This window comes from Pipistrellus hanaki, assembly GCF_964339955.1.
Source record: "Pipistrellus hanaki genome assembly, chromosome: 7".
Taxonomy (NCBI): Eukaryota; Metazoa; Chordata; class Mammalia; order Chiroptera; family Vespertilionidae; genus Pipistrellus; species Pipistrellus hanaki.
The window spans coordinates 48,292,762-48,436,940 of NC_140509.1; the positions used below are offsets into that span (position 1 = coordinate 48,292,762).

Genomic DNA, 144,179 nt, shown 5'->3' on the forward strand with positions numbered 1-144,179 from the left:
TCATCGATGTTTCTAACTCTCTATCCCTCTCTCTTACTCTCTGTAAAAAAAATCAATAAAATATATATTTTTTAAAAAAGAAAACCATTTCTTTTTCATTGTGAATACTCTTATAAGTATTAAATGCTTCAGAAAAATTCTACTATATGCATCAAGAGGATATGGAAATAAAAGGCATGCTGGTTTCATTCTCCAATAATAAACAACAACAACAACAGTGAGGTAGATTGTTTCCAAAGATGGTCACCATAGCCCTCATCCTGCACACATTCTGCAATGAGATTTTGCTATTCCTCTCATCGAGTGGTAGCTATTCCTTCCTCCCCCACCAGTTCTACACAGGGTGGGAGAAGGTAGGATAATAATAGTTAATAATACAATAATAACAAATAAATAATCCAAGAATGAACTGTTTTATGTACTCAAAATTGTAAACCTACTTTTGCTCAGCCCTGATAAGATGGATTGGTCCTCACTTTCAAGAAAATGCAGCCACAGAAATGAGCACATGGCCTGCAAGGCTAAACTTTAAGAGACCTTGAAACTCTGTCGTTGCACTAATGGAATCACTGAGGGAATGGGAGAGACATGCCTCAACCAACAACCTAGCTGAACCTCAGGCCAGCCAACCAGCTAGCTGATTGCAGCCAGTAGTGAGCTCAGGCAAGAACAGCATTGCCCAAACAATCCACAGAATTATGGAAAATAATAAATCATGATTGTTTTGAGCCATACATTTTGAAGTGGTTACAATGCAATAAACACCTGGGGGAAAAGAATAATATGAGATAGGTTTGCGCTGTAGGTCTGGCATATTTGCACTGTAAGGTGAAGTCATAAGAAAATGTCCACAAAAGGAAGTCTTAGTAGTTCTGCAACACAGTAAAATTTAGTATTCAAAGGTTCTTGGGTGCTATTTCTGCCCAACTTACAGTCCCCCGAGGTATGTCAAATGTCAATGAGGTACTTTACACTAAATGAAAAATTTCAAACAACCAATCCAGATATTTTCCACATATTTAGTAACTGTACTTGTATGTGTAGAACCCTGAGCTACTCTGATATTGGTATTATTTATAATTACCACAGTTTATAATCCGAGTATACAAGTACATACCAATTTCTAGCACAACAGAAGCATATGAATAATATGTGTAAGCTGACTCAATTAGAATTGTAAGTTGGAGGATCAAAGCTGGAAAGGGTAATGCAAGAAAATGTGTTATCAGTGTTTAATAATGTGAGAAGATGTGAAATGGCAAGAAGAGGAAGGATGGTACTCCTAAGAGAGAACACTGGGATAGACAGAGGGAACCTACCCCTTATAGGAAATGGGTGAATGAGTTGCTTGTAAGAATATATTTTTAAAAATAGTTGTATATGAGCCCAGCTGCTGTGATTCAGTGGTTGAGTGTTCGCCTATGAATCAGGAGTTCAGGATTCAATTTCAGATCAGGGCACATGCCAAGGTTGTGGGCTGGATCCCCAGTAAGGGGCATGCATGAGGCTAGTGGATCAATGATTCTCTCTCATCATTGATGTTTCTATCTCTTTTGCCTCTTTCTTCCTCTCTCTGAAATCAATAAAAATATATTAAAAAACAGTTGTCTATGACTAGTAGGACTCTTCCATTTGCAAGTAACTAAAACTAAATCTAACAGGCTTAACAAATAGACAAAAAACAAAAAGGGAATTCATTGGCTCATGCAATATAAAGCTTCTGAAATGACTTCACCCAGGAGGACAAATGGCATCATCAGGACTGAGCCAGGCTCTCTGGATCTCCTGGCAGATGAATTCACTCTGGTGCCTGGGACTGCTGGCGTGATCTTCATCCTATTAGGTTTGTACTCTGTACTATAAGAGGCCCTAGCTTGAAGAGTTCCACCTAAGGCCTATAATCTCATTGCCCATCTTTTCAAATAACCTGGATGCATATGTTCCTTTGTTTACCTGCCTGTGAGGTTGCAATGCTCTGATTGATCAGTCTTGAGTTCACATGCCAACTTTTAAAACCAAGGCATCAGCTCCATTCAAACTATGTGTCCTGAGAGTTTGAGAGTGGTATTTCCTGAAAGAAAGTCGGGACAGTGGTTCAAGAAGTGCTAAAAAGTGGCAGGATAGGGGGAGAAACCAAGATGGAAGCATAGGTAAACACATGAACTGCTGCCTTGCACAACAATTTCAAAAGTTGTGCTAAAAGACAAAATATACATCATCCAGAACCACAGGAAGGATGATTGAGTAGAAATTCTACAAATAGAAGGAAAGAAAAAAGCACACTGAGACTCACAGGAGCTGTGGGAGGCAGAGTTACTGAGACAGGCATGCGCAGAGAGGGCTGGCAACTGAGTTCGTGGCTCGCTTTCTCAATCGGAAGGGAGACAAAAACTACCAACAGCTCTGAACTCCAGTTCTGGGCGAGACTCTGGGGACCCAGACTCATATGGGGAGAAACCGGACTGTCTGGCAGTGGGCAGAACTCGAGGGCGGCTTTCCCTCAGAGGTGCTTGCAGCGATTATTGCAGGACACTGAGACCCAGGGGCCTCTTAGGGCAGGGCTGATGGGAAGCCATTGCAGTTTACTCTGCTCTGAGATCCTGCCCAATGAAGCAATTGCTGCTTGCTCCACCCTGAGACACAGCCCCATCCAAGCTGAGTGCATAGGCTTTACATATGAATGGCCTAGTCCTTTGAATTCTAAACTTACCTAACAAACTGCAGCTGAGTCAGTGAGACCCAGAACATCCAAAAGAAGGCCCAAGGCCCACAGCAGATTCCATTAATTCACAACTGGGCCTCATCTGGGCACCTCCAAAACCCAAACAAAGAAGATGAATCTGCAGATCTCTCTGTAGCTCCTGCTGGGTGGCCTCAGGCAGAGGCTAAATTAGCACCTCCTTGGGGATCCAAGAGCCAGTGTACCCAGAGGTCAGAATGGGACCATCCAGATTACAACTCCTCAGATCCATAAGGGACACACTCAGGGGGCAGACTCAGTGAGCACCAAAGCCCCACTGAAGCAAGTCTTGTCTCATAAGACACAGAAGTTCTCCCAGTATAGACACAGCTGATTCTCAGAGCCAATTGGCCTGGAGGTCAATTCCTCCCAGTGATAGCAACAACAATCAAGGCTTAACTACAAGACTGTGCACACAGCCCATGCCAGGAACCGAAACCTAACATTGTCACTGGTAATAAAATGTAAAAAGAGCTGGCCAACCTTGATGGCTCTGAATGGTCAGAGCATCGATAGTGGTGGTTGAGGCAACTTTTAATTTGTTAATCATATGTAAATTCTTGTTGATTTTCTGTTGTTGGAACTTCCCGCCTAAGAGATGTCTTTGTTTCTGAATCTCAATAAAAGGAATGGTAAAAGGCCAGAGCAGGGGTTAGTCTTCCCACTAGAGGTGGACTTCCTGCCTGGCCCCCATTTTCCCAAATTAACTCTTTTCCAGTCTCTCTCTTCATTTAGTGTGCGGCCTTCTCCAGAAACCGGACCCTGAGTGGGCCCTGAGCTATGCGGGTCGTGTTAAGGGATCCCACAAGCCCACAAAGCGGTGCACCAAGAGTGTCCACCTCAGGTAACTGGGGAGGCTGAGCCACTGGGCCCTATAGGACACCTGGCACACAAAGCCACTCTGTCAACATGGGGAAGCAGACAAAATGTGGAGACAAAGAAACAGGTCACAAATGAAAGAAATGGAGGAAAGCAAATGACTGGATATAGAATTCAAAACCACCGTTATAAGGTTTTTCAAGAATTTTCTAGAAAAGGCCGATAAATTTAGTGAGACCCTCTAGGATATGAAAAAGGACCAACTAGAAATTAAGCATACACTGACTGAAATTAAAAATAATATACCGAGATCCAACAGCAGACTAGAGGATCACAAGAATCAAGTCAAAGATTTGAAATACAAAGAAGCAAAAACAAAAACAAACAAACAAACAAAAAACTCAACTGGAAAAAGAAAAAAGAATCCAAAAATATGAAGATAGTGTAAGGAGCTTCTGGGACAACTTCAAGTGTACCAACATTCGAATTATGGGGGTCCAAAAAGAGAGAGAGCAAAATATTTGAAGAAATAATAACAGAAAACTTCCCCCATCTGGTGAACGAAATAGACTTATAAGTCCAGGGAGCGCACAGAACCCCAAACAAAAGGAATCCAAAGAGGACCACACCAAGGCACATCATAATTAAAATGCCAAGGGCAAAAGAGAAAAAGAGAACCTTGAAAGCAACAAGAGAAAAACAATTAGTTACCTACAAAGGAGTACCCATATAACTGTCAGCTGATTTCTCAACAGAAACTATGCAGGCCAGCCAAAACCGGTTTGGCTCAGTGGTAGAGCATCGGTCTGCAGACTGAGGGGTCCCAGGTTCGATTCCGATCAAGGGCATGTACATTGGTTGCGGGCACATCCCTGGTAGGGGGTGTGCAAGAGGCAGCTGGTCGATGTTTCTCTCTCATCGACGTTTCTAGCTCTCTATCCCTCTCTCCTCCTCTCTGTAAAAAATCAATAAAATATATTTAATAAAAAAAAAAAAAAAGAAAAAAAAGAAACTATGCAGGCCAGATGGAGTAGCAAGAAATATTCAAAGTGATGACTAGCAATAACCTACAACCAAGATTACTCTACCCAGCAAAGCTATCATTCAGAATTGAAGGTCAGATAAATAGCTTCACAGATAATAAAAAGCTAAAGGAGTTCATCACTGAAAAACTAGTATTATATGAAATGTTGAAAGGTATTTTTTAAGAAAAGGAAGAAGAAGAAAAGGGTAAAGATAAAAATTATGAACAACAAATACATATCTATCAGCAAGTGAATCTAAAAATCAAGTGAATAAAAAATTTGATGAACAGAATAAATTGGTGAATATAATAGAACCAGGGACATAGAAAGGGATTGGACTGACAATTCTCAGGGGGAAAGTGGTGTGGGGGGTGCGGGAAGAGACTGGACAAAAACCATACACATATGGATGGTGGTGGGTAAGGGCAGAGGGTGGGGTGGGAACCGGGTGGAGGGGAGCTATGGGGGGAAAAAGAGAAACAGTTATAATAACCTGAATAACAAAGATTTATTTTTTAAAAAAATTCAGATACAAAAAAAAAGTTGCTGGATAGGCAAAAATTTATATTTTTAAATAGAAAAATGTGTCCACTATAATTAGTATACTTGTAATACAGTAATGCTTATATTTTACACACCTCTAGTCTAATAACTGAAAGTGAGGGTACTTGAGGAGCTCTTTTTCTTTTCTATCTTGACTTAGCAACTTAAATAGGTTATATCAATATTTAAGTGAGTTATAAAAGTGAAGATTGTTGGTCTCAACCTATAGGTCCTTTATATTTTACTGTAATAGATCTTTATAGGAAACTACTTTTAGAAGATTAAAGATTTCATCTAAAAATGTACTTATTTGAAATTCCACAACATTCTTAATGAAAAAAATATTATCTGCATAATTACATTAAATGGCTTCTGGAATACATTACCACTAATGATGCTAATAGAGTTAGTCCAGATGCAAACTATAAAAACATCCATTATCTTTTGTCCTTGAAGGAACTTCAAAAAAAAATTTTTTTTTTGTAGGAAGCTATACTCTAATATTAATACTATACTCTAATTTCTTGTATGTTGTGTTGTAAACCTGTTCTACAGAGCTTCAATATCCCACAGAAGTTTCTGAAATGATCCTGAAAGTATATCTCATCATTTTGCACTTTCTTCTGTGGCCCAATTCCATATGTAATTAATTTAATATAGTAGCCAACATATTTAAATGATTTTTTTTTCTTCCTGACTTGTAGTCAGCCTACAGATACTAGGTAGCACCATAAACAACAAAAATATTTTGTACTATTTGATAAGAAATAACTTATCATTAAATAACTTTCAGTAATACAACTGAAAATAGATTTTATTGTGCATCAGTATTGTGTTAGCTTACAGAATTTACAAAAATTTTTGGCAGTGATACAGAATTTAATTGAAATATTCTGGGCCTCAAGTTCATAAAAAAGCAAAAATCCTATAAAAGTTATGTTAATTAAAAAACAAAGCAGGTGCCCTGACCGATTTAGCTCAGTGGATAGAGCATCGGCCTGCAGACTCAAGGGTCTCAGGTTCAATTCCAGTCAAGGGCATGTACCTTGGTTGCAGGCACATATCCAGTGAGAAGTGTGCAGGAGGCAGCTGATCGATGTTTCTCTCTCATTGATGTTTCTAACTCTCTATCCTTCTCCCTTTCTCTCTGTAGAAAATCAATAAACTATATTTTAAAAAAAACAAAGCAGATAACAAGATATTGAAATCTACACTTGAAGATCAATGAATAACTAGATCTCTTCAATAAAGTGTATGTAATACAAACTTCTACTGGCTTTGATAAAATGTTTTCAATCCAGTTAGTAAAATCTCTTTATTTCCTTTATAATTTGTAGATCACAAGGTTTTTGGGCCTTGTTGAGAAGTGTATTAGGGTTCTCCAGAGAAACAGAACCAATAGGATGTATACATATGCATGTATGTAAATTATAAGGAATTGGCGCCTGGGATTATGGAGGTTGGTAAATCCAAAATCTCCAAGGTAGACCGGCAGGCTGAAGACTCAGCAGAACTCAACATTCCTTGGAATCCATAAGCAGGCTGCGATAGGAGCAGGAAGAGCTAGTGTTGTAAATGAAGCCCAAACATAGCCTGCTGGAAAATTCTCTCTTGCTGGAGAGAGGCCAAGCATTTTGTTCTATTCAGGCCTTCAACTGATTGGATAAGGCCCACCTACGTGAGGGAGGGCATTATCTTTCATTGAAGTCCACCTATTTAAATGTTAGAACACACCCAGAATAATGTTTGACCAAGTATCTGGGCACTCCGTGGTGCCAAATTGATACATAAAGTTGACCATCTCAAGTACACTCCTTGTCAACCTGGCAGTCATACACATCTCCTGAATCCCATATATTATTAACCCCCACATAATCTCCATTATTAGTCTTCAAATAAAGAGAATAAGAGGGTCATAATTCCACCTAAGATACAACTATTCTGCATATGAAGACAAAAATGCCCTAACCCTTTCCCCAGAAGAGGATGCCGAACGTTCTTTGATGATGTTTACTCTTCTTGATGACCATGCTTTAAATACTGTGATGGGAACTTAACAATATATAAACACTATGGTAGGTCAATGCACTTGATTTACATGAAAAGGGGATAAAAAAGGAAAGATAAGGATATTTGCCTAACAAACACACATTCATAAAAAGATAAGGAGTAAATATTCATGAGAATCAGTCCTTGTTTTTGAAACTGGTCACATGACTATAGCTGGTATTCATGACTACCTCCTTCCACTACTCAGTGCTGGTCCCTGTTTGTTACCTGGTGAGGTGACCCAAATCTTCATTCCTGTCAGCTACTGGCACAAAGGGCATTTCTAGGCACCAGACCAGGGAGTAAGTAACAAAGTAGGCAAGTTTAGGCCAGGAGGAGAGAATGTCCAAATAAGTACACAGTTTGAATGTGGTTTAATCTTACTTTACTAAAAATGTTGTAACCATTGCATTGCAACAGCCAACCCCCTTCCCCTTTTTTTTTAGTTTTCAAAGTGTTTTGAACCTACTGTCTACATTGCCTCAGTTCTGCTCCAATCAAGCATACTTTATGGCATAAAAGCCTCTACCTGTACATAAGTTGGTGTTAGAGGGCATGTATCAGAGGATTCTGAGGAATATATTATCCTTTAGCTTTGTTTTTTAATCAAGAGGATTTCTAGTTTGCAGAAGAAATCCCGAATGCTATTGCTTATTCATTCACCTACCCCATACATGTATCACATGAAGGTAAGTGCTCCGTTTTATGGGGATGTAAATCTGGTTCCTTCCACCAAAACTGAATTCTTAGTTGGAGTTTCATATCTCAATTAGGTAATTAAAGCTTGTTGAAATAAAATATCAACTTTAAATAGCCATAATTCAAAACATAGTATCACACATAATTTTAAAGTAGGCTAGTAAAACACGGAAAGAAAAGAGTTTGCAAAAGGGATGATAAATCTGAAAGTAATACATTAAAATGACTTTCAAAATAGATGAGAAATTAAAAGAAAATAAAACTGCCTTTAAAAATATTACTTATTTTGTATACTAAAGACAAACCAAGCTGTGGTTACTTTCCATAAAAAAAAAAACAAGTTAACTGAGTACCTACTATGTGCCAGGTATCATTTTAAGTCCTGGGGACATAGCCGTGAACAAAACAAAGTCCTTACAGAACTTAAAATTATAAAGGCGTAAACATAAATCAATACACAATATGTCAACCAGTCACAAGTGCTATCAATAAAAATATAGCAGTGTACAAAGGCTAATGGTTGATGGGTGGAAGGGAATATCCTATTTTATTTTGGGTGGTCAATAAGGGACTCTCTGGGAAGGCAATATTGAAGTAGAGACCTGAAGAAAGTAAAAGCTAGCATAGCGACGACATAAGGAGAACATTGCAGCAAGGAGCAAAGTGTAGAGGGCAAGCAGCAAGAAGGAGCAGAATCCTACAGGGCTTTGGAGATTTTCAAGCAGAGAAATGACATGAGTGTGCTTTAAAAGGCATCCGAAGGCTATAGAGCTTAGATGGTAAGGAAATCATCTTTCCCTAGAAGCAGGGAGACTAGATGCAATAGTCCAACAGTAGTTCTACTTTTGTAATATTTCATTCTGAGATAAATCCACCCTGTACGCATTTGGAGAATGCTAATAGTAATCAAAGCACTTTCACTTCAAAGGAATACTGAGATATTTTGGTTTGCACATTTCTAAAGTTTATACATGAACCTAAATCCATCACTTACAGAGAGGTCCAATACATAAATGTGGCAACAAACAAAAAATAAAGTTCCTGAATACAAAAGGCATACTCCAAATAAACAATGTATTGTATAATTGAGGAACATGATATTAACAACTAATTTTAAACTATCATACTTAGTACAGAGTATCCCAGTATGTGGTGCTTTTTTATTATTATTACCAAAATAATTTATAGGGCTTGTAGTTTAGATTGATTTAGATACCTTGGGGTGCTTGTTAAAATGTAGTATTCTGGATTCTATCTAGTCTTAAAAATCTCTAAGGGTTTGGGGACTGGAAATTTACATTTTAAACAAACTCCCAGATGATTCTAACATATAATGATGTTTAAACCAGCAAATCTCAGAGTAATTGAAGAGTATTAGTTTGATAGTAAGATTAAAAACAGGGAGGATTATAGTCTATTTATCTCAAATCCATTTTTGAATAGGATGGGATATGGATATAGGAAAATTAAAATTCCATTGCTCTGTGATAATTCTAAGAAAAACAATGAGTTAAACTATAACAAAAATTGCATAAGAATATGCTTAGATGGCAATATAAAAAGCACTAGAATAAAAGATTTACAGTAAGACTGACCTTAGGAAGTGGATAGAACAACTTTCTTATTTGACAAATAAGTAAATTGAGACTCAGAAAAGTTAAATAACAGTCAAAAGGTAGCACAGTCCTGCTTATAGACTCATGATCCTTCTCCCCTCTATTAACACCATGACTACACCATCCATTATCTAGGAACATTTCTATTAGTTTATCATATTTTTTATTAACCACAGATTCAGATAACAGTGATATTTGGGAAAATCTCTTCGTTTTCCAAAAAGTAAAATACAAAGAGTGAAGAACCTCCTAAAAAATCTGAACTAACCTATTAAGTAGGTTTATATTCTAAAACCCATTATTACATTATTAAACTAGGTTTATATTTTTCTTTTAAAAAAATTAACAGATTTCCTTTCATTATTTTGGTACACTACAGCTACTTAGAGTAAGCTCAAATATTTTTTCCCAGTACCTTTGGCTGTAACTTATAATGGTCCCTGTATGAAGAGTAGTCTTGTTGCTCCGTGAATGGGCTTGGCCACATGCCTTGTCTTGGCTATCAGGTGTGAACAGATTAGTGATTAGTATATCCACTTAAACATTTTTAGATCCATTTCACATTGCTGCCAATTCTCTCGCATCTGCCCCTGCCACTGGAAGGCACAGCCTGGGTCAGACCTTCTCTTTCAGCCTGGGTCCTGGATGGAGCAGACCTGACCTGGAATCCAGCAACCAGCCTCCAGCAGCCAACAGGCCACATGGGTGAGAAATACGTGTTATTGAAAACCATTGAAATTTTGGAGGTTGTTATTCTGCTCTCAAATCTGGACCAAAAATCTGGTACCTGAGCCAGAAAGATATCAAAAGTAAAAATTCTGAAGTCCCTAGGTCAAGAATTTTTGTTATAAAGACATGTAAGTATCTTATCAATGTGCCTGTATAAACATTAGTGATAGAATGTTTCTGTGTGTTTTAGACTTCAGTATATGACAGGTATGGATGTGAGTTATGGTCATTTGTGTTTGGAAAATAGGAGTAATGAATCTACATGACAATTTTGTAATGTAAAATTGCACCAATGTGCAGAAAGAAAATGTCACAATTTATCTAGGGATATAATTTCAAAGTCCATGGAAATATATGGGAATGTGTTTATATATGGGAAAATTATAATCCCACAAACATATATTTGGGATATCTATCAATTTGTATGAGCAATGTCAGATTTACATCAGCAAATATAATTTACTTCCCCTTAATTTTTAAAAAGTTTTCCTCCTTATTATTCTTAAACTTCCTACTAATGATTATTGAATGTTTAGGAAATTTTATTTTATTCTGTTAATATATTCAGTGGCAAGGAAGAATTTTATACGATGCTAAAGGAGTTGACTACAGATAACACAAACTTGGGGAAATCTAGCCATAGATTATTATGCCTAATTTTTTCAGAAATTATGCAATCAATGTTTAATAATTTCACCTGGCAGTGGTGAGACAGAGCCAGTTCCTATCAACTTGAAAGAGCAAAGTGTATGCATCTCATCCCAACTCAGACAGACTTCACATTGGTAGCTTGAAACTGGTCATGGTGGGAGACTTTAGACAATAATTGGAAGGCACTACAAATTAGGGCTTTTTCCTCCACCAGAGTTGGTGGTTAAATGTTTTTCCATGTACCTTAAACATTCACCTCCTTTAACATTTGATAGTTGAATATCAAAGCATAAAAAATAGATGGCCCAATTTGATTTATGAGGGAGGATTTAAGGCTGCATACGTAAAACTGAGGCTAGTGGCTTCTTAGAAGCTGGGAAGGACTGAAAGCGCGGAGGAATGAGGCCTGGTGCTGGTGCAGGAACACTGCTCTGCTCAGACTCCAGGCCCAGGTAAAACAGGTGCACCTACAGAAGGAACTGAGACACGTGGCTTTGGCACAAGTGATATAGACAGGAACTCAGAAGACTTTTGAAAGGCAGAAGCAGAACAGCAGTCAGAGTTGAATAGTGTTTCTGTTCTCTGGGTGAGTTACATGTGGTCAGACACAAGGCTGACAAACTGTAAGGATAACATGCGAGGAACACACTTCTTAAGGTCTTTCAGTTTTTCTCTTTATAAAGAAATAGTTTAGGTTTTACTATATAGATTTATTTCAAGACTTTAAGACAAAGAAAACAGGGCGTCAATACTCTCAATCCTTTATTTGAAGTATCTATCCACAAAAACATCTCAAGTGTGAAAAATGGTGTGCCAATATTTGTTCATATAAACAATTCTCTAGCTTTTGCTGTAATCTTAGGAGTAATTTATAAATATTCTATAGCACATATTGCAGAAATGTGTGCAATAAAATTTGCACCTAAAAATGTTTAACAAAATAAATGAAACACATGAACTTGAGAGACTGAAATAAATATACTTATGTATATGTCTATATGTGACTGCACATATACAGGGTTCACACAAAAGTGTGATTCTTGTAATAAACTAGAACCTTCCTTCATTCAAAGACTTCAGAAAACAAATGATAGTAATATATTGTCATTACTATACCCATTTTTTAAAAATTACATATCAAATTTAAAATATTCACTGATCAGAAGTTAATTTAAAATTTTTACTTTTAAAAACTAATGCACAATTTATTTTTTAGAATAGTTGGCAGACTAGCACAACATATAAATCCTAATAAAGAAGGAATATGCTAATTGACCCTCATGCCACCACAAACATTGCAACACCCAGAGCCAATAAGGAGGGGATATGCTAATTGACTGCCATGCCCTCAAAGATGGCAGTGCTCACAGCCACAAGATGGTGGTGCCCAGTCCCCTCAGCCCCCCAGCCGCCCAGGGCCTGCCTGAGGCGCAGGCAAGCCTCGGATGGTGGCTGCTCAGCCGCTCAGGGCTAGCTGAGGCTTGTGCTGCCAGCAGTGGTAGCAGCAGAAGTGTGATGGGGCATTGCACATCACTGGCCTTCCCCTGATAGCCAGTTGCCTCTAGCCCCTGAGGGCTCCCAAACTGTGAGAGGGGGTAGGTAGGGCTGAGGGACCCACCCCTTCCAGTGCATGTATTTTTATACACCAGACCCCTAGTAATAAATAAAGCAATGTGAGAATGGAATCCTACAAACAAATATTTAAAAACACCAGATGATATAGAAGTTCCTTTAGTCATTCCCAGTGACTAGACATGGTTTACATTTCAGAGAAAGTAAGCAAAAATTCTAAAAGTCTAGTCTATAATAATAAAAGCATAATATGTTAATTAGACCAGACAGCCTTCTGGACGACCTTTGGACGAAGCTGAGCTGCAAGGAAGCTGGTGCTGGCAGCTGGGGAAGGAAGGCCTACTCTTGCACGAATTTTGTGCATTGGGCCTCTAGTATAAGAATAAAAGTTGAATTAGAAATTATGGGCCAGAAAGAGGAATCATGCTCAGAAACATTTTTTTTTTTAAGTCACATCACCAAAGTATCATTTAACTTCCTCATCTTCTTAAATAAATTAAAAATATCTATTAGAAACAAATTCCAGTGCATAATCTTTAGCAAGTATATTAAAAGTCACTGTAGTGAATACCTTCCAAAATATACCACTTAGTGCTTCTTAGCTGCATCTTCCAAACTGTGTTCTGAGAAACTGAAGTTTTCAAAAGCACATTGCCAGCATTCCACCAAAAATTAGGAAACACTACAGACCTTAATTCAGGGGTCCTCAAACTTTTTAAAGTGGGGGCCAGATTACGGTCCCTCAGAGAGCTGGAGGGCCGGACTATATGAACTACTAATTCCTACTGTAACACCTCGGCTGCGCTCACTGCCCAAAAAACCTGGCGGGCAGGATCAGACTCCTCTGCGGGCCACATGTGGCCCACGGGCCGTAGTTTGAAGACCCCTGCCTCACCTTCAATGTCCATTACATATTACTGGTTTTGAAGTTCAGCAGTAAAGAAATATGCCTAACATTGCTGAGTCCATTGTATCCCATGCTTATTTCACCATAACAGAATTTTTTCTTGGCGATAACCATTTTTGAAAATTGCTGTTACTAGACATGCATTCTGTAAACCCATCCCCCATCCCAATCTGTGCCTAGACACAGATGTCAATACTTATTTGTTGTTTATATTATTGTGAACTAAATGGATAGATCAATATATCTTATCTGTTGCCATTTATGCCACTCTAACTCACCAAAAGCAAAGTTGGCATGACTAAGAACTGTGAGACAACTTAGGAACTAATTAGTAATGAAAGAATCGGCTTCTACAAAAAGCAAATAAACACCACAGTACATGATACCTTACAAGTAAACGCAGGAAAACACTATATCAAACTTTGGTTTGCTTTATGTGACAGACCAAACTTTAAGTCAATAAATCCCATTTGGTGGAATTAGAGAGAGGAGAAAGAATAATAGTGTGAACTCAGTTTACTAGTACTTTAATTGCAGATTTGTGTAATTTTAGAGTTTAAAATGCACCTCAGCTGATGTCATTTCATAACACGAGGATGAATTGTTAGTGTTCAGAGCACAGATGATGGCTCATCTTCCAGGCTTATCCTCGTCTCATTTCATAGAGGCTGTGACACAAACCTATTTACTCAAACCTTCCATTACATACAGCAGTGTCCTGACATGATCCATTTTGAAAGTGAGCTAATGAGATACTCAAGCTTATCTTATTATTCTAAAGTACAAAAGAATATAAACAATGAAAACCATTAGATATGGAATAGCATTTCTATACAAATAAAATTTAAAACACTGTAGATTCTCACTTGTAACAAAGACTACTTACTCAATTTATCTGATCATATGACTGCTTTGCTTTTACATTTTTCCTTAAAAATTTTATAGCCAAGACTGCACTAATTTATTTACCGAATATAATAAAGATGTAATATGCAAATGGCCCTTATGCCCATGAAGCATTAACAACCGACTGCGTGAAGCAGGAGGGTGGGGCAGCGAGCTACAAGCAGGCAGCGGAGAGCTACAGGAGGGGGCAGGGCAGCAAGCTATAATGGAGGATAGAGTGGGGGGTGGGGAGAGCTACAGGAGGGGGCAGGGCAGCAAGCTATAATGGAGGATAGAGTGGGGGGTGGGGAGAGCTACAGGAGGGAGCAAGGAGCTACTGGCATAGGGATTTGTGTGAAGGGCAACTAGTTGATAATAATCTTCCTTCCTCTTAAAATGTCACAATTATTTTTTCCTTTCTTTAAAAATTTTTTAAAAAACTTAATTTTAGAGAAGGAGGGAGAGGAGTTTAAGGGATAGGAGTGAGGGAGAGGGAATGATGTGAGAGAGAAACATCAATTGCTTGCCTCTCCACCAGGACCAAATCTGCAGCCTGGACATGTGCTCAGACTGGGAATTGATCTGGCAACCCTTCAGTGCCCAGAATGACGCTTAACTGAGTCACACTGGCCATGGCACTTTTTTTTTTTTTTTCAAACCATTAATAGTATTCAAATATACCAAAATTTAAGCCAGAAATTAATTTATAGGCAAACAATTTAGGCATTATTTCTGCTGTGACCAAAGAAATATTTTGGTCTCTTTTCATATTTACAAAAAATATATATCATTATCTCTGATTAAAGTAATTTATCTTTTACCTTCTGACTTCTATTGCTACCAAACATCACCTTATTTGTTTATTAACATTAATGTACTGCTAGAGAACTAGACTACAAGTATAAAATGATAGATGCTAAAATAGTGTTTTGGCAATAGCCAATATTCTGTTAAGGGTCACTGACAAGATTTTCATAGTGGCTAAAAATAACCCAACACCCTTCTGAAGTACCAATATTAAACGTGCTAAAGGGGATTGGGGGAGTGGATGAAGCACAGATAAATGTGTGCAAATGGCTGTGAAAATGAAAATGACTTCATTAATAGTATCCTTTTAATACCTCCAAGTAGAAAAGCAAAAGCCAAACATTCATTATTAATATACAGCATATGGTAATCAAGTGTAATTTTTATTGACTCCCTGGTTAGTATTATTATACTTGCAAGTATAAGTTTTTTGGTATTTAGTGAATTCCTGGAAAGCACCAAAAAAATAACAATACTCTGCAAATTCTTTGTTATCTATTGGCCCAAAGCTAATCACTCCAAAGGAAAGGAAGAATATTAACTGACTAAATGTGTATTTTTAGGGTCTTATTTCAAGCAATTTAAATTGAGAGGTTCCTGTAATTATGCTCACAGAGTCAGGGGCATGTCTTTATCTATTACTAGCCACTGGGAAGATCATTTATCTTACCAAAATGCTAAGATAAAAGAATTATAAAAAACGAAGTCAGTTGACAATGCTAGTAACAATGGGTCATCTGGCTTCAAATTTTAATGGTAGTCTGTATGTTCTCTCTTGTTAAGGAAATCCTGGTACAATGTTGGTTTAATATTATTTCACAATGTAAATGTATATTAAATCATCAATTTGTATACCTTAATATAAACAAAATGTATATAATATATACAATTATCAAATATATCTCATAAAAATGTCAAAACTTATATGGTAACAAATTTGGTTTTCTCTAAATCAATAAAATACAGTACTTCATTTTAAAATCTGAATGGTAAAAATGAGAAAGATAAAGGCTAAGAACAGGTTTGAACATGGTTTATAAAATTAGAAATGGACATACATGGGTTTACTAATTGATTTGAAAATACCTTAGGAGTTCAAATTCACTCCACAACCCAAACCTAGTCTGCCCCTTAAATATGTTTTTTTTTTTTTACATTTTCTAATGGCAAAAATAAAAAAATAAAAGATTATTTTGTGATACATGAAAATTATATGAAATTCAACTTTTCATGTCCATAAGAATATAGACTTTTATTGGTCCCTGGCCACACGCATTCATGTATGTATTGTCTATGGTTGCTTCCACACTATAATGGCAGAGCTGAGTAACTGCAACAGAGACAGACCTACATGGTGCTCTCATTGCTTTGCATTGCTGCCTAGCATGTTACAAATTATAGTGATGCAGTTTATAACTACTAGCATTTTGAATGGCACATAGATTGTCATACTACAACATTTTAAAGTTTTCAGTTCATACCAATAATGTCAATATGAGAGAGAACTTCAGGTGTCATGTTAAATTTAAGGCACAGTGAACGATGGGTTATTTTGTTATTGCATTACGTGGCAAAGCATTAACATGCAGTGACACTGTAGCTGTTCACACACACACACACACACACACACACACACACACACACTCTGGAATTACCAAACTAGGTATTCTCAATTTACAAAATGCAGTGATCAGAGAAATTAGAAAATTAAAACAAAGTATCTCATCACAGCAAAATTTATTTACAAAAATGAAAATAAAGCTGTAAAGTAAGTTTCGGAGTGGCTCATCTGTTAGCCAAGCAAAGAAAGCCTTTTCACCAACGGTAAGTTCATTACATTATTTTTGGCTCATAAGTTGAAGAGATGTATCCAAAATAAACTTGCTTAAGACTATTAGCTGTTTTGTCAAGAACAGTTGCTTAAAAGAATTGAGAATACTGGGAACATCAATGTAGTCAATAAAAACAAACAAGGCAAGTCAAATGATTCTGAGTGGTTTCCCATGGTTCTTGGTGAATCAAAGATGTTACTGATACTACCTAGTGATTGTTGTTTATTTGATAAGTCAATGCCAAGGTTGAAGTGTCTGAAGAGTTAGTGTCCATGAGTACTATGTATGGAACAATTAAAGGCAAGAATATTTTCTAAGAAGTTAAGAAAGCATGGTTTCAGGACAATCTGAAGTAGAATTTGCTAAGATGTGTTAGAACTGGTGATGGTAAAAATATGTGTGGAGCAAAAAGAAGACTTAGTTGGTCAAATTTACAAAGCTTATAAAAATATAAAGTGTTAAAACCCATGGCTATTTATGTATTATTCATCAGCAGGTACTTTGTGGAATATATTTAACTCAATCTTGTGTTATTGAACTAGTACCGTCACCCAGCAATTTGCTGGCTTAGCAGTGGTAGTTTTATTGTTTTTGAGCTCAGGGCTGATATTGAAATTTTTCTGAAGGAAAAGAAATACCCTCAACCACTATCTGAAACACTAAAGGGCTTCGGAATTTAGCTTTTGTTGCAGACTTGACAATGCTTTTTTATTAATTCAACTCAAAATTTAACCAGTTTGGCATAATGAGAACAGTCATCCCCTCTGTATGTGGATTCACTGGGATCCAGGGAAAGCCCCCAGACTCAAGGAAAGATCTAGAGCTGTGATTCTCAAAAGGAATCCTCAGTCCACCACCACCAGCAACCGCACCTGACTGGGTACTTATTAGAATCACAAATTCTACTGAATTGAAAGTTCTGGGAGTATAGCTAAACAGTGTTTATATATGAAACATACTAATGTAATTCTGATGACAACTACATTGTTTGAATTATGAAGTAACATCAAGCTGCTTTATATATTTCCTATGCTATCAAAACGTAAGACAATAAGTGAGCTCTCTGTTTTCACATAAATCTGCATCAGGTTTTCTAAGCTCAAACTACAAGTCCAAGTGGATTTTTTGGACCCTGATGCAAGTATAAAGGAAATTTCCATTTCCTAATAACCATTTAGTTGTGCAATCAAGGAGCACCAACCTAACCTTCAATTGGCAGTGATAAATCTGCAATATAATAACATGCTAAAAGAAAATTATCAGAAGAATGCAATAGAATTCTATCAATGCCTTCCAAGTGATAAATATGCTAAATGAGTATCATATTCTTCTCATGAATTAACATATGTATTTGGCAATACCTATCTGTATTTCATAATACTTCATATTTTTCTTTAAAATCTACAAATGTCTTAATAGGTTAAGACATTTCCACCATTATAAAAACCACACAACACAACAAAACAGAATCAATTCTAATATGTAACCCCACAAAAGCACTGATTTTATTACAGAACATACATGTCACTGAGTAAAGCTCTTTTTTATGAACACATTTGGAAAGCTCCCATTGAACTCGAGTACAGCTCTATTGTCAATCTGAGAGCAGAAGGACACATCAAGTAGGGAAAGATCTTTGCATGATTCCAGGAGTTTTCTTAAGGACACCGGACTTACCATTCTTGTTCCTGTTCAAAAAAACAAAACCACAAAAAACACTTTAAATAGAATATTTATATAATGTTCTCATAAAGAGTACCTTTATTACTGATTGTTTAAAATACACTTCAAATAATTTCCTTTTAAAAATTAAAAGCATTTCTTAAAAGACTTCATATACAAATAGTCTGTAAAGAAATACGCACTGAATTTTCCCAGACAATTTGGCATCTTCACCCACTATCCTCATTCCCACCTCCTGCTCCTCCAGACTTTCCTATTTCTGTCACCCCAGTTCAAAACCATTTAAATCTCTTTTTCTTCATCCATGGCAGCTATGCTTACAACCTCCAATAAGATTCAACCTCTAATTCCATACCATGCAATTACTGAGCAACTACCCTGTAGAAACTTGTTTAAAGCACTGGAGATTCGAGGAACTCAGTGACCAGGGTAGAAAGCTATTAACTACAACACGACTTGGTAAGTTTTACAGCAAGTGATGGCTGTAAAATGGCAGTACTGGAAGACAGATGATAGATAATGAGTACTAGCTAGCCCACATTATATTTGAAGTAACTATGGGATATTCAGATGGAAGCTAAATTATCACCAGGCTATAAGACGTCATCTGTTGGAACATGCTGTTCTTTAACTATAGCTTTACTAGGGGGAAAATATCACAATTGTATTACATAATATGTCTACTGGGATGGGGATTACAGTTTCTGAAATGTTAACCCAGGCCTTTTTTTCTGAGAACTTCTTTCTCCTCCTCTCCCTGACATGAGCTGTGGAAACTGCAACTACACAGCTACCCAGGCTGTGACTGGCGCCTCACCAAACCAATACAGATTCTCCTGAAAACTTAACACTGGAATTCAGGAAAGCCTTCTGTGTCCATAGATCCTTAAAACTAAAGACACGGAGAACTGGGTTGGGTCTGTTATATTTGGCCATGTCTACTTAGAGAAGCAGAGATAACACGCAAGACAAAAGAAAAAGGCAAACCAAAGTGAGAAGCAGACATAAGACTGTGTGCATACAGCTGCAGAGGCAGGGTTGGGGCAGGGAAAAAGGAAGGGAAAACAGAAAATAGCTTCCCTGCTTTTTGACTGTTTTCCACTCCCTCCTGAAGTTGGACCATAACTAGCTCCTACTGATGCTGGATTTACCGTTGCATGATTCTGAGGGAGAAGGGATCTGAGGGAGACACTTGTATCTTCATAATATATTTTTTTTTCTCTTATGCTTAAGCTATCTTGAGTAGGTTTCCGTTATGTAAGACCAAAGAACATCAACTAAGACACTTGGCTTTGTGGTGTTTTGTTTTGTTTTTACCTAGGATCATGTTTATTTTATCTTTGCCAGTCTTGGTCATTACAATCTGAATTTGCTGATAAGTTAGAAGTTCCTAAGAGAATGCCAGGGAAGGAAGTTGGATAGTGAAGAACTAACTAGGCTACAGTCCCCATCCTAGGCTGCCAGAGCACTTCCTATCAAACCAAGCAGTCTTAGCAGGATTAAAAATTTTCAGTGTATCCAATTTTATGTTTTTTGGTGTGTGTGTGTGTGTTTTGTTGTTGTTGTTGTTGTTTTGTTTGTTTGTTTTTCCCCAAAAAAGTCTGAGTCAGCTCTTATGTCAAGGCTTTAAAAACAAACTGATATATTGCATCCTTACCTAGTATGTCCAGTTGCCGTAGTCTGGTACAATTACATGCCAGTTCCTCAATGTCTGTGTCACACACAGACCTGTTGGCCGTAAGAAAGAGTTTTTGCAAGTTTGGGAGCTGTCGTGCCAGTTTGGCAAAGCACCCAGTGCTGCTCTGCAGAGTAGGACACCAGCCGAGGTCCAGTTCCTCCAGGAGCGGACAGCCCGCCGCCAGCTCCGCTATCCCGCTCTCAGTGATGTTCTTGCAGCGCCACAGGTCCAGGGTGCGCAGTTTTTTACACTTGGCCCCTATCATGCTGGCGATCACATCATAGTCTTCAATCTGGAAGTCAAACAATTCCCATCTTTCACATATTATGCTCAGAAATATGAACAGTTTGGAGAGCAAGTTAAACATTCTTAATCATCCCCTATTGTTTGCTTCCATGTAAACATACCCACATTCTCATTCATATAGATCTGCCCACTCATCTCACAGACCCGCCACTGTTTCATAAGACAGCAAGAGTAATCACTTACTTAAAAATCTATTTAACAGAACTCCAGACAGAGGACGTTAATGAATGAAATCCCAAAGCAGATTGAAATCCTCAGTCTCTTGTGAAGAATTTGAGGATTCTGAGCTGTTCCTGTATGCCTCCCAGTTTGATCTTGCTGCTGATACTTGCTGACAAGGTCTAGCTTCTTATATTTTAGATATAATTAATCAACTTTGGGTGATACATAAGATCCCTTTGATAAAGGTGTACATTTTACTAGGCTCTAAAACAGTATGTGAATATGCTGACACTACTAATAAGGATATTAGTTGTGGGTGAAAGTAGACATCTGGGGACTGAATATACAACACACACAAAATTTAGATTATGTATGTTAATCACTGTCATTTTAAAGGAGGTATCCAATGATTTAGCTCAATATCACAGGATAAGCCTTTATTAACCAAGGATTAAACATTTAAGTTCATGGGCTTTATGTGCTTTAATAATGTTTCTTTAAGTAGGTGCTTACATTTTAAGAGTTTCACTTGATTTTGTTATAATCAGGTATCAAAATTATCACCAGAAGTCAAAAGGGAACAAAACAAACACTCAGATAATTTCCTTTTGTTTATTTGTTAATCATATTCTCCATTACTACTCGCCAGCACCACTCCAGATGCTAGGAACAACAGTGAACCAACAAACACTCTGTTCACGTTTTTGGGAAAGACATTCGAATAATGAGCAAAATAAATTCAGAGAGTGGTAAGTGGTGTGAAGGTAGTAAAGAGGGTGATGTGAGAGCAATCAGAGTGTTAGGAGTTAGCTGAGGGAGGGCTGCTGTGACCCCGAGGGTGAGCTCAGTGCATTCCAGGAACAGGAAAGAGATAGGTAGTGAAAGACATGGGCCTGGTAGTGAAAGATAGGACAGGCTGGGAAGGCAGAGAGTTATGCTGGGGCCAGGCCATTAGGCCATGAAAGCATTTGATTTTTATTTTAAGTGCTAAGGAAATTAATGGAGAGTTAGAAACAAATATAATTTATATGAAAACAAACAAAAATCCCTCTTTATTCTATCTGAAAGAGGGTCTATGGTGGGTAAGAATGGGGGCGGAGGCCCAGTGAAAAAGCCTGCACTAGCTTAGAAGAGAGATGACAGGTTTGGGTTAAGGAAGTAACAGAGAAACTAGAGAAGTAGACAGATTTGGGGATATATTTTGAGTCAAAACCTAAGGCTTATGGACTAGATATAGTGGTGATAGTGTCTGGTCTTTAGCAACTGCAGAAGCCACGAGAAACAAATTGGAGAGGATATAACTATTCACATCAGTGAGTGTACCTGAATAACACAGACCTGTGGTGCAGCCAATTTGCTTCTTTAGAAAGAAACATTCAAAATTTCCTGAAACCATGATTCTGATTGCTATTATTTTGATAGTCAGAAATAAAATAGCAAACTGACCTTTTGGTCAATTGACAGAAAAGAAACTGAGATAAATATAGCATTAAAGTATCAACCAAGAGCTATCTCTGTTGCTGTTCTGGTAAACTTTAGACCTGCTGTGAAGTAAGAACTATGGCAGGAATAAAATATTTTGATTAGGATGATAGTAGCAATATTAGTCTTATTTCTGAACTTTAATGTCAAGTCTTTAATATTTAATTTCCTGACAACAAATATCAATAGTAACAATATTTTATTAGTAATTACATACTTTAATTTAAAAGAAGCTTATTTTTCTAAAAAAGCATTTACCATAGTATATAACATATTAATAGAAGGAAAATATAATGCTGAATTAGTGGGCTCACCAAACTATTTCCAGAAACTAGGGTGGGCCTGGGCCCATAGTTAGGCTTTAATCAGGCTTAATCACAGAATTTAAAATCACAGAATTTAAAACTAATATGTCATTTTAATTGGCCTCTCTAACCTACACTGCCAAACCTTGAGGCATCTCTGAAGCTACTGTTGAGCTCTAAAAGATGTTCAATGGGATCTACTTTTTGGTCAGTGCCTGTCCATATTGATCCCAAATCTAGGAACCGCTCTGGAATCTTGCAACGCTTATTCTGATCTTCCTGGTAAGTGGATGCAAAACTGAAATGGTTGGGGATCCTTTAAATCTGCCTTGAAGAGGAATGGATTGCTCACAACTATACTGGGAGATGCATTTCCTGGAAATGTGAGCATAGATGCATGCCACACAAACACAACGAAGAATTCTATAATCCCTTTAGTGTCAATATTATTTATAAGTCATGTAATTTAGATGAAAAAGATGTAACTTATCCCATGAGCTCTTTCAATGACCCCTAAAGTACTCATTTTAAATCTGGAAGGACTGTAGAGATTATCTAGTCATGCAGTCCCTAGGCTTTTGGATTTCATGGACCAGTAAACAAACAAACAAAAAACACCTGAGTTCCAACACAGAATAACCACTCTTTCATCTCACCCAGTAAGGCCAGTAACACAAACAAACAAAACACAAAATAAATTTACTATCATAATATCAGAACTTAAAAAATTAATTAAGCTTTGTGAAAAACTCACTCAACTACTGGCATTTGTGTATGATTGATCATTTATTTTATAAAAAAAAACCAGAGAAGTAGATGACTTGTCTGAAATAACATCTGACCTGAGGCAGAACCAAACTCTTTTTGCCACACTATACTTCTCTTCTTGCTCTCGAGGCTAAATAATGCCAACGTTTCAAAGACATAGTCTCCCCTTTAAGAAAAATGTTTGAAAGTGGGGTCCAATAGTTAACTGTAAATCAGAAAAGCTGTGGGTAGGGAATGGGGTGGGATGAGTCAGGAAAAAATTCACCCAAGGGGAGAAAGAGAATGAGCAACTGAGAATAACGAATTTTCAAATACTTACCATTACACAACTACCCAAACTGAGGTGCTGAAGCTCTGAGCAGAAGTTCAAAATGCTGAGCAGTGCTGTTTGCTGCCCCAGGGACCACATCAGAGGCAAACACAGAAAGTGAAAGAAAGTGAAACAAAGAAAAGAGGTCAATTAGACATTAAAGGCTGTCACTACTTCTCCTGAAACAGAGCTCAAAACCTAGGTTACAAGACACCACAAATGCCATTTAATGAGTCCCCAGGTGCTCCCACCATTGATTGGCTGGGAGTCAAGGTAATCATTACCAGCCTCCAAGTAAGTTGTCACTCTGCATGTGGTTTTGCATGCCCTAAAGATACCTGTATTCCCCATGACCTCTCATTTCATTTCCCAAACGTAAGCAATTTAAAAGTCTGGTTAAGGCTGAACAACAAGACAAGCTAAACAACCTCCCCCGCCAAAAACAAACAAATAAAAAAAACCCACAGTGGGCTGGTGACACTCTGAGGAATAGTGTCAGCTCTGACATTCACCGATCAGCGGCAGCCTGATGGAACTGCCAATAGAGTTGCCCGAAATCAGGATTGAGCTGGTGACTTTAATGTCAAAGGATTCTCTCCGTTGACAAGGATCCCAACAACCATTGAACACCTGTCACTAGCAACATGCTGACTGAAACATATATAATGTGCACTTTCTAGTTATGTTCCTGCCATTTCAGCCCATCTACCCGTGCAAGGCAATGAAACACTCTCATCACTCAAGAAAGCCAAAGAAACGCTAGACTGTGACATAATCTTGATAACCAAAACATTTCTAAAGCCATAACTTCATTTGATGACACGTCTGCCATGAAAACTTGTAAAAACAACAATGCAAAACATTCAAATTTCTAATTTTTATATTCTAAATCAGTGTTTCCCAAACTTCTCTCATGATGAGAATCACCTGGTGGAATTGTTAAAATACAGATTCCTGAATCCCAACTAAGAAGTGCTAAACTTGAGTTTTTGGGAACATATAGGTAAAATTGTATACTTAACTAGTGCTCTAAGACAGACCAGGAAACAAAAAATGAGCACTAAGAGCACTAGTTAAGTATGCAATTTTACCTATATGTTCCCAAAAGTTCTAGTTTAGCACTTCTTAGTTGGGATTCAGGAATCTGTATTTTAACAACTCCACCAGGTGATTCTCATCATGAGAGAAGTTTGGGAAACACTGTTCTAAATGAAGAAAAAAGCTACTCCAACTTTCTGGCAAAATTTCTTTCTATACATTTGAACTAAATCATATCTAAGAAAGTTAAGATACTATAAAACTTATGTTTAATCTGTTGCAAGTGTCCAGAATCTGAAAAATATTAATTGGGGAGAGGATGACAAATATGTCAATGACAATACAAAACATCGGTTTGACCCCAGATAAGATTCTGAATAAGAAAATAATGTAGTGAAATATTTCATATAAAATAAACGTAAGGTAAAAATAAAATAACTCTAGTTATAATGGGCCCTAGAGAGATACTAGACTTAAGACTGGTTCACTGTTGAGTGTTTCTTTAAATTTAAGAAAAAAGTTTATATTTATTTCATACTTAAGTTTTAACACAACTTATAAAAGGCAATCCCATGTAGCTTTCAGAATGCTGGCAAATAGAAGAGATATATGAAGATAAGTTTTTTTTTTAGATTCTTCATAATACTTAGCTATTTTAACTTATTAACAAATGGGGGAATGACATGGTTTGTTTTTATTAAAGTATCAGATCCTTACAACAATGATGCTTTGTAAGGTTTTCCCATGAGCAAATCCAGAACATATTAGAGAATTTTTAGAGAGGATTCCACATATTCTTGTAAGAAAATTTAAATTAACGCGCACACGTACACACACACACACTTCATCATAGAACTTGTTTGGTAATGTCTTTTTAAATAATTTCAAATATACAGACAAGTATAGAGTCCATATAACAAACATACATTTTGCCTTCTTTGCTTATCTTTCTCTATTTGTGTCTCTCTCCATCCATTCACATACTTCCTCAGAGGTAACCTTTATCAGGATTCAGTGTTTAAAACCATGCCTAAAGATTATATAATTTTATTATACAGTATGTGTCCATAAGTAGCATATAATATTGTTCTCCATGGTTTTTATATAATGGCATTTTATTATGCATGTACTTCTGCATCCTCCTTAACAGTGTTTGTGAGGGTTTTGTCCATGTTGATACTCACAGCTTTACTTCTGACTTAATTGTCTACTATTCCATTATGCAAATATAATACAGCATACACTTTCACTCAAAGAACATTTAGCTTGCTTACAAGTTCTACCATAACAAAGAATGTTAGAATAAGCATTCTTATAGTGCTTCCTGTGCATTTATAAAAGAGTATTTCACTAGAGCACATACTAAAGTAAGAATTTCCAGGTGTTTATGTATGACCGACGTTATTAGGTTTTCCAAAATAGCACTCGGAGTGATTGTATTAATTGACACTCCACCAGCTGTGTAAGAGTGTGGGATTCCCACATTTCTGCCAACATATAGTCTTCTCATCCTTTTTATTATCTGTCTGATGAGTATGGAATGGTATAATTTGCATTAGTATAATTCTAGTGAGTTTGAAAATTTTTTCATGTTTATGGGCCAGTCATATTTCTCTTCTGTAAACTGCTTAATCATATTCTTTTTCTTTTTCTTTCTTTCTTTTTTTTTTTTAGTGTCTAAAGTTTTACGTATGTCTCCTTTTCTCCCAATTGACCTCTCCCTTAAAGAGCCATTCCTTAATCATATTCTTTACTGATGTTTCCATTAGGTTGTTTCTTCCTTCTTGACTTGTAGGAATTCTCTTTTTATGATGGATACCAATCTTTGCCAGTTACATGAATTACAAATATCTTCCCTAAATCTAAGACTTGTCTTTTTACTTTGTTTATAGAATCTTCTGAGACATGAAATTTTAAATTTTAATAAGTCACATCAATCTTTACATGTTTATTCTGTTGTCTTTTTGAAAAGTCCCTCTTTGCTCACAGAAGGATATTCTTCTTTTATTATTTTTTGAATGACAACTTTAATTTTTTTCTTTTTTGCACTTAGGTTTTAACCCAACTGAAATTGATTTTTATACATGGTAAGGTACCAAATTTCATGCTTTCTCCTTAGGAATAACCATTTGTCCCAGTTCAATTTACTGAAGAGTCTATCTTATCCACCAATTTGTAATGCTTTCTGTCATGTATCAAGTTCCCTTGTATGTGTAAGTCTACTTCTGGGTCATTGTCTTTCACTGGTCTACTTGTCTTTTCCTACACTGACACTTCAATCTTAATTATTATAGTTTGTAATAAGTCTATAAATCTAGTAAGGAAAATACCCTTTCTTAATTCTGTAAAACACTAAAGAGCCTTTTGCTCTTTCATATTTTAGAATCACCTTAAAGTTTTTAGTTTACCTTTTAAAAAATATGAAAGATTCGTTTTTCTTTCTTCTCCATGATCATTATTTAATTTACTGGCACTTTATCAATTTCTGTGACATAATTATTTATTATATCTAATACCCTCTTCCTGAAATGTTCTTGTTGAAAACTATTTTTAATAGTTCTTTTAGTGAGCATCCATGAGTGGTAAAATCTTAACAACAAACATTTACTGAGTAGTTATTAACATGTCAGCATTGCTGTAAATTCTTTTTCTTAAAATATTCTTTAAATTGTTGACAATATTACAGATAGCTCCCATTTCCCCCCCTTTACCCTGCTCTGCCCAGTCCCTACCCCCTACCCCCAGGGCTTCACCACCCTAATGTCTGTGTCCATGGGCTGTGCATATAAATATATTTGGTTTATCTATCCTCATCCCCTAACCCGTACATCAAGGTATGTCAGTCTGTTTCATGCCTCCCTGCTTCAGGTCTTTTACTTTGTTGGTCAATTGATTTGTTCATTAGATTCCACAAATAAGTGATATTATGTGATATTTGTCTTTCTCTGATTAATGCTATAAATTCTTTATATACATTTATCCTCATAACACCCTGTTCATTCATTTAATAAATATTTATTGAATACCTACTAAGTGTTAAGCACTGTTCTGGCACTTGGGATTTATCATTCTATATGGCAGAAAATAACCTATAAGGTACACATCATTATTCCCATTTATACATAAGGAATCTGAGTCACAGAAAGTTAAATAATATGTTGAGCCTTTATATATCTCCTCAATCTTGAATAAAAGTTTAGCCAGGCGTAACATGGATTCCAGTTATTTTCTTTCATCATTTTGAAAGTTTTGCTCCATTACCTATCACCCTCCATTATTTTTTATAAGAAGTCTACTGTCAGTCTAATTATCTTCCTCTGTAAGTAATGCTTTTTCTCTCTGATAGTTCTTGACCCTTTCTCATTTATATTCTGCAATTTCATCACATGTCTAGGTAAAAATTTATTTTCATTTAGTCTGTTTGGTATCCCAAGTGAACATTTATTTGAAGACTTACATCTTTTTTCATGAACAATCAAGATTCTTAACAATTCCCTCATCAAATATGGCTTCTCCAACATTTCCTCCATTTTTTCTTCTGGAACTCTTATTAAATAATGAATTTTGGAGTCTCTCAAGTACCAGTGCCTATAGTAGTGTTAAAAATATGTCCACAAATTGGTCTATACTCCTTCCTCCCAGAGGTAAAATGTAATTCTTCCCCCTTTGTGGGTGGGATGGACTTAGTGACTTGCTTCTAACAAACAAAACATAGAAGTGACAGTATGTTAGGTTACTGTGATGGCTAATAATATGTATCAATCTGAGTAGGCCACAGGGTGCCCAGATACTTGGTCCAACACTATTCTGGCCATTTCTGTGAGGGTGTTTGGGGTGAGATTAATGTTTAATCAGTATACCAAGGAAAGCAGAGTATTCTCTAACGTTGGTGGACTTCATCCAATCAGTCAGAGATCTGAATAGAACAAAAAGGCTGACACTGCCCTGACAATGAGTCTCTGGCTTCCCAACTCACTGTGTAGGACTTGGGACTTGCCAGCCTCCATAACCACATGAGCCAATTCCTTATAATAAAGATATATATACACATACACTCCCTCTCATTCCTGTTTTCCTGGAAAACTCTAATAGTTGTAAGAGGGCTGTGGCTACCTCCATCATTGCTCATTTAGGAAAAGCCAGCTGTCATGCCATGAGAACACTCAGGCAGGAGAAGGGAGGCCCATGAAGAGAGAAACAGAGGCCTCTGGACAACAGCTAAGAGGAACTTCGCCAACAGCCACATGTGTGAGCTTAGAAGCTGATCCTTCAGACGCAGCCAAGCCCTGAGATGACTGCCCCCTTGGCAAAAACGGCTGCACCCCGTTGGGAACCCTGAGCCAAAACTGCCCAAACACTCCCAGGCTCCTGACCTACAGAAATTGTGTGCGATCATGAACGTGGGTTTTTTTTAAAACCACTAAGTTTGGGGGCAACTGATAGACAGCAATAAATAAATAAGATATAAGCTACTTACAGCAGTGCCTGATATTTAAGGCTTTTACAAATTTAAGTGCATTCCTCAGACTTCTCTTTCAGCTTAGCAGTTTTTTGTAATTTAGAATTTATCAACTTACTTTTTATTATAATGACTACCATTTATTTTCTAGATTTCTAATCATTCTTTTTCACACCTACTTAGCTTGCTGGTTTAGACTATTTATAGTCCATAATTTCTTATGTTTATTTTTAAAATATTTTTTTCTTAAATATTTTTATATTTAAATATTTTTATATTCTGTTTAAAAATATGTTTTCATTTACCTTTGAACTCCAACCCTTTTGAGTCTTTATTCTTCCCTGTTTAGGGACCTTGCAGATTGCCCCACTCAGAATTAGGACTTCATAATATGGCAGTTTATATGTCTTCCGTAGGAAAGCACAGGTGCTTTTCATCAACAGGCAGGGTGGTTTGCATTTTTACTTAATTTATAGATATGCATTCTGCCAAATAAACTGCCACAGAATGAAGAAAATAGGAGGGCAGTGTTGATATCCAACAGAAGTAAAGATCAACTACTTTGTTGTCTTCTGGTTCAGGAAGATGAAGGCAGCAGGTCCATGAAACTGTTGTCCCAGCCAGTAAACAGCTGCTAAGCCACATTTAGGGATTACTGTCAGATACTAGTCCCCCACAATACCTGTAATCAGTTTTTTCACTCCTTCAGATTCTTTCAATTTATGCTCTATCATTCTTGAAGTGAGGCAATCAGAACTGGATGCAGGTGTTCCATTTATAACTCCAACTTAAAAAAAAAACACTCTTGGTTTTCTTGTCTGCTGCTAAGCAACAGAACGACATTCTTACTGAGTTACCTGTCATGCCCCATCTCACCCCCACCCCAGATTTTTTTTCCCCCAAACAAAGAAAAGTTAACAGGCTCCAACTTCTAACACTAATCCCCATTGGTTTAGTAAAAGCACAGGACTTCACCTAAAGACACTTTTTAGGAAGTATGTTAAAAAGTTATTCTTATGCCATCCTTTATAGGTTGTAATAGTTTGCTAGGGCTGATAGAACAGAGTACCACAGGCTATATAGCTTAAGGAACAGAAATTAATTTTTTCATAATTCTGGAGGCTAGAAGTCTGAGATCAAGGTGTCAGCAGGGTTAGTTTCTTCTAAGGCCTCACTTCTTGGCTTGAAACTGACCATCTCCCAGAGTCTTTACATGGTCTTCCCTCTGTGTGTATCTGTGTCCTGATCTCCTCTTCTTATAAAGACGCCAATCATACTGGATTAGAGCTTACACTAATGGCCTCACTTAACCTTAATTACCTCTTTACAGACCTTATCTTCAATACATTATGAGTTACTAGGAGTTAAAACTTCAATATATGAATATCAGGGTAACACAATTCAGCCCATAACACAGTATTTAAGAGTATGTAGGTTGCAGACATATGCCCCATAGGGGTAAAGGGCAATTATATCTTCTACTTATTTTCAGGTGATGGGGGGGGGGGGGGGAAGAAATGCACATAGTAGAGGAACTTATTGGGCCAACTGGGCCCCCTCAAGGGATGTCCGACTGCCTGTTTAGGTCCAATCCTGGTGGAATTGGGCCTAAATTAGCAGTTGGACATCCCTCTCACAATTCAGGACTGCTGGCTCCCAACTGCTCGCCTGCCTGCCTGATTGCTCCTAACCGCTTCTGCCTGCCAGCCTGATCATCCCCTAACTACTCCCCTGCCAGCCTGATTGATGTCTAATACTCCCCTACTGGCCCGATTGCCCCTAACTGCCCTCCCCTGCCAGCCTGGTCGTCCACTTTGTTTCCACCTGCTCCAAGCAAATGTCCTCCTGCATACCATGCTCCTACTCCTTTCTCTAATTCATTCCCTGCCAACATTTCAGCTCACCCCAGCCCATTGCCTGTTTTTTGTTTTGTTTTTTACCTGGAAACATGAACAGCTTTACAAAAATTTTAAGAACACAGAGAAGAACATTTTCTTATAACTAAAAAAAAAAAGCACAAAAGATGCTAAATAGTTTTGAAATGACTGAATCAGTTCTAATAATTTTTGAATAGCCAGGTGGCATCATAAACTTAATCTATTTAAAAACCAGAAATCACATTATTATGAGTAACTAAATATTCAGTTGCATGTGACACTAGCAAAGATGTAAATGAGTTATTCTTACCTCTATTTTTGTTCGATAGAGAACAAGTCGTTTAAGGCCACATAATTTGGCAATATGGTTGAAAGCTGGAGGTGGTAGCTTATCGCAGGAAGAGAGATTTAACTCTTGTAGATGTGGACACATCTCAGAAATAATCTCCAAGCAAGTTTCATTTAGGAAGTGGCTGCAAGATAATTCAAGACGCACCAATTCGGACCCACAAACTTTCAGAAACCTGTAAAAATATTGTTCTCTGTGAATTTCATAAAAGTAAAAAGTATTGCTGCAAGTATTTGGAATTATATCAACTCTCAGCAGACACCTTCAGACGAATGGATTTCCATGAAGAAAAATGTAAAACTTGTTTCACTCAAATCCTTATTTAATGCATACTAAAACAGGCATAGTTAGGCAAAATAAAGCAACCTGAGAAGATAAAATGGACTCATATCACAAAAAAACTTCAACTAATACTAAGTGAAAAATTAAGAAAGCAGAGTATGTGTTTCTCCAACATACATGAAAATCGCATCTAAGTTAGTAGAGCCAAAAAACAAAATATAACAAAACTCTAAACTCTTGGAAGATATTCCCCCTACACAGTACCCATCTAGATAACTTATTTTGCATGTAATATGTAAAGTGACAGTTTTAATTAAATAACCTCAAACAGATCAGACTAGCCTACTCTTACTCGATAAATTTCTGGGTTGGCTTAACTGTACTGTTGTGATATGCTTCTTGTAACTGTTACTACTTAGCAGTTGGACTGACACTGAAATTACTGCAAGATATTCAATTGCAGCTTCCCATAAAATACACAGAAATAATTCAACCTAGAGGATCCAAAGTTCCTTCTTAGAATAAAAATAACAATCTTTATCTTAGTTACATTCCAGATAGGGGAAAACAGTCCTGACCATAATCATCATCTGAAAATAATCTAAAAGTAAATGTGATTCTAGGAGTATTTGAATCCATGAAATTATCAGCTAAGCAAATTGAATCCTTAAACAGTGCACTAATCATCCCTATCCAGATCTCTGGACATCGTCTTGCCTATTCATGTCACATTAGTTACACACTATTCGTTTATTTATGCCAATCTCTTTCCTAAACAATTTAATGATTAAATACACATAAAAATAAAATTGACTAATCACTTAAGTAAGTAAAAAAAGTAACACTGGATTTCTAAATCAAAAGTTGGATTTTTTTTTTTTTTTGTCGTCCCGTTCCACTACTTCCAAGCATATCACCTTGGAAAATGCACTTACCCAGCATTTCCTCGCCTGGAAAAGGCAGACTAAAATGATCTAATAGCACTCACCACACTATCTTATGGTTTTGAACATCAAATAATATGTGAAAGCAGTTTGAAAAGGTCAAAGCACCCCAAAAATACTAAAATAAAAGTTAAATCCTGGCCAACTCATATTCAAACAATAAAAACAGTTGCTACAAATTTATTTGATCAGAACTGTTAAATGAATCTTCCAATTATGAAAATTCACTTGACGAATTTAAGTTCCCTCTATGCTGGGCCAAAGTTCGACTAATTCAGAGTATTTTTCCCTCAATAGGGTCAAATTACGCCCAAGGAATATGACAAAATTAGCTTTTTTTTTTTTTTTTTTTTTTTTTTTTTTTTAAGTATACTTAGTAGTTTTGGGTAGTTCTTCATTATTTTATAATCTAGCAATCTAGAACTAAATGGACATAAAGTTTCAGAGAACTAATGATATCCTATTTGATTTGATACTTCTGAAATTAACTGCAGCTCACAAAAGTTAAATGAGTATATTCTTTTTTAAAATTAAAATTTTTAAGCATCTTATCTCTTAAAGGTTTTCATTATTTAGAGAACAAAGCACTTTGTTCTACAATGCTTTTTCATATTGGACTTGGGATACTTTAACATCCCTCTTTCCTTGCTCTCATTATTGAACTTTTCCCTCTAAAGAATTTATAGTGACATCAAGCCAATCACCAGAAAACCAACTGTAAAGAGACTAGAAAACTTGCCAAACCGATTTAATGAATGACAGAATTAGAAAGCACAGTAATAGCCATGCCTATACTGCCTTTCTGTCTCTCTTTTCCTATAGTGTATATTTTTACTCTGAGCAGATTATTTGGTCAACATCCCCACTCTCTCTTCCTAAATGTACAAGATCTACATTACCTACTTTTTCATAGCATGTCCATTCCAAGACGGCAGAAGTAGCAGCAGACCCAATTAATTAGCTGAATATAACACATTTCCTTTCTTAATGCTGCTCATGTACGTCTTATTTTAAGGCATAATTACATGGTCTTCTATTTATTCATCTCAATTGTGATACTGGTCACCTGTACAGAGAACTACAGCTTCCTTAATTCCTATAACCTATTCATTCCAGGTTTTGAATTCTCATAAAGTATTTCTTGATTTGAAGGTATTATGAGAAGACCTAAGTACAGATACACAATCCCAAACTAGGTCTCCTGCTATAAGAAAAGGAGTCTCTGGAGAGAGAAATAAATTGCTTATCCTTATGAGGTGAATTAATTTGTCCAGAGTAATGTAAGCATATAAGAAGTAATTTACTAAATTGTAACTTGCATCCTAAAATAATTAACATCACATGAATGAATGATTTAATCTGAGTTTACTCATCACAAAACAGAAGGCACTAATCCCTACAATCCTCCTGATATAGAAAGTGAGAATTAGATATAAATATCCATCGCCCTGATTCCTAATCTTATGCTTTGTTAGCTGACCCTCATGGAGTTTTATAAAATAGCACATTTAAAATCATTTTTAATCTCAAATAACTTGGAACATTATTTATTACATCTGGTCCAAAATAAAGCCATTAAAACAAGACTTCCTGCCTAACTGTGTATGGTACTATCTGGTAATAGTAGAAAAAAATCAATAAATCATTTCTAATATCTAGATATTGACAATCACAAAGAGACAACTGTTTGAAGTACAGGCAAGCAACTGAATAAACTAATATGTAAATAGGCAGTAAGCTCTTTATCCCATAAAACTGTAGCTCTGTGTCAAACATCTAATAAAGTTCTTGAATCTAGAAAGTATTCAAGAATGTTTCTGAGAGAAACAAGTGGAAGGTTAGAGTAAAAATCTCTGCCTAACTGAGGTGGAGATCACTGTGATCAGTTTGGGTAACTATATGAAGAAAAATAGTACCTAGCTTTTGAACATCAGAATGATATGATTAAGGAATAGCCAAGACTTTAGGGAACTACCGTATTTTTCGGACCATAAGACGCACTTTTTTCCCCCCAGAAGTGGGGGGAAAAAGTCCCTGCGTCTTATGGTCCAAATATAGCCTACACATATACTGTAAAAAAAAAGTTTTTTTACTTGCCCGGCTCTGTGTGGTCTCTTTGTGCTTGCCCGGCTCTAAAATGGTTCTAAATGCTGCTGTTTACTTTACAGGGTTGATTACATGTGTTTATGACTGTGATGTTGGGTTTTAATGCACATAAAATATTTTAGGACACTATTTGTTTCAGAATCTTTTTTTCTTCATTTCCCTTCTCTAAAAACTGGTGCGTCTTATGGTCCGGTGCGTCTTATGGTCCGAAAAATACGGTATATTATAAAAGAAAAGTAGAATTATAATATATGGGATTTTAATGAATAATAATATGCATAGGTAGTACTTGAAGTTGCAAATCATAAATCTATAGCTAGGACAGGATTTTAATAACTGATTAAAAGTTTTAAATTTTTGTTATTTCAATTTAACCTATTTCTCTGCTATTTTGAATAATATGAATTCCTAAAAAATTCTTTAAAATCCAGTTAAGCAATTCCAACTTGTGAGGATTATGTTTTTAGGCAACAAAAATAAACTGTATCAAACTTTTCCCAAAGACTTGCTAAACTAGCAGCTCATCATGATTGGTCTCTAGTCTAAAAATGTACTTTTGTCTTTAAAGTATTATAAATAATTCTTCTTCACAGTAATGAGCACAAATAGGCCATACTTATTCATAGGTTATTCATTAATAATCAAGCCATGAATATTTATTGTTTATTCTGGGAATGCTGCCTACAAGCCATAATGACTATCAATTCAGCAGTCAAGTCATGGGGGCCAACAGCAATCAGGAGGCAAAACTTCAGCATCTTCGGTCTCCCAAAAAGATTCCCTCCCTGTTATTTAAACATTTTCTTTTCTTAAAGGGAAAAATGACTACGCTTAAAGGAATGCCATCAAGATTTATGATTTTACTTGTTGAAAACTACAGTAAAATATGGAAAACTTAAATTTATGTATATGTACTTTTGTGATTATTCGAACAGCCCCCCAGTAACTAACATGGCTGGATTGAAAATGAAACAGAAATTGCTGGTGGGAAAGTAGATTGGGGCTTTAACCTTATAAAAGAAGAGCTTCAGAAATTATGAGTCTAAAATTTTAAAAATAGCATTCCCAAGTTTTCTTCTTACAATTTATATTTCTGTTCATGCATCAGAATGAGTTACAATCAGAAGAGTTTTTTAAAATTTATTTAATATTACCTTTACCTTTTACTCATTATAACATTTTTATAGGCAACATTTTGCCAAAGAAGCTGGAGTTTAGCCTTCACTACCAATGTTTCTTTTAATGTCTATTTAAAATACTGGAAAGGTCCTTATAATGTAAAATAATGCTTACTGACACCAGCTGTTCTACCTGCTCTCAGTTTGTCTTGGTTTATAATCCATAATGTATGCTCTAAATACCCATAGTCATCATTAGCTTCAATTCTTCTTGATCCTATTAGTAGAGAGGAAAATTTGTGAATGAAGTATGTGTTTGGGCAACGGTGAATAGAAAGGACTAAATGGTGTTCCACTAACTAGTTGTCATCGTCTATCAACTTAAAAAAATTCACCAAAACTACACTGCTAAAATAAATGCTTTATTTTTCTACTACAGATAATTCTTCCTAATGAAAAATAATTTGGTGTACAGAGCATGTTATAAAGTCTTCAGAATCTCTGACCCACAATACCATAATATTTTATCGAAGAACCCCTTCTTCTGGCTCTATTTCTGACAGAAAAGACAGGCTGTCAGTTTATCCATGGTTTCAACATGCATTAATAAGCTATTAAATACTTGTGTAAATTTTTCACTTTATTGCATAAGCTATCAATATTAGCATTTTGAACACATTTTTATTATTTGAAGCATTATTATTATATCTGAATATAATGGTATCAAATATTTATTTTATTTTATGGAACTTCATGCTTATTTTTATAATGTAAATCAAGGGGAAACAAGGCTCAATATATAAATTTCTAATTCATAAACCACTGTTCAAGAACGTGGCCACTAGGGATGTGTGTCGGGAGAACTGAAGTTCATTTTTAACTTCTAAAAACAGGGTAGGAGATTATTCATTAATCAAAAATAATAGGTAGTTTTCCCAAAGTTTCTACTTATTCATTATTTAGCTTAATGAAATGATGGGATTAAACTGTAACACACTCTGAGAATAACCATCATCAAGATTAAGAGAAAAACACCTGTTTGTACCATAAGAAAAATTGTTATGGCATTACTAAATGAATATGCACTTATGCAAGTTTTACCAGGTGACATTTAATAGCAAAAAAACTAAATGCTTAAATAGAAAGGAGCAGAAACACCTGGGCAGGTCTGCAAGAGTGGTCGCCTCTTTAGCATGCAATTGCATTTTCAACATAATTAGTTTAAATGTGCTTCTAAATCTGGGTGATGTATTGCACATGTAATTAAGATTTAATTAAAAATGTTCTATAATAAATTGTTTTCCATTTCTGACAAATCACATTAGAGAGGTGGATTTTGATTTAGAAATAGTTTTTTAAATGTGTTAATCATCTGTCCTGGAAATATGAGAAAGAAAAAAAAAAAAGGAGCTCTGTTAAACTTATTTGGGATTTTAAAAATATGAGGTAAAGGGCATAGTTTCCCTTCCTATTATCATGAAGTGTTGTTAAAAAAGTGAAACTCATCCACTTTTATAAGCAGAAGCATTCTGAACAGGATGATGCACAAAATGTATCCTTTTGTATTTCTGTGAAGTAAATGATTTCAAACTTAATTGTGGAAACTATTACATAATAAATATAGCCTGCTGGAGAAATAACCTCACCACCTTGGCACTAACCTGCTGAATCCTGCAACAGAGATGAAGCCCCTATTGCCAGTCCAAGATAAGTTAAGCCACTGGACAAGAGTGCAGCGAGCCTGCAGAAACTCCAGTGAGGTGTCGTTGAGTTTTGCCCAGTAAGGCTGCAGATTGAGATAGATGTACTGGAGAGGATCGTAGCAATGCTGGTTCAGCAGTTTGCAAGTCTGTGCTAATCTGCACAGGTCTGGTAGTGTAAGATGATTCAGAATCAGTTGAATGAGCTACATAAAACAAAGAAACCAGTATCATCAAGACTGACAAACAGAACAACAGTATCATGTATTTTATAACACTATTTTCACATACTAAAATGATCAACACTGAACTGAATTATCCAAAACAGAAAAAACCATACCTACTTAAGACTTAATTACAGAAGGAAAGGATCGCTGGGAGTAAGGGGGAGAAATCAACCAAGGGACTTGTGTGCATACATATAAGCCTCATCAATGGTCACAGACAACAGGGGGGTAAGGTATGAGTGGAGGGTAGGGGGTAATGGGGGAATAAGAACACATATGTAAAATAATAATAATATTTAAAAAAAGACTTAATTACATATCAAAATATTTGAAGTACACTCATCTCAAGCCGGCTAATTTTTTTATAATGCAAAGATGTATTTTGGTAATCTGTTGAAAAATACAAATTTTCATAGATTCACTATTTACTAAACATCTACTATACACCAAACACTGCTGATAGAAAAGAGTTCCCACTTTCAAAGTTTTCAGAGTCCAGTGGGGACTGGTAAATACAGAGATATGTTTTAATAGCTTTGATAGAGAGAAGCACAGGCTGCCGCCAGAGCCTAACACAAGACAGGGTCCTCACCACAAAATGAAAGAGGACACGTATCAGGAAGGTTCAGCTTTAAAGGGTGAGAGGCAAACTAGGTGAAAAGACAGACAGGTCTTCCTCTGTCTGGCTTATTTCACTTAGCATAATACTCTCCAAGGGGAAAAGTAACCTAGAGATAATTTAAAGTATATGAGAAGGTGTGTTTAGGTTATATGCAAATACTATGCCATTTTATATAAGGGACGTGAGCATCTGAGAATTTTGGTATGGAGGGTTGGGCTGGAACCAATCCCCAGAGGACACTGAAGGATGACACATAGCTTACAGTTTTCTTTTTATGTGCCATAGTGTTCAACTGGCTTCATTAAAAACAGTGATAACTTTTATTTTTCTTTATGTTATAAGAGTTAAAATAATATAGATTTATCTGTTTCTTAAATGCTTGAAAGAATTTATTAGCTACCTGAGCTCAGCAACAGTAGGACCTTAAATATTTGTAAAATGAATTAAAAATTTGTTGTTTTAACCACAGTGTTAAAAGTTATTTCAGTGTAATTTTTAAGCAGTTAGTGCAAAGAGGCATTAAAAGTTAAATATATCCCTGTATCAGAGGATACATGATTTACTTTTTCCAGATGATTTGTAATTTAAATAACTCTCAGCAATTTCTGGCATTGTTCCAAACAAAAGTCACCAATATTAAAAGATGTGTACTATGTGAAAACACTCTATGACAATTAATATTACATTTTAAGCAAATATCAGAATAGAAAAAGAATAATGAAAAGTCACTGGGACTATGACATTGACATGCGACATGTGAAAAAACACTTTTGGATTTTGATTAAATAAAAGATAACAGTTTTCAGGCCTACAAGACAACATCCATTAATCATTACTAATCTAGTATCTGGCGTCTGTCAAAATGTGCTTTTACATTGGAGTGTGCCTGAACAAAGTACCAGTTGATACCACAGTGAATGTAGGAAGGACATGATGTGTTGGGAACGACTCCCAAAACACAATTTATCTGCCCTCAAACCAACTCTACTCATAATACAATTATTTTCAACTATAAAAACATTAGATCACTTGACATATTTAAATGTGATTCCCCCCCCACCACCACCCCTTGAAGTAATCTACATTACCTTGAAATAATTTGGGTAACATTTTTTTTAAAAGAGTTTCTCTTTTTATTCACTGTGAGATCATTCCCTCTGTACATGGCACACTGCTTTCATCATGGCTAATGAATGACCTCGAGGACTACTGCTTCTATCTCCAGGTTTCCTCTACAGGACTTTGTAGTTTTGATTAAACCCCCTACATGTTTAGGAAACTTTCCCTCTCTATTGCTCCTTCCCTTCAGCATATAAACATGCTGAAAGCTCTCTCAACCTGCATCACAAATGGAAACTTTCTCTGCTGCATCCTCTACCATACCACTCACCTGTCTTTTCTCCCTTTAAAAGATAAGTTAGAAGAGATATACCCATAACTACATACACTCCCTCATGCTGATATGCTCTTTTTTGAGTGTGACACAAAGGGTGGAGTGTTAGTCAGCATGCCAGTATAGGATAGTCTTACCCATGTTACAGCCCACAGTTACAGTATATTAACAGAATTATTTTTCTGCTTAAACATAGACTTGGCATGTTTTGTCTCTGCTCCTTCCTCCCTCCTTGAAGCCTTAACCAAATATGGTATGGTTTTCTCATTCTCACCCTATGGCATGGCTCCACTGAAGTGATCATGGTAAAGAACCCCTCAACAAAAAATGCCTGTGGGCACTGTTTTCTATACTTAGCTTCCTAGCACTTTGCTTTTAAGACAACCTCATATTTGTCTTAAGTGCCTTTTCTGACTTACCTTCCTCTACGATTCTTAGATTTTAGTATCCCAGAATTCTATTCTTGGTCCTTTGTTCACATTTTACAGCTTCATTGGTCAATTTTAACTACCACTAGAGGCCTAGTGCACTAAATTCATGCACCAGTGGGGTCCCTCTGCCTGGCCTGTGGGATCATACCAAAACTGGCTCTCCAACATCCCCCAAGGGTCCCAAATTGCAAGAGAAGCACTGGCCAGCCTGAGGGACTCCACCAGTGCACAACTGGGGCCGGGGAGGGAAATAGGAGGTTGGCCAGCTGGGGAGGAACCTCCAGGGCAGGTCCGGCCTGTCTCGCTCAGTTCTGATTGGCTGGACCCCACCAGCAAGGTAACCTACTGGTCAGAGTGTCTGCGCCCTAGTGGTCAGTGCACGTCATAGCGAGCAGTTGAGTGGCTTTAGCATATTATTAATATATTACGCTTTGATTGGTTGACGACTGACCAGATGACCAGACACTTAGCATATTAGGCTTTTATTACATAGGATGATGTCCCTCCCCTCTTTTGAGTAGAATCACTCAAATATAAAATCAGACCTTCCTCCTGAGTTTTAAACTTTTGTCCCCAACCCAACAAGCTTGCTTTGATGAATCACAAGCACCTCAAAGTCAGGATGTCCTTCTCACCTTCACCCACTGTTCTGTAATTAATGGCATGTTCACCCACTGAGTCATTTCTACCAGAAACCTAAAGTCCTTCTGATGTCTGTTTCATCTCCACATTCACTAGTTACCTATGATTTCTACCTTCTACATCTCTGGAATATTTCTCCCACTCATCTCCTTTCCAAAACTTCCAATACCAAAGGCTTCATAATTTCTTGCCCAAATTACTGCAGCAGCTTCCTAACTGATATCCCTGATCCCCTTTTGGTCTATTCTTCATTTACCAGCAGAGTAATCTAAGACAGAAATCGCATTTTGTTATTCCCCTTTTTAAATAAATAAAACCTTCACTGTTTCCTACTGACTACAGAAAATGTCCACAATCTTTTTTTTTTTTATGTCATGACACATATGATACACAAAGTTTACATGATACTGAACTCCTAGGCAATTATCTAATTGTGGGCCAAAGCATATGCAAAAATGTCTGCATAGTAAAGATAATTCCTGGAATGTTAGTTAGTATTTACATTTTCTCTCCCACTCAAAAAAAAAAAAAAAAAAAAAAATGAAGATTACAAACGAATACAAGAAAGTGAGTGTGAAATTACAAATACGGAAAAGTGAATTATTTAAAGTTTAAAGTATGAATGACTTCCCCAACTGATGTTGCCGTGCACTGGAATAACAGGGCACTCTGAGGATCCCTGGCTGAAAGGAGAAAATGCAAGCCTCTTGGTAATACCCACAGGGCCTTCTACGATACAGCAGAGTAGGCTGGACACAGCCAAGGCTAGGATGTCCCAATCACTTCTTCAATGGGAATGGTGTCCTGTGGAGTTCTGCAGGGGGGGCAGCCCTGAGCCGGCATCCAATTTCATCTCTTATAGCTTCTACTATCTAATCCTGATCCAGCCATACTGAAATGGTCCCATGGCTTATGGACTGAATTATCTTGGATCCTTTAATTTGCCTTTATGTGGAAATTTTAGCTACTTCTCAGGAAATAACTGTAAAATAGCATTTTAACTATAAAATGTTACATAGGCATTATAGTTACTGAGAGGCTATATTATTGTTCTACACAAGTTAAGCTACATGTGTCATTACAATGAAGCCTGAAATACCCACCAATTTGGGAGTAGTCTAAATGGGTTGAAATTTGAGGCTTTAAATTTTTCTTAAAAAAATTTTTTTTTTATTATATTATTTTTAACCACACACAGAAGTTGTGTTAGCCAGGGACTGAAATGCTAGGCCCTACTCCCACCCCAGAGGGTGTGCTACAGGCATCTGATGCCTGGGAGCCAGGGATGTTAAATACACTGCAGAAATGCCCTTACAGACACACACAGAAAACAAGATGCTAGGCAAAGGCACTCTGTACCTGCCCAGACCAAAAATTATAGCTATTGTAGTTAGAAGGATACAGAATAGAATTGGCATAGAAAAATAAATGACACTTGGAGAAACTTTGGACTATTAAATAGATTAAGCATTCCTCTTGCAATCTTATTAGTCCTCTTATTTTTTTATTGCAAATCATCTTTAACTTAACTAGTATAAAGTTAAGCACATAGTCCATATTTATATTGTATAATTATGAATTGTAGTAGAATATAATTTATTACTGGTTTATATAGTTTGTTTATTTTTAATCAGTGATATAAAAACATATTTTTAATAGTTTATCCAAAATTATTAAAAGTCAATCCAAAACCAAAGTGGTGAAATTACTCAACATAATTTTGTCTAGTTTTTCCAAAATCAAAATATACATTAGGTTATGTATACCTTACCAATACTTCTATTTCTCTAGTAACTAGCAAAATAAATATTAATACCTAAACTTTAAAAAATAATTGTGTTATTTGCAATATGGCTACTGAGTAAATCTGACTTACCTCATAAGGTAGTTTGTCAAAGTATCCATTATTTGGCTCTTCCCCAAGGGTGGTGCTGCTAAGTTTTTTGTTAAGACTGTCCATTCCACAATCATTGTTTTCTTCATAGTCATCATCTTCTAGATCATTCATGTCAATAAGTGAAGTCTTGAGAGAAAGTACTGGCTTGTCCTTCATACCATGCAATACAACTGCATCTAATTCAGTGTAATAATCCAGAAGAGAACTATTTACTTCCAGCCGTATAAGATTTGTGGGAAAATTTATCTGCTTAATACAAGGTTTAAACTGGCGAGCCTGGGAAGCATTCACCTTCGTAGGTCTCTCTGACCAAAGAATCTCCCATCTGCTAAAGAAAGAAACTTCCCTATAATAGAGCTTAGAATGAGATTTACTGTTACCTTAAGGTTATGGTCCCACGCCCAATATGTTACAGTGTGAAACAAAGACATTAAATAAGGTCAAGAGAATCAAATACAAGTACTGTTTCCAGTACATGAAAAAAACACACAAAAAACTTAAGAACTAAACACCATAGACCTTATTGCTTAAATATTTTTACTACTTAAGTTACTTTTACAACTCCTTGGAAAGTCTTTTTTGAAAGATTTCACATTAAAAACTGGAATAGGAAGAACAACATTCATTTTTCTAGAAAAAGCTAAGTAAGAATAAAGCACACAGAATAACTACAGCTCTCCTGTGTGCATGTCTTCAACCAACTGTGAAAACTAAACTGGTAATCTTGCCTCACAAAGGTCTTCTTTTCCAGCTTTCCCATTTCTGTTACTAATATCATACAAAATCAAAACTTTCATTATTTTTGATATTTTTATCCACTCGTTTTTAAAAAATTTTCATGAAATTGTCTTTTTACATATGTCCTTCTTTTAAATTGCCATTACCTGAAATACCCACCAATTTGGAAGGGAGATAGCCTGAATTGTTTATACAATATCCTTCTAACTAGCTATAAATTTTGATTTGGGGAAAGTGAGGAGTGTGGAGTAACCAGGCACCCTGAGGACCACTAGCTGAAGGGATAAAATGCAAACTTCTTGGTAAATCCCGCAGAGCCCTCTATGATACAATGTTGTACTAACTAGATATAATTTTTGGTAGAGGCAGGTACAGAGTGCCTTTACCTAAAGTCTTAATTTTTCTCTTAGTCATACTTGTATCAAGTTAGTTAGCAAGTATCTAACATGTAATGATGAATAACATTTTCTCCAATTTCTCCCAAATGAACTCCTCCTTTCCTAAAGTAATGAGATTAATCATTACTTTCCAGAAAATAAACTTATTTCCAACTTTGTGTCTTTACTCATGTTGTCTACCCCCAATGAAATACCCAACCTACAGATTATCCTATTTTCAAGGCCCAACTCCTATTCCATTTCTTCATGTAAGTCATCAGGTTTTTTAAAATTTATCTTTATTGTTGAAAGTATTACAGCACCTAAGTCTTCTTATAAAACTATTTTCCAAAATTACTTAAAGATGTCTCATAAAATATCATCAAGTATATACTATTATAATATTTTCACATTTATGTCATATGTAACCATTTCTCTAATATTGCTAATATATCAGAGAAAGTTAGAAATATAGAAAATACTTCAATAAACACCTTTACTCTATTTCTAATTTACTTTAGATAGCAGAATTTTTTAACAAAGATTTTATGTCAAAGACTAACAATATTTTTACTTACTTTTCTTAATATATACAAGCTGCTTTCAAAGAAGAATATACCATAGTATACAACAATGACCAATGAAATCATTATTTATGTTTAAAAAAATCTCTACTTTCATAGTGAGACATGGCTCTGTATTACCTAATATATAATTCAGTGATTATAAATAACACTTAAAGTATTTAATACACTTACTAATCATATGAGGATTTTCCCCTTGGCCTGTTTATTTAAGTAAATGACCTATTAGAACTAAGTAAAAACTGATTGTGGAAAGGTGTTTAGGAAACTGAAATAGATGCAGGAATCCTGATGATCTTCAGGTCATGATGGGAGCAAGAAGGGCAAATATGGTAATTTCTAACTTTAAGAATAAAAACATAAGACAGAACCTCAATGGGGATTTTAGCAAAGATGACACTAATCATAGCAATAGAAACTTTTACAGTTTCTAGAAACTGTGCAACCCTCCATATTTGCTAATTTTGCTGATGCTTTACTGAAAATTAGTAATAAAACCCATCAAACATAAAGAACCTGTTACTATTTGTATCCAGAGATTGTTCCCACTCTATGCCCAGTGTTGGGGGGCAGGGGAAGAATTCTAAGGAATAAAGCTGGTTGTGGCAGATTTAAAGAGAAAAGAAAAGCAGGCTAGGCATTTTCTTTTTCCTGTAGCAAGGTAGGAAAGCAAATTTGGAATGCCTATCTAAACCTAAGACCTGATCCCAAATGTTAACTGCAAAAATCTTGAGGGTTCTTAACAATGCAATTATTTGAACACTCTAATGTAAATCTCCGTGGTTAAACAGAGCTAGCCATATAGGTACAAGGGAACTGAAGTATTAAACATTTAAAACCATGTTGGTGGGAGAATGTATTCCTATTTCTGGACAGTATATTTCTAAGAATCATGAGGTAAATGGTGGAATGCATGAGAAAATTCAAACTTTGGTTTTACTCATCTTTTTCTTGCAAATGCAAAATAATATCAGATGATGCTGGAGGAACAACTCATGTCCAAGAAATAAGGACCACTGAGGAATCTGAAATAATTGCCTGTACTGATTCACAGTACATGTGTACTAAACCAGCCTCGTTTTTAGCTTCAGTGAGTTTTTATGAGGCTTAATAGAAACACTGAAAATTTAATACAGAAGTCACCTCTGCCAGGTCCTTTGCAATAAATACATGAGCATGTTCTTCATGTATAGCTTGATTTGCAGTATAATGTAAATTACATTATAAAATCACAAATATAAGCTTAAAGAAAAGCAGTGATTAGAACAGAAATATGCTATTTTAATAATGTATTAAAATAGTCATGGGGATATAAAATACAACATAGGGAATATAGTCAATAATACTGTAATAACTATGTATGGTGCCATGTGGTATTAGAAATATGGGGAAACACTTTGTAAAGTATATGATCATCTAACCTCTATGCTGTACACCTGAAACTAATACAAAATAATATTAAATGTAACACAAGATGGCTGCACCCACAGCGGAGGCCGAGTTCCTGTAATCAGCCTTACGGAGCAATCAGCAGGGACCTGAGGTTTGTCAGGGGACCTCAGGCCCAGCCCCACATCACAGCACCCGGGCCGCACCCCCTCGCCCCAGCACAGGGCCAGAGCTTGATAGGGGACCTCAAGGTGCACCCCCCACCCCAGTGCTGGGTCAGGGGACCTCAGGCCACAACCCCTGCCCCAGCCAGAGCTGGGGGACCTCAGGGCACATCCCCCACTTGGAAGGGCTTAACAGGGGACCTCAAAGCATGCTCTCCACCCCAACACAGGCCAGGGGACCTCAGGCCATGCCCTCCACCCTGATGCTGGGCTGGGAGACCTGAGGCCACATCCCCCGCCATGGTACTGGGCTGGAGAACCTGAGGGTATGCTGGGGGACCTGAGGCTGCACCCTCCACTTGGCATGCACTGGGAGCCCTGAGGCTGTGCCCCCCCCACCCAGCCAGCACCAGGCCAGGGGACCTGAGGCTGTGCACCCTCTCCCACCCCCGCCCCCACCCAGCCTGAGGCTGCGCCCCCTCTTGACAGGGGGTGGGGCTGGCTGGGCAGGGCTTGACAGGGGGTGGGGCTGGCTGGGTCTGGTCTCACGTGATTTGGAGGCATGCATGAGTGGGCAGGGACTTAACTCTGGTCCTATGGTACACCCCAGACTTTGACAGAAGGAAGATTTTCATATACATTTTACTAATTTTCTTTCATCTCTGACATTTCTATTACAGAGAAAGGGCGAATAGCAATTATTAAAATATTTCCTCTAATTAATTTCCTTTTAATGTGCACAAATTTCATGCACCGGGCCACTAGTCTATAATAACACACATGCAGAATTCAGCTTGGAATCCCTTTCAGGCTCTGCTTCAATCTGCATTTGGAGCACTTAATTCTGGGATGGTAACCAACAGCACTCTCTTCATCAGCACACCTATTTCTCCTTCTGGGAGAAAATGCCTACTATGTGTCCAGTGGTTGGAAATAAGAAACAAGCCACCCTCTGTGACTCCTGACCTGTTGTGACCCCACTGAGAAAGTCTCTCTAGGGTTCACTGGAAGCAGCAGGTAGATAAGAGAGATGTTGATAAATAGAAACACATGAAAGCGATTTTCCTATGTATTCAGGTTGGAAGCCAGGCATATAAATGCAAAAAGCTTCCGTATAGCCAAACGTTCTCCTGATTAGTAAGCGTGTCTAGTTGCCAGCAAAAAAAAGTTCTCTTGCCAAGGCTCTTCTATTTCACCAGGTGCAAGTGAAAGCCACAGAAAAGGACAGGAACACAACAAGGAAAAAGGAATAGTACTCTGATGAATGTACCTACTCACTCCTTGCCTCCCAGCCCATCTCCAGTTGGAACTAACAAACTGGCAGCTGCTTTAAAAAGAATCAACCAATAAAGGGTCTGGTCAACTCTGACTTAAATGGCAAGATCATGCTTGTTGGCCCACGAAGTCAATGAGATTATCCCATTACCAATTCGTGAAATCGTTGCTTTATTAAGCAACTCCTTTTGGCAGTAGATTCTCTGCACAACAGCCACTTTCTTTGTCCTTGCTTTCTTAACTTCACTATTATGTGGTTAAAATGTTTTTAATACTAAAAACAAAAACAAAGAAAAAACACCCAGAAGAGATCCATACCACTAAATTTTATCCCCAAATAACTTTATTCCCATCAGTTTTTTACTGACCTCAATTAGTCATTTTATTCCCCTGTATCTCTCTTCCAGTGTGTAACCCTGCGCTAGCCTATTTTCTGCCTCTTACACCAGCGCCCATTAAGATGTTATCCTCAGGACCAGGACACTCTACCCTACCTTATTTTCTTTCCCCGTAATAGGGCACTAGGCAAGAAGTCAGAAGACTTTGAGACCTTATAGACTAACTTTTCTACTTTACTCTTTGAACAAAGAATTGCAAACTGGATGAAATGGGGAAAGGCTGCTTTTAAATCCATTTTCTGCAAACAAACTCCTGAGCTACTCCAATTCACACTCTCAGTTACTACCTCCTAAGGTTGGCATAAACCCAGGTGCTCAATTAATAATAGGCAGTAAAGTCCAGCAATTCCCAAACAATGGTGTGTGATGGAGGTTCCCATGGCTAAATGTAAAAAATAAAGATTATATATATGTATATATACATGCACATATATACATGTAAAATTGCCAACTGTTCTTTTTCAAGATTCTAATTGTGCTCATTTCTCAGTATAAACTGAGGTTTTACTATGAGATGATGGTGATTATAAATTATTTTGGTATTTCATTTGTTTGTCTTTTTAATTTTGTGTTTATTTAGCTAGGTAAATAATCTGACAACCCTGCATCAGTTCTCTAATTTTTATTATCATTACTATTAGGTTCACTCTCATAGCTGACTTTTCCTTCCTGTGCTCTGCTTGCTTCAACTAAGGCTTCCACCTCCAGCCTTCAGAGAACTGACTGGGGGAGGCTCTTCAGCCAGGTCTGTGCCTGAAAGATTTCCATTCCCATGGCCTATGGCTGACAGCAGACAGGTTCAGCAGTGTGAGAGCTCATCTCTCTAGCAACTTTGCTTCCAGGCTTACTGGGACTGCACGCATGAAATTGCATCCTTGCCTGATTTCTTCCCTTCCCGAAAGCACTTTTCCCACTCCCATACTGGTCTCTCCAAGAGGATTTCCATAACAAATCACTTGCATAGGAATAGTCTTTTCAAGGTCTGCTTCTGAGAAACTGGACCCAAGCTCTATGACATCCCAAAGTCTGGAAGTCACAACTCTAGAGCTTAAGAATGGCACTCCCATGCTTGTGGCCCTTCAATAGTTCATTTCCTACACTCTGGGATTCTCACTTCTTCAAATCCCAAGAGATCAGCTCATGATTTCACCTTTGCATGTGCTCTTCTCTCTCCACCTTCCCCATCCAAACTAAAGCCTCCTCAACCCTCAGTCTCAAAGTCACTTCCGCGGTGCAAACTTTCCTGAGCCCAAAACTTTCCTTCCATCAACACATGTTCTTTATAATCTCAGGGTCCTCTTCCATGCTGGTCTGTAGACTCAAAAGAACACAAGCCATATTTGTCTGGCTCTCTGCTTTGTTCTCAGACTGAACTGGCAGAGCAAGCAATGTTTCTGACTGTCCAAAAAAAATTCACCAAAATGAGAACAGTTACCGAATCCAGGCAAAAAATTGTGAAGTATTTTTTCACCTATATATTTTCTTTTCTTTTTCTTTCCTTCTTTCCTTCTTTTCATTCTCTCTCTCTCTCTCTCTCTCTCTCTCTCTCTCTCTCTCTCTCTCTCTCTCTCTCTCTTTTCCTTTTTTTTTTTTTTTTGTATTTCCTAACAAGCTTTTTAAACAATGAAACAGCTATTGATTTCATAATCAGGAAAATTAAAAAGACCCCTTTCTATTCTGCAATAATAAATGTTGGTTAGATTCTTTCTCTCCTAAAATGAAATGGTATTTTCTGTAGAATAAAGCTAAAAATTAGTTAAGTGCATTAGATATCACTGTAAATAAAGCTGTCACTTTAGTCACTATCACACATTAGAGCTCTCAGCTAGGAACCAAGAGCATATAGATTTGAGGAAAGACATTACATGTTTCATAGATTTTTATCTCTAAATTTGGTTAGTATTTTAAGAAAAAGGTAGATAACTTTGTAGGAAAGAGGCAAAAAATGACAGAGTCCAAAAAACCAATTTTTATATAAGAAAGGATTATGCCCAAAGTACTTTTGTTTACTCTCAGAAAAAAAAAAACATACCTATATATTAAAAGATGCTGTTTTTTTGTGTTTAAAATAATTTTTTTTTTAAATATATTTTATTGATTTTTCACAGAGAGAGGGATAGAGAGTTAGAAACATCGATGAGAGAGAATCATCGATCAGCTGCCTCTTGCACACCCCCTACTGGGGATGTGCCCACAACCAAGGTACATGCCCTTGACCAGAATCAAACCCGGGACCTTTCAGTCCGCAGGCCGATGCTCTATCCACTGAGCCAAACCAGTCCTGGCGTGTTTAAAATAATTTGATTGAGATTGTCAAATCTCAGAGGAAAAGCAGGGGTGGGTGGATATGTGGGAAGAGACCAACCAAAGGACTTGTATGCTTGTATTGTATGTTTAACCCATGGACACAGACAACAGTGTGGTGAAGGTCTAGGGTGGGGGTAAAGGCAAATTAGAAGGGGTCAAGGAGAAAAATAGGGGACATATGTAATTCTTTCAATAACAAAGATTTAAAAAAATAAATTGATTCATTAATAATATTGTTCACCATGAATTATGAAGGCAGTTCTGAAAAGAACAATAAAGACCATACCAGCAGTCTCCAGCCTGAGTTGAGCTGTGCTCTGCATTTGTTTCCTGGGTGGCTGGGAGCTGTTCCTTGGAGTTGAGGGGACAGGGAAGTCAAAGAAGCAGTATGTCAGGTGGCAGCTGATCCCTGCCCCCACTGCTTCTCCACTGGCACCTGGGATCCTACAATTTAACTGGTGCCAACAAACTTCTTTGGGGCTAGAATAAACTCAAGGGCAGGGATTTTGTCTATTTGGTTTTTTGTTGTAACTCTAATAACTAGCATAATGCTTAATACATGGTAGATACACAAACATTTAATGAATAAATTAATAAGGTGATATAAAGATCTAAAAAGTGATAATATCAACAAATAATAGAAAAATGGGCAAATAATATAATCGGATCGCTCAAGGAAAGGAAATATTAGCGATTCTTAAACATGAGAAGATATTCAATCTCAGATAATAACTTTAACTTAAAATTAACATGAGACATTTTTTACTTACCAAATGGACAAAAATATTAAAATGTATTAACACACTCTGTATGTGGGGCTTTGACAAAACATGTATGCACTTAAATTGCTACTGGAAATATAAATAGGTAGAGTCTCTTTGGAGGTAGAGTTGACACTATATATTAAAATTACAAATGCAAGAAACTTGGCCCAGCAACCCTGAGAATTTATCACACATGTGCACTCATGTGAAGTGACTCATGACAAGGTTATATACTGTCTTAACGTTTATAAAAGCAAAAGTATGGAAACAACTGAGTACTCTTCAATAGGGGAATAGTTAACAAGGTGGGGTACACATACATTGTGCATTACTTGCAACTGTAGAAAAGAATGAGTAAGCACTCTTTGCACTTCTATGAAAAGATCCGATATGTACTACTAAATGAAACAAGGTACAAAACAATATGAACAGTGTGCTTATTTTTGTGTATAAAGAGAATAAGACTATATTTGTATTTGCTTATATTTATATAAATAAATTCTGGAAAAATGCAAAGAAGTGAATAAAAGTGGAATTTTTTGTATTTTTTCAGGAGGGAGAGATGAGTCCTAGACTCATGGAGAACAGGGTACTATTTAAAATTATGCATTTTTTTAGGTTAATGAAACATGTGAATATACTAGTCAAATAATTATATATTAAAAAACCAGCAGGTTGAACTACCAAAACAAGAGAAAGAGAAATAAAGAGGCACTGCTATGCAAATTAATTATGTAAATAGTAAATTCTGTGACACACCAATTTCACAATCTCTTAATATTATGATGTGAGACGTTAAGGGTATGAAGAATGCAGTAAATCTTCATACATGTGATCTTTCTTTTCCCATCAGAAAACTAAGGAACATTTTAAAAATCAAATCTGTTTAAATTACGTAGGAGAACACTTCCAGTAAAACAAGCCCTGCAGCATTAAAACAACCAACACCTTTCAGCCATATGACATGATCATTACAAAATGAGTCCTACCTTACTTCAGCCGGTGGACTGGGGGAATAGGGATTCGCAGAGCAAGCTAGGATTCTAATGACCGCTCCAGGATGATAGGTTTCCAGAACATGAACAGCTGTAGGATACACCTGTTGTTCAAAAGTAAGTTCCACGTAGTCTTGGCTCTGAAAATTAGGCGGTGTCCTCTTGAACGGCAAGGAAGCACTGGGACACTGATCCCACCATGTTCCGTAAGTTCGAAACACAGCTGTCTGAGTGAAGTCACCAGAATTCGGGAATACATTTGGGACACCTGCCAAGTTCCACATGGTATAGGACATACTATTCTCACTTCCATAATGGGAGCTGAAATCCACCACTTCTTTGGCATACTGGACCACCTCTGCATTCAGAGGGGAAGTCCGGCTGTTTGATTCTATGGCTCTATGGCTGTTCATCATCTCTCCCCTCGCAGCTGTCCTGGCTCGGCGCCGCAGGCATAGATAATAAAACATGGTCAGAACTGTTAACATGGGGAAGACTGGTGACATGCAGATGTGAATTATGAAGCTTCAAAAGGTCAGGTGTCTTCCATAAGATGCATAAACTCTCTGAAGGATGTTCTAAAAAAAATTGAATGGCTTGATAAAGTAAAATAATTTAAATAAGCATAAAAATGCATAAAAATGAAGTAATAAGTAGACTTTTTACCCAATGTAATTTCCGAGAATGAAACTGAAAAAAAAAAATTCACTGTAAATGTGAATCTTTAGTATAATCTATCTAATGTAATTTTAAGAAATCCAATATTGAAATGGATACAATTTTATGCTATATGAGAAACAAAACTAATATTATAAAAACAATGAAAGATGTATTACCTCAAAACTCCCATTTTAAACAAAATTATAACTATCCTTCAAGAAATACTGAGTTTAAACTTTAAAAATTAAAATTATTTAAAGTATATGGCAAAGTACTAAAATATTGCTATAAATCCAAAAAAATCTTAGACATTTTTAATTTCATTTTTTTAACAAGTGATTCCCTATTGTTAATTATTATTCATGCCAAAGCATGAGGAGTACAGATCTCACATTATGGGAATATAGTTTTCTGGAGCTGACAGTTAATCCAGACCAACTAAATTAACTACCTTACACATCACAGACAGTGTTTAATTTATAGCTCTTAGCATTATTTGTTAGGGCGATCTACGGCTGGCTGGCATCTGGTTTGTTGCCAGCCACTCTTAGAAATCACTCACCCCCAGATAGAAAGGTCACAGGATATGCAAAAGTTGGCATTCATCCATGCAGCCTGAAAATGGCATGTTGACTTCAGGTACAAATGTTGACATGTGACATTCTTTCACCTGTTAAATAAGAATTTTAAAAAATATTTTAATTTTCAACTTAGGAAGTCAACTATCCCAAAAGATTTATCATTGATAAACAGTTACCTGTTAGACAAAACTTTCAAACTGAATGGGTCACACTTCTCTGAATTTGTGGACTATTACGAATAACTAATATATCTTGTGAATTTTATGGAAGAATGTATAAAAACATAATAATGAATCCTTTCTAAATAGATATTGTAAACCCAGAGCTTATAAGTCAAACTATACCAACAGACATTTTGTTGGGACCAGATAGTGTTTTTTAAAATTTGACTAGCTTGCAATTTTTTTAACAATCACGAGGACCCCAGTTAGAAGAGGTCTGAGCTCTCTGCATATCTGCCATTATTCCTGGCCAGCCTACCAGCTCACAGGCAAGGCCTGACCCTATCCACATTGAGTAGTTAACTTCTTATCTACACAAATAAGGAAATCAAACATGCTTATTTTTGTATCTGGAAAGTCTGGAGCTTAACTTCTAAGTAAACGAAGAGGAATATACTAATATCTCTTTAGTAGAACAATGTGCTAGCCTTTTAAAATTTTAGCGCTAAGATTATAAAACATCATAATTTATAAAAACATAAGTAGGCTTATTTTCTATCTGCTGGTATCATCTTTGTATCAGATATATAACCTAGCTCCACAAGGGTCTACATAGAACTAAATTTATTGAAGCAGGGAATCTAGCCAAAAATCTTCAGTTCTCAAAGTACTCAGCACATAATAAAAACAAAGTATCTGACTTGTTGTCAGAAAAGGTAATAAGCACGCAAAGAATTTATGTCTAAAATAATTAAAAATTACCTAACAGCATCCTTCTATTTCTCAATCCCAGCCAGACCCAAACCCAGTGAAATGCTTGACAAAATGTAACAAGTAAAACAGTAAATAAATAGCTGAGTTTGAAACAAGTTAGGAAGATCCACAGTTGTGAGAAACAGAAGAAATCAAAGTCAGAGAGCAGGAGCTGAAGCTAATATGACTCGTGGCACCAGTTACAGGCCTTAGTGGTTTTAAGGTGTCACAGATGCCATTCGGAAAGCCAAAACTCAGCAAAGATCACCCTATCCATGAAACCAGGAATATGAAAACTTAGCTCACTGGCCAGGAAGCCCAAGATGTAATATCAACCTAGGCAATGGGGGAAAGTCACCAGCGTAAAATCAGACCCTTATTAGGCATGTACTATGCACACAGTGCGAAACTAAGTTCATACTTCCTTCATGGTTTAGAGTCCATACTCCATCCCTAAGTCAAAAACTTTACAAAGAAGTAGTCCTGAGCCGGTAATACTTCAGGGCCTGTTAGGGGCAGATGGGAACCATCTTTGCAGGGATGCTTCCACAACATAGGACAGAGGTTAAACCCTTTCTAAAGATTTCAGTGCTGAAGAACAGATCATGTTATAAATGTGGGGAAAAATAATTACATAGCAGATCACTTGCTTATGCAAACATCTCACCTACCACAAGTAAAAATCTGTCAAGTAAAAAAAACAAAAACAAAAAACTTACAACTGCACAAATATCAAATCTTTTACACCAAAATGTGAAATGACACAGCTCTTTCTTTTACCATGTATATTTTATTTTAAAATAAGCCCCCAGGTAAATTAAGAGAATAATTTTCCAAAGAAGTTACTTAGTCACTCTCTTTCTTAAAGGAAAAAAAGTAATGAAATTAATTTAAATTATAAAAATGAAATTTAGGAAATAAACAACAATGTATAAGTATCCAACTCAATAAACTGGCCAACTAATTTGGGAAACTAGATGCTTTATTCCTAGAAATCTTCAAGAGAAGGAAATACCACTTGCCAAGGTGGATGGGGATGCATTTGACTGTATAATCTTTGGACATCACTGCTCACTCCACAGCCTGTAAATTGCTCACCCAAGCTCTTTTCACTCTCTTTATAAAACAGCATTTATCAAAAAGAAAAAGTTCTATAAAACCAAAGAAACATCTGCAAATTAGATATCCTTCATGTTCATATTCTTGACGAAAAGATTGAGACAAATTGTGAAAGTCAAATTCTATTTGACATACAAACCACAAACTTTACAACCGTTTCCCAGTTAGCTTTTAACACTATAGAGATGGGATACTAGTAAAAGTAGCAAGTGTCATATGTGTAATGTCATTTTTAGGCTGTTAAATAAAATTTCATATTGAGGCAACATATATAAAAGTAAGTTAGTTACAAACTATATTACATGTTCAAATATATTCAGTGTACAAGAGAAATGTAAATGGATGCTTTATTTTTTTCCAACAATAAATAATCTTTAGAGTTAATTTTTTGAGATAAAGCTAAAAATAACCAAAAAAATGAAAAAGCAAACAGCAACTACTCAAAAAAATAAAATTAAAAATCTGTTTTTGAAAATAAACTAGATATAGAAAAAAATGTGCAAACTCATTGTTATTAACGCCTTTCACTGATTCTAAACTCTATCAACTAAAATCACACATAAAAGTGTTTTGGTGGCAGAGAAGAACATAAGAGAGAGGATAACCTCATTCCCTGGGAAATGAAGCTGAAAAGGGGGAACAGAGTCATAGTCTCGGGACACCTGTGGACAGCAGCGACCAACGCAGAAGTCCAAACTGTCCATGTACTGTTTGGACCTTTGCCAAGGAGTGGAGGTGATTTGTGATAACCAATGTATATCCGAATGGGCAATAAACCAATGAACAAGATACAATAAATATTTTGTTAAAAGAATGGGATTTAAAAACAAAATTATTTTTTCCACCTGGTAAAAATTAGTCTCGTACACTAAATTTTTCCAAAAGGACGCTTATAAAATATATATCTTTGGAAAACATTTTCTTTTCAGTTTATTCAAAATGCTTCTTTAAAGACTCTTGAAACATATAAAAATAACATTTTCCATTTAACAAAAAGTCTGAATTAAAAATAGGCTAACCTTTATTACTTGTTTAATCCAATCATTTATCTGCAATGGTTATGAAGTGAGAATTCTTGGCAACACAATGAACTTTTATACTCAACATAATCAAGGAATACAAAACAAAAGCCATTTAACTTGTATCCTGAGACCTTCATACTCCTTGGGAAACAACTTGCTTTATAGGACATGATTTTATTATAATGCTTTATTTTCAACTACGTCTTTCATATTATAAACTGCTTACCAAAGTTAAATAATACCATTACAGAGAAAGCAGTAACAGTGGGGAAGAGAAATTAAGTGGTACAGACAAGGGAGAACATATGTTTACCACTGAGATTTGAAGTGAGAGGGGGAGTCGATGAGGCGGAGAGAAACAGGATGGCAGAAACTGCAGAGAAGACGGCTTCTACTTCAGTAGAGGAAAAGGGAGGAAGGAAAAGGACTTTCATGAAATAAGCAAAAGGAAGCAATGGGAATGAACTTGACTGAGCCAGGGCCACACAAAGGCTAGGTTCATAGTGTGATAAAGGAACCTGGAAAACAAATTGAACACTCAAGAGTATTCTCGACTTAAAGTGAAGGCACAGAAAAAAGATAAAAAGGACAGGAGGCAATAAGGCAGTGTCATATATTGAAGGCAGTCGTAACACAATACTCAATTGCAAAATATCCCACAGAGACATGTCAATGAAGTGAGAGATAAAAAGAGCATTTAGGCAGCTTTGTAGCATAGTAGCACCAAAAGGTAAGAGTGTATAATATGGTACCAAATCAAGAAAACAGGCCAATCTTAATTGTTGTTTCTGTGTACTGCTGAAACTGATCAAGAGACACTTTTGAGGAAAGGACTTTCCTGGTTGAGTCTAGAAATCAAGACACCGGCAGATGGAGGAAATGATTAAGAAGAGTGGATTATGGGTGAACTTGGTGCAGAGTTGACACTCATAACCAGCCCTCTTTGTAGGCCTGCCCCCTCTCTGGGTTTCTATGGCACCACATGCTCTTATATCTCCTCCCATCGCTCAAATAACTGCTTCTCAGTCTCCTCTTGGGTCTTCTTCTTCCTCATTCTCAAGTGTATTAAGGTACCACTAAAGGAAGGCTGTCTTTTCGATAAAATGATACACTGCAACATTCCACCTACCTGGCACCAGTCTTCTCCCACATTTGCTTCAACCCCCAGACTGCACTCAGGCTTTGCCACTAAGGCTGGGTTCCCCTGGAACAAACACCCTTGCTCTTCCTCAGCTTGGCACCCTCTTATCCATCCTTTAGTCAGGTTTAGACCTTATCTATCACCTACATTTTCTTTGCTCTTGCACGTAATGTATCATTCCCTATATACTGAGATAATTTTCTACCCTAGCAAACAATAAATTCCTCAAGTTCAGAGAATGTGTCTTAGTTATAACTATACCCTTAGGGCAGGGGTCTTCAAACTACGGCCCGCGGGCCGAGGAGGAGTCTGATCCGGCCCGCCAGGTTTTTTGGGCAGTGAGCGCAGCCGAGGTGTTACAGTAGGAATTAGTAGTTCATATAGTCCGGCCCTCCAGCTCTCTGAGGGACCGTGATCTGGCCCCCACTTTAAGAAGTTTGAGGACCCCTGCCTTAGGGCCTAGTACATGTCAATAAACATTTGTTCTGGGGTTTTGTTTTGTGTGTGTGTGTGTGTTGTTTTTTGTTTTGTTTTGTGTGTGTGTGTGTGTGTGTGTGTGTGTGTGTGTGTGTGTTTAAGACTGGCAGAGTAGATGGCAGAAGACAGTTAAAATAAACACAGAAATAAAGTCAGTGACTCTTCAAGATAAGGCACATGTATACCAAAAATGAAGCAAAAAAAGTTTTTGATACAAAAAAAAGTCATACATTTGATTCTCATCTATTGTGCTTTGTTTTTTTTATTTAACAAAGCACAATAGGTGAGAATCAAATTGAAGTCATCCAATAAGGATGACTTTCATTGAAGTCATCCAATAAGGAATAGTATACACATATTGTTCAAAGAGAAGGTTAAAAAAAAATAGTAGTAACTTCTCTTAGTATAAAACCAGCCCCTGAATATGTAAAAGACTTGACCTTGATCACAAAGAAGCTCTGACTGAAATTAAGAAAGATTCATGAAAGAGATGATTGGAGAGGTAAAAAAGTTATTTTCTCAAACACAATGTTGTTTTTTAACACTCCAAATCTGTGTTAAGACCATAGGGTGATTATGGAGAACCAGAAAAATTATGACTGAAAAAAAATTCTCAAAAAAGGAAATAACCTAAGAATGAGAGAGAAAAACAGTTCAAGAAAGGCAGTTCAAGCAAGGATGAAAAGACAAGTTGATATTGTTATTAGCAAAAGCATTTTCCTTTTCCTTTACATTCCAATATGCTGTATAAGAGAATGTAACAAGGTCAGTAAGGAGACTTCTGGGATGGAATATTATGACTTTATGCGCCTCTCTTCCTCTAAGCAAATTCTCCTTTAGTCAAAATATTTTTACTGGGGTTATAGTTTTTAATCACAAGTCCCCAATATAGGATAAATAGGTAGAGTTCTTAATTGAATCAGGTGGATAATAAAGGAGAATGCAGCCTCCGATCCAGCTTTAAAGTTCCCGGAAATCCAGGCGAGTAAAGCAGGAGGCAGGGCACATGTGGAAAAAACAACACAAGGGCCGAGGAAAAGCTTGAAATACAGAGACAAACAGCACCTCTCTCTAAAAAGCTTGAAAACCAAAGAGGCAAACAGCACCTCTCTTTCAGGAGTATACACAGAGTATTGGGACACAGTGGGCACTTGAAAACTTCTGATGAGTTAATGAACAAATGGCAAGGCTTTAAGAAGAAGTGGTAAGTCAAACTAGCAATGGACTTGTCAGAAATAGGAGATAAGATTTAGAATTAATTTAAACTAGAAATTAATAGTGGTTAGCTTTGCAAAATGTTCTCTCTCTTTTCTAGACTTTAACAAGCATATCTAAATTTATGAAATATTGCAGGGGCCTTTTCAAAGCTGGCAAGGATATTAATATAATAATCTTTAGTAGCAAGAAAAAGAATGAAAGTCAAAAAATTTTTTAAACAGCCCTGGCTGGTTTGGCTCAGTAGATAGGAGCATCAGCCTGCGGACTGACGGGTCCCAGGTTCGATTCCTGTCAAGGACACATGCCTGGGTTGCTGGCTTGATCCCCATTGGGGGATGTGGAGGAGGCAGCCAATCAATGATTCTCTCTCATCATTGATGTTTCTATCTCTCTTTCCCTCTCCCTTCCTTCAATTTCATTTACAGGATACTTTGGAAAAGCCAAAGCTACAGAGAAGACAATCAGATCAGTGGTTGGCAGGAAGTCATGAGAAAAGACTGGGCTGACTACAATAACTGAAAAGAAGCCACACAAAGGAATTCTTAGGGCATGGAACTATTCTGTATGCTTTTGTCTTCCATCTTTGTTTTGGACCAAATCATGTCAAGCTGGAGATTTGATATCCTGGTCCTGGCTTGTTGTGGGTGTCCTATGTTATTAGTCTGTTCTTGACCAATACACTCTGAAAGATATCTACCAATTTCCATGTCCTGCCTGAGCACAGAGCCTCAACCAGTCATCTGGCCTTAGGGAACGACCTGTCTGGAAAAGAGAATAGTGACTTTTACGACTTGAGAGAGATTCCTGAGCAGGACCACATCAGCCAACATAAATCTGCACTAATAAAGAAGAGTAGAATTACCCATCTTAAAGACAGGAGGAACAAGTTGGACAATTAGTGCAAATGGTCTCTAATAAAAGTTAAAGCAAAAAATAGGAAAATCGTTTTAAAATAACTATTTTCTTTAGTGGGAATCAACAGAGTATAGGATCCATAAATAACAACAAGCTAATTTAAAAAACACAATTAAAAAGTTCTCAGAAATTAAAGACGTAATGGCCAAATAAATTGAATGTTAAAATGAAAAAGAAAGATAAGTGACCTAGAACACAGAGGCAAGAAATCAAATATCTACCAAAAATAAATTCAAGAAGAGACTGACTCTGACAAAAATTCAATAAAATGCTAGAGGATCATGTAATACTATAGAAAGTCTAAAGGATTAAAACAGACTAAAACTCTTATTCCCATTAAAAACAAACAACAAAATAAAAATATTTCTGGACATGCAAATAAACTTCCCATAACTCTTCTTAAAAACATTACTCAAGCCCTGGCTGTGCGGCTCAGTTGGTTGAAGCATCATCCACATACCAAAAAGGTTACGGGTTCAATCCCTGGTGGGGGCACCTACGGGAGACAACTGATCCATGTTTTGCACATCAATGTCTGTCTGTCTGTTTCTCTCCCCCTTCCTCTCTCTCTCTAACGTCAATTTAAAAAACACACACATAACCTTGGGTGAGAATAAAAACAAAGTATACTAGTCCACAAGGAAATTAAAATGAATAATAAGTAATTTTAAAAGGGGAACATAGAATATAAAAAGTAGCCAGGGACCTTACAGTTAAATCTAAATCATTACTGCAACAGTAATGGTAAAGTTGAATGGGATGGTTAGAGGAAAAGCAGAAGGTAAGTAATGTACAAAGGAAATAAAATCAATAGAACCAAGAATGGGGGAAGCCACGGAGTGAAGGTTTCACCTTATTACATGGAAGTGTGAGAGTAACAGAAAGTCAATTATACATGGTTCTAGATTTGAAAGCTTACAGGGGAGAAAAAAATATGAGGAAGTTAAAATTTCCTATTAAAAGATAAACCCTTTCGCCCTAGGGATCCTTGTGATAGAATGGTTCTGTATTTTGGTTTTGGTTATAGTCACAAGATCTACATAAAACTGCAGAGAACTAAACACACGTGGGCATATAAAACTGATGAAATCTGAGTATGGTCTGTCAATTCTATCAGCGTCAATTTCCTAGGTATAATATGCTATAGTTTTAGGCAAGATGTTACCATTGGAGGAAAATGGATGAAGTCTACACAGGATCTCTCTGTATCATTTCTTATAACTGCTTGTGAATCTATAATCATCTTTTTAAAAACAGATTTTTTTTATAATGCAAATAAATAAATAAAGGCATGCTTTCAAATTGGGAGGAGTAACGATTAAAAGGATAATGAAAGTCCAGCTGTATGGTGTTTGGTGTATAAGGGAGGAAAGTAAAGCAAAATGATATAGAAAGATTGAAAATCAACATATGGGCAATAAAGATCTATCTGGTATACACAAAACTGACACAGATGGCAACAGTAATCTCAGACAATGTAGAATCCAAGGCAAAAATCATAAATAGGATAAAAAAAAGACATTTTATATTTCATAAGATTAGAATCCACTAAGAACAAATAACTATATATAGTAATCTATAAGATGGATTCAATCAAATTCATACTCACTGGAGGAGACAAACACATTTTGCTTTCTAATTTGTCAGTTTTGAGAAAATAATAAGAATGGCGAAACTGGTTTGGTTCAGTGGATAGAGTGTCGGCCTGCGGACACAAGGGCCCCAGGTTCGAGTTCGGTCAAGGGCATGTACCTTGGTTGTGGGCACATCCCCAGTGGGCGGTGTACAGGAGGCAGCTGATCCAGATTGGAGAGGGTGCAGGCCAGGCTGAGGAACCTCTTCCCCGCCCCCTTATGCATGAATTTCGTGCACTGGGACTCTAGTCTGGAAAAATAAAGAAAATGTCTCGACCTAGGGCAAAGGTTAGGCAGGTTTACTTGCAGCCTATTATGAAAGATTCAGATTCCCTAAGCACGGGGTTCCTCTCCTCATCTACTGCACGTGCTAGAATCATCTGGCCCTCATCACATCCCCCAGTATAAATTAGGGCTCAAGGAAGCAGCACAAGAAAATAATGATCTCTGACTACTTTTATTTCTGTGTTTTGCCTCTGACCCAGGAATCTCATATCTTCTTCCAGCATCCATGAGATTGTTAACTAGCATGTAGGGTAAAATCTCAGCCTTGACCATTCTTGGCAATGATATGGCAGCAGCACTGTTCTCATAAATTGTGTAAATTTGCTCTTATATCTTTTTGCAGAGCAACATGGAACAACCTATCAACATTTAAAAATAGCCTTTGACCCAGCAATCCCACATCTAAATACTTACACTAAAGAAATAAACAAATGTGCATATGTATATACAAAAATGATCTCTGTAGTTTTGTTTGCAATAGAAATAAATTTGGAATTGGCTAAATGTCAATAGGGGGGATTGGTTATATATTAAGGTTTTGGGGTTATTCCTACAGTGAAATACCAAAAACTAAGTTTAAAAAGGATGTTATATGCAGTAACATAGATCCTCATCAATTGTTACTAACTGGAATTATAGATAATTATATATAGATAATTATATATAGCTACGCTGCCTTTTATAAAACATGTAGACATATACATTTATTTTTAATGTCTGGGAGAAGAACAAATGAATGATAATCTCTAAGGAATGGAGCTACTGGCTGGTGGACACACAACATATTTACTTTCTCCTTTGGCTATTTCTGTACATATTTTAGACTTTTTAAAAAGTATAATTTATTTTATGATCTCATAAAGTTTCTAAGTATCTATATATATATAAACTAAGCCACCAAACAACCAAAGACTGGTCAACCGGTTGCTATGATGCACACTGACCACCAGGGGGAAGACACTCAATGCAGGAGCTGTCCCCTAGGGGTCAGTGCACTCCCACAGCCAACCTCCCACATCCTCCCCACAACAGGTCCTGATTGGGGGGGGGGGGGGGGGGGCGGCGACAGCCAACCTCCCTGCCCCCTTCCCCATAGGCCCTGACCGCTGGCCAGGCCAGAGACCCCACCCCTGCAAGACTTTGGCAGCTGGCCTCTAGTTCCTAATAAAGGACTATAGAAGTGCAGATGTATCGGTAATCTCCCTCTACTCAACCAACAGATACAACATGTAATTCGGACAACAGAAGCATAAAGTGAGCTTTAAGGGGGGTGGGGGGGAAATGTGCCTATGATCTGAACTTAAGAAACCTAGAGGAGTGTAGCCAGAAAGCAGTCAAGGCAGCTTGCGTCCTGGAAGGACCCACATCTGGTGTTAAATGAGTCCTCCAAGGCTTAAAGTCAGACACAGACCCTGCCAGCCACTACCTGACCACGGGTTTGCACGGTCTTGGCTTTCTAAGTGTGTGGACATGTCAACTGGTGAATGCACCCCGACACTGTGGCCATGAGAACCTGGGGAACCGTCCAGGAGACCCAACACCGCTCCCCCTGCTAACGTGCTGGCAGGGAGCACAGTGGGTGTCCATCGTCACTGCGCTCTAGGGCACCCCTAACCAGAAACAGGGCTGCTGCCGGGCATCTCGTGAGTGCAGTCCTGAGCAAAGACACGGGCTTGGCCAGGCAACACCCCTCGGACCCAGAGGAAAACCGAGGAAGCACAGACAGGAGCAGCGGGTACCGACGCGCAGGCGGCGGGCCCGGGGCTGCAGGGCCTCCCGGCGGGGCCCGAGTCCCCAGGGCCCGCAGACGCCGCTGTCCACACCCCTGCCCGCCCGCACCCGGCGGCGACGCTCCTGCAGCGGGGCAAACCCGAGACCAGCAGCGCCCGAGGCCGGGGCGGCGCTCAGGGTCCCGAACACGCCCCGCCCGCGCGCGTGGGCGGCAGGGGAGGGGGGACTGGCGGGACCTCGGAGGCGCAGCCCGGCGCCCGGAGCGCGGCGCTCCGCCCGGGCCAGGCCCAGGCCCACTCCAGCGCCGGAGGAAGGACATGGAGACCCGCAGGCGGGGGAAGGAAAGGAAGGGCCGTACCCTGCAGGGTCCGGGAGAGCGCGCGCCGTGGGCTTCGCCAGCGACCTGGCGGCGCGGGGAGGCCCGGGCGCGAGGGCGGCCCCCAAACTCACGCGCAGCGGCACCACCGCGGCGGCCCGGCCCCGCGCGACCCGGAAGGAAGACGCGGAAGGCCGGAGGGGGCGGGGCTAAGGGGCGGGGCGGGGCCACGAGGCGGGAGGCGGGGCTCTGGCTGGGGCGGAGGCTCCCAGTCCTGGGCGTGTCCTGTAAAAGGTCCGGTTCCTCCCGGGTGGGCAGTGGTTGCTAGAAAGAAGGAAACTGGCCATTTATAGGGCACGCCCAGGACTGTCATCTGCAGTGCAGGCCTGCGAGGGCTCCCTCAGTCCAGGGTGGGTGGATCGGGTGATGCAGCGGGATGGCAGGTGGTAAGTCCTAAGAGGAAAAGTAGAACAAAGTTATGTTTTCTACTAAAGGTAAACCTTTACACCTCCCCAAAGTTATGCAGATGTCTGCTCCCCATATAAAAATCAGTCCTGCAGGCTCACTTCCCTCCCAACGTTCAGAAACCCGTGATCATTACCTCTGATGAAGATGCTCTCGCGGTCTCCCTTAGTCTTTTTTAAAAAATTAATTTTCAGTATATATACCAGATAATATCACCTTTTTAAAAGTTTGCAATATTTATCTTATTATAAGGTTTCTGTTAAGATAGCAAAACATTTCATAATGACGAGATGTTGAACTACAGAACTAAAGAGGCAAAATAATGATATTTATTTATAAATTATATATAGGAACTGAGCTGATATGTGATGTGCAGTATAAATTGTATGCAAAACAGTAAATTTTAAAAAGGAGCTGAAACCGGTTTGGCTCAGTGGATAGTGCATCGGCCTGGGGACTGAAGGGTCCTGGGTTTGATTCCAGTCAGGGGCATGTACCTTGGTTGCAGCACATCCCCAGTGGGGGGTGTGCAGGAGGCAGCTGGTGGATGTTTCTCTCTCATCGATGTTTCTGACTCTCTGTCCCTCTTCCTTCCTCTCTGTAAAAAATCAATAAAAAATATTTTTTTTAAAAGGAATTGAAGCTTAATTGTCAACCTCCCTTGAGTGAGGGCAGCACTTAGTGACTTGTTTCCAAAGACTATGGAGGAGTGGAAAGTAGCTTTATTGTGGAGAAACCTGGCCAGCACCTAGGCCAGAAGAAAGGGAACAGTATTAGAGATAAGCCAAGTTGATAACATGCATCCCGATGTGTGATGAGAAGGGCACTTCCTCCCTGTGATATTCTTCCTTAAAACCCACGAACTCCATCTAACCTTAAGATAACATCAGAAGACCTAGATATCCTACAAAATGCCAGAACAAATTGTCAAGTTAATGAAGAAGGGAAGGGGAGGAAAACAGAAATTCTTAGACCAGAGGGAAACTTAGGAGATAGGATCAGTAAATGAAACATGGTACTTTAATGGGATCCTGGAATATGAAAAGGAATTGGTGGGAAAACTAGTGAAACTGGAATAAAGAGTGGAATTTAGCTAATAGTAATATATGTACCAATGTTGGTTTCTTAGTTGTAACAAATGCACTATTATAATGGAAGACGTTAAGAATAAGGGAGAATTGGGTGAGTGGTATACATGAACCTCTCACTGCACCTTTTCTATAATCTCAGTCTATTCTAAAGTCAAAAGTGGATTACAAATAGTTAAATAAAACTGACCCTTTCATGGTTGCAGGTGAGATTTAATTAAGTTGATGCCTTCAGGGCATCCAGACCCAATTTACCTAAAGCAGTTTCTAATTTCTAACACAATTCCAAATAAACTTTTCATTGAAATATAAAATATATTCAGAAAATGACCAAAATATGGGTATAGTTTGATGTATTCAGCACTCAGATAAAAAAAAAAAAAAAAGTTCTAACACTCAGAACCTCCCACGTGTTCTCCTACATGCATAACCTTTACTCCTCCCCAAGGGTAACCACTGTCCTGACTTTTAATATCAGAGATTAATTTTGCTAAGTTCTTGCCTTTATAAAGATGGATTCATACACTATACACTCTCTTGAGTCTGGCTTCTCTCTCTCTCAACATTAGTCTTGTGACAGTTATGTCATTGAGTGCAGTGGTAGCAACTTGAGTTTCTATTGTATAAATAGACCATAATTTATTTATCTATTCTGATGGGCACTGAGCTCTTTTTAATTTCAATTGTTACAAATAATGCTGCTATGAACATTTCCATGTATATCTTTTGGTGCATGACTCTCCATCCATTTTCATCTCTGGTGTTTAAGAAATGTAGTAGTTGGTGCTGTTATTTTATTTAGTGTGCTTGTTTAGTTTTTGTTCTTAAAGGCACTTAAAGTGCTGCTTATAAAGTATGCAAGTTTATATTTAAGGAAAAGAAAAGACTAGGGCAAAGTTCCATTTCTGTACTAGATGGAATTTGGGCCTTCATTGCTCAATCTTCCCTATCTTCCAATGTTCTTGTCCCAAGGTCTGTGCCACTGCCATGCTTTGTTCGCTGGGCAGAAGAGTCAAGTGAGGCCATGGAAAAGGGCGATACTTATCAGTTAGTGATGGCACTGATTTAATGGGGGAACTAATGCCTAGTTATTAAATGGAATGTTGTTTGCAGCTGAATAGCATCCCACGCCTTAACAGCACTATTACAAATAAAGTAAGCCCAAACAAAGCTTAATTGTGCATAAAGTCACCAGCTCAGCAAGCTGGTTATGATCCAGTCTATGTTAGCTTCAAAAGTAACAATGGTCTACTCAGATGGGGAGGCGGGCAAAGAAGGAGCAGGTTCAAAACTCTTCTTTGTTTCTAATCTTGAAACACTCATCATCATAACCTTTCACTATTTTCAAATGCTTTTTTAAAGTTTAAAACGAAATGTCTACCAATTAGAAACTTTCGGGGTGTATGCATGGCAATAAGATACTATGTCAGAGAAAAAAGATACCATCATTCAGCTCACTGCCAAAAGGGCCAAAAATGTCTTCACAATGAGATTTTCTATCATTGGTTCCCAAGTCAGTTTTTCTATCAAGTCAAGACTGCTCAGAAAATGCAACTCCATGCACTTCCTACATAACTCAGTGAAAATAATTTACCTCTTTGTGAAATTTTAAGTTAACTAGTTTATTGGAAAGTGGTATTCAGTCAGTAATGTTAGTTCAAGGTTTTTAATATGCCAGTGGCCAAAAAGCATGAATAAGAGCCAGTATGAGTGATCTCTTAGTGTGCTTTTTAAAACCTCTTATAGTCAATAAAAGTTTCATTTTAATATTGATCTATCATAATATTAATCTAGAAACAGTTACAATCATCAAGAAGAAAATAAAAATTTTAAGCAAGAAATAAACCCAAAAGTCATGAAGTCCAAACTCCTTTTTTCAGATGAGGAAAATGAGGCTCAGACAGGTTAAGGGACTTCCCCCAAATCAGTGTTAGAACTGTCAATGAAACCTAATTCTCTGACTTCAAATCAGTGCGTTTTAAAAAATGATATCACATTACTTTATAATTTAACAAAAAATGGAACTCATCATGCTCCCATTTCCCCATCACCTTCAGGAGCTGAATACACTAGAGAGAAAATTGTACGTGGGGTAGGAGGACCTGTCTATGCTGCTCTGCCATGAACGGAACTCTGTCATCTTGGATTAGTTACAACTTCTCTGAACTTGTACTCAGTTCTGTGAACAGTGCTCAACTCACAGGCACTGGAGAGATTTAAAAGAGTTCATATATGTGAAAGCACTTTGTGAGCTATAACGTAGTATGCAAATGTATGAATATTATTACTATTACTAGAGGCCCGGGGCATGAATTCATGCACCAGTGGGGTCCCTCAGCCTGGCCTGTGGGATTGGGTCGAAACTGGCTCTCTGATATCCCCCGAGAGGTCCTGAATTGAAAGAGGGTACAGGCCAGGCCAAGGGACCTCACCAGAGCATGATTGAGGCTGGTAAGGGACATGGGAGGTTGGCCAGCTGGGGAGAGACCATGGGAGGACTCCAGGGCATGTCCAGCCCATCTCTTTCAGTCCCAATCGGCCAGACTCCAGCAGCTAACCTACTAGTTGGAGCATCTGCCCCCTGGTGGTCAGTGCATGTCATAGTAACTGGTCGACCAGTCGACTGTCTGCCCCCTGGTGTTCATGGCAAGCAGTTGAGAGGCCTTAGCATATCATTAGCATAATACACTTTGATTGGTTGAATGGCTGACTGGACGACCGGACACTTAGCATATTAGGTTTTTATTATATAGGATTAAAACGTGTTGAAGACCAAAAATTGAGTCTTTCAAGTACAAATTGTCAGAACAGAACTTTCAGTTTATTCTAGTCTAAGCCTTTCAATTGTTACCAGAGGAGAGAAAAGCCTAGAAAGACTAGAAAATTTACCCCAAAATTTATGGCACGTTTTTGCAAAGCCAAGACTCAAATGTAGGTCACTTAACTTGTGGCTTCCAATGAATAATGTCTAATATCTTTGGTAAGTGAGTACAAACTAGAAATCAAATATATGGCATAAAATAATCTGAAAAAAACTTTAGACTGAATTTGCATAGGTCTCATAGGAATATCATGAAATAGATTTTAAAATATTTTAAAAATAAAAACTAACATAGTTTGTACTGTTTTGATTTGTACTATTCCTTTTTTATGTAGCTTGGATCATTTACTTGAAAACTTAGTATAATGAGTTTCAGTGGTCAAGAATAATGTAGGAGAAATACTACCGTGTTTCCCCAAAAATAAGACATCCCCTGAAAATAAGACCTAGCGCAACTTTGGGAGAAAGAATTAATATAAGACACTGTCTTATTTTCGGGGAAACAGGGTACCTGGAGACAGTGGGCAGAATAGGTCTCTTCCTAAAGTAACTTCTTGCCTATGGTTCTTTAATGGCTGGCACACCTAGCCGTGAAAATGAACCTTGTGGCCACTGTTCCAGGTAATCCCTCTTCTTAATATTTTTTTCATTTTTCAAGTGAACTTTTTGTTGTTGTTAATCCTCACCAAAGGATATTTTCCCATTGATTTTTAGAGAGAGTGGAAGGAACAGGGAGAGACAGAGAGAGAAACATTGATATGAAAGACACATCAACTGGTTGCCTCCTGCATGTCCCCCAACCAGGCCGGGACCAGCCTGTAACCAAGGTATTGGCCCTTAACCAGAATCAAACCCAGGACCCTTCAGTCTTCAGGCCGATGCTCTATCCACTGAGTCAAACAGGCTAGGGTTTAAGTGAACTTTTGAGAGTTCCTGTGTATTTGTATTAGGCAAATCCCTATAGTCTACTCACAGTGACACAATAATCAACAGAAAAAGAAAAAAAAAAAAAGCGCAAAGATTTTCTTCCATACAAGTAAAGCAAAAGTGATATGTGATTATCTGAGAGTTCCAATATCAATGTTCCATGTAATTCAAAGCCTTCAATCTCTCATAATTGTTTTGTCCTCCAAGGAAAATTTAAGGAAACTAGATTATCCAGTTAAGCAGGCAATATTCACCCATTTATTTGCACCCTTGCACAACTGTCACTGTCCCTTCCCCATTGTAACATAATCTTATATTTAAATAAATAAAAAATTGATAATGGGATCTTCTTTACTCATGTGCTTTGGAACAGAAAGAAGTATATCCAAACAAGACCCTTACACATGCTGTCAACAAGAAACTCACTTTAGATAGAAAGACATACACAGACTGAAAGTAAAGGGATCGAAAAAGATATTCCATGAAAATGGAAACAAATAATAGAAAGACATTTAAAAAGAAATATAAAAAACAAATTTAAAATAAGGCTTACACCCTCCCCCCTTGGTTATAATTTGATATAAAAGGTTTTCTGAATTTTCAGGAGAAATTGGCTTTCCTCTCTAATGGTTTCTCAAAATGTTACCAAATATAAAGCTCCCTGTTATAGACTATTCTCTTGTTATTTTTTCTTGCTTATCATTTCAGCCTTTAATGTTGAGATAATTGATTGCTTTGGAGGAAGGGTCTTTTCCTCCAAATCAAATGACTCACAAAGAAAGTCACTAAGAGCAGAGGGTGAGAAGCCAGGATGGGCTGCTGGCAGCATGCCCCTTCCGCCCGCCTCCTGGCTTCCTGTCCCCTGGGAATGCCTGCGGCTGCCAGGACAGCACAAACAACTTGGAGGTGGGCCAGACAAGATTTAACAGTGGTCAATTGGGATCGATCTGTTATGGAACTGGGCACTTTATTTACTATTTACTAAATAGATTGCTACTCATATGGTGTTGGACTATTTTATAGGATGAGAGGTCTTAAGCCAATTTCATATTTATGTGTCCTATTTCCCTAATAATGAATATTTTTCCATAGACTTTAGTATAGCTAGAAAGCAAGCTTAATGCAATCACTCAGAAGTATCTCTTTAGGGAACCAACACAAGTATTTGAAATTCAGAAGAGTGGGTATCTGAGCTCTTTCTTTGAAGGTCATATTTTGAGAATGGGAGGGGCCCTTTTTAAAGGACAATATCAGTATTTTTCTCTCCCTCTAATAAAATTTATGTTCAGGAATTTATGTTCAGTTTGAACAAGAGTTGGACTTGACATAACATATTGTGTTTTTTTTCTATTCCAGTTTTGTCTGTACCTCCAACCATAAATGGGAATCGAAGCAGGTATTCTTTTTTAATGTTTTTAACTTTTAAAAAATATTTTTACTGATTTCAAAGAGGAAGGGAGAGAGAGAGAGATAGAAACATCAGTGATGAGGGAGAATTATTGATTGGCTGTCTCCTATATCCCCCATTGGGGTCTGAGCTCTTAACCTCCCTCTCCTGCTGCAAAATGAACCATCACCTCCTGGTTCATGGGTTCATGCTTAACCACTGAGCCAAAGGGATGTGCTAAGCAGGTATTCTTTTATGTGGAATACCTGACAAACACTACTTACAGTAAAAATAGTAGAAGTCATATGGGCCAATACTTCTCAAACTTTAATGAGCAATGGGATACTATTCAGGCATGAGAAAGGAAGGAATCCTTCCATTTGTTACACCATGGATGGACCTTAAGCACAAGTGAGATAAGACAGATAGAGAAAGACAAGTATTGTACATCATTTATATGTGAAATCTAAAAAAGTTAAATCTGTAAAAAAAAAAAAAAATAGAGAGCTTTTTAAACTCTGTAAAAAAATAGAGTAAATAGAGAGTAAATACCAGGGGATGGGAGAGGGGTTAAGTGATGGTGTTTAAGGGTAAAAACATGTAACAAGTAGTAAATAAGCCATAGAGACTTAATGCCCAGTGTAATGAGTATGGACAATAATATTGTACTATAACCAGGCAATGCAATAAATATAAGTACATATAATACAAGCATATTACAGTACATACATGTGTCAAAGTAATACGTTATGTACTTAAACTTGAACAATGCTACATGTCAAATTTACTTAATTAAAAACCAACTTTAATATGCATATTAATCTCCTGAGAATTATGTTAAAATATAGTTTCTGATTCTGGGTTGGAGCTTGAGTTCTGAACCTTTAACAAGGTCTCAGATGATCTGGATGCTACTACAACCTGAACTATGCTTTTGAATAGATTTAGGCCATTTCACTTGTAGCATATTGTATCTGAACTATGCAGATTTATTGTGAACAGGTGCTAATATTACAAAGCAAAATCTCAACTCTAACCGGAGGCTTGAGCAAAGTAAGTGAATAGAATCTTATTAAAGATTTGTGTTGACTTCTTTAGATAATTTTAGATTTCCCTTTAGTCTTAGGCATCCCATTAGTCTTAGAAGACTATGGCTGGCCCATCGTTCAAAAGAATCCAGCAGTCAATATTAGAAGAGTTTGGGGGATTGAATTCTAAGCATGTACCAAGACTACATGACCAATTTAACTTTCTATATGTCAAAGTTCTCAACCAATGTGTCATGTCTCCAGCTGCTATTCTGCTCAAGCCTGCCTTTGTTTTCACCAAGTGCAAGTACAGCACAGAAATGAGGGCATAAGAAAAACACCTGATTTGTTATTCACAGCAGCAGTTCCAAGCTCAGACAGCTCCCAAGAAAATCCGCGCAAGGTCTTGCTGTGACTTTGTGACCAAAGACTTAATGTTCTCATACCATTAGTGGGCTCTGGCACTTTATCAAACCTGTGATATTGACTAACTACCAGTAATTGCTGATTTATGGGCAGCATTTTCTCAGCCTTGTTTTCTTCAGGACTCTTATAAAACTTCATCTTCTGTTGAATCAGTCTGTTCATGCGCTCTGTGAGCTTTGCTGTTGACATAGCTAAATAGAGGACATGTTGCTCTTTTACCTGTTGCTGTTGAAATGACCTTGCAGTACTTTACTTGCCTTATCTCCTTTAAAAAACAACCATACTTCTCTGCTTTCAGGGAAGGCGATGAACAGAATATAGCATGTGGGAAATACTTATTATTGTTCTATAATTTTCAAAAGCTCTTTCCTTAAGCAGGACAAGATAATGTTACACCTAGAAGGATTTCTAAAGAGCACCTAGTCCAGGATGACAAATGGGTATCACTTCCAGTGCCCTCCGACAGAGGAATGAGGGCAGATATGTCTTTGGTTTTCCAGGCCAGATCTAGCATCAACCCTAACTTCTAGTCCATGCTTCCTTATTCTTTCTATCTTTTTTTTTCTTCTTCTTCTCTCTCTCCCTACCTCTTTCCCCCCCACCCCCATTATCTGGCACCGTCAACCTAGATACAAGTACCAACCAGGCTCCAAAATAACATCTGAAGAAGTATTAGAGTCATATCAAGAGCCCAAGACAACTCTACTAATTGCATGTTGCCTTCAAACTTCCTGTACCCCCATTCTACAATCAGCACCTGGAACCCCCAGAACCACAGACACACAAACCTTTGCCCTCAAGCATTTCCAAAGCAGCCAGTGTTACCACGGGTGCTCTGTGCCTGATTCCATGTTCACGAATGGTTATATTATAACAACCCTTGAAACCATACTATGGAATATCTATGACCAAAGCCACAGTTCATAATAGTTGGACACATACATGTGTCTCTGTTTTCTATTTATACCATTTTTCAGAATGAAAGCTTCCAAACTCTGGTTAGATGCCACCTCCACCTCTTCTAAACCTCTTTGTTCATTGCACACAGCACTAGGAGGGAGGCAGAGGCTGATAACAGCGCCATTGTTGACCACAGATTTATCCTGTATGTGTCCAAGAATAGAAATGTATTTTGTCCTGTTTATTTCTGGATTCAGGAGAGCATTAATTGCAGCCAAAACATCTAGAGCTAATTTGGATTTCTCTCTAGCAGCGTGACCTTGCCTGAGCTACTTCACCTTGATCTTCTGTGGGTAATGGCATCTGCTCTTACATGGGGGTAATAAGAGGAGAAATGCAAAAGAGCTTAGCTCTCTCCACAAGAAAGGTTCTAGTCCCTATAAACACAAGGAATTATTAAGATATGGATGTTTTCAGGCCGAGTTGGGTGTGATTGAAATGGTCAGTGATTTTGTTATTGGCGGGCCAATTCTTGGTATGTTAATGAAGACCTAGGTATAGTTTTCTTGATTAACTCATGGCTCAGGACTTGTTACTTCAAGCACCAAACAAGATTCAGTTTTTTGAGGCATTGTAGCCAATATCTCATTTATTCATCTTAGGAAATTAGTGTAAAATTAACAGAGACCCAAGTTCATGTGGAAATAGATGGGTATGTTTATTGGAATTCTGTAGCTGGAAAAAGTCTTGCATAATGTAAGGGTTGCTATTAATATTTTTAATAGAAGATGTATGAAGATATTGTTAGCAAGGCATAATCCACTCATGTGTACTTATTCTAAACAATTGTTTTATGCAGTTTATCTCAATTCCAAAGTATATATAAATTATTCAATATACTTAGCAACTATTTTGAAACAGAAATATGATAACACACTTTTTAATTTAAAGTAAATCTATGTTAAAACATTGAAATTTATTTTTTAAAAGTATATATTTTATTGATTTTTTTACAGAGAGGAAGGGAGAGGGATAGAGAGTTAGAAACATTGATGAGAGAGAAACATCGATCAGCTGCCTCCTGCACACTCCCTATTGGATATGTGCCTGCAACCAAGGAACATGTCCTAGACTGGAATTGAACCTGGGACCCTTGAGTCCGCAGGCCAACACTCTGGCCACTGAGCGAATCCTGTTAGAGAAAAACATTGAAATTTCTTTCTTGCTCCTTCTTATCTATTTTCTATCACTGTCCATGTTCAAATTTTCACATTCAGTTGCTATTAGTTCTTAAACAGAACTGAATATATAGGGTACACTTCCACTAATCATCTAAATTAAATACTAGGTGTGTGATAACTTGCCATCACTAAAATTCCCTGTTTCTCCCAGGTAAATCCCTTAGAGCCTTTTCTGATTTTACATATAAAGTTAAGCCTAAATAGTAGCAACAATGATTTATTGAAATGCTGAAGGAAATGATATGCCACATTACATATAAATATATATATGTATATATATATATATATATACATATACACACACACCCACGCACCCTGAACTCAATATGAGACCTCTAATCTGTTTTAAATGTCGATGCTTATTATAATATAACATAGCCCTAGCTGGCATTCCTCAGTGGTTAGAGCATTGGCCCTCACACTGAAAGGTTGTGGGTTTGATTCCTGGTTGAGGGCATGTACCTGAGGTGTAGGTTAGATCCCCAGCCCCAGTCTGTGTCATGGAGGCAACTGAGGTGTCTCTCTCACATTAATGTTTCTCTCTCTCTCCCACTTCTCTTTCCTCCTTCCCACTCACTCTAAAAGATAATGGGGAAAATATCCTTGAGTGAGGATTAAAAAAATATTTTAATACACATATAATGTAACATAAATTATAGAAACCTTATTTCACTTATCATTTTTATAATATTTTACCACTTATTTCATTTAGAAATTTAATTCAGAAATTAAAGAAAATAGCATGTACTGAGGATCTATGATGAGAAAGACGAGAAACATAGGTACAATTCCAGGGATTTTTCAGGCAAAGAAAATCCTTCAAGGGAAAAAAAGGGCAGGAACTGTTTTGGAATTGGTGATGAGAGAGTTGCAAAAAGTATAACAAAGAATCTCCTGCCCCTTTTCTACACACAGCATTTTATGATAATTTTATCTCCTTTTCACCAATGCTGTGAAAATATTGTTTTGAATACAGATTGTATGTGAAGAAATTCTAAAGCCAAAGGCAATTTTCCATAGAAACATATATAGTAATTTCCCTGCTTCAGATTGCCCAAAACAACTGAGGCTGGCATCAACTAACATTTAAACATCTACTGGGGACCTAAGGAGCACCCAGAAAGATAAAGGAATCATCGGTAAGACAATGTTGGCAGCCATCTGACAAACCCAGTGCATAGTGAAGATGGGTGATAGGGCCCAAGAGGCCACTGGGTGACAGTCATCAGCGGAGGTTGCAAGTTCAGGCACCAAGGATCCCTTCACACTCTCCATAAAGGAGGGGATTTTGCCTAGCTGGTGTGGCTCAATGGTTGAGCATCAACCCATGAACCAAGAGGTCACTGATTCGTTTACTGATCAGGGCACATGCCTAGGTTGCGGGTTTAATCCCCCCCCCGGGGGGGGGGGCATGCAGGAAGCAGCCTATCATTGATTCTCTCTCATCATTGATATTTCTATCTCTCTCTTCCTCTCCCTTCCTCTCTGAAATCAATAATATATATTATTATTATTATTATTATTATTATTATTATTTTTAAAGAATGGGATTGGGAGTTTGGGATAAAAACAATGAACAAATAATCTTAAAATGGGAGGCTTCTCCAATCATTTCTAACTCAAGATTATGGGAGGAGAACCCATAAACAATAAATTTATCTACTTTTTTGCCCAATGGGCCTGATCCACTTAGGATGACTGCATAATAAATTACTCTAAAACTGGAGAAAGATAACAATTTATTATGCTCAGATTCTGTGGGCCATGCTGCAGCATAGTGGGATCTGCTTACCTCTCCTGTAATCAGTCTGGGCCTCAGCAGCAAGACTCAGACTGGAAAGCGGAGGCTGTAGTCATCAGAAGGTTCCCTCACTCACATGTCTGGCAGTGAACACCGGGTGGTCAGCTGGGGGCCTGAGTTCCACTCTAGTTGGGCTTCTGCATGAGGTCTTTCTGCAAAAAAGCTTGTTTGACATTATCCCAATGTGGGGGCAAGCGTCCTAAGGGAGAGAGCGCAAATGTAGGCTAGCACTGTCCTTCCTACGCCCTATGGCTTTGAAAGTCACACAGCATCTCCTCTGTCATATTTTACCTGTGGAAATGGTTATGAGGTCCTGCCCAAATTCAAGTGAGAAAACAGAAACCTTGCCTCTTGGGAGGAGGAATGGCAAGGTTCTAAAGGGAATGTCCAACCAGAAATGCTGCCATAGCCATGGTGTAAAATACAGCCTGCCACAGGGCCCAATAGAGCTCATAGCACGAATACTGTGTAGCAATCTCTTTCTGTCCCCCTCTCCTTCCCTTGCTTATACTCTCGGTAGCTGTTGGCAGTTTTATGAAGAGAGAGAGAGAAGCCTGGTCTTTGCTTAGGGAATTATTAATAAAGTTTATTATGGGTTTTCAATATTCAAACTCAATGTAGATTATCCCTGGAGCATGGAAAAGATAAATGTATTTGGAGAGGTGGTTTTAAATCCTTGAGGGCTTTAAGTGCCATATTGAGAATTTAGGTTTTACCCTGGATGCAGCACTTTGCTCTGTGGCAATAGAGGAATGGCCAAACGGTTTAGATCAGATGAATGGCATAATCGTTTAGGAAGATGACTCACTTTGAAAGCCCTCGGAGAATGGCAAGAGATGAAAAAGTAAGCGAAAACTGAAGTTCTCTTAAGGGACCTCCTCTCAACCGAAAGGCCTCATTAATTTCTGCTCTCAGTGTTGTCTCTAAAATCCATGGACTGATTTGCACCCTGGAGACTGAGACCAGTAAGACACTCTCCAACTCTCCCTTGCATTCCCACTCCTTTCACGTGAGTTGCTTGCTTACCAATGGTCAGAATGTTTGCCCCCAAATCTCTGTGTTACATCGTTTAATTAAATATTTTTAAATACAATTAATTTTGAGGGCTAAAGAAATGAGGATAGTTGTTTCTGCAAAACATACTACGTGCTCTGGAAAGACAAAATGGAGGTTTAGTAAGTGCTGCAGGAGTAAGAGTGGGTGAGACTAGGGTAAAGGATTGGGAAAAATAAACATCGGGATTCTGTAGGCAGGTTACTTGTAAGAGTCTTGGGCCTGATATAATAGACTAGAGGCCCGATGCATGAAATTCATACAAGGGGCTTGGCCCTCACAGCCCTGGCTTACCTTCATCCAGAAGGTCGTCTGGACAGTCATTCTGCTGTTCAGTCTAATTAGCATATTAGCTCTTTATTATATAGGATGATACAGTGTATCACAGTGGTTAAGAGTCAAAGAGCTAAATTTAAAGAATCTCATTCTAGTTCTATCATTTGCTATATATATAACTTTAGGTAATTTACTTAGCTTTTATGTGCTTCAGTTTCTTTATATGTAACATAGAGTTAATAATACCGTATTTTTCGGACCATAAGACGCACTTTTTCCCCCCCAGAAGTGGGGGGAAAAAGTCCCTGCGTCTTATGGTCCAAATATAGCCTACACATATACTGTAAAAAAAAAGTTTTTTTACTTGCCCGGCTCTGTGTGGTCTCTGTGTGCTTGCCCGGCTCTAAAATGGTTCTAAATGCTGCTGTTTACTTTACAGGGTTGATTACATGTGTTTATGACTGTGATGTTGGGTTTTAATGCACATAAAATATTTTAGGACACTATTTGTTTCAGAATCTTTTTTTCTTCATTTCCCTTCTCTAAAAATTGGTGCGTCTTATGGTCCGGTGTGTCTTACGGTCCAAAAAATACGGTACTATATACCTCATGATTTATAGTGAGGATTAAAAGAGTTAAAAAATTTTAAGTGCATAAAAGAGTATCTACTACACAGAAAATGTTAAACAAAGGCTATTATTATTAATAGTATGCACTATAATATGTCTTTTTAAAGGACAGTGCAGAACACCAATAAATAAACAAATAGGAAAATGCTATGGCCACATCAAAATATAATCAGTGGGTATATATTTATATTTTCATAATGTATGTGTGTCATAATTTTTATAATTCCCTGCTTATACAGACTTAAAAATAATATTGAGCTGAAACCGGTTTGGCTCAGTGGATAGAGTGTCGGCCTGCGGACTGAAAGGTCCCAGGTTCGATTCCGGTCAAGGGCATGTACCTTGGTTGCGGACACATCCCCAGTAGGATTGTGCAAGAGGCAGCTAATCGATGATTCTCTTTTCATTGATGTTTCTAACTCTCTATCCCTCTCTCTTCCTCTCTGTAAAAAAATCAATAAAATATATTTTTAAAAAATAATAATATTGATAAGCTACTGGTCCCAATGATAAGAGAGCCTCCTATGTCTGGAGGGTTCTTGCCAAATGAGTGATGTTAGAGGTTGAGGATAAAGACAGGGAGAATGGAGAATAGGGGCCAGAGACTAGAGACTTAAAAGGAGACTCAATGGGACCTGAAAATTGTTTGTGCATAAAAGGAGAGCCAGGAGTACGGTCCCAAGGCTGGAGCCCAAGTACTTTAGGGGATATTTACCAAGAAGAGAAGGCCCAGTTTGGGAAGGGAGAATGAAAGCACTTTATTTAAATACGATAGTTTTTAAACTTTGGTATTGCCTAGGCTTTGATCCTGAACCCTCCTTAGTTCTTCCCCAAAACACTCTCTGTAGGCCAATGCATCTCATGGCTTTGGCTAACCTATTCTAACCATGCCAAAATTCATAAACAAGCTCAAACCTCTCCACTGAATTTTAGACTACTATAGGCAGCTGACTCCCAAACATAGCTCTTCTTGAATGCCCCTAGAATATGCATTGAACACTCAATATGTGCAAAGTAATTTATCATCTTCCTGCTAACACCTGTTCCTTCTCCAAATTACCTTAACTAATGATACCATCATTTACCCAATTATGAAGGCCATGGGTGAGCTGAAAACCAATCTAAATGTCTCCCCTTACTTTACCCCTCACACTTAATTGCTCTGTAAGACTTGCTATTTCACCTTCTAAGTAATATTTGAATCTGTACCTCTGCCTCCCAACTCATTTCCCTGCCTGCCCTGCTGGTATCTCTGCCTTCATGCTTTCTGCCTTCTGATCCCTGCTTTACTTTGCTACCAGAGATACATTTATAAAATGCAACATGACCATACTACATAAATGGTCAAAACTTCAATAATTCCCCATTGTCTAGAGCAGCGGTCGGCAAACCGTGGCTCGCGAGCCACATATGGCTCTTTGGCCCCTTGAGTGTGGCTCTTGCACAAAATACCACATGCGGGTGTGCACAGACAGTGCGATTGAAACTTCATGGCCCATGCACAGAAGTTGGTTTTCTGCCTGGGCGAGTCTATTTTGAAGAAGTGGCGTTAGAACACTCAAGGGGCCCAAGAGCCACATGTGGCATGCAAGCCGCGGTTTACCGACCACTGCTCTAGAGGATTTAGCCCATAATTCTACAATGGCACAAAACATACTGACACATTGTGATCTGCTTTCTGCCTTTCTCTTCAGATGCATCTATCCCTTATAACCTATAATAAGCCACATGAAATTATCATGAAAATAACCCCATCTTCCAGAACTTACTGCTCAAAAACTACTCAATGAAATTTTCAAGGAGAAGATCTTAATTGGATCAATGAAGAGCATCTCTATTTGCTTCAAGGAATCTTTTACGAAACAGGAAAAAAGAAAAGCTCAACCCAAACTTTCTGAATTCATTTTTAAAAAGCCTACCTGGTATAATTTCACAGAGAAAAATCCCCACGAAGGGATGTTTGCAGTCTATAGTTTATTCTAAATATTTGTTTTCTGAATCTATAAATATGCTTATACATATGCGCTTCTCGTTACAACTATAATTGGTATTTTCCTTGCAATTACTTCTATTTTAACTTCACATTTTTATAGTATGAATAGGACCAGAACTCTGTTTTATAACATTGTATGTATGGGACAAAAAGAATTTGTCTAATAATGACTTAACATCTAATAATCATAAAAGAACCAATTATACTGTCAGAAGTAGCCTATACACAAAAAGAAATGCAAAAGAGAACAGAGAGGATATTAAAAGAACTCCAAGAAAATACTTTGCATAACCCTATAATAATCAAATCTACAAGAAATGAACAGTAGTTTAAGAAAATATAAATTACCAAAATTGGCTCTTGAAGAGCTAGAAAATCTAAATAAGTAAATTTTTATGGAGAAAAAAAAAATAAAGTTGTTATAGAACTACTCCTCAAAAAAAATGTGTAGAACCCAGATGGTTTTACATGAATTATTTCAAACTTTCCAGGAACAAATTGTTTCTGTGTTATATAAACTGGCTCAGAACACACACAGAGAAAAACTGTATCTCTTCCTCACATGAAGTTAGCATCCATCTAACAAGGAGAGCACAAACTTTAGACCAATTTTCCCACTTATTTTAAATATTTTCAAATGACTTACCAAAAAGAATTTTAAAAATGCAAAAATAGTTCTGGCCCATGTGCTCAATGGTTAAAGCATTGGCCTTTGCACCAAAGGGTCCAGGGTGTAATTCCCAGTCAAGGGCCCATACCTGGTTTGCCAGTTTGATCCCTAACCTGTCAGGGCATGTGTGGGAGGCAACCAGTCAATGTCTGTCTTTCTCTCTGTCTCCCACCCACCTTCCCTCCCTTACTCTCTAAAAGTAATGGGGGGGGGGGGGGCGGAAATCCTTAGGTGAGGATTTAAAAAATGCACAAATAGCTCAATATTAAAAAACATATTAATAGGTCCCAAGAGGAAAAGCCATATTATTATTCTACTAGAGGCTTGATACATGAAATTTGTTCAAGAGTAGGCCTTCCTTCCCCTGGCTGCCAGCACTGGCTTTCCTCTGGCACCCGGGACCCGGGCTTCCCTCACAGCCCTGGCTTCATCTGGAAGGTCATCCAGAAGGACATCTGGTCTAATTAGCATATTATGCTTTTATTATTATAGATATTGCAAAGGGGCAGGTTTTGTTTTTGTTTTTTTTTAATAAATTGGGAAAACACAGAGATTCTTCATATTTGGCATGACTATCACCTACTCTTACAATGGCTATGAAACGGTTAAGCAATAACAGCCTGAGATACCACAATAACAGCCTGAGATACCACAATGGCTAGGAAACAGTTAAGCAATAACAGCCTGAGATACCATAAGTTCTGGTGATGGATTAATAGAATACAATGTATAAAGGGGGAAAAATTAATTAAAAATTACTCTGGTCTTCCAACTTTTAATTCCTGGTTAAAGTACCAAAGCCACATAACTGGAGTCTCATGGATAAATATTGGGTCGGCAACTAAGTAATTGCGGGTTTCACACACATATGGCTTCAGTTGAATTTTTAGGTTTGCAGACGTAGTACAAATGTAAAACACATTTTGTATTTGATAGTTGGCTATTCAGCTGTTAATCAGTAAAAAAAGTTTTTTGATCTGTTTTGTAGTTTTTGTTTGGCGTTCGTTGAAAAATGGAAAATCAAAAGGAACATTTTCGTCATATTTTGCTTTTTTATTTCCGCAAGGGAAAAACGCATCGCAAGCTCATAAAAAGTTATGTGCTGTTTATGGTGACGAAGCCTTAAAAGAACGGCAGTGTCAAAATTGGTTTGCCAAATTTTGTTCTGGTGATTTTTCACTCAAAGATGAAAGATGCTCTGGTCGTCCAGTTGAAGTTGATGACGCCCTAATCAAAACAATAATCAATTCGGACTGTCACAGTACAACACGTGAGATTGCAGAGAAGCTTCATGTATCACATACATGCATTGAAAATCACTTAAAACAAATTGGCTATGTTCAAAAACTCGATACATGGGTTCCTCACGAACTGAAAGAATCACAGTTAACGCAACGCATTAGCAGCTGCGATTTGCTAAAGAAACGTAATGAAAATGATCCATTTTTAAAACGACTGATAACTGGCGATGAAAAATGGGTTGTTTACAACAATATCAAGTGGAAAAGATCGTGGAGCAGGCCAGGTGAACCAACTCAAACAACATCAAAAGCTGAGATTCATCAAAAGAAGGTTTTGTTATCAGTTTGGTGGGATTACAAAGGAATTGTCTACTTTGAACTCTTACCACCCAACCGAATGATCAATTCTGATGTCTACATTGAACAACTAACAAAATTAAACAATGCAGTTGAAGAAAAGTGGCCCGAATTGACAAATAGAAAAGGTGTTGTATTCCATCATGACAATGCAAGGCCACACACATCTTTGGTCACTCGGCAAAAATTAATGGAGCTTGGTTGGGATGTTTTGCCACATCCACCATATAGTCCTGACCTTGCACCATCTGATTACTTTTTGTTTCGATCTTTACAAAACTCCTTGAATGGTAAAAATTTCAATAATGATGATGATGTCAAATCGTACCTGATTCAGTTTTTTGCTAATAAAAAACAGAAGTTTTTTGAACGTGGGATTATGATGCTGCCTGAAAGATGGCAAAAGGTCATTGATCAAAATGGGCAATACATTAAAGAATAAAGTTATTTAGTTCCATGAAAAAATTGTCTTTGATTTTCTTTAAAAAATCCGCAATTACTTAGCTGCCGACCCAATAATATTAATTCTAATAAGAAACTTCAATTTGAATTTTTATTGTATGGCTAAATTATTTTTCTCCAGTTGGCACAAAAGTCTCATTATACTTAACAACCATTACCCCATTGGGAAAAGAAGTTTTCTTGCCCGGAATTAAGCTGATTGCCAAATTACCATTTGTGCTGACGAAGTTGAAGTGCCATCACTTTTGTTTCTACCTTGCTCTCGCTCCCTGATGAATGGTGGTTTAGTTTGTGTAACTGTTTAACACACCAAGTTTTAAAGACTGATTGTAACTTTTAGTTTGAGATGTTTGACCTTTTATCCACATTTAAATATCTGAAAAACATTTGGAAACCTCAGCTAGAAGATCAAACAAAATTCGGTCACAACAGTGCCTGACCTTTCTACATTTCGCAGTAAAGGAATTAAGACTTCACACTTTCTTAATACACATTTGAAACCAAGTTCATTGATTGAGAGCTTTCTGTTCTGCATGTGTCTCCTCAGCTTTACCTAATGTCAGTTTGAAATCCGTGGCACTCCATCCATTACTTTCTCTTTGTTCTTCTAACCTCTATAACGTTCAAGTGACTTTCGGCTGAGTGAATACAAGCCGGGGTTTGAGTATGTATTACTAAATTGGTCAGAGTCTTACAGTGGGAAGCTAAAACAATAATCCTAACATTGGCCAGCAAAGGATGTAATTAAATTTAAAACCCAGTCTTGTTTTCCTTTTACAAAAGCGGAATGTTTTTTACTTTTTTGTTTATTCATTCAGGGGTGCTTTATTGGGGTGTACTGTGTGCCACAGCAGTGAATTAAGACCTTTCATTCATAAAGCTTATAGCTGAGTGGGGATAGCCTATATAATAAGGAGGTAATATGCAAATTGACCCTCACACCCTTGCACAAGATGGCCACCCCATGTGGTCAAAGATGGCCGCCACAAGATGGCCAGCAGGGAAGGTAGTTGTGGGCAATCAGGCCAGCAGGGGAGAGCAGTTGGGGGTGACCAGGCCTACAGGGGAGGGCAATTGGGGGGGACCAGGCCTGCAGGGGAGGGCAGTTGGGGGTTACCAGGCCTGGAGGGGAGGCAGTTGGGAGTGATCGGGCAGGCAGGGGACCAGTTAGGCATCAATCAGGATGGCAGGGGAATGGTTAGGGGGTAAACAAGCTGGCAGGCAGGCGAGCATTTGTGAGCTAGCAGTCCTGGATTGTGAGAGGGTGCAGGAACACACACCCACCACCACCACCACCACCACCACCCCAGTGCACGAATTTCGTGCACCGGGCCTCTAGTAAAACAATAAGCATATTAAATAACAGAAAGCATAAGAAACATGGCTGGTATATTGATTAGACAAATTCACACACGTGATCCCAGTATCAAAGCAAAACTGCAAAGTCACTAGCTGAGGCTAAGGCATAAGCCCTTGCTCCAAAGGGGAAGACCTGTTTAAAGGTCTGCAAGAAATCCCTGCCTTTAGGAAGCTTTCTGTCAAGAAATGTGCTTCTCAGCCCCTTCAGGCAGTGAAACAGGCAGCCATGTACTTAGTGTGATTTCAGGACAACAAGTCTTCATTAGATCCGAAAAGTGCCTACACTTTGGGCTCCTGCATGCCACACTGAAGTCAAAAGCTCCCACTCCCAGATACATTTTGTACATTAAGAGAACAAAGCCTAGGGCATTCGTAGCAAAGAGATTTTTCCTTACCTCTAAAAGAAACAAAATTTGAGTGAGCTAGATTTATATAAATGAGCCAGGACAGCCCCTGTGTCTTAGCCTAAAATAGCTCCATTGCTATTTACTTCTTCATAGCAGGTAATACCATTAGCCCAAAACCTGACACTTTCAAACTCAAAATCCCACACATATGATTGCTTTAAATAAAGTCCAAGTAAACATATTTTAGCCACTTTGAGCATATGTACTTTACATACTTATAAACTACATCCAGTATCTGCCAATCATAGAGACAAAGCCCATTGCTCTACATGACACCAACTCGCTATTGCCCTTCAGAGTTCTCTGGCCCAGAAATTCCACCTTGCTGCTGAGCAACATCACCTGCTCAGACTTCCACTTGTGCCCTGGGAGTTCCCGGGCCCTAGTCCTCTTTTGGGTGGTGGCCTTGTGTTGCTGTGTCTGGAAAGTCTCCTGCTGGCAGGGGCTTACCATCAGCAGCGGTTGGAAGCCACCTTGTCCAAGAACTCCCAATAAAGCCTGTTGTGTGTTACTGCCTCACATGATCTTGTCTTTTCTTGCTCAACCCTGACATCTCTGAACTATTAGAGCTACACGAGTCTACGCTCTTGTAATACATTTGCACCACTTTGTTCAGAAGAAATGTGTTCCCCAAATCTTACCAATGAAGCAAATTTCATTATATGTTAATATTGATATATTTCTTCTCTCATCCAAGTTCTGAACCAGGTGAGATAGAAAGGAGGCAGAGAGAAGGTGGTCAAACTGACAGCAATGGGCTCCCTACTGCTGTGCCCAGAGTTAGGCAGACTCACTCACTCAGCCTTCTCACGCCAGGGGCAGATCGGAGCTCATGCTCTCTCCAGGCAGGTGGACCTCAAAGTGACAGGCAGAGAAAGAAGCAGCAGCCAGAGAAGCCACTGAGTGATCGGTAAGATACAGGCCAAGAGTGTGCTCCCAGAGGGCCCTCTGCATAGAAGGAAGCAGCAGCATTGGGGGTGAGTATTCTCCCCTAATAACCACATTCTCTTTTGTGACTGCAACTCATAAAAGTGGAAATATTTCTGTGGAGAAAGTTTATATCCAAGATGATATGGCTTTAGTTGAGAACCACCACTTTTACAATCATACACTTAAAGGAAGAATATTATATTTATCTTGATAACATGCTCAAATTATATTGATAAAAATGACTAAATTCTTTTTTACAGTTATGGTCATTCATACATGCATAGAAAATATGTCAGATAAACTGAATGAACCACCGTGGACTGACTAACCCTCAGCTTAATCAATGAAATATCATATTGGAGTCTATGCTAGGAAAATATGCCACAGTTACTGGTTTGTTAGAACTTGTAGTTACTTCCTGACTTTTCAAAATGAACAGTTATATCTTAGTTCTCAGAAAAAAGAGGCACTCAGCTCTAGCAGTGGTGACAGCCTAAAATACAGCAACAAAGAAAGGAAAGCGTGTGTGGGAAGACATCACTTAAGTGTCTCCAAGGGAGGCTGTCAAAGGATGTGTGTCAAGACACAACCTTGCTTACAAGTTCTGTAAGCTCACACATCTGCTTGGCATGCTTCTGTGTTTTCAGGTATACTTACTTATAAATAGGAAGTGAAACACACAGAGCTTAAGTCACTGGACACCAGAAAGGAAACGTTTTGAGCCATTAGAACGAGATTTATACGAGGGTACTGTGGCTTTAACTGCGAGCCCTGAAACCCTGGTTGTGTTGTGACATTGTTGTGACATTTAAGAAGAGTTACACCAGACAATTTAGATTTCACTGTGACATATGCTGTATAAATTCTTTAATGTTTAACTTATCTTGCACTAAACAGCAGAGGAATACTTAGTAAGTGCAAGTAGGTCAACATCACTTTAATTTGCATTATCAGTGCAGAAGAACATTTTACACTATACGTGTTGTGATAAAACACTGTGTCATTTCTGTCACCCAGTGCAGAGTATTTTTAGCTCCCTGCACATTGTGTGTGGAGATATTTGGTATTGCCTTTAACGTAACTTGCCATCTGTGTTCTAGTTTCCAAGCATGGGCAGAAGTGAGCAAAAAGCACTGGCCAAACTTCAAGGGGTTAAGGTTTTTCGCTAACAAATATGGACTATTTGATATGAAAACCATCATTGTTTGATATGTCAAATAAAACATTTGTCAATCAAAAGTCTTTAAGCACCGGGCTATGTGACATTTACTCTTTTATAAACCAACAAAGTCCCTGGTGGCATGCCTTTTTTCCTCTCATTTAAATAGTGGTCGGAGAACAAATCATACTTCAGGGCAAGTTGATAACTGCCAGTCACGATTCCTGCCTTGTTTACTATAATGAGGAGGGTAATAAATGCATCTGACCATTTCGGCTGGCATTTGCATAGATGAATGATTTGTCCAGTCAGTCGCTCTCCAGTGATTTGGGTCTTTTTGTCAGCACAAAGAGCATTCAGTCTCTCTGGAATTTACAGCAGCCAAGCTCTCATTAGCAAACATCCTTTACCATGAATGATTCAAATAATTACCACTGAAATAATAAACTGTTTCACAAAAACATTTTATTTGATGGCTCCAAACATCAACTTTTCTGAATTGTTGACATTCAAATAAGCCAGAGAGCTGCATTGTTCAGCAACAATGGCCCTCTTGTTAAAGGGTGGGCATTGTTTTACCTCCAATAGACCTTTCAACTTGGCCAGCTATCAAATTCGTCCCTCAAACTGCCTGCCAACATTCTGGGTAATCAGAGGGCATGTACCAGATGGAGCTGTTAAAACTTTACATATTCAAACTCCAGGAAATATTCTTTCAATTTACTTTTGAGGTTGCAAACCTCGAACTCCAGATTAATTAGCAGCTGCCATTTGTATCTCCTTTGCACCTATTGGAGCCAAATAATATTAAATGTCCTCACTTATACTGAGCTGTTCAAGTGCGAGCTCTTCGCGGTAATGATATTCTATGTGTATAATTAAGTGTTATTTGATATAGTTTTGGAGTTCAAACAAATGAGCAAGCAACAATTATACCTTATTATGATCTTCTCTAGTGTATAGCCATGGGGTTGCTCTCAGTGCATTACCAAGTTCATAGCGGTAGGCAAGCAGCAGTTCCTGTTATCAACTTTTTTTCACCCTCTGCGCCATGCATAATTTAGAGAGTTTTATTAATTTTGAGCTGGTTTAATGTATGCGCATGTTCTGAAGATCTAGGTAGATTGTATGACTAAGTTTAGCTTACATAGTGCAATTGTTTATGCATGTAAATGTCGGAAAAAAATATTTCCCCTCAAAGCTTAAAAAGCTATGGTTTCATTTAAATAGATTAACTTGCACATTGCACCTTCTTCCTTACCTGCAAGGGAAAATTCAGGAATATATTTCTGTGCTTTGCAAATTTCCTCATTACTTTGCTTTCACTTTCAGACTTAGACATATTATATATAGCAAGGATGGAAAACCTCAATAATACTGAAATATCTTGATGTTCATACAAAATTACAACACGATGCAGGAAAACTGTGGTCATTGGTAAGCAAAATTTGTAAATGTTAACTTTGAGGACTAGCTTAAAGCTATTAATAATACCAAGGAGATTTTATAGACCCTGTAGCCACTCTCTCCTAGAAATATCCTTCAAGATTGCCTGATATAAGTGGCCACTTAAAATGGCATACGCTTTTTTAAGCTCCCATTTCTCTCTCACAAGGATAGATGCAAATTAGAACCGTAATTTGTCATAGTTAAAATATTTCACTTTGTTGGGACGTTGTGTTCAAATTCTCGAGGTTCTCTTTTGCCACTAGCTCAGAACCTTTGACTTCGAATGGCATGGCTTTTTATTTCCCCTTTCTGCTGCTGCCTGCATGGTTGGTAATCATGGGCAAGACTACAGAACCCATTTTTCATTTTGTTATTTGGCTTGTCAAATCAAAGGTCAAGAGATGATGAAGAAACCCCAAAATAGCCCAGGATTGGCAGATTTTCCCCCAAGTTTTCTAACAGAATTTGGTGCTTATGAAAGTGAGGGAATAAAGAACTGGCTATAGCCATAAATCATGCAGGCAAGTGCTTTCCAAGTTTTGCACAGTTTCACTGCCTAGTGCCCAGAGGCCCAGAAAAGCAAAGCAGGTGTCCTACCATTAATAGTGCCATCCTCATGATCTCAAGGCTGGGGGCCGGCGAGGACAGCTTTCTGACATCGGCTCATCGCTTATGATTGGAGATGGGGACAAAGAATAAGTGCAGCCTTACCCCTCTACCTGTGATCCCTTTCAGACACGACTTGATATACGAGGGATATAGCAGCATCGAGTGTTAGTGCCGGGGGCCACATCAGGATCACAGTAAGCAACAGAACTTGTACTTGAATCCAAGTCTCTTGACAGCACAGGCAGAGGTCATTCTCTTAGAGTTAGACCACAATGATATGCCCCTAAGGCTTGATCTTTCTCATTCTAGTTTACCCAGGCGCACGCCCTATGCATAAATGAACTTTCCCTCATGTTAATAAAAATGATTCCACACAGTGTTTCTCTTAGTCATTGGGTCTTTTGGTGATGATGTCACTCTAAGTGTTAGGACAAGAGTCATTTTAGTGTTGTTGCCAGTTTTTCCCCAGGGACCCGAAGGGGAATTGCCTGGTATTGTGCTAATAGAGGGAGGGTTCTTTTTAAAAGGCAGGGAGTTTTATTTGTTTGTTTTTATTTAACAAAATATTCCAGGACTGCTCTTTCAAGTTGCTGAGAAGATTTTAGGCCCTGGTCTTCAGTACATGTGGGCAAAGTATTGTTTTCAATTCCTTTGGAGGATAGAAGAAAAACCCTGCAGCTCCTTTCAAGACAATGCAATCTCTTGAATTGTCCCAAAACCGGGATGTGTTTTTGTTGTGGATTGGCCAGAGAATTTATGCAAGTATTTATCTTTAACTGGTGCTCTGATAATGTTACAATACATTTGGCTTTAAGCTCTGTTAGGGGTTGAATTGTGCACCATCCTCCTCCCAAATTTATATGTTGGATTTATAATCTTCCAGCATCTCAGGATGTGGTTGTATTTAGAGACAGAGACTTTAAAGAGGCAATTACTAGGTTAAAATGAGGCGGTTAGGTTGGCCCTAATCCAATTTGACTTCTTATAATAAAGGAAATGTAGACACAAAGAGAGACACCAGGGATGCATGCGCACAGAAAAAAGACCCCTTGAAGAGGCAGCAGGAGGGCAGTCATATGCAAGCCAAGGAGAGAGGCCACAGAGGAAACCAACCAGGCCAGCACCTTGATCTTGGCTTTTCAAGCTCTGAAAGTAAATTTCTGTTGTTTAAGCTGCCCAGTGTGTGGTATTCTGTTTGGGCAGTTCTAGCAGACGAATACAAACTCCCTGAATGTACAACCTTCTCTAAACTCTACAATAGTTCTTGCTGAGCCCTCTACTTAGAATGCATTTCTCTCCAGCCTTTGCCAGGCTAACTCCTACTCATCCTTCACCTCTCAGTTTAGACAACACCTCCTCCAGGAAGACTTCCTTCACTGTGCAGCCCTGGTCTGGTGCCCCCATTGGGGTTCAATTGCACATCATAGCACTTATCACGTGGCACTAAGCAGCAAACCCTAAGGCTAGTTGGTTTGGCATTTGAGCCTGCCTTGCCTAATTTTAATGGGAAAAATGTATTATATGACACATCTTAGTGACATTACTGGTTTGTTTCTCTGTAAGAAAAACAAAAAAATTCCAAGCAAATGTGCCCTGTACTAGGTTTTAGTGAGACATTCCCTTAGTCGGAGTTTGTTTAAAAATAAAAACAGTATCCATCAAAGACTTAAAGTTAGGGTAGGCAAGAAAAGTTTCAACCAAAGGGTTTTATAAAGCAAGGAGACATGTGCTCACGCATAAGTGGGAACAATATAAGTTTAGGAGAAAGTTGGGGAAGTTCTGCTGTTAGAACACATATGCAATGGAAAATCACCAACTTGAGACATAGAATAAATAGTAGTGCAAATGTAGGATTGTTAAAGTCTTGGACTTAGGCCCTCAGACTTGCAAAATCCTATGCCATGCTGACTGCTCGTCTATTAGAGCCACACATTCTCTCACAAATACACACCTGTACACACATCTGCATGTACAAGCACACACACACACACACACACACATGCATTTGAGGAAGAAGCAAACTGGACAACTCCAGAAGGGAGCTGTCACTCATCAACACTACCTAACAATGTGCATTTCCCCTACCGAGAACTTTCTTAGCTGCTTAGAGTCTACTTTTCATATCCTATCTGATGTGGAATGTCTTCTGATTGGGCAGCACTTAACTAAAGGAAGAAATTCGTATAGTAGAAGTTCCTCCCTGCCCTGAAGTTCCCTGAGATCAGGAATGGCTTCCATCACGTTCTCGGTGCCCATGGGCACAGGACCTGGAACTCAGAGGGTCCCCAGGAAGTATCATTCTTGGTGTGGGATGAACTGAGTGAGGGAGAAAAAAAAAAAAAAAGAATAAAGTTGAGAGAGGGGAGGAGGGCAGCAAGCTCTCTTATTTTTGTTCATTCTTCAACAATTTGCCTCAAACCCCACGCCTTCAGTATTTGCATTCATGTATTTTGTACTTGAACCTCTATTAAATGACCATTTTAACATTTTGAAATGGATGGATTTGAATCCAAGTTTCCTGAGTTAGAATGACTAGCTTACTGGATAAATATTACAACCACAACCCCTAAGATACCTTCTCCTGCTTGACTCTAAATAGTTATCATAAAGTAATTATAGATGCTTTCTCCTGTTTTGTGGAATAATTGCCTCTCCCACCCCCGCCCCTGAACTTATTCGCTGAGCTTTAATCATCACGAAAAATTTATTTATGCAAGGAAATGTCAAGTTATTCACTCAGCTCATTTTATTCACCATTGTCTTCTGATTCCTTCACACTACTTAATTTAGCACGTCAAGGTGAAACAATTAGTTTATCTCACCTTGACACAGCTATAGTCCACTGACAAAACATGCTTGTGACATTCTTGTTGGACTTCCTCTCCAGAAATGGCTATTTCCTGAATTCCTTATCCTTCATTGGTATTTTCAAGCCAGAATACTATGTGGCCAGCAGGTAAATCTGGTTAATAATAAATCAGAACAAATAAGGGCATCAAAGAAAATACCCTCTCTTTGGACCACGACACATGATAAGTGGTTGTTTCAGACCAACATCTGCTTTTACTCCTCTTGATGATAAGAAAAGCCCAATTAACACCCGACGTTTAAAAAGATGCAACTTTTTATTTACCCAAGACTCCACTGCTAAAAAACCTTGCCAGATTTACAATTCTAAAGACAACAGCTTTTTGGAAATGTGTTTTATTTGCAGTTATAATATCTATAGTTAAATCAGTTAATTAAAAATAGAGTTGTAAACTCTCTCCCAAAATGCCATATTTGAGTGTTTAAAACAAAATGATTAAATCATATGCTTACACTGCATTTGTTTAGAACTGTGAAGTCTTCTAGTATACAAAATCGTGTCCTCGGCTAGGAAACCCTTTGTTAATTAAGACAGAGGTTAGGACCATGCAATTTTATGTTATACATCTAGTCACTCAGCTCAGAGCTAAATAAGCATTGTCCCTAAGCACTTTACCATGGTAGTATTTGCTACATTTCACTTCTAAAAACCTGATACCTGTATAGGTCTCAGGGCAAGTGAGCAACATATATAATCAATGGAAAAGGTGACCCCTTCTTAAGTCCAGAAGTAAGTATGTGATACACTCTGGCTGCAAAGCCTTCAGTCTGCATGAGCAGGCTGTATTTTGCCTTTTTGAATTATATTATTTCTTACAGCCCTACTTGGTTTCAGTCTTTTCATAAGAAAGCTAAGGGACGTTTTCTGTGAATAAGACCCGAAAAGATGCTAGAGTTTCTGCAATGCTCTGCTGTGGAAAAGCCCTAGGAGTGAGGGGCAAGGGCAGGGGAGGACCTCCGGACCCAGAGTGAGACCTGGGTCCCCAGTGCAGCCCTGCTCTGCTAATTGTGTGATTTGCGTTTTGTCTTTTAATCGCTCTCTACCTTTGTGTCTTCATTGTTAAAACAGGAATACTAATAGCTGCCCTGCCTGCTAGTTGTTACAAGGATCAAATGCATTAATAAATGTGAGAGTGCTTTGGAAAAGTTAAAAGCGCCTCTCAAGCGTTCGTTATTCTTATTTGGCTTTCATACTCTCTGGACGCCCCGTGTATAATAAGGCTCTCCTGGAGAAGTGGCTGTTTCTTGAAATCCCGTGAAAGCTTTGTCTTTGTATTTTCTCTTATGGGTTCCTTTGGAAGTTCAGCACGTCTCTCTGTTCCCTACTGTGCTGTACATACATTGCCCAAAGTGATTCCAGGACCCACCTGTCCATGGACCGCCTGCTCTGCGCACTGTGGGCTCCTTGGGGGTTGGTGCTACCACAATGGGATTGGAAATACATATGCTCTTTGTAGAATTTTTCTGATTACTGGAGTAATACATTCTTAATTGAGTATCTTGAAATGACAGAAACTCACTAAGAAAACAATCCTACTACCTAAACATAAGTACTGTTGATATTTTGATGCGTATCATATCTATCCTTCAGGCCTTTTTCCATGTATATGTAATACATATTGTACATTTAAAAATATACAGGTTGTGGCCGGGACCGGTTTGGCTCAATGGATAGAGCGTCGGCTTGGGGACTGAAAGGTCCCAGGTTCGATTCCGGTCAAGGGCATGTACCTTGGTTGCGGGCATATCCCCAGTAGGGGGTGTGCAAGAAGCAGCTGATCGATGACTCTCTCTCATCGATGTTTCTGACTCTCTATCTCTCTCCCTTCCTCTCTGTACAAAATCAATAAAATATATTAAAAATATACAGGTTGTGGTTGAAACCGGTTTTGCTCAGTGGATAGAGCTTCAGCCTGCGGACTGTAAGGTCCCAGGTTCTATTCTGGTCAAGGGCATGTACCTTGGTTGCGGGCACATCCCCAGTAGGGGACGTGCAAGAGGCAGCTGATCGATGTCTCTCTTTCATTGATGTTTTAACTCTTTATCCCTCTCCCTTCCTCTCTGTAAAAAAAAATCAATAAAATATATTTAAAAAATAAAAAATAAAAATATACATGGTGTTATAAGCTGGGTATTTCTCCCCTCTCCCCAACCAATTTGTGTTGAAGCCTTAACTTAATGAAGGTTAACTGGAGACTTAATTCCATAGGATTAATATCCTGATAAAAGGAGGCACCATAGGGTCTCTACTCTCTCCTTCTCTCTCTCTCTCTCTGTCTCTCTCTTTCTTTCCAGCATGTGAGGACACAACTGTGGAAGGCAGCTAGACATGAATAGAGCAAGGACGATGGGCCAAGTATAGAAGGTCACCAGGGTAGAAAGCCCCAGGTACCCAGCAATGGACAAAACTGAGAAAACAAGGACCTCACCCTCAGGGCAACTTTCCTCCCCTAGTTTATGACTGGTCATGCGATTTAGACCCCCTGACCTTTCATATATGCAATTCGAACCCACATCTGACCAAGTTTCTTCTCTTGGTATGTCACTAAGCATGTAGTAGACCCCCTTCAAGGAGGAACAAGGGGCTGAAGAGTGACCTCATGCAACTTGCATGTGGTCCCTTGCACGACCACTCCCTTAAGTGTTAACCCCAGGTGATAGCATCTAGGCCTCAGCTGTGTTTCAGCTGCAGGTTCAGAAAAACAGTAAAAACAGACAAGTGATGTCATGGCTGCCATCAACCCAACTGCATTGACTAACAACCCCCTGTCCTAGCACCTGGAAAGCTGATGAATATTCCATTAATATCCCCTCCTGGGACCTTCCCTGAAATCCCCATCTTGGTGAGCAGATAAAAGACTTCAAGATGAAGAACCCAATGGGGCTCTCTTAATGAAGCACACCCACACTTTTCCCTAGCCCCTTCCCCCAGGAGTGTTTTCCTTGCTTCTCTCTTTCTCCTAAGCCCCAAGAGCCCTTCTTTTGCCTCTGTAACTAGTTTCCTGAGCCCATTTTTCCCATGGCTCACGTCTTCTACCTCTGTGACTTTCTAGATGAAATTTCTCTTATAGTTTGAGTCCTACCTCTGAATTCTTTCATAGCCAGAACTCAAGTAATGAGATTGCTGAACCAAGGTCTAGTCTGACTTCACTGGTCTAACACCTGGTGCCATTTTGTCACCAACACAACAAGAAAGCAATGGTCTTTTGCAAGTCAGGTGAAGAGTTCTCTCCAGAAACCGAACTGGTTAGCTCCTTGATCTTGGACTTACCAGCCTCCAGAACCATGGGAAATAAATTTATGATATCTGCTATGGTAGCCTGAGCAGACTAATTTGTGTGTGTTATACACTGTTATGTCATTTGTAATTTTTTTTTCTCAGCAGTATATGTTGAACATTTCTCCATGCATTAGCTATTCTACAGTGTGATTTTAATGGCTTTTAATATGACAAAACATAAATGTGACCTAAATTATTAACAATCCTTACTGTTGAACATTTTGATGACTTTTAATTTGGTGTTATTACACATTCTATATAATAAAAGCCTAATATGCAAATAAACCTAATGGCAGAATGACTGGTCGCTATGACATGCACTGACCACCAGAGGGCAGATGCTCAATGCAGGAACTGCCCCCTGGTGATCAGTGCACTCAGCCAGAAGCTGGGTTCAGGGCTGATGAGCGCTGAGGCAGTGTGGGAGCCTATCCCACCTCTGCAGCAGCACTAAGGAGAGCAAGCCAAGCAGTAAGGCGTAACGAGCAGGTAGGTGGTAGGGAGGGAGGGATCCCAGTCTGCAAGAGGGTGTAGACCGGGCTGAGGAACGCCTCACCCGCTGTGCAAGAAATTCATTCACTGGGTCTCTAGTAATGCTATAATGAATATCCTTCCATTTTGGATATATGCATTAAAATGTCCTCCAGAAAGACTACCAATTTACAATCCTATTGATGGTGATTTGACGTTGTCTGTTTTCAAGAACTCCCACCAACAGGCACTATCATTGTAAAATATTTGTTGATTTGAAGATAAAACACCATCTCATTTCTATTTTAATTACCAAACCAATGGATTATGCTTATTTTTAATTTATTCTGTAAGTATGGAAAGGAAAGATGTCCCTGTTAACATATATTATTACTTATTAACAATTTTATTATTAAAATCTTAATTTTTCAATATTAAATACTTTGTTTTATGACATACACTCTACCACATGGAGAATACACTTAATGTAATCACTAATTCTGCAATTTCCAACTTCATTTGCACTACTTTAACGCTTCACCTTTCAAAATTTTATAGGAGCTAGCATTTAAGTTTGAATTAACCTTAATTAAACATCTAGGAATCCTTAATTCAGAGGACTATGGAATACTTCAAGGAAATGATATGCTGGTAATATGATAATAAGATCTTCAAAATAAAGTAAGTTGAATTTTATTACCTGGGTATTTTTTTCTATGGGCCTCGGTTATTCACTTTTACTCTTCATTATGGCACATAGTAGCTGCAAAATAAACATTTGTTAGATGTTTGAATAGGTTACTAAAGAAAATTATCTATTGTTTTCTTATTTCAAATAGAAGCAAATGAAATCTAATTCTATTCCAAACCATTTTAAAATAATCCTATCTATTCCTATTTCCAATGTAACCCTCCTCCACATTCTTCTCTGTTATGATAAATTTTACTTTTTTACTTTTTTTCTTTCACGATGTCCTAAAAGACCTTTCTAGGCATTTATTGAGTGACTAAAGGTTCAAGGAATTGTTCTAATGTTTTAAGTAAATGACCAAGTCTTTAGCTGAGTTTCAAAGTAACAAAGGGACAAACCTAGGGAAAAGATGTTTCACAATTACTCAAAGTCAGATAGAGAACAAATGACATGTAGCACTCCTGAAACATTCTTTTGTTTAATCGGCAATTGCCATAGAAAATTTGCCCTGGATTGGCCTTTGAAAATCCTTTTATTTTTCCAGCTCATTACTCCAAAGATCACAACAAAAAGTTTGATCTTTGTTTTCTTTACTGAGACTAACCTTGATCTACCCTCCACTTTTGTCCACTCCCAGTGAAAATACCTTTTTTTAAAAATTAGTGTCTATTTTATGGTCGTTTGTGAAGAAACTATTGCCGAGAGATCTGTCATAACATTTTTGATACAGTTAAAAAAGAGTTAAAAGAATTTTTCTTCAAAAAGACCAGTACAAAAGTACTCCTACATGTACTAGGCTTTCGGATGCCTCAAATATTTTCATGAATGAAAGCCCTTTTGGTTATTTTCATTATAGGAGAAATTCTTTTATGGAAAATTCAAACCAACAAAGGAAGCTCAGATTGCAGTTCTAACATTTTTCAGCAGAGTTGACTAAACATGAGTCCTAAATTGACGTATTATGAACACAATAAATAAGGTTTTAGAGGCCGGCTAACACTGAAAGCTTTTTGAAACAGACCTCTCCTTTATGTATCTATCTTTCTGGGAGTTCATAGATCATGAGAGGACATGGAATTTGAAGGCCTCTGGTTATTCTTACAATAGCCACAGCTAAATGACAGCCAGGCAGCAAGGGTCAGTCACTTCCTATAGAATGATCTGTGATGAACTGTTTCTGTTGCCAGCTTGGAAGTGACGGAAGTCCTTATATTGCCTGACGAGGCAGAGTTATTAAAATACTGCACTGGCATTGTGAAAGGTTAATTGCTAATGGATAAACAATTCAACTCAAACAATTTCTGTTGAATTTCTACTTTGTATAAGGCACAATGATGATAGTGTTAGAAGCTCTGGTATGGACAGTGGTGGTGATGGTGATAGAGATGGGGCATATGTGTGTGTGAGGGGGAGAGTCAGAAAGAGAATGACGTAGTCCCTGCCCTCAAGTGTGGAAAATGTCATATGAAGATTCAGTGAAGGGTTGTGGGAACAAAAAGGCAGGAGACATCTGTTCTAAAAGATGGGAAAGAGGTATGGAGTACTCAAGAGGAGCTCAGTAGTCCTAATTTGAGGGTATAAGAGATTAAATTTAAACTCACTAGAATAGGTCAAGGGCAGAGGATAGTTTTAAAAGAAGGGTCTTGTAGGTGACCAAAGGAATATAGCTTGGACAGCTAAGGGTTAATCAAAGAGAGAAAGAGACAGAGAGAGAGAGAGAGAGACAGAGACAGAGAGAGAGAGACAGAGACAGAGAGAGAGAATGAATGAGAGTCATGTTATAAAACAACCTGGTACAGCTCAAGGCATTCAGTGAGATCCAACTACTTTCAGGTTCTTATCTGTGATAATTTACTGACATATAAAATGTTTGCTCCTTTACTAGAGTAGAAGATCAATGAAGGCAGTCAATTTGTCTGTTTTGTTCATTGCCCCAAAAGAGCACTTGACACTAGTAAGCACATAAAAATCTCAGCAAAAAGAATATACGAACATATGTGATGGATGACTTAGAGAACCATAAGGGAGGCATTTGTCCCAGAAGTTGGGGCAGAGGAAGTGCCCATGCCCCTTAATATCAGGTGGTCGCATAAATCTGTGAACAGCAAACTGCAATAAATGTGTAGGATATAACAAGATATTGATTAGAAATTATTTTTATTCCCCTGGAATTGGTATGCAGGACCCAAGGCTGACACTAAAGAGGAACCAATTACCCCCTATTATAAAGAGAACAAAAAACAATGAGAAACAAACATGTCTTCAGAGCTTCCTAAGAGTTGGGCACATTAGTTCTGCGATTACAGTGAGTCAAAAGCCATCAGTTCAGTGAGGAAGGCTGTCTGGATTTTCTTTTTTTCTTCAGTCTTCTTAACAGCCCTCAACTGTGCTGCCAAGTTAGGAGGAATGCTTTAAGAGAATTGCCTGTGGAGACTGAGGTTGTCTGTAAGAAGAAACTGTGCTCTCATTCTCGGATTGAGCACGTATTATGCAGCATATTATGCCAGGGTCATACTGTTCCTATGTAGCATGAAAGAAGCAAGAGACAATGCATAAGTGGATATGGCTGTGTTCCACTAAAATTTTACTTATGGTCATTGAAGTGTAAATTTCAGTTTATTTTCATGTGTCATGAAATATTGTTCCTTTTTTGGATTTATTTTCAACCAATAAAAAATGTACAAATCTGCCAAAACCGGTTTGACTCAGTGGATAGAGCGTCAGCCTACGGACTGAAAGGTCCCGGGTTCGATTCTGGTCAAGGGCATGTACCTTGGTGGCGGGCATGTCCCCAATAGGGGGTGTGCAAGAGGCAGCTGATCGATGATTCTCTCTCATCGATGTTTCTAACTCTCTATTTCTCTCTCTTCCTCTCTGTAAAAAATCAACAAAATATATATTTTTTAAAATGTACAAATCATTCTTTAGCCAGTGAGCTGTAATAGAACAGGAAAATGGGTATATTTGGTCCAGAAACCATAATCTGCTGATCCCTGAGCTAGAAGCCTGATCTTCATCTGAAAATTCATTTGCAAAAGCCTCCTACAAAATGCCTGCTTCTCTTGTCCAATGATGAGAGGGGACAACTTTCTTGGCTTTAGTTTTACCTATTTTCTGAGTTGAACATGATTGGGAACACTCTTCTTGCCTTACTCCGTTCTTCCCTCTGGACTACCTCCCAATATTAACTGGTTTTCACTTGGGTAAAAAGTATTCTGCCAAGAAACCAGAAACACCAATCAGAAAGGATATACCCACCCCTATGTTCATAGCAGCACAATTCACCATAGCTAAGATTTGGAAACAGCTTAAATGCCTATCAGCAGATGAATGAATTAGAAAACTATGGCACATCTACACAATGGTGAGAATTCCATTGAAATATTGTTATTAAAAAAAAAAGAAGAAAAAGGAATTCTTACCATTTGCAACAGCATGGATGGAACTGGAGAGCATTATGCTAAGTGAAATAAGCCAGGCAATGAAAGAAAAATACCACATGATCTCACTCATTTATGTAAAATAAAGATCATTATAAAATGAACAAAAAGATAGACACAGAGGCAGTAAAGCAACAGACAGACTGTCAAATTACAGAGGGAAGGCTGGGGAGTGTTGGGGAAGGGGGTTGGGGGAGAGATCAATGAAGGACTTGTATGCATGCATATAAGCACAACCAATGGACACAAAACATTGGGGGGGGGGGTTGGATAAGGGCATGCAACAGGAGGTAGGGGAGGCTGGAGGAAGGTCAATGGGGGGGGGGGAATGAGATATATGTACTACTATGTGTAATAATTTAAACAACAAAATAAAAAAATAAAGTATAAAATAACAGTATTCTGTTCTCCCACCTTGATGCTCTCCTGTTTCAGGCCAACGTACCATTCATTCCCTGGAATGAGCCATGTTCCTTCTCACCTTGGGGCCTTTGCTCATGCCACATTCTCTGGCCTGGACTGCTCTCCCGGTGACTGCCACCTTTTCTTCGTCAGGCTAACTTCACTCTTCTCTTCAATCAATTCAAATGCCTCTTCCTGAGAGAAGCATCAGGCCATGTTATTTTGGTAATGCTTTGATTAATGCTATCTTCCTAAGATATTTAAGCTGCCTATCTCTCAGTGCCTCTACCTGTAAAATGGGGTAATAACAGTACTTACCTCCTAGGGCTATTGTAATCATTAAATAAGATAATAGTTTGTGAAGTGCTCAACAGGCTAATAACTACACCTGTTAATAGACATTAAGGGAAATAATATTCACCCATGTTGGTCAGTGGCTCCCAAAGAATACTTGGTAGAAGTCTATACTATCACTGCTGAATGGAATCAAAATTCAGAAGAAAAAGTTTAGATTCAAACAACATAGTCTTAGTATGAGTTGCTATTTAATCTTTTCCCAACACATTCAAAGACTGGCTGCATGAGACTCACCATGAAAGCTTTTGAAAATTTAGGATTCTGGCACTCTGAAAATTCTGAGTCAGTCAGGGAGAGACCTGACGAGGGTCCTGGATGCCTCTTCACATTCTGCCTGACTACAGTTATTGGAATTTTGGTTCCCTCATTTTCCCATCTACAACAGGAAATACTTTTCTATTTAATTTTATACAATTTATACAATTTTCTTACAATCAACCCACCTTTTATTTAAAACTCTTACCTAATATGAATATTTGATATTATAACTATTTTGTTTTTCTATTGGTCAAGGGCTTTGCAAATAAAAAGTGATTAAGAGCTTCAAGAAAAAGAGAAACCTGGCCAGAAGCAGTAATTTAAAGAGGAAATCTATTTTTCTAGAATTACCTACTTGATATCCTCAACTGCTTCATTATAGGGAAAAAATAGATCTGATAATTCTTTTGAATACTACTAAGGCACTTAGCACAGAGATATCCAACTAATTGTCATTGATACATTATTTTAGGCATTCTAAGCACTAATCAAATATCCTTTGTCAATCTTTGATGATATTTATCTGTGAGATAAGAGGTTGGTCTGGCCTGTAATGTTTAATTGATATAGAAATCACAAAGTTAAACCTCAAAAATAAGGAGTTAAAAAAATTGAAGAATGGAATAAAAGTATGTGTTTTAAAAATGCTAGTAATGCATTAAATGTCATATCTTTGAAATTACCTTGTTTCTTTTTTTTTTTTCTTCTTTCTTTTTAAAATATATTTTATTGATATTTTACAGAGAGGAGGAAGGGAGAGAGATAGAGAGCTAGAAACGTCGATGAGAAACATCGACCAGCTGCCTCTTGCACACCTCCTACTGGGGATGTGTCCGCAACCAATGTACATGCCCCTGACCGGATCGAACCTGGGACCTTTCAGTCAGCAGACTGACGCTCTACTACTGAGCCAAACCGGTTTCAGTTACCTTGTTTCTTAATTAGAATTCTTCAAGCATATCAATTGAACTTGTCCTCACTGAGAACCACACCCTAGGCAAATTCAAAGCATGGAAGGGAATTATTTTCTAGTTAATGGAGCATGTAAGTTTATTTTAATATTCAAGGTTATTATGGGTGAAATGTAAACTGAGAAGTTTTCCTTTTTATCATGGGTCATGGTATAACAGCAGTACTTACTTTATGAAGTAAATGTCCAATTACCATAAAACAAATGGAAGGTCATTATATCTTACTTAGTTTTTGTACTCATTTCTTACAAACTGGCAGGCTGTAATACTTGGTATCTGTAGTGAAGCCAGGGGACCCAGCCTTATCTATTTCTCATTACAAAGTGCATGGATCCATTCTAGCAGAGATGACTCAGTCTTACTCATCTCAGAAGCTATGCATAAGCCATTCTCTCTGCTTACAATGACTTCTTCCTTTTCTCCACCAATCCACGAACCTTTTCCCCTTCAAGACATCTCAGAAACTCATCTCTCCCACATATGCCTTCCCTATCACTTCTTTTAACCATTTATAATTATACGGATGTGAAGTTTAGGCCGGTTATCTTAATTGGCCCGATAACCCAGGTAACAAATGAGTCACTCACTTATCTTGGCCCTAGAAAAGATTGCTGGCCTCAAGGCTCTACTCCGTGTCTGTTGTTGGGAGAGAAGTGGTGGGGATGGAAGGGAAGGAGTAGTAGGAGTGCTCCAGGCTGTGTGGCTCAATGCTAGTTCATGATCCTTAGAACAGACTTTGCATTTATATGCCAACATTACCCTTTTACCTTAGTTATTTATAATTGTGTGCATACTTCTTTTGTATTTGCCTTTACAAAAGAAATAAATTCCACCATTAAGTTCTACTTAGTTCTTCCTTTTAAGAACTAAGTAGATTCTAAACCAACAATGTTAGAATTGTTATGTGGAGGAGTGAGAATTCATTGGTCAATGATGCCACCGTCTCAATTTCAATTGCCTTCAGAGACCAGGCAAGTTACATATATGTGCAAAGAGGCAGGGTGTTGGGGAGCAGAGGCTGTGTGAACGGGAGGGTGCCTGCCCAGCCCAGGGCATTCACATGCAAAAGGTTCACAACAACCCTGCCAGTCCAATTTGGCCTTCCAATCTGTGACCTGCAACTGAGCCTGTGAGGCCTGTGGGTGGGGACAGGGCGATTAGCTACATTTTATTGGTGAAAGAACTGAAATACAAAATGGTGACTTTACAACAGCTACACGGGAAAACCAGCTTCGCGGTGCGTCTTGTTCAAAAGAGAACAGATTGCCAAAAGGTAAAAGAAAAAGCGTGACCTAAAACCAGGAAGTGGATGAGCAAGACTAATTTCCTTAAAGAAAAATATTTTCTGATATTTGAAAGCAGTTTTTCAGTACATCCAGGAAGTTTTTAACGTATAATTAAATCAGTTGTCCCTTCAGGGTGATTTGTATAGAAGCACACATACACACTCATAAATGCATGCACGTATTTCTATGATTGATTACATTATAACTTTCTTGGGAGACTTGGCCTTGCATCCTTCTTAAGGGATTTTGACTAATATGTAAAATACTTTGACTTATAGAAAACTTAATTTTAAGGGGAGAATTGTTCCTTTCCTAGATAGTCTACAGTTTTGTGCACCTCTCCCCACCTCCCCCCCCCCACCCCCACCTTCCCCAAGATTATGCTTTATTTACTGTTTATTACTATCAGCTTTGAGGGGGAAAAGAGGGTTTGGTAACACATCCTAGAATCCACTATTTAATGTGAATGCTTTGAAATTTTTATTTGCTTCTCCTATAAGCTGGGAAGTAGGCAGAGCACATCTGCAAATCAAGCCTGTTAAAATTCCGCCGCAACGCGTGGACTTGACTGACTGCAAGTGGAGCTGTCGGCTGGTACAGGCGTCACTGTCAGAGGGCCGTGTCATCTGTCAGTGTCGGTTCCAGCTCACTGTTCCACATAGAGGGAATGCACTGTTGCCTCCCAATTGATAACACGCTGCCAGAAGCATGCTACTTTCTCATCCATCTTCTTGTAGCTGTCAAAAGTGGAATCCATTAATTAGTTTATTCTTGGGAATTTTAGTTGTTGTAAAGGCATGTAAATTTCAAAATAAGGCAAATAAAAACCCCAACCCAAACCCTGATGCCAAAAAAAAAGGGCTCAAAACCCCAAAGTGGCAGCTGTTGCTGACAGTGGTGAGAAGTGACCAGCTAAACTCTGCCTTAAGTGAATGTAATGATGTGGCTAGTTTCCCATCCTTTTTAATGAGAGCACGCTTCCCAAGGCAGCAGAGGGAATGGAGAGAGAGAGAGAGAGAGAGAGAAGAGAGAGAAAGGTGGAGACGCCAGAACATGACTCTAACTAGTCAGGCAGTTTGACACAACTTAGGGAGTCTGGTTGCTGCTGCTACTGAATGATTAGCTTTTTGTATTTTATTCCTCTCCAGTGGCTTTCAAAAAAAAAGTTTGATAGGCTTTATTTCCCTCATTTTGGGGCTCCCACAACACCTAGGCAATTCCGTAAACTATATACTTCAGACAGGGTGCCTCATGTGTAATTCACTTCAGCACTCCAATATACAGTATATCTATGAATTGAAGGAAGATGCTATAAGGAACCTGAAATAAATTGATTGAACAATATTTACGTCTGATATAGCATACTGAAAAATGAGTACGGCTCAGCTTAACCCAATTTTTCCCTCTCCCTCTTTTCAAACCAGCGGTAAAAGATTGCAACTGATGCTAAATTATTTTATTCAAGTCAATAAGCATTTATTAAGTGAATACTCTGTGTAACTTACTGTGCTAGCTAGTCTGGGGAATACAAAAAAATGATTAAAACACTGCCTTAGCCCTCTACAAGCTCATGTGCTAGAGGGAGAGGCAGATGCGTACCCAAAGAGCCCTAATTCAAGGCAGACTAGAGGAAGCACTGAATAATGAGCCGTGGGAGAGGGGAGCGATGAGCGCCTTCCCAGGGGCTCTGGAGTGTGCAGTGTTTGAGCAAGGCTTTGAGGAAGGGTGGTCTTCAGAGGGCGGTCACATCCTCAGTGTTAAAGGACGTACAAAAGTGTGGAGGAAAGTGTGGGCACCAGAGGAGTGAGTCTGCAGATGACCAGGATGGCACACTTGTACAGGGGAGATGCGAGGTGAAGAGCTTTCCTTACAGAGGTGCTGGCACTGGTTGCAGCGCTGGTGTGGAGTCCCGAAGGGCCCCTCTGGGCCATTTAGTTGTCGGATGGTGAGGAGGAGGCTAGGGGGTTATTGTGGCAGTAGCCATTCACCCCTGGGACAAAAAGCATTTTAATCCCCAAACAGTCATTAAAGCAAGTCATTAAATCCAGTTTCTGCCCATGAGGCCCTTCTAATAAGTGCTCAGTCCCATTCAGAAGAACACCCCAGATGGACTGAACATTCCACCAGAGAGGAGTGTCCAAACATTGACTGGACTCCGTATATCTGTAAACAGATGCAGTGTTAAAAACTCTGATCCTGCCTACAATGCCTACCCCTGCCTGGTTTCCATAGGATAAAGTGGTACCTGTTGGGGGCTGCTGACACATATCACGGAGAGACATCAACAGTCGGGGTGTCACACCTTCTGTAAGGTCCGTCACACACCTCTTCGCATCAACACCCAGCTCTTCAAATCCAGTTCTAGAGCTCAGGTCTGCACTTACACAACCGAACAGAAACTGACTCGGTTACTGGACACTCGCATCCCATGGAGTTGGCAACAATATATTTCCCCCAGACCAACTTTCTTCCCTCTTCTCTCCCTTCAACTCCTTCCACCCAAACTTCTCCCCAGCAATGTTTACTGAAACCTCCTCTGTACTAGGTAAGGGAAATAACTTTAAACAGGCATATGATTTTCACATTTAACTGTGCACCAGTAATTCATCCACGGTCATCTTGGGTCTACCGAGATTCTCCCACCCATAACAAACTACTTTTACCTTGTATGTGAGGGGCTGACGGGCACCACAGGGGGGTAGAGTCGATCCAAGAGGAACGTGTGTTGTTTTCAGCAAGGAAAAGTCACCCCTCATCCAGTGGGAGAAAAGCTTGGCAAGTAGCACTGAAACCTGCTTTTCGCACACGTTCCAGTGGCCCTGAGGAGGATGGGTCTCTGATGTCGTCTTAGCCAGGCAAGTGCCATCTGACAAGTTCATCTCAGGCTGACTCCACAAGTCAGATGGTCAAATCTCTAACTTGATCTTGATCCCATCAGAGTTAAGTAGTCAAAAGTAGATTGCATTTACCAAGAATCCTTTTTTAAAAATGACACACTTGTGGATGTTGGAAACCCATCTGTACACTTTCCATTAGAGGAACCCCTTAGAAGCCCCCGATTGCTCATTTAACTTTCTTTTTTATAATGAACATATTTATCCTTGACTATCAACTTCTGCCATAAAAAAAGACAGTAATTTGGTTAGTTGTCTATAAATAATATAGCAAGATCTATTAACCTAATTTCTATATCTAAGTGTCCCCCTTCTAATTGAATGCCTTTCTCTTTCTTTCATTAAAGTCAGCTTCCCGTGACCTTTAAATTCAGTTAGAAAAGTTAATCCTCTGGTTAATCTGGACCAATTGGTTTCTGAAACACCACTCAGTGACAAACCATTATTTCTAGTTCAGCTTTTAATTGGTTGGAATGTTATTGCTGTGAGATCCAGTAGCTGTCAGATTTGCTTGCTAGCCAGTCTGAGCTTTCTGGATATATTCCAAGTCATTAAAGCAACATCTCCTGTTCAAGCTGGGGATATTTATCCTGAACCCAAGCCCACTGCTCTCTGCTGCTCTTATTTAATTAAAGCCTGAGGAATGTTTGAGGGAATACAGATTGGGAAAAAGTAGATTTTGGGGGGGGGAAAGGTCTAAGGTTCAGCTTTTTTATGTTAAATTCTATTTTTGAATTATTAAGTTAAATTGCCATACAAATCACAACTTAGCACTGATGCTAACTACATGTTTTCTAAGATATTCTATTACTAGTACTTTTGCCTCTGCTTTGAGATTTCCCTTGTATTAGAGTACAATGGAACCCAATTATGTCACAGAGTTAGAATAATATTACTCTAATGTCAAACATTCAGATAACTTTTTACAATTATTTTATTTTTAAAAAATATGTTTTTATTGATTTCAGAGAAGAAGGGAAGAGAGAGAGATAGAAGCATCAGTGATGAGAGAGAACCATTTATCAGCTGCCTCCTGTATGTCTCTCACTGGGGATTGAGCTAGCAACCCAGGCATGTGCCCTGACCAGGAATTGAACCATGAGCTCTTGGCTCAGAGATTGATACTCAACCACAGAGCCACACCAACCAGGCATTTTTATAAATAATGGAGGACATTGTGTTTTCTTTTTATATCTCCCATTTGTATCTGCAGAATGATAAGTAGTAACAAGTGATCATTTTGGTCATCCTTCTTTTATTTTATTTATTTATTTTTGTTAATCCTCACCTAAGGATAATTTTTTTCCCACTGATTTTTAGAGATAGGGAAAGGGAGGGAGTGAGAGGCAGAGAAACATCAATGTTATAGAGACATATAAATGGGTTGCCTCCATACATGCCCTAACCATGGCTGGGGGTGAAACCTGCAACCCAGATACAGTCCTTGACCTGGAATCAAATCTGTGACCTTTTGGTGCATGGGTGAGGCTCTAACCACTGACACCACTGACCAGGGTGGTCGTTTGTTTAAATATTTACAGGATCAAAAGAGATCTTCCACATATATTTTTCTAATTGTATAACTAGAGAGAGTGCTGCCTATGTACATATAACCTTGAATTTAAAGATGAAATTTTCTTCTGATTCACTGAGTAATCTTGGTTAAGTTACTCAAGTTCTCTGGATTCCAATGGTCTCCTCTCTCTGATAATAGTGAGTACTATTTATCTTACAGTTCTCAAAGTGGTGAGTATTAATTTAAAAAATGTATAGGAAACTCTTAGAAAACACTGAGAGTCATGCAGTCAAAAATTCACTAACATAAAATCATCACACAGAAGTAGCTCTTGGAGTGACAGCCAGAGTCAGGCTTATTCTTCTTCAGATCTTTCTTCTCTTCATTCCACCCAATCCACTCCCACCTGCCCTCTCCTGGTTTACTGTGGCCTAGAGTTCCTGCTCTACCAAGACACTGTCTTATTTTCGGGGAAACAAGGTAGTTTGTCTTCTCACCTTTGCCCTCAGTTTGCCTGATCTGATTAGGGATGAGTGATAGGGGAGGGTGCTATTTCCTTCCCCACAAGTGAAGCACTTCTGGTCCCTTTCCCTCTTACTCCACCCTTTGGTAGGTCAAGTCAGTTATTAAATTGGTCAACTTAAAAAGAATGAACTGGCTATGTGTGGCTCAACACTTCCCTCACTGTCTCAGCACCACGTGTCATTGCTCACAAACTTCATGATGTTGCTCACGATAAGATTCACCATGAAGGTGCTGAACCAGGAGGTACTGTCCCTGGTAATTTACCATCACTGGGTAGGCAATGCTGTCTAATTCTATGCTCAGTGTTATAGAACCTACTTGTCTGTACATATTCTCCGCTGTGAATTTAATCCATTTAGTCTTCTTTCTCCTTTTCTTTTTATTTCTTGTTTGATTAGCACTCAGGTGAAGAAGAGAAGGTACAATATTATTTGTTATTTATTGGACCACCTCAAATCCTCTAAACTTACAAACCCATATTTTAACCTTTTACCCTTCACCAAGTTCCAGATCCATATACCAATGGCCTTTTAAAGAATTCTATCTGTACGTTCCATTAGTACATAAAATACATGCCAAAAAAATCTAAATTATTAAGTTAAACTTATCTCTACATCTTTCACCTATCCCATTAGATTGCTCTCACATACTTGCATGTCTCAAGGGATCTGGCACAACACTAACACTTGTATAATACATGGCGTAAGATAAGGGTCAAGAAGGTTTACTGAGTGAATAAACGAATGAGATGGGACATGAGTGCAATGGGTATGCCCTCTTCTGTGTCCTGGCCCTCTCATCTTCCCCAGCTCCAGAGTGACCCACGGATCCTGGATCAGGACAACCAGCAGAGCTACACAAAGATTCTGAGCACTCAGAAGATGAGAGGTCAACTCCAGGGGCCCTCAGCTCTGAACCAAGTATAGGACCAACACTGCCATTTTACTAATGAGGAAGAGCCCATCCATATGCCACTGTATAGAAAGGCACACCATCCTCATCCCACGGACCTCTGTACATCCCCTAATCCAACTCCATCCCCCACCTCTCTGGTTCTCTACACCGCCTTACTCCCCTTTATCCTTGACCTGCCTTCCCAGAATTCCTTCCACTTAACTTATTCTAACTGAAAAGTGGATATACCCTGAAGGCACTGCCTGCCCTGAAAGCTTAACAAGTGGAAGCTACTTTTCTTACACTCTACCTGCAAATGAACTTAGAGCTAATATAGTAGCTTCCTTAATCTGCATTTCATTCCAGATCACTGACGCCCTCTCCTGCCTTTAAACTCTCAGCTCTTGGTCTTACCAACCAGAATTCCTACTTGTTGCACTCATCTGCCCACCCCCAGTCATAATATTCATCCCTCAAAGGTATTAGTCCCAGGCTTGGTGTCACCTCTTCACACACTTCAATATTAATTCTTGGTGACTGCTATATCCACGGGGATGATACTTATAATACTCTGGCCTCTTTCTCCTCTACCATACCTCAGTCATTCATTCTCATGGTCATACTAGTACATACTCCAGACCTTGTCATTACCAATATCTGCAACTTCTCCATAGTCCCAATTACAAGTCTCCTATTTGGTTATCTTTCTTTCTCCTTTCCCTCTAGTATCCTGAGTTCAGTAATATCAAACCCCCAATTCATCAACTTTCCCTGTCCACCATTCTCTTCATGTCTTCATTTCTTTCTTAATCCAATGTCATTTAAACAAATATGTAATTAAATTATGTAAGTAAAACAGTAGATAAAAAAAAAAGAAATATGTTTAAATCCAAAATATTTATGCTAACAGTTACATTTGAAAAATTCCAAACACTTTCTCAGGATTTGAGAATTTATTTCCTTTTTACTATGGAATCAGGAAATTAATCTTCAGACCTGTGTTTAGTCAGGGTTCCAGAGCTATTTTTTCATTAGTCTTCATATTAAGCAGTTATTAATAAACCCTTCATAGAGCAACATAAATTGACAATGCCTTAAAATACAAGTTGTGCTGATAGTATAGATTAATTCAACAAAGATTTATTTTTCTAAGGGTCCCTATGATATAATGGAAAAGTTACAGTCAAATGCACTTCTGGAACCCATTCTATTGATGGGCAGACAAATCCAACCTTAATTATATCTTTCTTCTGAAGCATCTAATGAAATGACTGGTAACTTCATTAAAATAGGCAGATGTATTAACAATCATTTCTGAAGAGAGAAAGATGTACCCAACAGTGCTGACGTGAAAGAAGCACTGATTTAGGATTGTTCTGTATAAAAACAATGTATTTGACAGGAATATACATTGTAATAGTTTGCAACTTCATTTAAAATAATTCATTCACATTGAACTACAGGTAGAAAATAACATGAAAATAAGATGAGTAGATGCTTGCCTTAAAAATTTACCTTAAGCCTAAACCGGTTTGGCTCAGCGGTAGAGCGTCGGTCTGTGGACTGCAAGGTCCCGGGTTCGATTCCCGTCAAGGGCATGTACCTTGGTTTCGGGCACATCCCCAGTAGGGGCTGTGCAAGAGGCAGCTGGTCGATGTTTCTCTCTCATCGACGTTTCTAGCTCTCTATCTCTCTCCCTTCCTCTCTGTAAAAAATCAATATAAATATATTTTTAAAAAAATTTACCTTAAAAACCATTTCCCATATTGGTTACCTCTACTAGCGGGTGGTGTGGGATTGTGGGGGGAGGGGGATGATGTTATCAAATACAGAGGGGAAACATTTAGGATGTAAATATCAATTAGGTAGCAAGTCTATATAAAGATAGATTAAATTTAGGGATATTTGGGGATTAAAAGATATATAACATTGTGTTATTTTTTTCTGTAGCTTTTAAATTTTACTAATTATAGAATAAATTGCATTGGAATCAAGACAGAAATGGTAGATTCTTAGCTCTTTGCATAGAAAGGAAGAATTCCTGAGCACGACCTATCTGCCAGTTAAAATCAATTAAGTACCAAGAGAGTCATAAACTGGCCAAGGGCTGAAATCTATTGTAAAACTTCCAGGAAAACTGGAACAACAAAGAGATGCTTATTTCTCACAGTGGAGAGATACCATTCTTTTAGCTGGATCAGATTATTTTTTATCTCCTGGATTTTAAAGACTGACCAGAACAATAAACACTTCCAATAAATTTTAAGCCAATCAATGTGACTCCAGGATTAGAGAACTCTGCCATTCTTTTACCTGACAGGTACCAAGGATCAGTGAACTAGTAGAAGGCTGGTGTGAGCAGGACTGAATAATGTTCATGAGGCAACACCTACTGGGAAACCTCACAGAGATCACGGAACTTCTCTGGGCCTCCTTTTTCTCGGTTAGGAATTAATACTCTGTACAGAGACAGAATTTTTATGGTGACCTTAACAAGCCCACAACACACACACATAAACAACATATACACTGAGTGGCCAGATTATTATGATCTTTGAACCCATAATAATCTGGCCACTCGGTGTATATCCTATATAATAAAAGGCTAATATGCAAATTGTTCCTTTGACCAGGAGTTCAACCAGCAGGCAGGCCTGTCAACCGCTTATGTCCCCGTTCCCTGGCCAGGCTGGCCATATACATATAGTGTGTGAGTATGTATAACTTCTCACCCTGGGTGCTAATTTCATTCAAAGATTGATAGTAAATATTACAAAAGGATATGTTTATTCCATCTAACATCTCTTTCCTTTTTTCCAAAATGACTTGGCCAGTAAAGCTGCTTATCTGTCCTTACCATGTATCAATGAAGAGATAATGGCTGAGTTTTATCATAACATGGTACCTTGGTTTATTTTTGTGTCATTTAAAGAAATGTTCCACTCTTTACTGATTATGAGAGTAATATGTGCTCATTGTAGAAAAACTGGAAAAGAAAAAGATCATCCATAATCTTACCACAGAAAGGCATACAATTATCATTTTGGCAGATGTCTCCCAATATTTTTCTATACATTACTTTTATTTTACCTATTTTAGATGTTACTGTAAAAGCAAATTTATATCCACCTTTTAGAAGTTAACTTTATAAATTTTTTTACCATTGAAAATTTTCCTAAACATGAACAGATTATGAGTAGGCTTGGGACTTACTTGTTATAAAAGCACTTAGCACAATGCCTAGGGAAAATAAGCTTCCCCCAAAATGTAATTTTATATATAATGAGCTTTAATCATACCAGCAATAACGTGCTCAACAGGTAGCTGTTTCTCTTCTGTCCGCGTGGCTTAGAATAGGGCACAGCAGAAACCACAGCTCAGACCGTGTCATTGGGCAGGGATAATAAAGGCAGGCTTCCGCACCCCCAAATTTGAAAAGAATAATCGAGAACTCTGAACAGTGCCAATGATTCCTGGCATGACCAGGGATGGATTTCATCACAACTCTCTCCACTGCCACAAAACCCTCTGGCTGTATAATAGAATAAAAGCTTGAGTAGTTGCTGGTCAGACTGGAAGTTGGGGAACCCCATTGCTCCAATTATTGCCCTGTGTCCTGGAATCTGCTTGTGGGAACTTTCTGTATCTCTAGATTTCTGTGGGTGGGCAGTAAAAATTCAAGAGATAGGTGGAAGTTGGGAGACCCCTGCATTTGAAGAGGATTGCCTGAAACAGAATCAGCACCAGATTAACCCAACTTTATCCTTCAGGAAGAAAAGACCATAATCATGAGCTCATTAGGAGCAACTCCGTGCTATTAGTTTAAGGGATTTACAGAATGAAGAGGAGATGACTGTTTTGGTGTCATAATAGCAACGTTAAATGCTTGAGAGCGTTGTGCATTACAGAGAAGCTGGGCAAGGTGGTCTGTTGGAATGCATGCAGAGTAACTTCACTGAGGTCCCACTGGGGCCCACAGGTGGGGCAGTGAGACGGCTGCAGTCAAGATTCTGCCTAGGAAGGGGCTGCACTTCATGCTCACTGGCTTCTGCTCACCCAGAGTTCGAGCAAAGGCATACAGTGCAATTCTTCACTGCAAGTAACGTCTCTGAGTCACTAGCTCCATAAGGAAGAGCGACGATGTGAATTACTCCCCCAGAGTAAAGCTTATTACGGTTCAGGAGAAGGTGGCAGGGTGGCTCTCTGGGAATGTGCTGGGATGTTTTTTTGTTTTTTTTTTTGAGCTGTCCTTCAGTCCTCCTGGGGGTTTATTGCAGGATATATATGCTTTCCCTTGAACCCATATCATCCAGGATTTCTGAAGGTTCACCTATTTCTTCAACTTGTTTTCACTTCTCATTTTCTTTTCTAGTGGAGTTAAAAACCAATTTCCATTAGCCAATTTAGAGACAGCAGCTATCTCCTCTTTCTCCTTTTATTCACATTAGTTGATTGTGCAATGCAGGTAGGATTTCCCCACTCTTCAAAAGTGAAGCTCCAAAAATAATATTTGGCTAATTAATGTAAACCTCCTCCTCCCATCCCCATCCCACACATACCCTGATCCAGTGTTCTAGTCATCAAGATCTAACAGAGATGTAGCCACACCAGGCACCACTGGCTGATTGTGTTCAGATAGAAAGCTCGGGCACAGGAAAAGCATCCTGCGGTGAGGGGAAGCTGTGTAGATTATTTACAGAGGTGATTCATAGGCTGAGAACCCTGCTAGGTGAATGAAAGAGGTTTTAAGTCTTCACATCCAGAAATCCTCGCCCTGGATAGGACAAAGGTGGCCTTTTGCTATAAAACCTTCTAAACAAGGCTGTATTGGGTGTTTCCTTGAAAACTCAAAACTGTGGCTTTCTCTCTGATTGCCTACAAAGGCACTCGGGAGGCTGGGAAGGAGAGTGTGGCCCAGCTAAAATTCCAAGAAAATAAAGCCTACATTCTCCAAAATAGGACTCCATAACTAAGGTCAACAGAAGGAAAAATAGGAGCAGCAAATTGTTATCATTACATGATCACCATCAGTCTAGCAAAAAGCCATGAGCTAATTTCAAGTATTTCTTAAAAAGTAGTCTTCTTGTTTACTACTTTTCTGTTAAAGAAGAGATTTAAAAATTTATTCATAGCATCAAATTTGTTTAAACATTAAATATTCAAATATAATAAAGAATAATACATAGGGTTTTAAAACATGTAGTATTCATATCTATTGTTATATCTTAAACACACACACACACACACACACACACACACCTACTTGAATGTGCTTGATTGGGGCATTGACAGTTCACTTGTTATATGCCAGCTACTGGCCTGAGCCTTTCAGTGAATTATTGAAGTTAATCTTCACCAAAAAAAACCTTTTAGGATTATTATCCCCATTTTACAGATGAGAAAACAAAATCTTAAAGGTATTTAATAACTTACACAAGGTTGCACCACTACAACTTAATACAATCAGGACCAGAATCTAAGCAATTCGATTTTAGAAAATGTTCTCAACTACTATCACACTGTTTCCAAGAATGAAGAATGTTTTCTTGGCATCAGCTTCTAGGATCCTATAAAAATGGTGGCTAAGCGTTTTAGTTGTGAGACACCAGTTCATCTTCCCCAACCAACTTAGACTTGCTATTGGCCAGACCCTTCAATCTCCCACCATCCAGCATAGGTGTTGTCTCATGGGCACAGGCCCTGCTCCTTCTTCGCCACCCAGCCTTGGTCAGTGTAAACATTCAGGTCTCACCAATGACTCTTGAAGTAAGACAGGTGGGACCACATCTAAACACCTGTCAGGGAGGGAATTGCAAGCCTTCCAAGGAAGCATATCTGCCCAAATGTCTTTGAAATACATGCACCACTTTGTAAATTATCATGCCACCAGACCCAGAAGTTGCAATAATAAGCTCTTTAAAATAATTTATTTTGTCTTCAATGTAAGTTAAAGAGGACCATATCACCTTTCTCTCTCCACCCCTACCTTCCCCCCACCCCCACTACCACCACCAGAGCAACATACTGTCAGTCTACACTTGGAAATAACAGTGTCTTTTATTTGTGAGACTATTTCAAGATTATAAAATATTTTCATATCTATTTCTAAGTTAATTTTCACAAAAACTGCAAGCTTATCCCCAATGTCCCCATTTACAGAAAAGTGCTTTGCAGTTCTGAGTTGCCTTGGCTCAAGGTCATACAGATATGGCAGATTTGACATCTAAAACCCAGGTTTCCATCACAAAATCTAATGTACATTGCTATTATGAGGTTACTTAAGGTAGAATTTCACCTTCCATTTATTTTCATTCCCGGAGGTAAATGTCCACAATGGTGTATATCCTACACGCTTTCTCACATTCTCCGTCTGGCTTTTAAGTAGCTAATAACTACCTCATCAACCCTTGATGACTTGAGCTTACCTAATCCCTTCTGGCTACAGGCATCCTCTCTCATCATCTAAATAACTTTGAGATTATTTTTGACATTTATAATCAGGATTCAGCAAATTTGTACTAACAAACAACTTTTAAGAAATGGAATAGCAGCTAGTTTAGTGTTATTGTAGCCACAGCACTGGATTAAAAAGGTGGAAAATGAACCCCCACGAGTGTACATTTGGGCAAGTTACTACCTTTCTCTGAGCTCAGTTTTCACAAACGAAATGCCAGGGCATTGGATTAGCATTAGGTCATCTCTAAACTCTCATATTTTATGTGTGTTTCAAGCTGTGATCTAAAGGAAAGGTGTGAATGTGGAGGCAACATGACTTTCGGGTGGAGATACTACTTTTTAAGAAATACATGAAGGTAGCTCATGGCTTTTTGCTAGACTGACGGTGATCATGTAATGATAAGGTTCTCAGTGTAAGACTCATCTTAGGGCCCTGCATATGCAAGTCACCCAGGATTTATTTAGACTGCATTCATCTTTGACAATATCTTTTCTTTTTCAATAGGCACATTTTTTTTTTCTCTTGCTGTTTTCAAAAACTTCCAAAATTGTTATCCTTTGGCAAACCTGGCCTCACTGGAGAAGACTGAGGTCACTTGAGATTTTGACCCACACTCTATTTCCACGAAGAGAAAATGAGGATTCCAGAGAAGGGTGTCAGCATCCTTCTCAGAAATGGCTATGTGCCTATCACTAGTTCGTTCTTCCTTGTATATCACCCACATCATCTGTGCCTATCCAGTTTGGTAACTAGGACTCCTATCCACAGTCTGTCTTTTGTTTTTGTTTTTACATTGATGTCTAGGTTTCTTTAAACTTTCTGCCAATTCTTAAAAACAATAATGTTCTTAAATCCACGCATAGTCACCTTGTGTGGGACGTGGGGAATCATATTGCTTGAAAGAGTTTCTTTCTCCCCAGGGGTAACATGACTTTCGGGTGGAGATAACAACATAGCACAAATCTCTACGGGTCTGAGATACCATATCTTTCTTGGCTTTGTGGTTGCCCTTTCTCTAGTCCATCCTCCCATCCTCCAGTCCCCTTTCAGGCTGTACACGATGAGGAGATGAGGCTTTGGTAGGGCCTGCAACACCTGGGCAAGAGCTATGACAAGCTTTTTCCTCGGCAGGGGAAATGGAGTCCGGGTCTCCCACAGCATTTGTATTCTCAAGCTTTCAACAATGCTCCATCAGCATGGGCCAGACACAACAGAATATTTGTATTTCACCTAAACATACAATAAAAATTTTAAAATTCTATCGTGGTAAAACTAAAATATGAAACCCAAGGATGTTCTGAAGTGCCACTGGGAAGTTTTCTATGGAAATTCTATGCGATGTTTAGAATTATCATAAAAACAGTGGATCCTTGCTGCTTTTCTCTCTGAAAAGGCTATGGAAGAACACGGGCGAAATTCAGGTGTACAGTTTGGGGAAAAAATGAATTTTAGAAAAGTAGATGGACTCATCTTTTGGCATCACATTGTATTACACAAATCCCACAAAGATCTGTTTATGGACCATCTACATTTACCTGAACTTGGGTGCCCCCTGGGAAGACCAGAACTGGCCTAAAAAGGGCTCACTGGGCTGAGTGGTAAGTAGCTCAGACCAGTCCTGAGGGTACAGACCTCCCATGTGGTGATTTCAGGCCTTCTCCAGCCTCACTAAGGAGGGAGAGAGCAAGGTACCCACCAGGACTGAACACCGTAGCACCATTCCAGGCAAAATCCCCCACACATATCCCCTTAGGCAAGTCTCAACCAATTGTAAGCAGGAAAGAAAAAAAAAAAAAATATATATATATATATATATATATATATATATATATATATTTATATATATATTTATATATATATATATATATATATTTACAATGATACCACATTCTCCTCTACCTCAACTTATAATATTTAAAGTGATAATGCCAAAGGAGGCACGAATATACAATGGAGTCAAGACAGTCTCTTCAATAAATGGTGTTGGGAAAATTGGACAGACACATGCAAAAGAATGAAACTAGATCACCAACTTACACCATTCACAAGGATAAACTCAAAATGGATACAGGACTTAAACATCAGACGGGAAACCATAAAAATACTAGAAGCATCCACAGGTAGCAAAATCTCAGACGTATGCCAAAATAACTTCTTCACTGATACTGCCCCTAGGGCAATGGAAGCTAAAGAGAAAATAAACAAATGGGACTACTTCAAAATAAAAAGCTTTTTTACAGCAAAAGAAACCATCAATAAAACAACAAGAAAGCCCACGGTGTGGGAGATCATATTTGCAAATATTACCACTGATAAAGGTTTAATCTCCAACATTTACAGACAGCTTATACAACTAAATAAAAGGAAGATGAATGATCCAATTAAAAAATGGGCAATGGACCTAAACAGAATATTTTCAAAAGAAGACAGAAGGAAGGCCAAAAGGCACATGAAAACATGCTCAAAGTCACTAATTATCCGAGAGGTGCAAATCAAAACAACAATGCGGTACCATCTCACACCTGTCAGAATGGCCAACATCAACAAATCAACAAACGACAAGTGTTGGCGAGGTTGCGGAGAAAAAGGAACCCTCGTGCACTGCTGGTGGGAATGCAGACTGGTGCAACCACTGTGGAGAACAGTGTGGAGTTTCCTCAAAAAACTGAAAATGGAACTCCCATTTGACCCAGTAATCCCACTTCTAGGAATATATCCCAAGAAACTAGAAACACCAATCAGAAAGGATATATGCACCCCTATGTTCATAGCAGCACAATCTACAATAGCCAGAATTTGGAAACAGCCTAGGTGCCCGTCAGCAGATGATTGGATCCAAAAACTATGGTACATCTACACAATGGAATACTATGCTGCCATAAAGAAGAAGGAATTCTCATCATTTGCAGCAACCTGGATGGAATTGGAGAGCATCATGCTGAGTGAAATAAGCCAATCAACGAAAGAGAAACACCACATGACCTCACACATCGGTGGATGATAAAGATCTTTATAAACTGATGAACCAAGAGACAGATATAGAGAAAGTAAAGCAACAGGCAGACTGTCAAATTACAGTGGGGAGGGTAGGGATATCAGGGGGAGATAATAGATCAACCGAAGGACTTGTATAAATGCATATAAGTACAACCAATGGACATAAAACTATGGGGAGGGAGGGGATGTGTGGGAGGAAGGGAGGGGGGCAATAAAAAAAAAATCAAGAAAATATGTAAAAAATAAAGTGATAATGCTTGAAACAGTACATTAAGAGAAATAATTAGGAAATATGTTACAAAAAGGGAAAAATAATAACTTTAAAATATTAAAATATAAATTAGGAGCTAGTGTCTCTAATTTCACAGAGAAAAGGAATTCCCCCTATTCAGTGTTTCTCCAGAAACTTATTTCCAGTGTTTTTAACAGAGCTGTCTTTGGACAACTTTCTTTCTCAAGAAATTAAGACCTGGACCTACCTGATTTGGCTCAGTGGATAGAGCATTGGCCTGTGGACTGAAGGGTCCTGGGTTCAATTCCAGTCAAGGGCATATGCCTGGGTTGCAGACACAATCCCCCAGTAGGAGGTGTGCAGGGGGCAGCTGATCAATGATTCTCTTTCATAATTGATGTTTCTATCTCTCTCTCCCTCTCCCTTCCTCTCTGAAATCCATAAAATTTAAAAAAGAAATAAAGACCTGTCTTGAAAACTCAACTTAGCAATTACTAGAACCGCCCTCTTTTCTGATGCAGCACACAGTCAAAGGAATGTATAAAAATACTCTGCTGTTGTTTTTTCCATTCTATAAACTCAGACATACAGTGTGATCACCCTCAGGGCTCATTTTGCAAGATTCTTTATGAAGAATTTCAATCTCTTTCACAAATTCTTGTGATATTAATTAACCCTATAAGATACCTAGGCAAAAGAACCAATGCTTTGTCAGGGCACTCTGCTTTAAAGTATAATTAGCTCCTCAACTGAGACACAACATTGAACCCAGTTTTAAATTTAAGCACCAGTCATCCACCCTTTGAAGAAGATTCTTATTCCTAGTCTGTGTCCATGGGCCAATTATTCTACCTCACCTTCCTTACTTTCCCTCCAGGCTCTGATCAAACACAGTTGTCTATTATTTGCTGTCTGTCTCCCCTTTGGCATCACTTCAATTCTAGAGTCCAAAATCATGGCTCTGATGTGTTACCTTGGAACAAGGTGCCTGCTCTAATTTGAAGGCTACACTGTTTCCCAGAAGCCATTTAAGAGAAATAATTAGAAAATATTTTATAAAAAGGAAGAAAGAATAATTTTAAAATATTAAAATATAGATTTGGAGCTAGTGTCTGTAATTTCACACAAAAAATAGGTGCATGGTCATGGATTGTAAAGACCATTTCTTTAGTGATACCTGAGTTAGAAAATAACCATATCTAGGACTCTTCACCTGAATTCCCAAGAGTGGGCTCCAGAAGAACTTGGAATTCACATAATTTTATACAAAATTATGTTTATGGCTGTACATTTGCATTTTTTTTCTGAGGAAAGAACACGTAAACTTCATCAAATTTTCACAGTTGTCTATGACACTCCCAAGATTAAGAACCCCTGAAATAGTTTGTATGACTGATTCCTCTTGTTTTATGCTTGAGGATATAGAGTGTAGGTCAAAATCACAAGTCATCTCAGTCTTCCCCCATGAGGCCAGGTTTGTGGAAGGAATACTAATTTAGGTAGGGGGGTGGGGGGGAGAGAGAGAAAAATGTGCCTATTGAAAAAGAAAAGATATTGTCAAAGATGGATGTAGTCTAAATAAATCCTGGGTAACTTTCCTATGCAGGGCCCTGAGATGAGCCTTACCATGAGAACCCTGTGGCTCTCAGTCTTGTTTGTAGTGTAGGATCCATAGGTAGGCTCTTTCCTTTTGCCTTCCTTCCTTTACAAAAAACAAACTTTTGTTCCACGTGTGGCACAAATCAGTCCAACTCCATAGATGCAAAATACCTCCTCCCCAGCTCTCTCTCCTCTCCTGACTATAGACCATTTCCTTCCATGGATTTGGGTGTCATAGCATTACATCCACAAGTCACAGATAGCTAGTCTGACTTTTCACCAGTCATGTTATGGCAATCCCATCAGCAGCACCAATATTACAAGCTAACAGCAGTTAGTACTTCTGAGTGCATGCTCTCATGCTAAGCATTTTATATGCATTAACTCATTTAATTGCAAACAGTCCTGTAAGCATGTGTTACTATCAACCTCATTCCACAGATGGGAAACCTGATGCTAAGAAAGCTTAATTTATGTGTTCAGGGTCACACAGGTGGTGTGAAAAAGCTGAGATCCAGGCCTGACTCCAAAACCCACTGTATTCTCAACCACAGCTCTACAAAAGCCACCCTCAGACAACGAAACTCAAATGGAGTCTCCTCACGTTGCAAAGCAATTTCTCCGAAGTATGAATTTCACAGGTGTGCTGCAAAAGATGCTACCAGGATCAATACTTGAAAATGCAAATGCAATCATTATATTATGTTCACCTCAGAACACAAAAGCTTGATTGCATAAAAATGCTGCTTTTATTAGTAAACAGGAGAAGGTTGAAACAGTCTTGCAATTTCTGTTTTGCTTTATCACTGCTGGTTTAGAGTATGAAAATTTGATCAAAGCACCTTCTTAAGAATTCAGTTTCATTTATATTTTCAGTCCCCAAACATAAATCTGACGATGGTTCATATCAGGGACATTAAGAACACTCGTATAAAAATGGTATTGAATGTTGCATTGTAATCCTCTTTTTTTGTTTTATCCAGTAGAATTTGAGGGGGAAATATAGTTAAGTGACTCTAGAAGTCCTAGCTCAGCAAAATGCCATAAAACAAACTATCTCAATCTGATATCTGATATCAAGTATTCAGGAATTACATTTTCAATAAAAGCATCTCTCTTGAGTTAATAATGCCCAAACAAGAAGAGGTACAAGATTATAATTTATGATGCGTGCCACTTAGAGAAAAAAGAGAAACCCTTTCTTCCCTTACTTTGATGTTGTCAAAACAAGTCATAGCCTTACTTGCTGGTCTTCTCGCCCTCATGAGGTGGGAGATTTGATGGGGGAAGATGCATCTGTATCTAAGGAGGGTCCTACTGGCAATTAGAAGAAAAGATACAAGTTATAAGAACCCTCCTCACCATTCTTTAGGTAAAACATTTCCTAAACTTCTCTTTGAAAGAATCTAGTGATGACTCCAGGAATGGTTTAAAAAACAAGACTTCTAGGCCATGCTGGGACTGAGCATGGCCTGGCTCAAGTGAGCCTCTGACCTCCTTGGTGATTCATTCATCAGGTCACCAACACCAAGAGCCAGGCAGATCATCTGCACCCTCGCTTCGGCAGCATTGGGAAGAGTTTTTCTGAGAGCTGTTGTAATCAAGGACCATGGAAATCAGGCGCAGACACATCAGTCAGGAAAACAGCTTTTGAACACCCTTGTGTATTTGGCAGTTTCTAATTTGGAAGCAGACGTTGCCTACCAACTGCTTGTATGTTCACCTGATCTGTGGCAGTGCTCACTCTAATCCGGCCCAGTGGGAAATTACTATCACCTTGGCTGGAAATCAGTCAGAACCCGAGAAGTCACCATATGGTGTGAATCCAGGTTTGTTGGGAGGTGTGGGGAGAGCACCCTTTGCAGACTGTACCCACTGATGGAGCAGGTTCTTACTGAGTCATAGCTGGGGAGAGAAGCATGCTGCTCACTGACAGGATGTGAACTGCATTTTTTAAAAGACCCGTGTCTCTTAATTTTTTAAGAAACCTAAATTCTTAATAAAAAAAAGAACAAAGTTATATTCTGATACACTTCTATTTGTGTTCCCTAGGAAAAAGATAATTTATCTTATATTTTAAGATTACAAACCGCCTAAAAACCACAGGTAAGGAAAAGGATTCTGTTACTTCAGTGTCAACCAGAGAATGGCTCCTTTCATGAATTATAGATTTCCTACAGTCCTGTTTCATCTTAGCCGCCCACCTGAAGTGGCAGGGAGTTGAAAAAAATTCTCTTTAGTATAGTCATTTTTTTTTTTTAATGATGAAATGCTTTTACCACATTCCATCATTCTTAGACTTACTTTTTTTTTTGAACAATTTAACATTTCTGAAATGTATCTTAAAATTTATGAGATATCATAATTTAGTTACTAGCATTTCTTCTTTCTTAGTTTCAAGGAAATACGGTATTTCCATGGTAATTGCCTAATCTAAATCCCCTTGTAGCCTCAAAGTTCCCTTCTTATAACTATGCCCAGGGCCACTTGAGCTCCGCCGAAGACATGAAGCGGAAGTCCTGCACAGCTGTGTCTGAAGCCGGCCAGCCCCTGCTTTCCCCAGCACACAGGATCTTCTGGCTGCGGTCCATACTCTGTTCCATCCCAAAACTGTCTCACTGTAGGCTAAAGATGAACAGTTTGAACAGTTATCACCATGTTATCTACCACTGACAACCAGCTCACCCAGCTACCTTCTTCTCACTTTTTGTAAGAATCTTTCCAGGGGCATTCAATAACTGGAAATAAAGCAAATAATGGAAGAACTAAAAAGAACTAATAGATGAGTTGTATCGGAAGACCTGGTGAAGGAGTCCTTAAATAAAACATATGAGTCAAAACATCCTTGGGAACTAGCATATCATTTTTAACTTCTGGGCTCTTCCTTGGCATTGGGGAGACTTTGGAGAGGATGGTATTATGCCCAAAGACTAGATTATGGCTGACCAAGTATCTTCAAAATAATAAAATACAATAAAGCAAAAATTTCTCCTTTACCTCTCAAAATCAGAGGATGCAAACTGGCAGCCCAAGGTTTTATATACTGCTTCTATGCTTATTTGGCAATTGTATCTGTTCACGTAATATTTTATTATTATTTAAATATATTTTATTGATTTTTTTACAGAGAGGAAGGGAGAGTTAGAAACATCGATGAGAGAGAAACATCAATCAGCTGCCTCCTGCACACCCCCTACTGGGATGTGCCCACAACCAAGGTACATGCCCTTGACTGGAATCGAACTTCGGACCCTTCAGTCTGCAGGCTGATGCTCTATCCACTGAGCCAAACTGGTTTCGGTATCACATAATATTTTAAAAGACAAAAAAGGCATTTTTACCTCCCAGCTGCTTAAGCAGTACCACTAGAAAAAACACCGAAGTCAGGTATGAAGAAGGTGATTGGGGAGGAAAATTCTGGGGACATTTCTGCTATATTAATAAACTAACAGGGCATTTAACATGGGAGATAGGAAGTTAAACTAAGGTGGAAAACCAACAGCAGAACAGAGTGTACTGTCCAGGTGAAGGTGTCTGCCAGTCAGTGGCACTGGAGAGGGTGCCAGGAATTTAGGAAGCTGGGAACACAGACAAAAAGACATTCACTAGTGTGTTATTATAGCCTTGGGGGCAATGAGCCTAGAGGGGTAGGACCTGTGGAGAGAAGAAGAGCATCAAATATAGATTCTCTGGGTGGACAGCACCATTTAGGAGATCTGAAGTTGAAGTGTAAAAGCAATTAGTGAGAGAGATTGAGGTGTGACTAAGGAACATAAACCAGAGGGTATCACATCATGCATCCTGAGGCAAGAGACACTAAAAGTAAGAAGGGTTAAACGTTATCAAATTTTGCTGAGAGGTCAAGGATAACAGAAAAGAAAAGAAAAAAAGATGTGGAATTTGACAATTGCAAGGTAACACAAAAGAATACTGTGAATAGAACAGTGAAGCTGGAGCCAGATTTTACAGTTAGGAAGTGAATGGCTACCGAAGAAGAGAAAGCATAAAGATTTCTCTTTCAGAAAGTCAGATGCTCTAGAAAACTTCAGAAAACACAAAGCACGTTCACAATATACTCACTAACCAGGAATTCCAACTGCTACACATTCACTAAAATAATAAGTCATTTTGTTTCAAGACATCTTAGGAACTTTTTAGCTGTATATTTCAAAAATCAGCCTCTCTCCCACCAAACTAATCAATTTCCTGTTTGTGCCGCACTTATTCTCTGTGGTCCGGACCAGGCGTGGAAATCGACCCTTTTCTAAGGTCAACGGCAGCACTTGGTTCGGCTTCCTCCTTGTCCGTCAACACTGCCCTTCCAGAATTGACTGAAAACAATTCCCCTGCCAGGAAAATTTGCCAGTTCTATTTATTGATTTCAGGGAGCTGTGACAAACAGCCAGGATACCGAGGGTGGTAAATTGTCAGAATATAGTGTGTTACCTAAAGCTCTCAATTGACTTAGATCGACACTGTAAAACTGCCATCATCCAATGGTTGTAGGGTACACCAAATCTGCCTTTAGTTGATCCTCTGAAGGCTCACCTAACTTCAAGCTTAATTTCCCATTAATTTTATTCTGCATAAACAGCCAGTCGTGTGCATGTGCTGTGTGTAATGCCGGGTTACAAAGTTTGGGAGCCATTCCATTGATATTATGCCCCCTCGGAAACCAGAAATGCATTCCATTAAAACAGCTGTTACATATCAGACTAGCAACCACATCCTCTGCTATCTGCGTTATGTTTTATCTGCTATGTGTTTGCTCTTTTAGAACTAGTCATCTACAGTTAAATCACAGAAAAAAAAATGGTGTAAGGTTGTCCACAGAAGTGGCGAGTTGGCCACTCAGAGCTAAATCATCACTTTCTTCCACAAGTCTCTCCACCCTGAGTCCTGGGTCTCAAGACTTTCGTTCGGTCTGGGCACCCCGTTTTTATGGGGCTTAGGAGTTGAGCTCATGTTGAATGAGCTGGAGAAGATGATGAAGGTAATGCCAGTTTATTAATTTGCCATGAGAAGCCTAACACCACAGCGGGTCAGGAATTCAGCACAGCTCTTGAGCGCCTTCTCCTGTAGGAAAGTCTACCTGTTGGAGAAGAGCAGAAGACACAGCCTTAGGTGGACCTGGCCTTCACATCTTTTCTCCACTCACTGGCTGCCTCGTCCTGGTCAATTCTAACCTCTGTGCTATAGAGTCCGACTAGGTGCAGTTGGCACAATAGCAGTCTTTTTCATGAGGCTGTAGCATAAACTAGAGTCTGCAGCATACCAAAAACTATATTTTATGCCAATCTGACAAAAAAAAAAAAGGTATAATTTTGATTCATTCACACCAGACGGCTATTGTTGTGTTGGCTGTTGTCATTTTTTTTACTTAACAATCTAAGGGAAAAGAGGTCAGGGCCCCTAACTAAACAGCGAGGTAACCATGTTTTAAAAATTCTTGAAGCATTCCAGTTGAAAATCGCTGGACTAAAGTGAAGATTAAATGAAGAAATCCGTGTAAAATGTTTATCACAATGATAAGGAAATGCTGAAAGAGTATTTGCTACTATTGCTATGTGGAATGATGAATCATGATCCAATTATTTGGTGGCCACGGAGTCAGAGAAACCCTGGTTTGATGAAGAATCTTACCCCATGCATCTGGACTACTTGTCATGCATGGGAAGAAGCTCCTTTACCCAGGGCTGTAAAATTATCCTTTTATATTTTAATCTAGTGTTTTATGGTTTTATTTTTCACACAGAAATCCTTGCTCCCTCTAAAATACATTTTGCTTAAGGAGTCAGCTTTACATTTTTCTTAAATGGTTATTCAGTCATCCCGTCTTATTATATTTTTATTTTTTCTATTTTCTCCCTTGAAGCATAAAGTTCTGGGAGTGGGGGCATACTTTCACACCAAATTTGCTCTTTGGTGGTATGAAATTCTTTGGTATAAATTCTATCTCTATACCCCCTTTTAAAAAAAATGTTTTTATTGATTTTAGGGAGAGAAAGGGAGGAGAGATAGAAATATCAACATTGATTGGCTGCCTCCTGCACAACCCCCATTGGGATCAAGCCCACACACAACCCAGGCATGTGCCCTAACTGGGAATCAAATTGGTGACCTCCTGATGCATAGGTCAACAATCACCTACTGAGCCACACCAGCCCAACTACCTTTATAACTTTTAAGTGATGCACATATGGTGACAGTTTGGGGTCATTTTGCAAATCAATGCAATGAAATTTTCTCAGAAAGTCAGAGAACATTCCATGGGGATGTCCCACTAATTAGAGACCATTAGTTCAGCACCAAGCCTGCCATGTTGCCCTTCTCCCCTGATGTGGGGCTTATTTTAACACGTGGCTGGTTGGTCCTAGGAAAGGAAGGAAAGGTCAAGCGCGAAACATCTGAGTTCTGACTCAGATAAAGTATTTAATCTTTGAGCTTTAGATTTCTCATTGGTACAATGTGCAAAATAATAGCTGTCATTTTTCTCTCAGGATTGTATAAGGACAGAATAGTATATAGAAGGGCAGTAGTGCTCTTCCAGGTATTGGGCATGGTATGAGGCTTAAGGGACCCCTTGACCCAACGAAGGGAGGTACCTCTTGATTGCCTTGAAGGGACCTTGGGAGTTGTGGGGAAGGGAATCTACCAGAAAATCAAAGATTATATATGTGAACAATATTGGTATGATTTACAGGAAGTATGGATGACCTCACCAGCACCCTTGATTAGAAATGACCATGGCTATTTGACCTTCTGCAGTATTGGTGCAGGAGGGCTCTGTGTGGCAATTGCAGACGACATAAGTAACTTGCAAATTCATGGAACCACGGCAGTTCCAAACTGCATCTCTACTTCTCTTTCCTACAAACAACCCTCTACTCTGCAATTCACACACGCACACACACACACACACACACACACAGAACAGGTGGTGGGCAGGACTTGGCCTGCAGGGTAGATTTTGCTGACCCTGCTTTAGGGTTCTCACTAGAGGGTCACTCCAGAGATGACGGAGGATCCAGGGGGAGGACCCCTGAGGCTGTTGCTGGTCTGGACTGTAACTCTCTAGCCTAGTGTAGCCCTTGTGGGGACACTGGTCAATCATGATCTGAAAATGACCCCTTTGGGAGGAAGGGGGAGGAGCTACTTACAAAGTTCCCTGTGAATTCCTTTAAGAATTAGGATTACTGCCCCTGGGTTCTCTGTCTTATCCATTATCAATGTCATTGACATAAAAAAAAAAAAGGCTAGAAAATATTGCCTGCTGGTTTCTTGCAATGCTCTGACCGTTTTTAAGGCCACCTCATTTGGATTCTTATATTCAGAATGAAAATCATGAAATCATAGTTACAACCCTGAGATGGCACCTTCTTTCCTGTATACATAACAGGTTGTGCATTAGACTTGGGGGGTTCCTTATTTTCATTTATTTGTTTGCTTGGGGGGGGGGTGGTAATATATTTTTAAGAAATACTAAACACACACACGCACACACACAGGAAAAACAAAACAAAACAACCCTTAACGTTATAATACCTCAGGCTACTAAACTAAGTGCTGGTGTGAAAATGTGATACTCTGTATGACATGTTTGATCACACTGCTCTCTGATGCCATATCCAATTTTTTCAGCATGACCTTTCCTAATATTCTGCTGCTCTTTCATTGGGATTTAAATGAAAGGGCAGAGTATTTTGCATGAATATAGAAATGGAGTAGGAACTGTATGAATCCAGTGAAGCAAAAGAAACTCCCGGCAACTAATGGCACTAGTTGAATCCAGTTGCTCTCAGGGAACTTACTGTCCTGCACCACACAGCAAACCCCTGGGAAATGGGCTGTTAATCAATTGTGGGAGAAAAGAGTGCTATTAAGAATCAAGGGAGCCCTAGCCGGTTTGGCTCAGTGGATAGAGTGTCAGCCTCTGGAATGAAGGGTCCCAGGTTCGATTCTAGCCAAGGGCACATGCCTGGGTTGTGGGCTCGATCCCCAGCACGGGGTGTGTATGAGGCAGCCAATTAATGATCTCATCATTGATGTTTCTATCTCTCTATCCCTCTTCCTTTCTCTCTAAAATCAATCCATATATATATATATATATATATATATATATATATATATATATATGTATATATTAAAAAAAAAAGAATCAAGGGAAACAAGAAGGGTCATATATTGAAAGCAAACTTACATCAGAATACTGTTTCTGACTTTTCAATGTCCAGAGTGCAGACTTGAATTGTTAATAATGCTATGGGTACATGTGACCTAGCCCTTCCTCAAAATAAATAAATAAATAAATAAATAAAAATAAAAATCCTTCCTTCTGCAAAATTACCCCTTCATACACACACCACACACACCAGCAAGAGTCCTGCATTTTTCAACTTCTAAAATAAAATGAAACATGCCTAGGAATTTTCATAGTTATTTAAATCTAGATTAGAGTCAGCTCCAAAGAGCCACAGGACCAGTTGTCAAACCTAGACACATGCTACATGTTCTATCTTTTCTTTTGAAGTTCCCAGTGACTTTGCCTCCCCCCATCCCCACCTCTATTTTTATTACTTTTTTTTTTACTAGTAAGTTTACTTTGAGAATTTTTAAATTATGAAAAGATCAAAAAATATGACATCACATTCTACCATCCCAATATAACACATATTGCTTTCCTTCTATTATAAAAAAATTTAAATATTGCAACTCTAAGTTCCCTTTCCACTGCCCTAAAAGCAGCACTGTCATGAGTCTGTATAATCTTCCATTCCATTTTTTTGTTCCTTTCATACATAAATGAATCCACAAAAGTCTACAGTGTTATTTTGTAGATTTATATTTGAATAAATGGAATGGTTCTGTATTTATCATTCTGCGTCTTGCTTTTTTCTCAGTTGATACTATGGTTTTGATCATTTCATATGTATCTTTTTTCTTTCTTAAAGCTGCTTATTACCCACCCTATCCTATCGGATTCTTCTCTCTGCAGAACCAGTGAGGAGCAGAACCATGCCTCCCCAGGCCCCTAGTTTCCTGAGGCCTTCACCTAACAATACACAGCCCCTCTCAATTTTAAGGGTTTAATTACCTATCACCATAGGAAAACAGAAAATGCAAGAAATATGACAAATTATGGAATTTCAGAAATCTTAGTTTAGAAAATATAACCCCACATAATTATAAATTTTTTTTTAAATATTGCAAACATATATAATTCGAAACATCCCAACCAAATCAAGAAAGCAGCTGGAAACCTCACTGATGTCCTGTTCTGCTTTTGTTTCTGAAGGTGAAACGTAGTAATCCTCATCCCTCCCCCTGACCAAAGACAAAGGTCCAGCTGACCCCTCTTCCTATACCAAGACTCAGCCTAGACTCCTTTGTGAGCAGGAAAGACACAAGTAAGTGATGCTTTATTTCAAGCGGGTGAGTTGCTCCTGGTGGGACTCCAGACCAGACGGAACCCATTTCATAGAAAGGATTAGCTCTTAAGAAGTCAGGGTACTTAAAATCTTAGGTTCAAGATCCAACTGTCTAGGTTTAAATGCCAGGTCTGCCCCTGTCTAGTGCTTTGGACTTGAATAAGTTTCTTTACCTCTAGAAGTAATTTTTGCTCATCTCTACAATGAGAATAATAATGGTTGTTTGAGGATTAAGAGCTAATCTAATGAGTATTTGGTGTTAGAAGCTATTATTTTTGTTATTGTTATTTGAGGTCCTGCACACTAATGGTCCCCTCATTGATTCACAGTCAATGAAGAGAAATGAGCCTTCCACCTCTTCCTGAAAACTTGTCATTTACATGCAGTCAATATTTTGCGTTATCTGGTGATATTCAGTTTTAAGGGCAAGCTGAGCTAAAAATCCATATATGAATTAGGTTCAAAAGTTGATATCTCAATTACGTGCAACCCCATGAATTTTCAGGATTAAAAAACCAGCGTCATTACTTTCAAGAAGTTTTGTGAATTCACATCAGAATACCAACTAAGCAGTCAATACTTTAGTAATAGTGAAGCCTGAGAAAGTGGCCCCTAAGGAGTGTCCTGAGGGCTAGGGGAGGCAGTTATCTGAGCCAGTTATTTATTGGCCATGAAGACAACGGTCAACAAAGAAGACCTTATTAGAGGCTGTGATTGTTTTACCAAACCACTCCACTTGTGGGGAGTCATAGAGTTACTCACAAACGTAGAATGATTAGGGAAGGTGGGGAGAGTGGGGGAGAAGGAGATTAACTGAAGAATTTATATGCATAATCTGCATAACCCATGGACTCGGACAATAGAGCAGCGGTAAAGGCCTGGGGGTGGGGTGAGGGTGGAGGGGGATGGAAGGGGTCACTGGGGAGAAAAGAGGACATCTGCAATACTTTCAACAATGAAGATACTTTTTAAAAAGACATGGGATAATTGAAATAATCAGTGGGCCATTTTACATGATATAGAAAAGTATTTGCTATGACTTTTTTTTATAGGGAGAGTTCCTGGGATAAAATTATAGGGAATAGCTTCTATGAATTTTTAGGAGTTTGAACTCTTGTGGAGTTTTCAGGTGAAGAAACTCTTCTCTGCCAATAATGAACAACTTTGTCAATAATCTTTTTGTGTAACTCTAAAGCTCAAAAAGAAAAATTCTGTAAACAAAATCAAAGCCAATGTGTAAGAGAAAATTAAAGGTAGGAGTTCTAAAGCAAAACAGAAAAAGAAAAGCTAAAGGGCCAATTATAACTTGAAATATTTTAAGCAAATGAAAATCCCAGAAAAAAAAATCCCTGCTGTAGCAGCACATGGGTTAGGATTCAGGAGAACATTTAAGGAAAATTTGATATCTGTCCTGAGAACAAAGATTTGCCTCAGTTGTGTCCAATACACATCCTAGAACTTGAACTGGATAGCTACGGAAAACACAGATATGGTCAAGTATTATGCAGGGGTCCTCAGAGGCACGATCGATGTTCACCTATTGTTCACACACATCTCAGGGAATCACTTAATTGACTTGTTTTTAAAAACTCTGAAGACCAAAGCCATAACCAATGTTTTTATCAGTATCTAGCCATAGAAAACTGACCCCCCCCAAAAAAAATGTCTTCAGTAGCATTCCAAATTTCACTGCACCATATATGATTTTATTTAAATACACAAATAATTCTTTTTAATTCCCTAATAAGGAAAAAAGCATAACTTTTAAGATTATGATTAGATAAGATCATGCTAGACTCCTGTTCTGGCCAGATATTTAGGTGGGGCTCTAATTACAAGAGATGGTTGTTGAACACATTTGTGCTCCTACCTGTGGATCAAAATGCTTATGGGAGTTAATGTTGTGGCATAATTACCAGGATTGTAAACAGGCCTCATCCAGGTGGTTCCTGAACCATTTGCAACAAAAACACATTCCTCTTATTAAGGAAGATTTTGATCTTGAAGTTGCTTCCTAAATTCATGATTGCATGATTTTTGTCCGATTTGCAATCTCTCTGTTAGCAGCATATTTACTGTAGGTTTCCCTTCCCCACCACCGAGCCTGCTGGTCATATCCAGCTGGACTTAAAGACCATTTTAAAATTGTGATCTGATAAGACACATGGTCTACCTATTGCAGAAAATTTTGAAACTGCTCAAGTTAGGGTCGACTTTGTTTTAAGCCTTTTTAAAGGTGTTATCCTGGTTTGGGATTATTACTTCAGTATTAACCAGCCTCATGCATTTTATCGAATCAAGCCTATAAGTAGGAGATTAAGTTTCTTCCAGCCAAAGACTCATCTTCCCCCCTTAACTAGTAAAACATTCCATTTTGATGTGACTCAACTTTGAAAGAAAGTTTGCCTCCCATAATAAAATAATTTACCACAATGTGGAGTAAAATACATACTCATTATAAAACTCATAATAAAAACAAATCCTGCATATGAAGGAAATGAGTGAATTTGAACCACAGGACAAAAAAAAAAAAAAAAAAAAAAGCTGATCACACATTTGCTAAATATTAATTCTCTACTGAGCCATGAAATGGAACAAAGTTCTAAAGATAAATATTAATAGGAGTTTCTGCCAATACATCCAAGAGAATGCATTATAATAGTAAACATATCAAGTGAGAATTTCCTTTCCTTGGAATTAAAATAAGCTAAAGCTTCCTTTTAAGAACAAATTCTATACCAGTTGAATTAATATAACCCCTGTACAAATGTTTTCCTTTAAACATTGATTATTTGGGACCTAAAAAGTCTTCCTAATCTTTTGGTCTTTTGAGAAAGCTCCATGCATGGTCCTTGTCAAATGCCTGCATTTTTACTTCGTTTTGATGAGCATCTTGGTAGCTATAATAGAAAATCTTGTTCCTAGACTTCTCTGTGCCATTCCATGACATCATTTTAGATAAGTTCTTTAAAAGAACAATGAAAAGGATGTTTAAGATTTTAACATTTAAACAGATTCATCACTCTCCTTCTTGATATAGCCACACACAAAAATTAATTCACATTTCTAGAGATAATTACTAAATTTATATATTCATAGAAAACCAGTATACAAGTAGATGATATCACAATTTGATATTTATGAAATGCCAGTCTTCCATAAATATCGAAAATCAGCAATTATAACTGGAGTTGTTTATTAACATTTGGAAGAAAATAAATAACAAATGGGCTCACTGGTCATTAAAATTCCTCAATAATATCACAACTGTCCCGATCTCAAAATAGTCCTATATAATATCTATGCTTTGACTTTAGAGCCACTTATTCTAGTAAGCTTACATTTAAAATAATCCTTGCTAATACATTTTCATTGGCTTTTTCTTATATTTTCTTAGATATTAGCCAAATTTTCATTTGTGTATATGTTATGTGTTTATACAAAGCACAATCTTATTTGCTATCAAAAACCTATTCTATTAACCAGAATTGGTGGTGAAATACAATGATGAAATTAGTGTGAATCTTTTACATAACTACATGTATCCATATGTATATGAGTTCACCCTGCTAGACTTTCTGCTCATGATCAATAGCAGAACCAGGTTTGAATGTATGGGTGAAGTGATCAGCACTCCTGTGAACAAACCTCAGGTGTGGATGGACACATTTACTCATTCACAATTTTAAGAAGGAAATAAATGGTACATCCTTTGTCATCACAAACTACTACATTTTCTGAAGAGAGTATTACAGTTTCCAGAATCATCACACTTTCGTCCAGCCTCTAGAAGTTCTTCAAGTGTTTGGTTTGTCTGTTTTGTTGTTTTGCTCCCTCTTGAGTTACAGGGTTTTAGATAGCCATCTCTCTTGCCAAGACTCCCTGCAGTGGTGGTAAAGGGAGCTATTTTAAGATATCAGTCTCTAGCTGTTAATGTTTTCAAATGCAAGGTTGTAGCTTTTGAAGGAAGAGAATAATGCACGTAAAACAGGGTTAGGCAGATGGTTTTCTTAGGAAACAATAGTTGTCTGTTGTCTAACACTGTTGAAGAAGTTAGGGTGGACTTAAAAAAATAATGTAGAAAGGCACACTACCAAGACAATGGAAGTAATGGGCTCAGAGATCAGGTACTGAGCCCTTCTGAGCTCCACCAGCAGTAGCCCCAGGACCTCTCCTTGATTTTCTGTGGGTGTGTGGATTACTCATCCTGGCAATCATCCAATACACTTGAATCATAAACATGGATTTTGGCATCATGTAATCTTAGAGTTGGCAGAAACAGTAAAGGTCAGACAGCCTAACCTTCTACATTAAATACATTACCTATTCCTATCCATATTCATTGTCAAATATTTAGACAATCATATATATATTATCTCAAAAAAGAAAAAAATATCCTCACAATCTCACCATCTTGATTAATCTTTGGTGCACAGCTATTTACTAAAACACATATAAAATCATACTATAAGGTTTGTTCTGTAACTCATTTATTTAATTACCATATCTCATGAACCTCTTTTATAAATAAGAATTTATGTAGTCACTTTAAAGTCTGCAGTGTCTGGTTCTACCATAACTTATTTAATCAATCCTTTGTTGTTGGTTGGATAGATATGGTATTTCATATTTTCTGAAATACTAAACATTGGAATAATATTTGAAAACTTTTCCAGTTATTTCTTTGAAAAAGTTTCTTGAAGCTCAGATTTTTAAAGAATTTTTCCAGTGATAGGAAATTTTGCACACTCTGAGACAAATGTTTCTATTGTTGAACAGGTCCAATTCAAACAAAAGCTGCTCCTGAGTATCATAGAATACATCTAATTCCCCTTTAGGCTATAGCTTTTCATGTACTTGATAACAGCTAAAAATTATTAATAGTAAAAAGATACACATTTTACACTCCCCACCTCCTGTTGACCTTCTATGGGCATCCTCTGATAGTTCATCCAGTCCTTAAGAGAGCAAAACAGACTGGTGAGAAGAGCCTCATGTCTAATAACAATAGCCTTTCACACCAGGGCTTAGCTACCTAACTTCCAGACTTCTTTTAGGTATGAAAGAAAGAAATTTCCATTTTATTTAAGCCACTGTTATTTCTGACTTATCTTAATAGTTTTATTGTTTTTCTCCTAACCGCTCACCTGCCTGCTTGCCTGATTGCCTCTAACCCCTCTGCCTGCCTGCTCAATGGAATTCCTAACAGATAAAGAGGTCATACTCACTAGTGCTAATATTGTAGAAAATAATTATTAGTTACTAGAGGCCTGGTGTACAGAATTAGTACGGGGGGGGGGGGTGAGGGGAGTCCCTCAGCCTTGCCTGCACACTCTCCAATCCTGGAACCCTCAGGGGACGTCCGACTACTTCTCGCAATTCAGGACTGCTAGCTCCTAACTGTTTGCCTGCCTGCTTGCCTGATTGCCTCTAACCTCTCTGCCTGCCTGATTACCCCTAACCACCTCTGCCTGCCTTCCTGCTCCTAATTGCTCCCCTACTGGCCTGATTGCCAGGACCTGGGTTTCCCTCCCTCTGGCTGGCTGCAGGTACCCAGGACCCAGGCTGGCTTCACCCAGGCCAGCCACAACCACAAGGGACTGTGGACAGGCGGCTTTGCTTAGGCCGAAGCTGCAGGCACCTGCGACCATGGGGCCGGCAGCTTGTACCTCTCTCAGGTCACAGCCCCAGCTGCTGGAGTCCAAGACTATAGGGTGTGTGGCTTGTCCCTCTTCTGGGCTGCAGCCTGGCTGGTGCCCAATCCTCTCTCATGAGCTCATTTGTGCCTGGCCGTTCCCCATTCCTCTCTGTGTTGAGTGTCAACCATTTGCATATTAGCTCCTTATTATATAGGACTAGAAGCCTAATGCATGAAGTTTCATGTTAGAATGGGCCTTCCTTTCCCTGGCTGCCAGCACCGCCTTTTCACTCAGTCCCAGCCCCGGAGCCACCTCTTTCTGCTCTGGCCCTGCCTTCCTATGCTACCCAGAGGACCTGAGGGACCAGGGGTGGGGTGGAACGCCTGCATCATCGCCATGGCATCCCGCCCACAGTCGCCCTGCACCTGTGTATGCAAATTAACCGCCATCTTTGGCATGCTAATTTGCATACTCACTGTAATTGGCTGGTGGGCATAGCAGAAGTATGGTCAATTTATATGTTTGTCTATTATTAGGTAAGATTCCTGCCTTACCAGGAAATTCCCTCAATATATGACAAATTCATAGTAGACAAAAATAATAATAACACTGTCAATGAAGAAAGACAAATAAAGTATATAGAGTCAAAGTGTTTGTTTGGGAGAGAAATTTCTTGATCTGTGTGATAATCCTTATAACTTTGTATTCAACTAATACTTTAGCCTGGTACATACTAAACACTTACAGAGTGTTTTTTAGTCTACTTGGAAACTGGGAACTGGAGCTACATTTTTAGCAACTCACATTCCTTTTAGTGCACTCTAGAATTGTGAGAAGCAGGATGATTTAGTTGTAACAAAGACAAAGGTTGAAGTGAACGGCAAAGAGATCCTCTAAGAGAAGAAAGGAACTGATGCCCACAATATCACTGGTTTTGTATAAATATATGACTATTTCATAGAAAGTAATGGATGTGAAAAATACATTGGAAAAGAAAGATTTGAATGGAGAAAAGACGGAGGAGGAAACAAAGGAAACAGAAATTCTTGCCAATTAACAAGTGCTAGGCAACCACAAAACCTTTGTTTCCCTTTGTCCGGTCCTCCTCTTTGCCTCTTTCTTAGCCCACAATGAGAGATAGACAGTAGAACAATATATGAGGCAATGACTGCAAGTATTGTTACAATCAGAAGAGGACTCATGATAGAAGGGAAAGAAATCTCAGCTGGTGTGGCTCAGTGGTTGACCATTGACCCATGAACCAAGAGGTCCCAGGTTCGATTCCCAGGCAGGACATATGCCTGGGTTGCAGGCTCAAGCCCCTGTAGCTGATTGATGTCTCTTTCTCATTGATGTTTCTATCTCTCCATTCCTCTCCCTTTCTCTGTCTCTAAAATCAATAAAAACATACTTTTTTAAAAAAGAAGGGAAAGAAATAGGAGCCCTAATTTTTTTACGGTCATAGAGAACTCATGGAGTTCATTGTTTGTAGCAAGTATTATTAATATATATCCCTGGGTTTGATTTCCATTTTAAATCCCTTTTCTTATTATGCAGAAACTGAATGATATTAACATAAATAGTCAATTTAAATGTAAACTAACAATGATGAGTATAATTTAAACATCAATGTCATAAAGTCATTTTAAATTAACTTTTTAAAAATAGGTTTAAGTTTTATTCAATGTATACTTTAAAAGAAATACAAATTTTTTCAGAAAACAACCATGGAAGTTTTGAGTTTGAGGCTACTGAAATATCTTCCAAGAGGACAATAATAAATGAACTTTAGTGACATTACTGGTAGTCAATGCCAGCTGGAAAACTTATGGTAAAAGAGACATTTATCTTTTTCCCCAAAAGTCAGGAAGAAATTAAAGGCTTTTGATAGTTATGGGAGGTAGAGTTGGGATGAGATTCTGTCTTAGGTATAATTATTATTATTTTTTTTTTTTTACTTCAGTTATATAGAAAAGTCAAAGAATAATAAAAGGGGAAAATACTTGAGGAACTGTTTCCCTGGAAAGGTATTAAGAGGGCATTGATGCAGGTATTACTAGGTGGAGTGCCCATCCAGCACACACAAAACCAGCGATCGCCCTGGACTCCCAGCGTAGCTGGAGAGGACTAGATATGCCTCAAGAAGGACTTCAAGTCTTATGTAGATCGAAGAACTAGATCTAGTACATAGTCACCGTTTATTCAGAAGTCTGCTAGTAAGAAATATTTCCTTAACAATTACATGTGCTCTAGGTTTATCTATTTCATACAAAAAAGTAGGAGAAATATTTGCTTGTTTTTTTTGTTTTGTTTTTAATAATATTAAATGGTTTGAAAGAAGAAAACAAAAGAGCCATTGTAATAAAACCTGGAAAACAATTAAATTACACTTACCAATGAGGCTAGCAAAGAACAGGAGGTACAAGAAAGCCAAGATCAACTAAAGTCCAGAGAGAAACACTGGACTTTATAAGTGAGAAGAGAATAGTAGAAGCTTCTATCTCGAGGGGCAAATACTGATCTGAGAAAGATACATAGAGAAACTATAATAGACCAAAGATGTAGAGACTTTTTAAGGAGCATTCTGACAGGCCACACTGGCAGAATAGCTTAGAATCTGGAAAAGACCCTAGTGCAAACTGCTTGACAGTTCTCTTCCCATCCCTACCTATCCCTACCCCAAATGGTGCAAAGAAATTCAATGAAGAAGGCCTGGAAATCACATAGTTTTGCATCTGGACTCTTGAGGTCTACCAGAGATAAACCCTATAGTCGACAAAAAATACTTCTGAAACTGCAGCCCCACCCCTCAGGCCTGAATACTGACAAGTTCTAAACCACAGTGATGCCACAGGAGTTTGGGGGGTTGGACTAATCAGAGATGATTCAGTCTAATTAGGGTTGCAGCCTGGCTCCATTTCAGCTCCAGTCTAGGAAAAATCTAAATGAATTGGCCACCATCTAACCGCGAGATGGAGGAAAAGAATTGAATGTTTTGGGGAAATTAAGTAAAACTAAACAAAAAAACTTTTCTTAGTTCCCACTGCTTATTGTATACAATGTTCAGAGTACAGTACAAACTTGTGAGACTTGAGAGTAAGCAGAAAAACATGAACTATATTAAAAGGAAACATTCAATAAAAAAGATATTGGAATTAGCAGAAGATTTTAAAATAACTATTATGAGCATACTAAGGAACTTACAGAAAAATATAGACATAATGGAAAAATACAAGAGTTACTACAGGATAACAATACAACAATTTTTATAAACACCAAAGGAAAACTCTAGAACTAAAAAAAAAAAACATGCAATATCTGAAATTAAAAAAAAAAAAATTCTTAGGTAGGCTTAACAGCAGACTGAGCACTGCAGAAGAAAAAAATCCATGACCTTGAAGACAGATCAAGAGAACTTATTCAAACTGAGTAAGAAAGAGAAAAAGACTTAAAGAAAAATAATCAGAACAGCAGTTACTTCTAGGATATCAAATGCACTATATACATGAACTTGGAGTCTGAGATGCAGTCATACAAATATTCAAAAATGGTGGAGGGTGCACAGGATTGCCTTGTATATATTTTCAGAACTTCCTGTGACTGTATTTTTACTTAAAAGGGAAGAAATGAAGGTGAAATAAAAACATTTTAGATAAATGAAAGCTGAGAGAATTCTGCAGCAGTAGATCCACCCTATACAAAATGAAAAAGAAAAAAAAAAGTTCCTCAGAGTGAAAGGAAATGATAGCCCATGGAAACAAGAATCTATACAACAGAAAAAAGAGGAACAGAAATTGTCCATATACGAACACATATAAAAGATTATTTTTTCATTTCTTAATTTCTTTAAAAAATAATTTACTGTTACAAACAAAAACATTAATAATGTTTATGGGCTTTATAACATGTAAAAAGTCAAATGTATGACAACAATAGCAAAAAGGGAGCTAGTATGCATGCTCAGTGAAACTGGAGGCCTGGATGAGCCCTATCAATGAACTGGCACAAATGAGTGATGAACTGGTGGGTTATGAAGACTACCAATTATCGGGACATCGTGTTAGATTAGAACAAGAGCATCTGATAAATCTTGACATACTTGCTAGCCATCCCACTTCTCAGAGGGTAGAAGAAGAAATGAAGGAAATTACAACTCTGAACTTAATTATGACCACTAAGGCAACACTTGCTCATGAACTGAAAGTGACAGAAACCTTGGAAGACAGTGACATTTGTGATAATCACAGAAGCGGAGTACAGCGCATGGTCAGAATCATTGAGGCCTTGTTACTCTAAGAGTCTGTGGGCTCTACATCAGTAGCAATTGCTCACCTGGGAACTATCAGAATGGCAGAATCCCCACGGCAGGCCTATGGAATCAAAATATGCACTTTACAAAACCCCAGGTAACTCCAAAGGAAAGTTGGGGAAGCATAACTCTAAAATGCTTTTTAACATGCAGATTCCAGAATTCTTTAGAGGCCCTGTTGAATCGCTCACCAGGAGGGAGAGGCCTACAAATCTGAATATTGTTCAACTCCCCAGGTCAGTGGTCCAGCAAACTGTGGCTCAAGAGCCACATGCGGCTCTTTGGTCCCTTGAGTGCGGCTCTCTCACAAAATACCACATGCAGGCGCACATTCAGTGCAGTGCGATTGAAACTTTGTGGCCCATGCGCAGAAGTTGGTTTTCGGCTCTCAAAAGAAATTTCAATCGTTGTACTGTCGTGTTTGCTGACCACTGCCCCAGGTAATTCTCTGGGCACTGGTATTTGGCTAGCAACTGTAAGAAGACTGAATAAGTAAATTCCTTGAATGAAAAAGGAGTCCACAGAAGCACTATTGTGTCATCCTCTTGGAAATTCATGTTCTAAGAAGTTGTTCAGGAAAAAAGGTCTGAAATTATTTGAATTCCTGTTTCATTGGTGTATTTGGTCATGGAATCCTTTTCTCTTCATCCCTCACAACAACAGAAGCTTGTTGAATTACTTATGAAACTTCATTTTTGAGTGGCCTTCACTTTGGGAAATATGGCCTTATGTGTCAATACACTCGGCTTCGGTCAGAGAAAACCAGGAAGGCTCCCCATGTCTGAGACTTCAAAAGGAAAGTTGGTTCCGACCCAAGACTCCCAATGTATACATCCATCAAATGAAACCACCTCAAATGGGAGCAACGCAAAGGCAGGGACGGGGAGACTGGCCTGGCTGCGGAGGGCTTCTTTTAGAAGCTCACAATTAAAAGATGGATTAGAGGGCATAGGGCCACAGAAAACAGTTTAAGGATGATATTACCAACAATGGAGACCAAAAGCTAAAAGAGGCGGAGACTTGGCAAAAATGGCGAAGGACACTTACTAGTATTTTGTGACTAATCTGGATTAGTAGAAAGAGCAGAGCACGAAGGTGCCAGGGAGACACATGCTCCCATATTTGCTCTGTTTCTAGCCCCCTGTGGGGCCTGCGATGGTTTCCTGTCTGAGGAGGAACTCCCCTCTAAACAAGAGACTTGGGATCTTTTATCTCTCAGCACTTCCTGTTCCTGATTCTCAGAGCTACTTCAAATCATGCTCAAACCCATCATATTTTTCTTTTCCTTAATGGACTTTTGTGGAAACCAACGCCAAAAGGGTGGGTGTTTATCATGTCTGGAAGCTCCCCTTTGTAGTCCCATCTACCTCTATCTATCAGAACAAAGATTTAGGTAAACTGATGGCATGTCTTCTCATTCTATATGCCTCCAGGAGATCATTTCTTCTGTAGCTGATTCCTTTCTTTCTCCCTGAGAAAGGAAGATGGATTAAAGTTACATTACAGAAAAGGATACTTTCCAATAGTTCATAAAGTTGAAAATCCCAAAACTAGAACTTTGGGGAAATGTTAAAAAGCCTGCATTGTTTTTCCTGAAATTAGAAAATTTTTAGAGCAGCTTCAGTTCTTACATTTGAGATTTTATCGTGCAGACGATAGCCCAACTGCTTATGTCAATAATTTTTGTGGGGATGCTATTATCATATTCATGAAGAAACAATAAAATAAAAATGTAAAGAATGAAATCTAGTAGTTCTGCTGTGCAATCATATGCTATGGCATAGTCAATACATAAATTCAGCATATGTTTTCTTCAAACATTTTGAACAGGCCCTGACTCCATATTTCCTTCCCAGGTGAAAAGCCTGCATGTAATAGCATATAAAGACATGTTCTTATCAAGCAATACCCATAACGATGTGAATGGAGCACTTACCACAGTATAATTTTATTGTCATGTTAGCTAATAAATTGTAAAAAAATAAAAAATTATGTGCTTAAATATTTTGGTGGAGGATTACAAACAGAAACTCACACAATAAGAACTGAAAAAAACAAAAACAAAAACCTGTGAGAGATGACCTGAACAGGGTCAGCAATCATATATTGTATTAGCCACAGATACTTTTTTTGGCTATTGTTTGTTTGAGATGGGTAGTGTTTTTTACAAGGTAGTGAAACTAGCCCTGGCCAGTCAGTTGGTTGGGCATTATCCCATGCTCCAGAAGGTTGCCAGTTTGATTCCCAGTCAGGGCACACGCCTGGGTTCCTTGGGGAGTGTGCAGGAGGCAGCCCATGGATATGTTACTCTCACATCCATCGATGTTTCTTTCACTCTCTCCATGTCCCCTCCTCTCTTTCTAAAAATCAACAAAAATTTTTAAAAAGTCAGTGAAACTATTTAATGTTACAGTTGGATTGCTTAGCACCTGCTATCTTTATTTGATATTTAACTACCTGACCAGACCCTTCAAGCATTTGAGTTTGCAACTGCCCTTCCTAGTTGAATTTCTCAAAGCTACAAGGGACATTAGAAATAATCTAATTCAATGAATTCACAGATGTTGGTGGGCCAACACAGGGTTGTGAACTTTTATACAGATAAGCCAAGACAATTTTTACTTCAAAAGTAATTACTATCTACATTACCATGATATCATAAAAGTTATTTTTACAATAAAATATAGAACAGCCATTTCCAAGAAAAGCCACTTATAATCTTCCCGTAAAAAATATATAATGATTAGAGGCCCAGTCACAAATTCGTGCCCCAGTGGGGTCCCTCAGCCTGGCCTGTGGGATCTGGCCGAAACCGGCTCTCTGACATCCCCCAAGGGTTCCCAGATTGCCAGAGGACACAAGCCAGGCCAGGCCAAGAAACCCCACTAGTGCACAATCAGGGCCAGGGAGGGACATGGGAGGTTGGTCAGCCAGGAAGGGACCACAGAAGGGCTCCAGGGTGTGTCCAGCTTGTCTCGCTCAGTCCTGATCTGCAGGACTTCAACAGCAAGCTAACCTATTGGTCAGAGTGTCTGCCCCCTGGTGGTCAGTGCAAGTAATAGCAAGCGGTTCAGTGGCTCTAGCATATCATTAGCATATTATGCTTTGATTGGTTGAATGCCTACTGGACAACCGGACACCTAGCTTATTAGGCTTTTATTATATAGGATATAGATGTAACATTATCTTTTTTTAAACTTGCCATTCACTAATGAATGAAAACTTCCTCACAGCCTGACACTGGTTCTGACTGGTATCCGGAAGCCACCAACCTGGTACAGCATTTCATTTTAGAAGTAGGGATATATGATTTCATGTTGTTCCCAACTTGCATGGCTGGTAAAAGTCAGACCCATCACCCAGCTTCCCAGTGCTGAGACCAATGATTTTAACTTCACCAGCAGCTAGAAGGCATTGTGCCATAAGGCTTCACTGGAGTCAGAGAGAGCCCACTAAAACCCTACTGGGCTGCCAAAACTAGTTTGGCTCAATGGATAAAGTGTCGGACCCCCAGTGGTGGGGTGCAAGAGGCAGCTGATCGATGTTTCTCTCACATCGATGTTTCTAACTCTCTATCCCTCTCTCTTCCTCTCTGTAAAAAATCAATAAAATATATTTTAAAAATTAAAAAATTAAAAAATTAAAAAAATAAAACCCTGCTGGGCTATACAACTTTGGGCAAATTCAAAAACTTCCCCCAAGATTCCAGCCCAGTGCCTTCTGCCTAGAGAACTTCATTTACTTGAATTCTTTGTGTCTATCTCCCCATTCTTTCAGCAAATTGCTCCATTTGAGACACAACTTCCCTTTAAGTCTATGGGAAGTGTAATATGGAAGATGGTCAAGGGCATGCTGATGACACTTCCATTCCCTTTTGTAGCTGTCACAAACCAGGCCTGCTTGCTGTCTCCCCGTGGGCAGTCCCAGAAAGAGGCTGTGGGTTTGTAGTAAAGAAAACAAACTGGAGGCCAAAAAATTAACTGAAAAACAAATTAAGACTTTACTGCAATCTCCTGGAAATGCCAAAAAGGATTCATAAACCACAGCAAACCTTTTTGAAATTCTCTTTCCCTATCCACACCCCTCCCCTGCCTTCCCAGGCACAGCTATTTGGTGCCTGAGCTGACCCTTAATGCTCTTTCCTTACTCCTGGATCGCCAAGTCCCACCTCCAGTTCAGATAGAACAATCTTTCTGGCTTATATTTTTCTTGTCACTCCTTTGGCCTCCTTTTTTTCCCCTCTTCAATGACTAATACTCTCATTTGCAAAATAAGTCCCATTAACCTCCGTTCCTCTTTAATTTCCTTCTTGCTCCTTACTCTGATTTATGTGATCAGGCCAAGACGTGGGCTCCTTAGAAGAAGCTGGGGAGGGAGATGTAGATAATGATGCTTTAACAGTTGGAATTCCTGCCACATATTTATTTACCACATATTTATACTACAAAAATATTTTATATTCTCAGACATCTTTAAATTCTTCAGATTGGCAAACATATAACAAATATTATTTGCATTTTACGGAGTAAGAAACCAAATAAAGAAGAGATATAATTGACTGTCCAAGATCACATGTCATTGAACAAAACATATATGAACAGTTCCTTTAATTTTGTCCTAGTCTTTGAAAACATTTTCAACAGTAAATATTTATCAGCAATAAGTATTTACTAAGTACTTGCTACATCCCATAATTCTAAGTGCTAAGAAATTAGAAATGAGTAAGACAGACAAGATCCATGCACTTGTGGAGATTTTTATTACAGATGGGAGAGGGGAGTATATTTTAGTAGAAGGGAGGTAAGTAAGCAGATAAATGAGTAAGTTTTCAGATAATGAAAGCTATAAAGAACCGAAACCAGTCTGGCTCAGTGGATAGAGCATCGGCCTGCAGACTGAGGGGTCCCAGGTTCGATTCCAATCAAGGGCATGTGCCTTGGTTGCGGGCACATCCCCAGTAGGAGGTGTGCAAGAGGCAGCTGGTCAATGATTCTCTCTCATTGATGTTTCTGACTCTCTATCCCTCTCTCTTCCTCTCTGTAAAAAAATCAATAAAATATATATTTTTAAAAAGAAAGCTATAAAGAAAATGGAACAAAGTGATATGATGGCCAATCAAGAGGGGTGAGTCTCCTCTATAAGCACAGGGAGCTCTTCCAGAAAGAAAGAAAAAAAAAAAAGATTTAGGGCCAGATCATTCCAGGAGAGGAACAGCAAGTATAAGTTTCCTAGAACTTGAGGGAGGAAAAATGTTGAGGGAGGATGGGAACTTAATATGATTGTAAAGCCGAACAAAAGCCAGTGCTGGTAGAGGGGAAGTGAGGCTGGTA

General features: G+C 38.4%; 1 protein-coding gene and 1 long non-coding RNA gene across 4 annotated transcripts; one reads left to right on the plus strand and one right to left on the minus strand.

Moving 5' to 3' along the window:
* Positions 1 to 16,762: 16,762 nt before the first annotated feature.
* FBXL4 (F-box and leucine rich repeat protein 4) lies at positions 16,763 to 63,843 on the minus strand. 3 transcript variants are annotated; one of them, XM_084889381.1, is made up of 9 exons: positions 63,700 to 63,843; positions 52,867 to 52,974; positions 51,639 to 52,222; positions 42,633 to 42,978; positions 37,403 to 37,647; positions 31,253 to 31,466; positions 23,578 to 23,649; positions 20,215 to 20,527; positions 16,763 to 18,562 (listed from the first exon to the last, which is right to left on the minus strand). In XM_084889381.1, the coding sequence occupies exons 3-9, from the start codon at positions 52,148 to 52,150 to the stop codon at positions 18,399 to 18,401; spliced, it is 1,866 nt and encodes a 621-aa protein (XP_084745507.1). In that variant the 5' UTR covers positions 52,151 to 52,222; positions 52,867 to 52,974; positions 63,700 to 63,843; the 3' UTR covers positions 16,763 to 18,398. The 3 variants fall into 3 exon arrangements, with proteins under 3 accessions (XP_084745507.1, XP_084745505.1, XP_084745506.1); XM_084889379.1 differs by having other exon boundaries at positions 42,633 to 42,981; XM_084889380.1 differs by lacking the exon at positions 52,867 to 52,974 and having other exon boundaries at positions 42,633 to 42,981; positions 63,700 to 63,835.
* Positions 49,166 to 50,163, plus strand: LOC311625281. The gene is made up of 2 exons (XR_014795468.1): positions 49,166 to 49,637; positions 49,858 to 50,163. It is a non-coding gene; the product is annotated as an uncharacterized lncRNA (long non-coding RNA).
* Positions 63,844 to 144,179: the final 80,336 nt, after the last annotated feature.

Bases quoted from the DNA above. Each gene is read 5' to 3' on its own strand.
- FBXL4 (XM_084889379.1), bottom strand. From the start codon at position 52,150: ATGTCACCAGTCTTCCCCATGTTAACAGTTCTGACCATGTTTTATTAT. The intron at 20,528-23,577 runs GTAAGTATTTGA...TTTGACTTCCAG, and splicing joins GTTTGGGTAGTTGTGTAATG to ATTGAAGACTATGATGTGAT. The intron at 18,563-20,214 runs GTAAGGATGCAA...TTTTTTGAACAG, and splicing joins ACGGCAACTGGACATACTAG to GAACAAGAATGGTAAGTCCG.